At 37.9% G+C, this 129,308-nt stretch overlaps 1 protein-coding gene and 1 pseudogene across 13 annotated transcripts; one reads left to right on the forward strand and one right to left on the reverse strand.

The window, feature by feature from the left end:
* Positions 1 to 30,226: 30,226 nt before the first annotated feature.
* Positions 30,227 to 107,029, reverse strand: Emsy (EMSY transcriptional repressor, BRCA2 interacting). 13 transcript variants are annotated; one of them, XM_070034967.1, is made up of 22 exons: positions 106,934 to 107,023; positions 105,153 to 105,258; positions 98,756 to 98,855; positions 97,060 to 97,134; positions 95,738 to 95,779; positions 92,337 to 92,512; positions 90,620 to 90,769; positions 88,554 to 88,813; positions 80,745 to 81,021; positions 73,646 to 73,900; positions 70,399 to 70,548; positions 68,168 to 68,338; positions 61,133 to 61,269; positions 57,897 to 58,070; positions 54,502 to 54,700; positions 47,246 to 47,410; positions 45,449 to 45,604; positions 44,134 to 44,175; positions 41,138 to 41,289; positions 38,631 to 39,194; positions 37,155 to 37,652; positions 30,227 to 33,210 (listed from the first exon to the last, which is right to left on the reverse strand). In XM_070034967.1, the coding sequence occupies exons 2-22, from the start codon at positions 105,220 to 105,222 to the stop codon at positions 33,016 to 33,018; spliced, it is 4,008 nt and encodes a 1,335-aa protein (XP_069891068.1). In that variant the 5' UTR covers positions 105,223 to 105,258; positions 106,934 to 107,023; the 3' UTR covers positions 30,227 to 33,015. The 13 variants fall into 13 exon arrangements, with proteins under 13 accessions (XP_069891068.1, XP_069891067.1, XP_069891071.1 ...); XM_070034966.1 differs by having other exon boundaries at positions 90,620 to 90,772; XM_070034970.1 differs by lacking the exon at positions 95,738 to 95,779.
* Positions 72,884 to 73,016, forward strand: LOC138836646 (U4 spliceosomal RNA; annotated as a pseudogene).
* Positions 107,030 to 129,308: the final 22,279 nt, after the last annotated feature.

The raw sequence follows: 129,308 nt of genomic DNA on the forward strand, positions 1-129,308 counted from the left end.
CTGGAAAATGAGAATTACGAATCTAACACAATGGTGATATGTGAACGTGTGTGTGCACATGTGTGCGTGCATGTGGGTACATGTGTGTGTGTGTATCTGTGTTGAGAAGAGACAACAAAGCAAGACAACATGGCCATAGTCCTTTACTTCATTTTTTCACCCTGCCTTCCACAAGATGAACTTGATCCTTCTGCCTAACACTTCCCACAGCCCCATGGCCATAAGTGGCCGCTGCCCAGGCAGGCTGCTTTCAGCTTCTCTCTGTCTCCTGCTCTTAGGCACAGGCTCTGGAGGGAGGGGCTCAGGCCTGAGCTCTGTGCCAGGACCTACATTCATGCTCAGCCAGCAGGCAGTGCTTTCTGAGAAGCACACCTGGGTGGAGATAAGCATCTCCAAAGGTTTTCAAGAAGTCCTGCACCAAGCTGAGCTGAGCTGAGCTGTCCAGAACATGCTTTGTTCAACAGATGCTAGGAAATGTGTGGCTGAGGGAGGGATGGACACACAGATGCATTTCTCAGTGGGCTCCACATATACCAGCCCCGTGGACTGTTCACAATCAGCATGAGCTTGCCCTGAGCAACAGAACTCAGGTAATGCCTGCCAGCCTCATTTGCTTCTTGGAAGAACCTTGGGGGAAGGAGCTGTTGCTTATCAGGCCTGTGAGGAGGAGAGGCTGGCTCAGCACATCTACACCCCACCCCACCCCTTCCACAGAGTGGAGGGCACCGGGGTTCCATCTCATCCCTGTAGGCCTCAGGCTGGACATCATATCTGTGCCTGGCTTTGACCTCTTAGCAGAGGCCTAGAGACAGGCATTGAGTGCCATGATCTATGTGGTTCCTACACTGGGCACAGCTGAATACCTGGCAGAGGCAGTGGTTCATTAAGTGTGTGAATGGGTGAATGAATGAAGAGTGAATGAATGAGTGTATGCAGGAGAGCAAGCCAGGACCCCTGCCCTCAAGACCTTAGACTTAGTAGATAAAAGTATGATTATATTCACTGAGCAGAGGGCCTTAGAAGTATCCAGCATCCACCTGCATACTCATAGGAACTGAGCATCACCCAGGCTCTGCACACAGGTGAAATGGTTGATGATGGAGGAGAAGTGGTTGGGACACTGTGAGAGTGAATTCCCCACTGGACAACTCCTCTATGTACCAGGAAGAAGCAGAGGTCCTGGAGGAGGTGAAAAGGGATTGGCCAAGACTCCATAAGCTACTGAGTGGCAGAGTGGGATCTGGGCCTGGGTTTCCTGGTTCTCTGGCCTCATCATTATGATCATGTCAGAGTTATACTCATCATCTTCCCCAGGCTTGTCTGTTGAACATGTCCTTGACAGACTGACCTATACCAACTTGGGAACCACAGAGCCACTCCAGCCTACACCTCCTCCCTCTAGCCCACAACTGGCCCATGGCCACTCTTCAGTCTCAGAGCACCTGGGGAAAAAGCATGCTCCCTAGAGTGGAAAGAAGATGCTGAGGCTCAGAGCAAGGGTGTTCCCTCACTTGAGGGCACTTGGCCTGAGAATATGAGCTGAGATGAGTATATAAGGTTATAGTAGCAAATGGTATGTTATGTATAGAACACACACATACACACACACATGCACACTGTTGGACATTCTTGTCACTCTGTCATACTGTGCCCTTTCTTTGCTCAGCAAGCTTTTCCCTGGCTGCTGCCCCTGCTGGGCCCTGGCTGGGTGCTGGGGCATGGGAGGAGGTAGCTAGCCTATCCTGCTACTCAGCACATAGCCATGGCAGCCCATTTGAACTGCTACTACAAGAAGAGCAGGAGCAGCAGGTTCTGGAAACCACAGGCAGGGAGGATGGGGGGGGGGGGGTGGAGGGGTTATGTTGGATGCTGGGTATTTTCCTGGAGAAAACTCCAGAGAGCCAAGGATTTATTCATTCACTGCAAATTGATTTGTTTGTTCAACAACTCTCCTGAGCAGTCCTTCCAGACCACATGCAGAGCTGGGTATAATGGCAGGAGCATGGTAATGAATCTGAGCAACACTTGTCCTGGAGAAGGTTCCAGAATGGGAAGCAGAGCTGTGGCGAGCCAAGAGAGCTCTCCTTAACTGCTGTGCTGGAGCCAGAGGCCTGGAACATGGAGTCTGAGCATGATGGCGGGGACCAGGTAGGGAGCACGGTGACATGGGGACTCTAAGAACACAAGGAGGAGCGTGAGGCAAGCATAGATGATCGTTTGGGGACTTGGGGGATTTCAAGTACCAATCAGACATCCAGGAGACTTGTCGGCCAGACACAGGGCCCTGGCAAGGGTCAGAGTGGAGATGGTGCCTATAGGGAGAACCACTGTCAAGGTGTCCTGGGGTGCAGGACTGTCAGTCCTGACAGGAAGCTCTGCTCCAGAGGAGCCTAGGCCACTTCCGTCCTCCATTTGGAGCTGGGTGACGGTTAACAGCTGGCCTCAGGCCTTCAGGCAACGGGGCCTTCCTGCTGAGCCCCACAGCACACGAAGGAAGTAACTTTATTAGTTAGTAGAGGAAAAACAGGAAATGTATTCTGTGACCCCGGCACCGGCCGAGTTTCACTCCTATCTAGTTTCTAGGAAACAGATATGTGGCCTCAGACTAAGTTGGGGTTTTCTCAACTAAGTGTTCATGGAAATGCCATGCTTTTCTCAGGAACCATGTCCTGTAGGGTAGAAGAGTCTCAGAGCCACACATCTCCACTCTGAGAAAAAGCCTCACTTTCTGTTCAACATCCCTCCAATCCTTTCCTAGCAGACCTCCATGAAACTTCAGGGCTGACGATGGCTCACTTCCTGAGCCTTACTATGTGCTTTATGGTAGAAAAATTGGATAATTTGTTCATCACAGTAAAAAGATGACAGTTGTCAAAACAAGAAAAGAATTCAACTTAAGAATGTAGAAATACTCAAAATCAAAAGATAAAATACACTGGGTAAATATTAACTAAACGAAATCTGACATCGTTAACACCAGACAAAGCAGACTTGAAAATGGAAACGTTAAAAGGGTTTTGTAAAGTGGGTCACAAAAAAATCTAATTAAACTGGACACAGAGGCTCATATCTGTAATCCTAGCTATTCTAGAGTCAGATGTCCAAGGATTATGGTTTAAGGTCAGCCCTGGCAAAAAGTTCATGTGGCCCATCTCAACTAATTTTTTTTCAGTCATGGGGCTTGAACTCTGGGCCTGGGTGCTGTCCTTGAGCTCTTCAGTTCAAGGCAAGTGCTCTACCACTTGAGCCACAGCACCACTTCTGGTTTTCTGGTGGTTTATTAGAGATAAGAGTCTCATGGACTTTCTTGCCCAGGCTGGCTTTGAACCATAATTCTCAGATCTCAGCCTCCTGAGTAGATACGATTACAGGCAAGAGCCACCAGTGCCTGGCCTCAACGAATTTTTTAAAAAGTTGGGCATAGTGATTTATACCTGTCATCCCAGTTATATAGGAAGCATAAATAGGAGGTTCATGATCCAGCCCAGCCCAGGCATAAATGTAAAACCCTATTCAAATAATAACAAAAGCAATAAGAGTGGGAGAATGGATCATGTAGGAGAGCACGTGTCTGACTAGTACAAAGCCCTGAGCTAAACCACAGTACTACCTTAAAAAATTCAGTTAACCAGGAAGAAATAAAACTGTTTAATTGGTATCAGACAAATAATGAACACATAGTATTTGATAAATCAAGTAAACAAAAAAAGCATCCCTAAGACTTTAGTAACCCCAATAAGGAGTGACTTAGTGAATAGGTACATCTTGGAGAGCATAGCCAATGTTAAAACACATATAAACCTCCTTTGCACACTGACAATGAACTAAGCTATAGAACAAATCTTAAAACTCTAAAGACTCAGTTTCATATACAGTTTGGTTCTCTAACAAAAGATCTGTAAATAAATTGTTTTTTATTATCACAGTAAGAGGAGAGACCCATGGACTTATTTCAAAACGTATTCTAAAAATTGATAAATTTTGGTACTTATCTATGATTAAAAGTAAAATTCTTAGCAAGTAATATAAAGTAACCATCTAAATTTAATACTTAATTCCTTTCTATCCCCCTCCAAAAAGCCTGTAGCAAGCATCTGATTAAAATCTGAAATTTGAAAATATTCTTTCTCCCTCCCTCTTGAGACAAAGTTTTGTTATATAAATCAGGCTGGTCTTGAATTTGTGATCCTCCTGCCTTAGTTTCCCTGTAATTCTGGAATTACAGAAATACCATATCAGGTTGAAAACAATCTATTCAAAACTAAGATTAAGGCAAGTATGACTGCTACTGCCATTTCTGCCCAACATCATATTAAAAGCTCCAGGAAAAAAATAAGAAGAGAAGTAGCACTTTGTGAATTGGGAAAAAATCAGTTTTTAACAGTTGATTTTTTACATAGAAAAGCAAAATATTCTGTAGTCAAATTATTAGAACTAATAAAAGAATTTAAGATTTTTCCTAGTATGAAATCAATATATGAAAATAATTATAGGGGACTAGAGGAATTGATCAATGGCAGAGCACCTGTCTAGTCAGTACAAGGTTCTGAGTTCAATCTCCAGTACTGGCAAAAACCACAACCACCACCATCGCCAACCAAAAAAAAACAAAAAACAACAACAAAAAAAAACGCACTGAAAAGTGGTAACATTATCACCTTTTCAGTTAAAAAATAATGCTCTATCAATAAAAATACCTTGGAATAAATGTAACTAAAGATATATAAGATCATAAGCAAAACTTCACTGAAAGATACTAAAGAAAACCCAGATAAACAGGAATATATACCATGTTCATGAATAGGAAGGCTCTTGAACTCAAAGATGTTTTTTCTCCCCAAATTGACATATAGAATGAATGCAATCCCAAGTGAAATTCCCAACAACCTTATCATTGGTGGAAAAACTAAGTGTGGCTTTGTTCTTTCAGGAAGAGTAAATGTTCAAAACCAAATTTCCATTGGCCAAAGATGGGACAATTTGGACATCAATAGGAATAATGGCAAATACACTGGCATACCTAAAAATTAGTAAGGTCATAATAATACTTAACAAAAAAACTTACTAGTAACCTCTGGAGAAGGCTAGAAAAGGAATTCATTGTTATGAAATTGATGAGTCACAGGAGAGACATTCATCCTGATATGTAATTTAAATAAATCTCAAGGAAATAAGTCAGTATAGTAGGTGGAAGGAAGTTGTTGTTTTCTTTAATAAAGGAACTCTAGCTAATAGAACTAGAACATCACCATTTTAGCATTTCCTTAGAGAATCTCGGATCTTAAGATAGGGGCAGGAAAAATACAAAACCAGCCTGTAACATCTTTTATGGCAAAAAGTAAAGACATACTCAAGGATGATGGAGATTTCTTAAAAGGATCCAGAATCCAACGTGAAGGGACTACCACTGGTTGGGCTGGGGATGTTTCCAGAATCAAAATGAATAAGGTAAGGGTGTTTCCAGAATCAAAATGAATAAGGTAAGGATGTTTCCAGAATCAAAATGAATAAGGTCAGGATCCATTGGCTCAACATAGCTATTCAGGAGGCTGAGCTCTAAGGATCAGGGTTTGAAACTAGCCTAGGCACAAAAGTCTGTGAGACTCATATCTCCAATTAACTACCAAAAAGCCAGAAGTAGAGCAGTGGCTCAAGTGGTATAGTGCTAGCCTTGAATAAAAAACCCAGGGACAGCACCCAAACCCTTAGTTCAAGCCCTAGAACTGGAAAAATAAAAGATAAGAATAAAAAACATGGCAATCCAGTGGATAAAATAAGAAACTATATAAACAAATTAATATATTGAAATTAATATTCTAAAGATGAATGAGGTTGTCACATCATTTCAAAGCATCTGTCCATAAAATCACCAAGGAGGAGACTGGTCAATTTCACCTTAATCATCATTAGTAACAACCAAAAAGTCACACACTGCAAGAAAAGATTAATGAAAACAGCCAGGTGCTGGTGGCTCAGGCCTATAATCCTATGTGCTCAGGAGGCAGAGATGAGAAAGTTTGTGGTTTGAAGCTAATGTGGCAAAATTTTTAATACTGTATCTCTACTAATAAAAAGCTGGGTATGATGACTTATGCCTGTCATCTGGGAAATGTAAATAGGAGGACTGTGATTCAGGAATGAAAACAAAATTCTACCCTCCCCCACAGTATAACTCCTGCTTTCACTGTATTTGATGTCGGTATAATTTGTGGAGGGGAATGGGAAAAACAAATCGTTTAAATAGGGATACAGGTGGACCCATTGCAACAATGAAATGTACAAGTCGTTATGTTGAGAACTTTACAACTTTGGTGGGGGGGGGTGGGAGGGAGCAGGGAGGATTGGGTGGAAGGGTGGGGGAGGATGGGAAGGGATGGGAAGGGAAAACAAAGGAGGAGGCTACAATGCTTGATAAGAAATGTACTCATTATCTTGCCCATGTAATTGTAACTCCTCTGTACAGTATTTTCACAATAAAAAAAAAACAAAAAAACAAAATTCTACCCCCAAAATAAATAAAGCAAAAAAGGCTAAGGGCATGCTTCAAGTGGTAGAGTACCAGCCTAGTAAACAAATGGTTCTGAGTTCAAATCCCATACAACACACAAAAAAAGTTTATGGTACATGTCATGTTTTGACTTATGTAGGCAATGCGGAATAGTTAAATCAATCTAGCATATGCATTATATTATATATTTATTTTTTGGTGGTAAGAATGCTTAAAGTCTAGTCTCACTGTTTTCAAACATATAATGTATACTGTTATTAAAAATTCACCACAATCATGTGACATGGATTCCTCTTATCTAAAGTTGTGACCTTTGATCTCCATCTCCCTAATTCCATAAACCATTAAAAAAATAAAAAGATACAACCAAGGATATTTAGTATATTGGCTGTTTGGCTACATCAGAAAACCGTTCATGGGGGCTGGGAAGGTGGCTCAGTAGTAGAGCACTTGCCTTGCATGCCTGAGGCCCTGGGTTTGATTCCTCAGCACCATATAAGCAAAAAGAAAAAAGCCGGAAGTGGCGCTGTGGCTCAAGTGGTAGAGCACTAGCCTTGAGCTGAAGAGCTGAGGGACAGGGCCCAGGCCCAGAGTTCAGGCCCCACGACCGGAAACAAAAAAAAAAAGAAAAAAAAGAAAAAAGAAAAACGTTCATGGGGTGGGGGTGGGGGGGAAACAGGTGAAAATGAGGGAGGAGATAACACTGTTCAAAAAGAAATGTACTCATGATCTTACCTATGTAACTGTAACCCCTCTGTTTGTCACCTTTACAATAAAAGAAAAACTAAAAAAATTAAAAAAAATTAAAAAAATTAAGTAATAGAAAAAAGCTAGTAAAAACATAGCATTTCACAAGAATAAAAACAGAAAAACAAAAAGAAAACCAATCATGTTTAGGATGTATAAAGGTTTAGTGTTTTAAAGATAAGACAGTTCTGTTTTTCCAATGTGAAAATATTTTTAAGACCTATTCATAAGTGAGAAAGTTAACATTAGGACAGCATATGAAGAATGATCCCATCATGACATATATATATAAATGCATTGTGTATATGTTGGTAGATGCTCTGGAATTTTTTTCACAAGAATATATACCAATGAAACTCTCACATTCTCTAATACAAATTTTCAGGGGAATTATCCAGATTGGTAATTAACTTATTGGTACAGTGCTTGACTAGTTTGTAAGGATCATGAGTTCAATCGACCAGCTACCAACACTTACAAAACTAAGTTTCGTAAAATAACTAAAACTCTAACAATTAAGATTGTTAGAAAACCAGGCCTGGTGGCACATGGCTATAATCAGGAGGCCGTCCTTAAGAGGCTGAAACAGGAGGACTGCAGGTTAAAGACCATCAAGGGCTTTCTAGTAAAAACTGTCTAAAAAACAAACAAAAAGCTCCACCTCACACCTTACAAAAAAAATCAACTCTAGATGAATTAAAGACGCTCATGAAAGGTAATACTTAACGTTGTTTGAAACAAGGTATGGTTATTCAGCCCAGACTGGCCCCAAACTCTTGACTCTTCTGCTTCCCTCTCCTGAGTGCTGATATTACAGGTGTGCAAACCATGCCCAGCTAGCAAACTTACATTAAAAAAAGAAAAAGAAAACATAGGAGCTTCTCTTATGAGCTTGAAGTGGGAAATGATTTTTGGAGTTCATTTTGATCAGTATTATTTTATATGATCAGAGGCACAGAATTATTTGGGGGGGTTATTGTGAAAATACTGTACAGAGGGGTTACAATTACATGGGCAAGATAATGAGTACGTTTCTTATGAAGCATTGTTGCCTCCTCCTTTGTTTCCCCTTCCCATCCCTTCCCATCTCCCTTCCTCCCCCCCCCAACCTCCCCCCACTTCCCCTCCCCTACCCACCCACCAAAGTTGTAAAGTTCATTTTTCGACATAACGACTTGTACATCTCATTGTTGTAATGGGTCCATCTGTATCCCTATTTAAACTATTTGTTTTTTCCCTTCCCCTCCACAAATTATACCAACATCAAATACAGTGAAAGCAGGGGTTATACTGTGGGGGAGGGACATACAAAGCAACAAAGAAATCATCTTATAAATATGTTAGAAACAATTGCATGAAAGCAAAAACATTTGAATACTTATCTTGGGGTTCATTTCACCTAACATCAACTTATCTGACCTTTTCTGCTTGTCTCAGACATATACTAGTTATTGCAAATAAGGGAAACCATGGGACCTATGTTTCTTTGGGCCTGGCTTACTTCACTTAATATAATTTTTCCAAGTCTTGGAAAGAATTATTTTTAAGGCAAAAAAAATTCCAGAGAAGAAGAAATGATGGATAAATTTATTAAAAGGAAAAACTTAATCAGGCACTAGTGGCTCATACCTGACAGGGGATTGAGATCTGAGAATTATGGTTTAAAGCCAGCCTGGGAAGGAATGTCTGTGAAACTCTTATTTCCAATTAATCACCAAAAAGCGGAAAGTGGAGCTGTAACTTAAGTGGTAGAGTGATATATCTTTGAGCAAAACCCTGCCAAATAAATCAGGAACAGTGCCCAGGCCCTGAGTTCAAGCTGAAAGAGGAGGAGGAGAAGGCAGAGGAGGAAGAAGCGGAGGAGGAGGAGGAGAAGGAGGAGGAGAAATGAACTGTTGTTCATCAAATGACACTGTAATTAGATAAGCTCCAAACTAGGAAATATATTTGCAATACATGGGTCAAATTCACTATTCAGTATGCCATTCTATCCATCTATATCTATCTATCTATCTATCCATCGATCTATTGATCTATCTATCTTAATACCTATATAGAAATAATATATGTGTTAAATTGCTATACTTTCTTTTATTTATCTTCTCTCCCTCCCACCCTCAATCCCTCCCTCCCTCCCTTCCTCTCTTTCTTCTTCCTTTTCTTTCTTTCTTTCTTTCTTTCTTTCTTTCTTTCTTTCTTTCTTTCTTTCTTTCTCTTTCTTTCTTTCTTTCTTTCTTTCTTTCTTTCTTTCTTTCTTTCTTTCTTTCTTTTTTTCTTTCTTTCTTTGTCAGTACTAGGGCTTAAACTCAGGATCTAGGTGCTGCTTCTTAGATTTTTTTGCTCAAGGCTAGTACTCTACCACTTGAGCCACAGCTTTTTGGAGCTTAATTCAGTTTCGTGGACTTTCCTGCTCAGGCTGGCTTCAAATCATGATCTTCACATCTCAGCCTCCTGAGTAGCTAGGATTACAAGTGAGAGCCACCAGTGTCTAGCTTCCATTCTTCCACTTGATAAAAAAAAGTGTCTTCTCCCCTCCTGCTCCAAGAGCTCCTCAAGGAGACAGGAAGCCCAGCTCGTGCCTCCCAGTGGCTAGGACAGATCTGTGTCATACGTTTCTTAATTCTTGCATGCATGGTCCCTACAGCTGTTCCACAGCGTCATGATGTCTGAGGCATGTGACCCTAGGGAAAGGGCAGCTTGACACGAAAAGCTAGCCAGTGGCCAATAGTAAGGCAGTGAGAATCGCTACACTCATATCAGGAAGCAAAGCTTTGACCCCAAGAAAGGAACTACAAGGATAAAAATGGGACTTCTCAGTGGGTGGCCAGCCATGTTCTCATTCCTCAATCCTTTCCCCCTGAAGTCCCCCACTGAGATTAGGTGTGTGTGTGTGTGTGTGTGTGTGTGTGTGTGTGTGTGTGTGTGTGTGTGTGTGTATGTGTGTGTGTGTGTTGAAGGTGGTAACAGAATGGGATAAAATATTTCCTTGCATCTGGAAAAGCTATTTTGAGCACATTGATGCGCCTGGTGGATGGACACTAGGTGACCCAGGCTTGGCCTTAGCCTTCTGGTCTTTCTCCCTTCCAGGACCCAGACTTCTGAAAACAGAGTTTACGGGAGTCTGGATTTCAATCCCAATCCAGTGACTTATTCAACCTGTGGTCATGAGCAAACTTTTCATAACCCCTGAACCTTAACTCCCAAAGTGAGACATAAAATGACCCAACTCACCCCAAGGATACTTCACAAGGATAAAGCACTGTTGAATACTGTTAGGGCTGGGCCTTTGTTATAAGCACTACTTTTTATGTTTGTTTTTTCCTTTACATAAACTAAGATGTTGGGGGTGGACTGCTTGACTTCCTATTTTGACAGTAATTAAACCTTTCCCTGGTGCCTGGCTGCCTCCAGTGGAGGATTGTTAACTAAGCACTCTCTCTTTGGCAGTCAAGTGGACTTCCCTCATGGCAGATAGAGCTGTTTTAACCCTTGACAGATGTTTTAAGGAAGCTATATTGCAACCACAACTACTTGCTGCTGAAGTCCAACAACAGCTCCAGAAACCATGATTTTAGCCATGGTCTGTTTACCAACACAATCCTCAGGAAACTCTAAGTGATCCTGCAGTCATTTCACCTGTGAAGTGTGCTTGGTGGAGAAAGACAGGATGACTTGTGATTGGAGCTGAGCACAATCCTTCATTTCTATGAAGGGTCATGTTCTGTTGGTACAGATCACAATCCTTCATTTGCACGAAGGCTCACGATTGGTACTAAACTCCATTGCCATTTCCCCTCTGGCTATGTAAGCAGGCTGTTCTGCTCATGTCTTGAATAAGTCCAGAAATACCCTTCTCTGCTGCTGGGCTGGTGTTGCAAATCTAGGTCCTGTGAAAGATTTCTCCTAAATGGTTTTTCTTTGCCTTCTTTTGATTGTTTCCATAAGTAGAGTGGGCTGAGGCAATAATGTGAGGAGGAAACAAGGAAGCAGTAGCAGTTGCCACTTCATCAGCAACAACAGTAGCAGTGGTAGCATTACAGGGAGGGTAGTGATGGCAAGAGCGGGGCTGAAATGTTTCAGAACATGGTCAAGGGCGGAGATTGCAGGGAGCAGAGTCAGCAGAGAGGACAAAGGACGGTAGAAGCACAGAGAAGGCTGCGACTATCTGTTAGTGCCAGTCTCTAGAAGAGCTCTAAGGAACTGCCAACCACTGAGGACCATTGGACCCAACACTGAAACTCAAGAGCTGGAACTTTAGCAGCAGATAGGAGCCATGGTTCTAAGCCCAGAGTGACAATCCTGCAACCTGAGAACCGAGGCTGTAGGTCTCAGAGCCTCTAGAGCCTAAAATGTCAGACCAGTCCATCAGCCTTTGGCCCTCAAAGACCCAGTCTGCCAACACGAGAAGAGCTACTTACTCCTCGCCTACTTGTAATTTCTGAGTAGAAAAATAGCAAAACCCAGCCAGATAGTTGGAATAAAAGGGTGCCTGGAACTTGTGCTGCCCCCTCCTGGAGATTTTGACAGAAGTCAGTGTGTCTGTGAATATTTAGGATCTGGACAGACAACAAAAACCCCACACGATCTACTCACCCCCAAGATCTCAGAGATGGAAAGGATCTCACTGGGGATCCCTGTGATCTCTCAGCCCTTCTCATTCATCTTCCCGTCTCTACTAAATGCCCACATAATAATTCTGGAGAAACAAGCTAATTCAAAGCAACCAAACTTATCCTACTCCTTACCAGCCTCCCCCTGCTCCCAGAAAGAAGACAAGTGCTTCTTGTGGTCAAGAGGCCCTGTCTGGTTCAACCTTGGGGCTCTGTGGTGAAGCCAGACCAACCTCTCTCCATTACTCAAAACTTCAGACAAAGTCACCCAGAAGTGTCACATACTTCATTTTATCTCATCCTCACAATAATGCTTCAAGGCAAGTGTTCCTCACAGGGCCAAAGGTCGGCCGGAAGTGTTTTCGAATGTGCCTGCTGCACAATAGGGCCTTAATAAATGTTGGTTGCTTCCTTCCTTGTGAACACACACCCGCTTTTCTTTACAAAACCCCAACGGCACACACATAAATCTCACTCCAGCAGCTGCTGGCATTGGGCCCTGCGGAGGGAGGAGCAGGAAGCACAGTGAGCCAGGCCTCTGGATGGGAGACCCCATAGCAGTCCCCTTCTCACCTCCTGCACCAGAGTAGCAGTACCAGGCCCACACCCTCCATGGATATGGGGATGTGTGAGGATGTTCACCTCTATGGGACAGAGGAGGTCCTCCTGATGGCAGGTGCCAGGGATGGAAAGAGCAGCAATAGACTCCCTGTTTTTAAGGTGAGGCAAGAGAGAGAAATTGTAGTGAAGGAAAGCTGTGTTGCTGATAAGTTTAAGGGACAACCCGGTGGGGGCTTCAATAGAAAAGAAGGGCTTCTCAGAGCCCAGGCCAACATCCCAAATGCTTGCCCTGGAGGTTATCAGGGTGTCTCAAGACCCTAGTCCTTTAAAGCACCAGTAGGGAGCTGGGAACGTGGCTTAGTGGTAGAGTGCTTGTCTAGCATGCATGAAGTCTTGGGTTCATTTCCTCAGTACCACATAAACAGAAAAGGCCATGGTGCTATGTCTCAAGTGGTAGAATGCTAGCCTTGAACAAAAGAAGCTCAGGGACAGTACCGAGGCCCTGAGTTCAAGCCCCAGGACTGACAAAAAAAAACATAAAAAAAGCACCAGTAGGTCCTGAAGCTTAGAATTGTAGAATCTCAGGCCCAGCCCCAGACTGCTTAAACAGTCTGCAGATTGACAAAGCCCTAGGCATTTGCAGTTTGAGAAACACTAACTCCAAAATTTCCTCCATTTTACAACAAGGATTCAACGTCCTGGGGGAAATTCTTTGCTTAATTTCCCAGTAAGTTAGAGATGGTACAAAGCCTGGAGGCCAGGCCTCCAGCCCCGTTCCGGGGTCCTTGAGCAACTTCAGGCTCATCCTGGACCTTCCATGCAGGAAGCTATCCTCATGTATAGGAAGCTATACACATGTATTTAGCACAGAAAGGGGCTGAGGCTGGGGTAGAAGGATCCTAGTCAAGGTTGCCTAAAGTCTGGTAGATTGTACCAAGTAAGAGATACAATCTCTACTCTGGTTGCTCCATTCATTTTCTTTATGGTTCCACGTAGTTGGCCAAAGTAGTGCAATCAATTGTACTGATTTTCTCATAGCTGACTGGGGGAGGCAGGCCACCAAGAAATATCCCTATTCTGCAGATGGGGAAACTGAGGTCTTCCAGGCAGTGACTTGGCTGGAGGTTGGCCAACCCAGCTGCCTTATACTTCTCTGAAATACCTCCCCTCAAACCAGCCTCGCTTTCTAATGGTCTGTCACCTCCTGTCAGTTACCAGGGGCCCAGGCTCGGCTGACAGCCAGCAGTGTGTCTGCTGCTAGTGCTTGGATGTCCACATTCCTGGGCTGTGACGAGGTGTACACTGGGGGCCCAGGCTGGGAGCACCCAGAGAGGATCCGCTTGGCTGCAAGCCCTGGGGCCTGGCTGTCTGGGGAGTGTCAGGAAGCCAAGAACTCTCTCTTTCTTCATCGACCGATGGGGTTAGAGAGGTATCTCTAGAGGTTGGAGTGGCTGGGCCAGATGGGGTCAAGATCCCTGGTACTAGGACAGGGAGTAATAGAGGGGTGGTGATGAGTTTGAGGTAGATGACTGTAGAGGAGAAATGTTGAATAGCAATGCTGAAAGATTTCAGGCTAGAAAAGTCAGTCCTGACTAGGTTTTTTTGTTTGTTTACCCACTCCCTCCCTTGCCCAGCTCTGTCTCTTACTGTCCATGTGGTTAGTCACCTGTCACCTCTGATCTAGGAACTCCACAGGCTTCTTCAGTGTCCTCTCCAGAGACCTAGGCTGTGATTCTCATGATCTGGTCTCAGAGTGACATTGTTTCCAAAAACACACACAAACAGATAATGTCATTCAAATAATTCATTCTCTACTTAACTCCCTTAAAGAGAAAAGTGAGTCTAAATACACAGCCCATGAAATACAGAATCCATTCTCCTCTCCTCTCTTCCTCTGGTGTTGCCTCAGCTCCTGAAAAAATTCAGCCCTGCTCTGTTCAGCCCATACTCATCTTCTTTCCAGATCTCCTCACCTCTAATCATTTGTGCTGTGGCCAAGCTTGACCTCTTATCCAGGGAGCACTAAAGGGTCTCTGGTAGAGTTAGTTGGGGAGCCCATGGCTGCTCATGTCTCAATGTCACTACTTATTTAAAGGAGTGATAGGAGAAAAATGATCAGCACATGGGGACTCAAGAGCTTTCTCTAACCCTGGCCCACTAGTGAGATTCTGCCTTTCCCTTTGAATTCTTCCTTTCCCTTTGGATTCTTCCCCATCTTTGCCACGTATGGGGAATCTTGTGATACCAGATCCCATCTTCATTTTGGGGATGGAGAATTGAATTGAATGGTGGGCAGGAAGGAGCCAGATCAGAGGGAAGTAGGAAAGGAGAAGGACCTAGAAAAAAGTGTAAAGCTTATTTAGTAAGAATACGGGAGGCCCGGCAATGACAGCTCACGCCTGTAGACTTAGCCACTTAAGAGACTGTTATCTGAAGATTGTAGTTCAAAGCCATCCAAGGAGGGAAAGTCCATGAGACTCTTATCTTTAATTAGATTGCTAGCCTTGGGCAAAATAGGTCAGGGACAGTGACTAGACCCTGAGTTCAAGTCCCAGGACTAGAACACAGGCAGGCAGTTGCGGGCGCACACTCATACACACAACATTTAAAAGAAGTGAAAGCAAGCTATAAAGAAAATTATTTGCAGCACAGAACCTCAGGAAAGAACATATGTTCAGAGTGAAAAAAGGGAGGTCTAAGAAACAATAACAAAAAGATAAAAATCAAATAGAAAAATAGGGGAAAAAATCTGAATAGGCTACCTTATTTTAAAAAATCTAATGGCCAATAAATACATAAAAATAAACTCAACTTTAATAATTTGACATTTTCATCACAAAATCAAAGGAAATGCAAATTAAACTATTGAGATTCCACTACATGGTTTTTATATTTTTAGTCAAAAATCCGAAAACATGACAATGACAAATGCCAATGAGGGTGTGGAGGAAAAGGAACTTCCAATTCACTGCTGGTAGAATGCTGCTATGGAAGGCTGTCGCAAATAGTTATAAATGTCCTTACCATACTATCCAACACAATCTAAATGCTTATTCTAATGAACTGAGAACTTGAGAAAATGTAAAGCCTTGTATACAAATGTGTATAACTTCTATGTGATTGGCTAAGACCCCCCTCCCACATTGCACAGTGATTAAAGTCAATTTATTATTGATGATAGCCACATCTACAAAACACACAGGAATATCTATATTAGTGTTTAATGAACTAATTGAGCCTATAGAATAGCAAGTTGATGCATGGAATTAACCATCACTAAGGTCTAATGGAATACTATATAGTGATAAATAGGAGCAAGCTATTAACTCATTGAACAATTATGAATGAATCTAAAATTAAGTCCATAAATAAGGAAGAACATTTGTTAAGTGAAATAAACCAGAACAAAGAGGATAGATATTATGTGATTTTATATATATAATTAAGTATAGCACACAATAATCACACATATACATAGACACATTACATATCATATATAATTGTACATTATATATTTTATATATTACATATATCATATATACTGTGTATATTTAATATATAATATACTATGTATATATTATATATAATGTACATGTTTATACACATTTATAAAATATATGTATAATCACATAATAAAATATAAGCACACATTTATGACATTCCAGATATAGAAAAATTACAGGGATAGAAAAAAGATCAGTAGTTGACAAATTTGGGGGGAGGGGAGTTGACCACAAAGAGGAGCCACAGGGGAATTTTTAGTGAGTGAACTATCCTGTACAGTTCTGACAATTGTCAAAATCTATCAACATTTACAACACACTATGTAAACTTTCATGCATGTAAAATTGGAAAGTCAACCAATTGGAAAGCGGCCCAACCAAAACACCAAGGGCTCCCAGGATGCTGAGTGTGACAAAAGAAGCTAACTATATTCCAAATGTTAGAGGCGGGGTTGGGGGAGTACATTTGAAAAGGACAGAGAAAAAAAGCATCTGATCTAATTTAACTTCAAAAACACAATGTTTTGACTGCAGCTGTAAGGATAAAAACCAAAAGCTAAAGACAAATTTTGTAGTTGGCAAAGCTACTGTACTGAGGTTGAACAAAAGAGTATGGTGGATGATGGGAGCTAGATTTCCCACTGTTAGGAAGAGAATTTACATATAAATAAAGGGGAAGGCCAGAATTATCAGTATAATCTGGATTACAGTCAAAGACATCAGCTGCATGAATTTATATATATAATTTTGTTGTTATTATTAAGGTGTTGTACAGAGGGGTTATCATTCCATAAGTCAGTAATGAATCAACTCTTTGTGGACAATGTCACCCCTTCCTTCGCTTTCCTCAGTTTCCCCTTCCAATCCCTGTCTACAAGTTGCATAGTTCACTTTTTACATGGTGTATATTGACTACCATGACTGCATTTGTTCACCTTTCCTCCCTCCATTTCTGTGCTTTCTCCCTGTTGCCCCCCCACCCCACCCAAAGGACAAAAAACCCAAACCCAAATCGAACACCATTACCAACAATAGCAACAAAACAACGACAACAAAAACAAACAAACCAATGTTTCCATTTTCTGGAATTCTTTTTTGTTGTTTGTTTGTTTGTTTGGTGGTGGTGGGGCTTGAACTCAGAGCATGGGTGCTGTCCCTGAGCTCTTACACTCAAGGCTAGCGCTCGACCACTTTGAGCCACAGTGCCACTTCCTGGAATTCATTTTGATAAACAGCATTTTAGATGTCCAGAGGAGTTACAGCTTTGGGTTCTTCCCCAGGAGTATCCTCCTTCAGTCTGATTGTTCAGCTATATGAACGTAAGATAGATTTCAATAGACATATGTAGAAATAACTGTAGACCTATGTGTACCCATGGATAAGCATATGCCATATATTTCTAACACTTTCCTAGAAGCAATGATACACCAGCAGCAGTGATCACACCCAGCACTTAGATCTTGGTTTCTAATATTCTTTTCCAATAAAAAGTACCTGGGTTACCTGAAGACATGGCTTGTTTTACAGCAGAGGCAGAAACACAAATGCACTCGTGAATATGTGTGTGTGTGCGCGCGCGTGCACACACACACACACACACACACACACACACACACACACAATGAACCCATAAATGAAGAAGAGTTTTACCAATAAAGAAATGGGGGCAGTACAAAAGACAAAGGGAAGGAGCCAATCTGAACACTGCTAATGTTCAAGGCTGAACATTCCAGCAACAAAATGATAATATAACATTATAACTCAATATATAAAATAAATAGTAAAGGGCTACAAATGTAGCTCAGTGTAGAGCACTTGTCTAGCATCTGCAAAGCCCTAGATTCAATCTCTAGTATTGTACAAAATATATCTCTCTATATATAGATGTAGACACAGAAATACATATAAGAATGATGGAATATAGCGAACAAAATGAGACAAATTTCTCATACAAAATAATTCTAAATTCACATGTAGGTATTCTCCCCACTCCAGAAGAGTCTAATCTCCTGTGTTGTGTGGGGTGTGCTTAGAAATTTGTGTGACAAGAACTCCTTTTCTGTACTAGTCTTCCCTAAAATCCGTAACTCAAGTGTAACCACAAGGAAAACACAAGACATCCAAAATGGAGAGAAATTTCAGAGTATCTGAGCAATATTCTCTCAACTTGTTCAAGCTGTGAAAAACAGGAAGAAACTGCCACAGACAAGAGAAAACGAAGGTGATGAAGGATTAAGTGGAATGTGGGAGCCTGGATGAGATTTAGGAAGGGAAGAAAACATCAGTGGAAAAACTGGTACCAAACCCAAAGAAAGTATGCAGTTTAATTGCTAGTAATACACAATTACTTGGTAATGGCAGATGTTAGCAAAAGAGAAAATCGGGTGAGCATATACAGGAATTGTCTACCATCTTGGCAACTTTTCTCTAATTGTAAAACTACACTAAAATTTTTTTGAAAATATGATTTGCTATTATCTTTTCAAAAGAATTAAGTAATATAAAGTGATCAACTATTGGCCAAAATGAGAAGCACACATTGTTAGTAATTGTACAGTAGCTAGTAATGTCCTATTTCTTCACTTGGGTGTTGGTAACAGGTAGTTATTTGTAATTATTCTTCAAAATGTACATGTACTCTTCTCTCTATATAATACATTTACAAATTTAAGAAATTACAAGAGTGAAGTGTCCATTCCTGCTGTATAAACTTTTTTCTAGGCACTTTAGCTGCTGGTCTGCAGAAGCAGCCAGATCCTCTCTCCTCTCGCTTAGCTAACTGCTGATGGCTGCAGTGCTGCTGTCACTTGATCATGCCCAAACACTCCTAGCCTTTCTCTCCAGTTTCCTAGTGATGCTCCATATTTCTACTGCCATTGCATACTCCTGGCAATTCCCTCAATCAACAACCACGTGCCAGGCAGTGTTCTAGGAGCAGTGGATATAGTAGGGAAGAAAACAGTCTTTTCTAAACAAGTTTATATTGTGATCACTTTTATATGCTTATTGGCCAACTGTATATCAAGCTTTGAAGTCATCTTTTCATTTCTTCATTATATCCTTCCCCATCCCCTTTTTTGGTGCCAGCCCTGTGGCTTGAACTCAAGGCCTAAGCATTGTCTTGAGTTGTTGGGTTTTTTGTTTTTGTTTTTGTTTTTTTTGCTTGAGGTTGGCACTCTACCACTTGAGCCACAGATCTACTTCTGGCTTTTTGGGTGGTTAATTGGAGATGAGAGTCTCACAGACTTTATTCACCAGGCTGACTTTGAACCATGCTGCTCACACCTCAGCCTCCTGAGTAGCTAGAATGACAGAAGTCCTACACTGGTGCCCAGCCACAGTGTCCTTTGATGTACAAAAGTTTCTAAGCTTTGAAGTCCAATTTATTAAATATTTTCTTTTGAGTTATGGTTTTGATTTTTGTGTAATTCAATGTCACAAAAGACAAACCTATGGTTTAAGTGTTTCCTAGTTTTAATAATTATAAATAGGCTGTTGATCCACTCTCTTTTTTTTGTAAGTAGTATAATAGTCCAAATTCATTCTTTTGCATATGCATATACACTTAACATCATTGGTTGGGAACAATTAATTTTATATACCTGATCTTGTATCCTACAAACTTGATAAACTTGTGTATTAGTTCTTATAATTTTTTGTAGTTTCCACTGGAATTGTAGAAAAAAGACAGTCATTTTTGAAAAAAATCGAAATGAGATTTTTTTCTTACCTGACTGAATCAGAGTCCCAATAGAGTTTTCCACCCAAGATCACAAGAAAATCTCTAGCAATGGAAGACTTGGTGCCAAAAATGTGCTCTGTCTTCCAGCAGCCGCAGCAGCAGCATCCAAGAGCTTGTTAAAAATGCAGAATTTCAGAGCGGGGTCCTGTAGGCTCACACCTGTAATTCTAGTTACTCAGGAGGCTGAGATCTGAGGATCACGGTTCAAAGCCAGCCTGGCTGGAAAGTCTGTGAGACTTTTATCTCCAATAACCACCAGAAAGTGGTGCTGTGGCTCAAAAGGTAGAGTGTTCAACTTGAGCTGAACAGCTCAGGATCAGTGCCCAGGTCCAGAGTTCAAGCTCCATGACCGACAAAAATAAATAAATAAATAAAATGCAGAACTTCAGCCGGAGCACAGGTAGTTCACACATATAATCTTACTCAGGAGACTGAGATGGAAGATCTTGATTCAAAGCCAGTCTGGGCCGAAAATTCTGTGAGACTTCCCCTTCAATTAACCAGCAAAATACCACCAGACTAGAGCATCATCAGCTGTGAGCAAAAAAGCAGAATGAAAGTACAAGACCCTGAGATCAAGCCCTGGTTCTGGTATAAAAAGAAAATGTAAAAATTGGTCCTCACATAGAACTGAACATAAAGCTACTGGATCAGAATCTGTATTTTTAACAGGATGCCCAGGTATCTTGAGGGCACACGCAGCCAGGGAATCACGGGCCCTGTGCTTGGAGTCAGAGCCAGCCTCTTTGCCTTGCTCACTCCTCTGATTTCTGCAGCAGCTCAGCTGTCTCTACCTTAGGTTTGGGGCTCTAGTCCATATGTGCTCCAGGGATAGGTTGAACCTTCCTCCAGGGGGACAACCCTGAATCACCCTTCTCCCATTTCTGGGAGGGCTGTGTTCTCATTGCTGAGCTGAAAAATGATGCGAATTATATTCTCTATAATGATTATTAAGAAATGAGATGAAGGAATCATGGTTGGGAAAGTATGGAAAGACATTTCTTAACTTTACCATCCAAAATGGTTAAAATTAACAACAACAATGTCCTGTTGCTTCATTTATTTGAACTGTAGTAATCCGGAAAAGTCGTCAATTGAAAATGACTCATTCACTGAAGCTTCTGAATAAGTTTGAAAATCACCACCCATGGTTTTCCTGTACTTTGAAGTGACAGAACAAATGACAGCCAGAGATGGGCACTGTCCCCTGTGGCCAGAATGGATGGTACACAAACAACTCAACAATAACATCCTTCTCTAAAAACAACTTGAAATAAGGATGTTATTTCTGCAATTTGCTGGTGCATTTCAGTTAGTAAGAGGGTTTTTTTTTTGCACCTGTGTACAGAGATCTAAAACCAGGATGGCTTGTGAATTTTTGTACAGTCCACCAATAAATCTGTGATGCTGCTGTAATCCTAGCTACTCAGGCAGCTGTGATCTGTGGATCACAGTTCAAAGCCAGTCTGGGCAGGAAAGTCAATGAGACTCTTATCTCCAATTAACCATCAAAAAAGGTGAAATGAAGTTGTAGTTCAAATGGCAGAGCACTAATCTTGAGCAAAGAGTTCAACCCCAGGGACAGTACCAATAAACAAACAAACAAACCTATGAAGCTTCCTACATGCAACTCCTGTTCTAAGGAAGAGGATAAATTCACCCCTCAAAGCCAAACCTTCATGCAATAAAGATCAGAAGAGCTAATAGGGAGGCACAGATGAGAAGGAATAACAGGGAGAGACTCTCAAGAAGTGACTTTGGAGATGAAGGTTGAAAAGAACTGTTAACAATTAGAGGTAAAGGAAGTGGATGAGGCTGAGCTAGTCAGGGTCCTCCTGCCCCCAGCAAGATGGCAATACATTGCTTCGGAAGAAAATTCAAGACAAATCATCCTTTGGATGTTAGAAGCTATGTGTAACTCCACACAGATTCTGACAGCATTTTGTTGGCAGACTAGGAGTAACTGCTCTGAGTCCACTGCTCACCAATCACCTCACACCCTACCTTTGAGTGCTCTGCCATGCCTTTTTTCTCTCTCTTCATTAAGAAAACTTGTATTTCCTAGTTTTCTTGAAAACATGTGACTCTAGAGACAGGGCTGGCCCCATGGCCCACCCCATAGAACTCTATCATATCTTTACTGGTATAGTAAGTATCTACTCATCTTCCAGTCTTGAAAAGTTAAACTTTTCTTTAAACACGACGCTTCTCAGTATGGATGGAATGCCATGGACTGATGGTAGCAAGCAGAGGAAGCCAGCAGGAAAGGAGTTTCTGGGTGCCAGTGGCTCATGCCTACAATCTTAGCTACTTAGGAGGATGAGATCTGATGATTGTGGTTCAAAGCCAGCCCAGGCAAGAAAATCCATGAGACTCTTATCCCCAATTAACTACCAAAAAGCAGGAAATGGAGCTGTGATTCAAGTGATAGAGTGTTAGCCTTGAGTAAAAATGCTTCAGGGACAGCACCAAGGCCCTGAGTTCAAGCCCCAGGACTGAAACAAAAAGAGTAAGAGAGGGCAGGGGTGGGGGTGAGAAACAAGAAGGAAAGGAGTTGATCTTGACTGGGACAATTTAAAGATGAGGCACTTTCAGGAAATCCAGTTATGGATTTCTCTAAGGGAGTGGGCTTAACTCAGGGAAGCAATATTATAGATAAGAATATGAGTCACCAGAAATCTGAAACAAATGTATCTGCCTGCTGCTGACCCTGAACATCTTCATCAACTGTCAGATGAACCCAGCATCTCTGCTAGATCTTACCCCTCTCATTATTCAACGCAACGCCTCACATTAAAGCAAGAGTCAGGTGCAGTGGCATACACTTGTAATCCTAGTTGCTTCAGAGGCTGAGGCAAATGATTACTCCAGCCCCAGAGTGGGACAACAGTCTGGACAACATAGTGAGACCCCAAATAAAGGAAGGAAGGAAGGAAAGAAGGAAGGAAGGAAGGAAGGAAGGAAGGAAGGAAGGAAGGAAGGAAGGAAGGAAGGAAGGAGGGAAGGGAGGGAGGGAGGGAGGGAGGGAGGGAGGGAGGGAGGGAGAGAGGGAGGGAGGGAGGGAAGAAGGAAGGGAGGGAGGGAAGAGAAAGAACAATAGAGAAAGGTATGAAGGTAGGAAGAAGGAGAGAAAGTAAGGAGACAAAGAGATAAGGAAGGAAGGGAGAGAAGAAAGAGAAAGGAAGGAAAGAAAAATCTTAACCTCTTGACCCCTTGGCCATACTTGCTTTCCCAGCCTCATTACAGTGAGTCATATATACTCTTGGATGCCAATTCTCTCTTCTCAATTCTCCTATAGATTCCCCCACCCCATTCTATCCATTGTTGCAGAAACTCTTTATCTCTGTCCAAGACATTACTATTTCCAGCTTCCCCTCCCACCCTTCTGGGTCATGCCTGTTTTATTTCTGGTCCTGTCTCATTTTATTGATCCACCTATTAGATTTTCCATGTCTAGTAGACACCAGGAATTCAATATGCACCAAATGGAATCCTTGATATTCCTCCCCCAAATGAAATCATCCCACAGTCATTACCATTTCAATTAATGGCTTTTCTACCTTTCCTAAGTGCTCAGGACAAAATCCATGGTGTTGAGTGTGATGTCAGCAAGATATTCCATTCTCCCCCCCCCCCCAACCACACACAAAAAACAAGCAGAAACTGTCACAACTGACTTCATCAGAATTGTGAAAAAAAGTCAAAGGTTTACAGCAACAAGCAAATACTGAATCAAGCTAAGAAAAAAAAAGAGAGAGAAAGAAAGGTAACTTGAAAATCATACGGTGGTTACCAAGAACTGGGGCAACAGGGACTCAGAGTTACTGTTTAAAGGGTACAGGGTTTCAGTTTGGCTTGATGTGACATTTCTAGAGATATATAGTGGTAATGGTTATCAACCAATGACACCCTTATGTAAAGTAGTTAAAATGGCAACTTTATGTTATGTATATTCTACAATGAAAAAGGATTCTTTATGATGTTTTTATTAGCCCTTGCTCTACTCCCTGACTCAGTAGCAGTCTTGAAGAGGTTGGCTATATTCCCACTATGGGACCCTAGACCTAGTTATGAAAGGAGCAGAGTGGACTTTATTCATAAATTATTGTGCACATTGGCTCTAACCTGTCTCAGGGCTCTCTGGAAGACCTATGCAAGATATTCTTCTGTTTTGCCTTAACATCTACTCATCTAGGCCAGAAAAACAGCAGTCAGTATTCTGAAACATTGTAGAACAATCTGTAGGTGACTGAGACAAAATATTTTGGTTAATACACAAAACACACCTTTTTTTCCTTAAGGCCAAGGAACAACAGCTGGGGAGAGAATTTTCTTAGAAATTTAAGGCACTGAAAAACACTCTACCACTTGAGCCACAGCGCCACTTCCTGTTTTCTGGTGGTATATTGGAGATAAGGGTTTCATGGACTTTCCTGCCCGGGCTGGCTTTGAACCGCAATCCTCAGATCTCAGCCTCCTGAGTAGCTAGGATTACAGGCATGAGCCACCAGCGCTTGGCTACCTCAAACTTTTATTTGAAATTTGTCTCTAAGCTCAGGGGAAGTCTAAACCTGAAGGAAGCCAATTATAGGTAATGTGCAGAGTGGGAGAGGAATTTTGGCTTGTTATTTCTTTGTTTAGTTTCTTTTTTTTTCTTGTCAGTTGTGGGACCTGAACTCTAGGCTTGGACACTGTTCCTCAGCTCTTTAGCTCAAGGCTAGTGCTCTGCCACTTGAGCCACAGTGCCATTTTTGGCTTTTTCTGCTGATATGATGATGAGGAATTGAACCCAGGGTCTCATGCATGAAAAGCAAGCACTTTACCACTGAGCCACCTTCCCAGCCCAGTACTTTTTTTTTTGGTCCATGTGGGGCTTGAACTCTGGGCTTGGGAGCTGTCCCTGCGCTCTTCAGCTCAAGGCGAGTGCTCAACCACTTGAGCCACAGCACCACTTTGTTTAGTTTCTTGAATTCAGGAAAATTTATCAAACACTAATTGAATAAAGCTAAGATACAGAGACTTCTGTAACTACACATGTAAAACAATACAGTCTGAAAAATAGAAAAATTCAGTAGACAAATGGATTACTATGATTTTTCAACAACTGATCAACCAACCAACCAAATGAAAACTCAAATACCTGAAGAAAGGTTTAGAAGACAATGATTCACATGATTTAAAGATAGCTGCATAAAAATTATTATGAATCTATGTTATTGGACACATTAAACTATAGCTTGTGACAACATAAAGTGTGGTGGTGGGAAATAAGGCTATATAAGAGCAGAGTTTTTGTATGCCATTTACAACAATTCAATATAAATTTATAGATGGCTATAAATTTAGGATGTCCAATTAGGATGCCCAAATCCTCATGGTAATCACACAAAGGAAATCAGAAGCAAATCAAAACAATTCACAAGAAAACAAAATACAAATGAATATAGTAATAAGGAAATGAGGGATTAAAAAAGGTGTAAGGTATGGAAACAAATATCAAATTGCAGAAATCTTTTCTTACTATTAATTCATTATATGTAAATGATTAAATCTCTAGTTTAAGCTGGGCCTGGATAGCTCTGGTAATCCTAACTATTCAGGAGGCTGAGATATAAGGATCATAGTTTGAAGCCAGTGTCAGGAGGAAAGACTGTAAGACTCCTTATCGCCTATCAACTACCAAAAGGCTGGAAGTAGAGCTGTGGCTGAAGTGGTAGGTCTTGAACAAAAAAGGTCAGGAACAGTACCCAGGCCCAGAGTTCAAGCCCCAGGATCAACACCACCCTGACCCCCCCACCCCCAAAAAAGATCCAAATCTCCAATCCCAAAGTACATATAGTAGAGTGGACATGCTGTATACAAAAGGCTTACTTTTGATCCAAAGATATAACAGACTATAAGTGAACAGATGGAAAACATACCATACAAATTTTAACCAAAAGAAAGGTGGGATGGCTAATAAATAAAATGACTTTAATAAGTCAGAAAATGTTTCAAGAGACAAACAAGAACACTATATTCTGCTAAATGGACTAATTCCTTAAGAAGACACAATTCTAAATGTATATGTAGCAAATGACTATATGGTGTATGTACACCAAAATATCAGAGTCAAATGTTACCAGAATCAAAAGGTGAAAATGTTCCATAATACTGGACATGTGGGGATTTCAATAGCTACTTTTAGTAAGGAATAGAATGCCTAGATATAAACTAGGAAATAAAGGACTTGAACAGCATTATAAACCAATTAGATCTGACAAACATATAGAATATTCCACACTACAACAGAATACAAACTCTCCTCAAGTGCATGTAGAACAGTCTCCAGGTACATCATACAGTAAGGCCACAAAGTAAGTATTGAAAAAAAAATTAAAATAAGTTTGAAAGACTGAAATCAAGGTAGCTTCTCTGGTCACATGGGATGAAGATAGAAATCACTAACAGGAAAACTGGAAAAATCACAAATGTGGAATTTAAACACCCTTAAAGAAGAAATTAAAAAGAAACAGAAAAATACTCTGTGATAATATCTATCTATCTATCTATCTATCTATCTATCTATCTATCTATCTATCTATCTATCTATCTATCTATCTATCTATCTATCTATCTATCTATCCTGTGTGTATGTGTGCACACGTGTTTGTGATGGAGCTTGAACTCAGATCCTGGGAACTGTACTTTAGCTTTTTTTGCTCAAGGCTGGCATTCTAGCACCAGAGACACAGCTCTGCTTCTGGCTTTTTAGTAGTTATTTGGTGATAAGAGTCTCACAGACTTTCCTGCCCAGGATGGCTTTGAACTGGGATCCTCAAATCTTTATGAGTTGCTAAGATTACAGGCATGAGCCACTGGTACCAAGCTATATTGACTTAATTAAACCACATGTAGTTGGGAGTTTGAAGTTATAGCATAAATGAAAGTCATAGAAAAGCTGCACAGTAAGACGGGATGTGGGTTAAGTAGAAATTCTGAACAATACCATTCAAATAAGTCCATGATGCTGGACACCCATGGCTCATGCCTGTAATCCTAGCTACTCAGAAGGAGGCTGAGATCTGAGGATCACAGTTTGAAGCCAGCACATGTGGGATTCCATGATAGGCATTTCTAATTACCACCACACCCACTCACACCTAAACATAAACACACACAGCTGGAAGGAGAGCTGTGGCTTAACTGGTATAGTACTAGCCTGAGCTACAAAAGCTCAGGACCAGTACCCAGACCCAGAGTTCAAGCCCTAGGACCAGCAGAATCAAAAACAAAGATGTCAGTGACCTTGCAGTGAAATTAGTATACTACTGAGTTAGTGAATCTTGGCAAGATTACTGATCTTATTAACAGCAATAAGTGACACAGACGTAAGATCAAAAACCCAAGAAATTTTTGGGCCTTCTACTTAAGGCAAATTTTGTGTGGGCATGCATTGGTACTGTGGTTTGAACTTAGGGCCTGGGCACTGTCCTTGAGCTATTTTTACTGTAGGCTATTGCTCTACCACATGAACCACAACTCTATTTCCGGCTTTTCTGGGGGTTAATTGGAAGTAAGTCTCATGGACTTTCCTGCCTAGACTGTTTTTGAACCACAATCCTTACATCTCAGCTTACTGAGCAGCTAGGATTATAGGCATTAGTCACCAGCACTGCCTAATTTTTTTTTTTTTTAATTAGAACTCCCTGAACTATTGCAATGTATTCTGAGAGGCACATTATAAGGATTACAAAGGAGCCCTCATGTTGTGTGATGAGGCACACCTAGAATTCCTATTAGATATTTGATGAGAAATGTAAAAAGTGAATCCATCCCCATGCATAAGATCTTTATGCACCACAAACCATTCACAAAAGTAACCTGTAGTTACTTGCTACATAACCCATCCACAACTGAGAAGGGATAGGTTCTCATTGAAGAGATTTGGTCAGTCTTGGAGGAGGAGGGGGAATTTAGCTGGGCTCTGAGGAATCATGAACAGAGCATAAAGCCTATGTGGTAAGGAGGTAGGTGATAGGTAGAGGTAGTGAAATGGGATATTAATCTAGAACGTGGGTTGAGACATCAGCTATGAGCCTTGGATGTCAGATTCATACTACTACTGCTTTAGGGAATCATTGAAAGGTATTTGAAAATGATAGAAGGAAATGAGACTAGCATCATAAAGAAATGCCAATTCTTTCTGATGAATCTATACAACTCTAAATTATTTTGCCAACTCTAGTGGCTTAAAATTAAGTTTTTCTCCTTCCTTCAGACCATTCCTTCCTTAGGGATACTCTCCCTAATCTTCCCATACACTAATTGTATCACTTTTTCTCCATTACAGCTCTCACCATTTAATATATAAACATGCAATTCTGATTCACATGTGCTTTACTAGGCTTGGAACTCTATTTACCTACAACTACACCTTCAGCCTCTGATACAGTGACTGGCCAATAACTACATAAGAAAAGTGAGACTGGAAAGAACTGTTTGGTAGGAAACAGCTTAGCTTTTTTAGGGAATCAGATAATGTAGTGCTAGAACTAAAACCCTGCTGTCTGAGCTTTTTAGACATTCTCCAAGTTCACACAGCATGCCAAGATTCAAACCTAGGCTTGTCTAGTTACAAAAAACAAAAAAACAACAACAAAAAAACCCCAGAAAGCATGTCAAGTGTTCAGTTAGCATTCTCTTAAGCATGAAAGAAGGCAGAGTGAGCCGTACATATCTGATTCTATTACTTCTTTTTCAATATATAGGTCAACAAGTCTCACTCAATAGCTTATGAACCCGCAGGCAGAGGCCAAAGGTTGTACAATCTTTTCTGAGAAAAGTCTCACTTATAATGATGCTGTCTCAGTCCACTTCCTCTTGTATGGGATTTGTGACACATGATTGAACTGAAACAAACAAAACCCTAAAACCCAGAATCAAGCACCTCTGCATGAAGGCATCTATGGCTGATGAACAGACATGCTAAATATTCCCATGCCAAAATTTTCTGTTTTCAACAGACAGACATATGGGTCAGCATGCCCTTTTCATTTTATCTATAGGCCTGTACATCCTTTTTTTTTTGGTCTGGTCGTGGGGCCTGAACTCTGGGCCTGGGCTCTGTCCCTCAGCTCTTCAGCTCAAGGCTAGTGCTCTACCACTTGAGCCACAGCACCACTTCTGGCTTTTTTCTTTCTGCTTATGTGGTGCTGAGGAATCGAACCCAGGGCCTCGAGCATGCAAGGCAAGCGCTCTACCACTGAGCCACCTTCCCAGCCCGGCCTGTACATCCTTTAACTCCTCTGAGCCTTAGTTTTCTATTTAAAAAGGAGAATTATAACTATTAGGAAAAAAAAAAAACACACTACCACCAAAGCTGAGCACTTGTGTCTGTTATTTTTACATGTTCATCACAACAATCCTGTAGGGTTAGAGATGCTTTGTGTTATGAGAAAACTAACTTGTGAAAGAAACATGACTTGTTTAAGTTCACATGAGTGATCAACAGGACCCCAGGGTTCAAATCTAGACTCCCTGACCACTGCTTCCATAGTACTCTTATCCCTAGATGGTTACTGTGAGAACTTTATTTTCTTTTTAAATATGAAGAGCAAGTTTTTAACTATAAAATTATAGTTTAAGAATGCTGAATTGAAGCTGTGGCTCAAATTGAGTGCCTGACTAGCACACACAAGGCCTTGCATTCAAACCTCAGTACTGAAAAAAGTCAAGCAATATTCTTACAGAGGAAGAATTAGAAACTAATGAAAGATTTTAAGGGTGAAGAATTAACTAGCAGAAACTAGATTACTTTTCTAAGTCTTCATATTTCTTATATTTCAAGAATTCTCAGGGCTGGGAAGGTAGCTCAGTGGTAGAGTGCTTGCCTTGCATGCATGAGGCCCTGGGTTCCATTCCTTAGTACCACATAAACAGAAAAGGCCAGAAGTGGTGCTGTGGTTCAAGTGGTAGAGCGCTAGCCTTGAGCTGAAGAGCTCAAGGACAGCTCCCAGGCCTAGAGTTCAAGCCCATGACCAACAACAACAACTACTACTACTCAGTTTAAATAAGAAAAAAAGAAAAGAAAATGTGGGCAAAGAGCCTGAGTAAGCATTCTCCAAAGATATACATTCTCCAAAGATATACAAAGATGCTCATCATCAGAAACACATTATAGTAACCACTCTACAAAGTGGGATGATTAAAACTAAATAAATAATAGCAAATGTTAGTAAAGCTGTTGAGAAATTAGACGTCCCCCCCCCCCCCATATATACTGTTGGTAGGAATGTAAAACATGCTGTGAGTGGAAGTCTTGGCAGTTCCTCAAAAGGTTGAACAGTACCTGTACTACTCAGCAATTCTACTACTACATGTACATTCATGAGAATTGAAAACATAAGTAAAATCTTTACTCAGCAACATGATTCAGAATAGCCAAAAAGTGAAACAATGCCACTGACTATCAACTGATGGAATAACAAATGTGATTCCTTTGTGATGGAATGATCATAAAAAGAAACACTGATGCATGCTACAACATAGATGTCTGGAAAACAAAATGCTACATGATGAAAGGTAGAGACCATGACCATTTATTGTATGCTTCTATTTATAGGAAATGTCCAAAACAGGCAAATGAGAAAGTACACTAGTAGCCACCTGGGGCTAGAGTGGTGCTGGTTGTGGTGATTCAGTGGTAGTTCCTTTGAGGGCTGATAAAAAAGTTCTAAAATTGCTTATGGTAATGGGTTGTCCAATCTGTGAAAATACTAAAAAACCACTAACCTCTTTTAAATGAGTATGTACATGGAATAGGAGTACCTCAAAACAACTTGTTTAAGAAAATAAAAATAAAACACAACATGAACAATATTTGCAATACTAGGTACTTACTAAAGTTTACTTTAAGCCAAATGGCTTTTTCTTATTACTAGCAGTTGTTAGAATTCAACAATTTTGTAGAATTACAACACAATCTCTGAATATCAATCACAGAGATAAATTTAAATTACTTTTAATTTGTGGTCCTAAATGTTAAATATTAATAGACACAATACTGTTTCAGAAAGAAAATGTTTGGAAATTGATCCACACATGTTAATCACAATTAATCCACTAACTAAAGAAGACTATTCTTATTTTCTTCTTCATTCATCACTCACATCAAGTTCATTAGCAGCAGGAAGCCCTATTTATAAGCTCCAGAAGGGTAGGTGCTTAGACAGTACCTGGCACATAGTAAAGGCCTAATTAATATTTGTCTATAAGTAAGTTCCCGCTCTACTAGGAATAAGAACCTTTAAAAAAAACAAAACTTAAATCTTACTTGGTAATCTGTGTGTAGAAATCCATACTTAAGATACAGATAATAGATCTGATCTATCTATCTATCTATCTATCTATCTATCTATCTATCTATCTATCTATCTATCTATCTATCTATCTATCTATCTATCTATATCTTAAATATAGATTATAGCAGCTTCACTTGCCATTCCAGTTGTTAAAACATAGGCTAAATTCTCAAAGGGACACAATTATATGCTATGCTGTTAGAATATGTGGAACATAACTTTATTCAAGTTTGCTCTTTACCTGATCCATGAATATCTAAAAGATACTTTATTGTATAAAAACTTACATCTGTAAATAATGGATCAACTGTAACAGAGGGCTTAACCTGGAATACATGTATAGGCTTAGGGGCCCACAAACTCCTAAAATTGTATGCAAAATCTAACATGTATATTGGCATTTGTATATTTTTGGTGTGAGAGTTCATACTCAAATCAGATTTTCAAAGTCTATGACCCGAGAGAAGTTAAAAAATTACTTAACTAGAAACAGAGTCACAAAGCTTTTTTAAAACATAAGTTTGTATAATAAATGATATCCAACAGCTCCATCTATGGGTAAGTCATTATCACTAAGTAGAAATACTGACAACAACCAGAGACCAGAATATTTTATGAATGCCTGTGTTGAGATCATCAGTATCACTCTAGTGTGAATTTATTAACTACAGTATCACAGCTTCTTTCCCCAGATGTAGATGCAAAAACCAGGAGTCTGTTGATGAATTCTACTTACAGTACTTCAGCACCAAAAAATTGGGCAGTTATGCTGATATATGTATATACAATTCAATATTTGTCAGTCTTAAAATGCTTATTTATAGTGAAATCTATATAAAACCGTTAAAAAACTTTCTATTTACATTTTTTAAAAATGGAAAGTATCATTTCCTTTGCCACAACTTGTCAAAACTGACTCTGACTCTCCCACCCCTTATTCCTCACTGTGTCAGACAGCAACCACGAGACCAAAACATATTGCTTAAACAGCATCCTAAAAAAGTAAAATGCTTAAAAGCATTTAGAATTGCTAGTAAACTTTTTATACATTTCAAAGGGCTCAAACAAAAATGTATGTTATTTTCAAAGTCTCAGCCCAACATGAATGTGCAATTTCAACATTAACAAAATGAATGAGTAATTCATTTTCCCTATATAACTGAGTATTTCCTTTGGGCCAGAAAATGTTTCTTTTCCTCTGGTTCTCAATGAAACATTTTCTAGTAAGTTTTCTCAAAGTGTGAATGGGGAAAGTGGAAAGAGTAGGCAATCCTGGTTGGCAAGAAATGTATCAAAAGGAATACAGCCTGCTTTGAAATGTTTACATTAAATAAATACAAAGCAAATGTGCTGCCTAGCACACAAAGGAACAGCACAATAAATTAGCATACAATCCAGAATGTACAAGCCACCCAAAATGCACTTTTCACTGGTTAAGGATCTGATTTCTACCATCCAGCAAGGATTCTTTAATGCTAATATCTTCCTAGATATTTATAAACTATGAACTGAGCAAATGTAAAATGTTAAATTCAACATTCCAAGGATTTCCAAAAAACATACAAGATTTTCAAAAAATTGTTCCTTGATACATCATTTCAAAATACAAACTATTCACATTTTCCTTCTTCTTACATAGGATTTTGATGGCATTTTGCTCAGTGGAAATCAGTGGACATTCACAGGAAAAGTCTTTCCACAGCAAAACCAAACATTTCTATTGGCCACGGTCCAACAGAGAAAGACTATCAGGTCTTAAGTCTCTGTAGATGTGCATCTTTTTTCTTTACTTTTTTCTAATTTTTTTTTTAAAGGTACATTCCTCAGTGAATTTTAGCTTGCTAAAATGTTGCTCCCACAACAAAATCTTGTTGAAACACTGCAGTTTCAAGGTCCACAGCCTAAGTGTGGGCAAAGTGCTTTTTTATAGACATAAAATACAAGAGTTTCCCTGGACACTTGTAACTCAGCAGGTTTTAAAGTGCATTCCTGTGTCCAAATGCTAGGGCCGTTCCACAGAGCTCTGAGAGGGGCTGGGCTCGGTTCCATCCTCTGTGCCACTGTCTACGTCTTGCTCCATTGCTGTCTCATCCTCATCCAGCTGCTGACTGGTGAAGTTGTTTAGCTCAAGAAGCCCACTGGGCTCCACAACCACGTTGGAGCTGGAGTGACAAGGAATAGCATACTGGGGAATGGCCTGGAAGAGAAGATATGGGAGAGAATCTTTATGGTAAGAAAAGGTAACATACGGATTTACCCAGCCAGGGCAGAAAAAAGAAAACTAACATCTATTGGTCATACACTATACGCCAGGCACTTGGCTACAGGCTTTCACATATGATATTCTACTAAGACTTTGTGACAGCCCTATAGGAAATTATTATGATTTTTCAAATGAGGGAACTGAAATGGTGATGTTTACTCAGTGTCATACAACCAACAGGGTTAATGCTAGGATTCAATGTCTTTTACACCTCAAAGTGACCTTTGCACTGCTTTACGGCACTTTTTTTTTCCGAGTAAAGAAGCCTAAAGTCTATTGCCAAACTCAGGATACAGACTTTAAAAAATACTTCCATTATTCACAATGTAAAGTATATCAGATTTTGCTCTTTATTAGATACAAGATGATTAATTTTTTAATACTACAATATATTTTAAGTTGTTTATCTCCCCCCCCCCCCCGCCCCCGGTCCTGGGACATGAATTCTAGTCCTGGGCTTTGTCCCTTCTTTTTGCTCAAGACTAGCACTCTACCACTTGATCCACAGTGCCACTTCTGGGTTTTTCTGTGATTAATTGGAGATAAAGAGTCTAATGGACTTTCCTGTTCAGGCTTCCTTCAAACCATGATCCTTAGATCTCAGCCTCCTGAGTAGCTAGGACTACAGGTGTGAGCCACTGGTGCCTGGCTTAAGCTTCTTTAGTAGTACAAAGAGGAGGTAATTTGGGTCACAGGATAATCATCTTTATTGAAAATGAGAGTAATTAAAGTATTCAAGTATAAGAGATACTAAAGTTTACCTTTTAAAGTCAGTAAATGAACACTTTTAAAAAGAGTTATCAGTTCACATCACACTGTTTAAAATTCTACAGTTGTGTTCTTCTACACTTACTGTATAATCAAATTCTTTTCCATGGCTCCAGCTCCATGACACACTTTACCTTAGGGCTTCTGCACTAGTTGTCCTTTCTTTCTGTAATCCTTTTCCTCTAAAACCTTCCAAGGTCAGCCTGATCTGTCATTGGCATCTTTGCTCAAATACTTAAGAATCACAGGCTTAGAAAAGCCTTCCCTGGAACTCCAAACCCAAAATGGATTGGCCACCTATACTCCTATTATATTCTGTTATATTTGCATTTGTCATCTGTTTGTTAAAATGCTCCTTATCCTTGGAATATGAGCTCCTCTGTGAGACCATAGACAAGGCACAGATCTTGATTATCTTATTCACCAATGCCCAGAATTTTGAATGTAGACTGGCACATATAAAATGTTCAATAAATGTGACAAAGGAATAATTGCTAACTTTTTTAATTTTAAATTTTTTGCCAGTACTGGAGTTGAACTCAAGGCCCTTTAACAGCTGAGCCACATCCCTGCCCTGTTGGCAGGGATGTTACCTTTCAGATAGGGTCTCACATTCTCCTACTCACCTATGCCACCTGTATAGCTGGAATTACAGGAAGGAGCTACCATGCCCAGACTAATTTTAAACATTAAAAATCCTAGGCAAAATTGAATATTAGCACTTTGCAAATAAAACTGACCAAAATAACCTTTTACTGGGGAGAGGAAAACCTAAATTTCATTTTAACATAATAGAGAAAATTATGCAAGATGCCTAGTATTAGTTCTAGGGTGATGGAGTTTTTATTTCTTCCCTTCCATATAGCTGATCATTGTGAAAATAGTATTAAATGTGGCACGAAGACATAGATTTTAGTTCAGTTGTGGCTCTGATGTGCTGTGTGATTCTAAGTACATTTCTAGTTCTATAAATCTTAACCTTGCATAGAATATAACACTTGAAAAACTCTATGCACTAAAGATCCCTGCAGTTAAAAAGATCTACCTCTCTCTTTCTCTCTGTCTCTGTCTGTCTTTCTTTCTGTCTGTCTGTCTGTCTGTCTCTCTCTCTCTCTCTCACACACACACACACACACATATTCTCCTATCCTCAGTACTTAGCCCAGGGCTTGGAGCATAGTTACTAAATAATACATGTGGAATTAAGGTAGGAAAGAATAAACTGAGGAATGATTGTCAATAAAGAACAATGCTTTGCATTTGAAGTATTATCAGGGAAGCCAAATTTTATATTTTTCAAGGAATCAAATCACAGACTTTCTTCACTCATTTCCATTGGTATTACTGAATCAATCAAATCAATACTTGAGGTCAAAGCTAAGCATAACTAATAAAATAGCAGTATGTTCATGATGAAGATAACATGAGGTATCTTTATGAAGTATTGACATGTATCAATTACATAGTCAAGTGCCATATATTTTTCCCAGTTAATTCTCTTAGAGATAGGTTTTATTGTCTCCAGTTCACAAGTAAAGAAACTGAGATACAGAAGTTAACTCAGTGTGACTGGGCTTTGACATAATGAGTACAGGTAAGAATCAAATGTAGGAGCTTTGTTCAAGTGCTGCCCGTCCCTCTAACAGCACACCTGCCAGAGACATGCTAAATGTCAGGTAAGAATTCTGTAAAGAAGCCACTTAGCACATTAGCTGATACCCTTGATAAGATACAAATTACATTTTTACTCCTGTTAATAAAGTACAAAAAAATCCAAATAAGTTACCCCAAATGACTGTCAATTTAATGAGTAGGGGCCAGTCTAAACTCCTTAGAGTGAGAGTAAATTTTCATAAAATAACAGTTACCATCTGTTGAACAAAATCACTAGGAGCTAGGTTCTGTGCTGGATGCTCAATACTATATGAACTAGGCACTATTTATTTGATAAAGAAACTAAGGAAGAGTAAGGTTAAGTATTCTTACTCAAAGTAGTAAATGGTAAAGCCAGGAAATAATTTCTTTCCCCCTCTACTTCTTCAAGCAAAATTTACCTATCACAACAAAAACTTTTGTTGAGAATTTTATAATCCACTAAAATCACTTTTGTAGAGGAAAACATTTGAATAATTCAATGGCTACTATTTCTTGCCTTATTTTTACTAAGCCTCCATACTTAGTTAAATATTTAAGTGTGCCTCAATTGGCTTAACATAGCTTGGCACCATGGCAAGGAAAAGTTTATTACAAGAATTTGCAAATTACTAACAATGAATCTATAGTAAATCCTTAAATCTTATATAAATCCTTAAATTCTTGATTAACTGAAAAGTGTTGCCTTGGATTCTCCCAACTATGTAAAACCAATATCTTGGAAGGAGAGATGAAAATAAAACACAATTCCTAAGAGGTAGTCTAGACTTCATAAATTTCCAATCTTAATCTTAATGCAAGATAACAAATGGCTTTTTATAGAAGGAAGAGACATTGTAAAGGACAGTTCCATTGAGTTAAATGACCTGTACTTACCAACACATGACAGTAACCATAACAAGATTATTACAATACCCAAATAAAAAACAAACTTTATGGTTAATCCCTAGTCATAGAGTATTTAAGAAAATTCCCGCACAACATATTTCTCCAGACATCTTAGTTAACTTAAGTTTGTCATAGAACCACACATTTAGACCAAGCACCAGAACTTTTTCAAGGATACAGTACCTGAAATTAACTTAAAGAGAAGTATAATCCAGTTAGATTTCAGGATTTTGGGAGCAGATTTAGAATCCCAAAATGTAACTTGCTAAGTCAATACAGTGGCAAAGCTGGCTTGTAACTTACAAAGTGAAACTTATACAAGTACTTGGGACCCTCATTGCCTCTACAGTATGTTGGATGGTAATATCCACAAATTTTCTAATTCTCACCCAGAAAATAAATAAATCAGTATATTTGTAATAGGTATTAAACCATCCCAAAGATAATCTCTGGTTTTGTTTTGGATTTTTTTGCTACCTTGGTTTGACTATTCCTGTGCCAATCCCAAATGCACAAAACCCATAAATGCCCATCTGCCCAACATTTCTAATTTTTCTTCCAATTCTTACCTGGATGATAATTTCTGCTGGGCTCTCTTCAGCTTTCTTTTGGCCTACATTCTGAATACGCATGAATTGGCCTGTCGTAGGCACTCCCGGTGCATCGATTTTCCTGGTCGTTAGGGGAGGGCCAACAGCAGATGGACTTGAACAGGACTCTCTACATTTCTGTTGCTGGGGAGTGGAATTCGCCATCCCTGCCACCATGTGGGTGGAGGGTAATGATCCTGCTTCACCAGTGAGCATGCTAGTGGCAAGAGCCTTCTTTGGGGGATCCACTATCATATGCTCTACATTTGTATCAATCTGAGCTTCCATCAAAGACATTTTCAAAATGTCTGACACTGCTGTCTTCTCAGAGGGCTGAATGGGAGATATGCTTGTAACTGGTGATGTCAGCTTAGGCACAGAACTGCCACCAGTTATCTTTGTAACTGTGGGAGGCTGGCGCCCCTCAAAAGTTATCTTTGTAACAGAGGATCCTTGAGTTATAATTGGTTGCTCCACCTGAAAATAAATTGGGGTTGGGTGTGTTACAGCTACATCTCTTGAGAAAAACTAATCAAACACCCCAGACAATATGGCAAAAGAAACATTTGTGCAGAACACTAGGAAGACATTGTGAAGCTTGTGTTTTAATAAGAGGGCTGGATGGGAAGGATCTCGTTACTTTTAAGGAACCTAGGAAAAGAGGAGGGGTTGAAAGAACCTTTGTTCAGCCAGCCAAGGTTTATCACAGGAAAAGGGGGAAAAAAAAACAACAGCAGCCTAGTTTTTCTTTTGGATTGATATCCCTAAAGAGCATGCCTTCTATCTGGCTCAAATAATTTCATATAATCAGCTTTTAAAAATAAAAACAAGTAGAATATTTTCCCTAATATTTTGCTTCAAAAACATTGTATTTATACAAACAAATTCTCTCTATATATGTACTTATAATATACAATAAAGATATATTTATATATATATATATATATAATTCCAGAGCCAGTAATTTTTGCTAATAAAATTTTTGACTATCCAGATATTCTCCCGGACAACCTAGATGATAAACTTATAAACTAGACGGCGATGATGTAAACTTTTACAAAGAAGATCCTTAAAAGACAATTTACTTATTAGCACTATTCCCTCAGAAATAAAACAGTTTGCAGGTATGGAGATAAATAATACCTAAAGTGAAAAATAATTTGGGGATATCGCTTCTATGCACTGTTGATCAATGCTGAAGTGATTTCATTAAAAACCTGCTTGGCAAATCAAGTTCTGAGTGCTAGCTTTTATTTTTCTTTTCCTATATTAGTGTGTGCATTTCCTCCCTAACATCAACCTTGTGATGGGATAAAGTAACACGAGCGAAATGAGGCTTTGGGATTTCCTCTTGCCAGGAGGAAGCACTGCTGGCATGATAGGGTTGTGATGTTCTCCCTTTTGTTTTCCGTGAACAGAGAAGTTTAATTTTGCATGCTATCAATATTCTGTTACCTGGCTTGCCGGCTGTTTCTCTGACGAGGCAGGGAGCGACATTTGGCTCTGGGGAGTTTGGGGCTGCACGTAGATTTTTGGTTGGTTCGGAGCCTGCTGAAGTTTAGGGAGCTGTTGTGTGGTTTTCACTGCAAGCACCTGTACTACAGTTTGCGGGGGCTGTGCCATTAAGGTAGGAAGCTGCCTGTCTTTGGCCACCATAGGATGCTGTGTGTGCTGTACATCTGGCTTGGGCTGTGCTTGTTCTTGCTGGAGAGGGGTGAGTTTCTGATGCCTGATGGAAAGTTGGGGCATTTGTGGGAGTTTGTGCTGGAGCTGGTCTGCCTGCAGGTGGATGGTCTGCTTCTGTTTAGTCTGGAAGCACTGTAGAGTTTTCACTTGCAGCTGAGTCTGTTCCAGCTGAGGCTGGCTAAGTTTCTGCTGTTTAGGTGACTGTGACTGAGTCAGGGCAGATCGGTAAAACAGACCTGTCTGAGGGTCTAAAGTGTCCATCTCTTCAACCTCACCCTCCTCAGTTGCAAGTTCTTCACTGTGTTTGGTAAAAGCAGTATGACTGCTTAATGCCTAAGTAAAAAAACAAAACAAAACAAGAAAAGAAAACAGGCAGAAAGTAAGAATAAAATAAGAAAAATAGCTCCATTGTTACATTTGCCTTAAACGGGAAAACTTAAAGAGATTTATACAGAAATTTTCAGAAAAGTCTAAATAGACCAAGAAGGCTCAAGATGTTTTGATATCACAGGCTTGTAATTTGAACTTGTTAGACATAAGAACTTCAAAATCTGGCCTACTCACTACCACAGGAAAAGTCCTAGAAGGCCTACAACATACATATTAGAGGAATAATAAGGTAATCTTACAAGCACAGCCTCAAAGAGGAGATATATTTCCCAGCTCAGCAAACAGCTCTGCAGCCCATCCACAAGGGATGCTGGCCTGTCTAAAGACAGGGTACAGCAGCCAAGGAGTGAGGTGCCCAGTGCAAAGCCAAGGTTCTTAAGAAGCCCCATCTGGACATGTCCAGTGTTATTGAGGTCAGTGATATTGTCTATGTGACACCCATCCAGTCACCACAGCAAGCCTCCCTGAGGAGGGTGTGGTTGACTGGCCAGAGTTCATCAGGCTCTGCCTGTGTGCACATTCCAGTCTCACCAGGCCACAGCTTCCTAGACACCTGGCTTCTAAGAGGAAGGTAGACTGGGAAAGGGACAGCTAGTGTCAGTTAGAACAGCACTGGAAGGAAGCGTCATCTTGAAATGGCTAGGGTCAGCCTGATGACTTCTAGCTGCTCTGAGAAGGCTCAATGTTGGAACCTACCTGCCTGGTTAGAGTCAAATGCAAAAAACCTGCAAAGCTAGTAAGACACCTGCCAGCAAACTTCCCTTGGAGCTACAAGGTCTATCATATACCCATCCTTCCCACTGCCTTGTCATATACTAACTACACTACCACTTTAACTCTAAAACTGTGACATTTAATTGACACTTTCCCCTGTACTATATGACATTACAAGTTTTCAATTCAGCATCTCTACACTGCCTTTTAGGTAGTTTGCTTATAATTAAGTTCAACTGTTACCAGTTCAGTGATAGTGAATCTATGAATACTAAAGAAAGTTCATCCTTAAATCTGATACTCATAATATATCAATGTAATACAGCTTACACTTTGGGTGTTAAGTTCTACCTCTGCTACCTGGGGCAGATAGTTTCCAGGCCTGAGTTCCCAGATAGTTCCCTGAGTTCAAACCTGGGGCGGGGGAGGGTGGGAAGGGGGAAGAAGGGGAAAGGAGAGACAGAGGGGGGAGGTGGTGAGGGGGGGAGAGGGGAGGGGGGGAGAGGAAGGAGGGGGAGAGAGAAAGAGAGAGAAAATAGGCCAACCTTTCAGGATCATATTGAGGCTTACATTAAAATAAAAGTGAAAACTCAATGCACAATGCTTGATAGTAAATGAGCCTACCTATATATTTTCCCTTTTCTCTATTTCTCTTAATTCCAGATGTTTCTGTTTTTTATTAGCTCATTACCTTCCCCACTGAGTCTCTCTTTTTAGCTAACTAAATAGTTAAAAGAAGCCAAATATTTTTTCTTACTTGTTCGTAATGTTCCCAGAATTTATCAAAGTATAAAACAGGGAAAAAAAACCCCAATAATATAACAGCAAGCAGCTAAACCAGCCAAATGCTATTTCATTTAAAATCTTAATTTATCTCAGCAATAAATTCTTCCATAGCAAGATACACAGAAAGTGACAAAATCTTGTATTATTAGATTCATTCAGTCAGCCCTCCACCTTTTAAAAATGTTAAGCATTCACAGAAGGTTCAAAAGTATTGTTTCATTATTTTCTGGTACTAAGCTGATTCATTTCCTCCTCTACTCCTTGCAGATGAAAGAATTACACAAACTTTCTACAATTCAGTTATTATTCCTTTTAAAATAGAAGATGAAACTTATTTCAAAAATGAGGTAGTTACAGAGATAGAGAGGGGAAAAAAGAGCTACAACCTGCTGCATAATATGGGTGATGGCTCCAGGGGAAGATGCGGGGATGGACTTGACTACCACCGAAGTCTGTGTTGCAGTCTGTGACTGAGCCACATGCTGAAGCAGAGTCCGCTGGGGCTGAGAGGGCTGTTGGGGCTGGGAGCGATGACTGACTGAAAATAGAGGAGGTGATGATATTTCTCCAGAAATCACCACAGGATCTGTAACCAGTGGTCATTTTAAACAAATGTCTTTGAGTTTCTATCATATATAGAGAGAGTAGTATTGTGAACTAAGAGGCAGAAGACCAGAATCTGCCCATCTATAAGCTGTGTGACTCTAAGAAAGTCTCTTATCTTCTCCAAGACTCTGTTTCCTCATCTGTAAAATGGGAATAACAGAGCTATTATAAGGATGAGAGGAGAAACATATACAGAAGCACTGTGAAAACTCTTATTATCAAGAAGGAACAAACTACTTAGTCATATTCTCTTGTGAATTTCCCACTGTCTCTAGTAACTTTTATCCCCAAAAGATAACAAAGCAATAATAAATTTTCTGTGGTCCCAGGAATATCCTAAAGGAAAGTTAAGGCAATGTAAGTTTTAAAATTTCTTGGTTCCAGTTCCAAATGCAGTCCAAACGTTAGAAGCAGTCAATCCTCTATATCAAAGTGACACTCTTATAGTCCTAAAAGTTTCTAAAAATCGAAGAAGTCAATGTAGTAATGCAGAAAAATAGAACAAAGGTCAACTTGGATTCTATCACACTCTGCCACCAAACAGACATGGTGAATTTACTGCTCTCTAAAACTTAGTAAGTTTTTTTTTTCTGACTTTTTAAGTGGGATAATAAAACTTGGTATTTTTACCTAGAAGAAGACTAAATGAATAGGTTGAAGAATAGTTCTTAAATTATAAAACATTAAGCAAATACAAGCATAACAAAAGAATAAAAAAAATCTGTTCTATCATTTCAGATTTAGGTCATTTAGGTATGGTTGTAGGAGACAACTTCACTTTTTTTTTTCTTTTGGCCAGTCCTGGGGCTTGAACTAAGGGCCTGGGTGCTATCCCTGTACACCTGAACCACAACTCCACTTCTGGCTTTTTTGGTAGTTTATTGGAGATAAGAATCTCACAAACTTTCCTGCCTGGGCTGGCTTCAAACCACTATCCTCAGATTTTATCCTCCTGAGTAGCTAGTATTACAGGTGTGAGCCATTAGTACCTGACCAACTTTACTTCTTATCTCTTGGAGTAACAACTATATTTTCACATATGTCCTATTTATCATCATTACCAATAGCAACTTTCCTTTTTAAGCAGTATAAACATTTGCTACTTTCAAATCTACAAAGTCTTAAAAATGCTTAGTAACTGCCAAAACAATCCTTTGAATCAGAAATAGATAAACTAAAAGAGATCTGTCAATTAGCTAAGGATTTTGAGATTATTGTTGCTTGTGCTAGCTTTAAACTTATGATCCTCCTGAGCCTCTTCCTCTGAGTAGCTGAGATTACTGTTACATACCACCACACATGGCTTGTCAAGTACTTTAAATACAATTTCAAATGGCACCGATTCCACACTTAGAAAATAGTGGAGTGTCCATGAGTAGATTGGTCACTACAGAAATAATGTAAAAATGTCATTTATGTACTATATATAATAACTAAACTTTAAAACTATTGGTGAAATATAAACTTTATTAAATTAAGATATTTCCTTTCATCTAAATTTGTAATGTTCCTCATATATGCCTATATGTGATATGAGATTATAAACAACCTAACCAGGATTCTTTCATAAATGTGCTACAGTATTTTTCTGTATTTTGTTGCATACTTTATAGAAGTTAATTAAAATTTCCACCTGTGATCAACTAAACTGAAGATTAGGATTTACATTAAAACAACTACTGAAATAATTTACAGTATGTTTGAATAGATGAAAAACAAATTATGATAATATTAAACTTAAGCAAGACAACTAATGAAGTCACTTCAATAGAAACACCATTTGTAGTGAGATATAAAAGTAATAAATTTTTGATGCAATTATTGGATTAAATGGAACATTTAGCCTGCCCACACTAATCTTTATTATTATTACATTGTTTTTTAATAAAAAATTTAATAAAAGATCAATGAACATTATCTAAAAATAACTCTAAGATACTATAAATTTTCTTTAGCGCAAATCCCCAGTTTAGAAAACACAATTCAAAAAGATTAGAGAAAACTAATATCCACTACAAAATGATCCAAAGGGCTAGAGCAGCTGACATTGAAGTCGAAATAAATGATCACTATGTCTGCATTTGTAATGGGCAGAGATTATAGAAGCTGGCACAGAGTAAACATTCAGAAAAACAAATGAAATGACCTTAACTGGGCCATATAAGCATCATAAAGCAGTCATTCACTGCTGTAAGAAACATTTATTGGGCTGGGGCCTGGGATGTAGCAAAGTGCTTGCCTAGCAAGTGCAACGTCCTGGGTTCGATCCCCAGTACCAAAAAAGACAAAAATAAATTCAGTTAGAAACATTTATTGGGCTGGGAAGGTGGCTCAGTGGTAGAGTGCTTGCCTTGCATGCATGAGGCCCTGGGTTCGATTCCTCAGCGCCACATAAGCAGAAAAAGCTGGAAGTGGCACTATGGCTCATGTGGTAGAGTGCTAGTCTTGAGCTGAAGAGCTGAGGGACAGAGCCCAGGCCCCATGACCAGCAAAAAAAAAAAAAAAAAAAAAGAAAGAAAGAAAGAAAGAAATATTGATTGATTGAGTGAGAAGAGCATCAAAGGGCTCATTTCTAAAATGGGCTTCATTTATTTACTGATTGATAAAAGCATCAAAGGGCTCATTTCTACAATAGAAAAATTATCTTCCTTTCACTGAGTGGAGCTTACCTTTCCTCTACCAGATCAGAGTAGAGCGCATCCATTTAAGTGGTTCCCCCTACCAAACAATCATCTTTTATCTTCAATTATACTACAAATGGATGCACACCACTTACCTAGAAGGGGAAAAGCAACCTCTGTTCCCTCATCAGTGCGTTCTGAAAGGATAAGTAAGGGAAGAGATCATAGGTCTTCTCATCTATTTACCATGTAAAAATATAGGTTACCCCAAAGTTAAAACTCAGTTTCCCAACATGCTGGCCTCTGCTTTAGTTAGCTTTCTGCTAAATCTAAAGAAAGATTCTAGATGGCTTTCCACAAACCTTAACTGATTTACCTTTGGGGAAATTTTAACCTATTAGTCCTGATAGCATATACTAAAAGAATGTCAAAGAATTCATTTTCCTCTATAGTATTTATATACTTTAAATGTTAGAAACTTTATGTTCTCCTTTAATCACTGCTTAAGAGAAAGGCTTTCTCTACATACTGCCTCATAAGTCATCTCTTCTAACCTTTTAATTGTTCATATCATTACTATTTCAAATCTCAAGGTAAGGAAGGATCCAATATAGAAAGCAGTATTCCAGGTGTGCTCTTAACAGAATATGAAAAAAAGAAACTATTTGCCTTCCTATTTAACTTCTCCATGTGTTTTTCTGTGAGACCACATTTTAAACCAATGCCTAATCTGCTTCCCACTAGAATGTCTAAGTTTTCCCAGAGATTAAAGGTTTTCTAAAGTGTTTCTTTACTTTAAAAATCAAGACTGGTCCAGGAGCCAGTGTTAGTAGCCTAGCTACTAAGGAAGCTGAAATCTTTGGATCCTGGTTTGAAGCCAGCCTAGGCAGGAAAGTTCATAAGACTCTTATCTCCAATTAACTACTCTAAAAGCCAGAAGTGGAGCTGTGGCTCAAGTTGGTAGAGAGCTAGCCTTGAGTAAAAAAGCTCAGGGATAGCACTAAGCTCTGAGTTCAAGCCCAGGACACTGGGCTCTCTCTCTCCTCTCTCTCTCTCTCTCTCTCTCTCACACACACACATACACACAAAAATACCGAAAAAGCAACAACAAAAATGAGGCTGGACTCTTTCTTGATTCATCTCTCCATGAAGTAAAAAAATCCAGATGCATAAAATATTTATTCTAAGATAAAAGATACTTTATTTTCTATCACTATTGCTTTATTTTCAGATAATACATATGGCTAACTTGCAGTTTTATATTACATGAACTCTTTGTAACATCCTATTGATTTTTTTCCTAGTCTTTAAAAACAGGGCAAATCCCAAGAGTAGAATGAATTTGCCCCGAAATAAACAGGAAAAGAACTTAGAAACATAAATAATGTATTTTCTCCCAAAACAACTATCCTATAAAATACAGAAAGGTAGGCTTCCTACCTTAATACTGGGTTTTAAGAGGACACCTACCAGTAGTGATGTATTCAGCAACTAGTTCTGACTCTACCACAGCAATTGATGGGCTCTCAGGAGAGTGTCTCTTTTCCTGGGTCATCTGAATAGGCACTGCCATTTGACTCAAGTCAATAGTGGGTTGTCTTGGTTTAGATTCCAATTTTTCCTTTACTGCATTAAAAAAAAACCAGGGAAAAGTTAACTTATTATAAATAAGTACTAAAATGAGAGTTGTCCATAAGAACAACGAATCTCTAGGGAGCTACACTGGCAGTAACTAAGACAACAACGAAATGAAAACATGGCTATACAAGTGCACAATCTGAGTAACAGAACCCAGCAACCAAGCAAGAACTCATTTGCAATCACACTAAAATCCTCCTGTTAAAACCTTCTGATCAAACAGTTGGTTGTTTTCCTATGTGTACTTTTCTTAAGATACTATTTCCTTTTCCCAGCAACATAGTCCCTTGATATCTCTAGTTCACTAAAAACAGTGAATAATTATATACATCATGATTTATTCTAGGACACTTCTATCTAGAACAGTATGTCTTAGTGACCAGTTTAATTTAATTTTAATTTCTTGATATTTAAAATTCAAGAAATCTTCAGAGAATGTTATAAAGTCTTCAATGATTGTTAAAGAATGAAAGTTGTTGTTATTAGGAAAAAGTGGACTCTACAAAATGTCTGATAGAACAGTCTAGAATCAAGAATAAGTTCTGTGTATTGACTCACTTTCTATCTTATCTTTTTTTCCTATAATATCTACTAATTCAAAGTTTCTATCTCTGGTAACAAAGACAGAAACATTGATGGAAATGGCTGGATTTGTCAAACAAAGACAAGCAGTTGAGAAAATGCCTAAGGCCAAAAATAACATCAATAGAAGGATTAACCTAACACATTAAATGCTAGTATTTTTTTGGATAGCATAAAGTATAAGTTATAATAAATGGTAATCAGTAACTAAGTCCATCATTCCCACCACAGGCAAAATGCGACTAAATCAAAACAATTATTTTAAACAAAGAAACTGAACCAAACAAGTACAAATATCACTGCACAAGTAGAGAGAATACCAAACTAGTAATAAAAAGATATGAAACCTCATTCTGTACTAGCCAGTTGGGTAATCTCTCTAGAGCTCAGCTTACTTATCCATAAAATGGAAAGGTTAGATGAGATCATCAATATATTCCCTTCAATATTCTGGATAATCTCTGACCTATCATAAAAGACAATTCATGACTATGCAATACAAATATGTCCTAAATACTTTTATCAAAGGTATTTAGTAACTAGAAATACTGAGAGGATCTTATTACATGAGTATACCTTTGCATTGAAGCTTAAGTAGATGACCTATAGAAGGAAATAAATCTGAAAATAAAATAAAACATTAGAATGTTTGCAAGAGCCACTAATGGTGTTATATGAGGGCAAAATTACTCTAATTTCAAAGAGGATGACAGGGGCCTTTTGATCTGCCTCCTGCTAACTATCTTTGTGTTTAGAAGTGACAGATCTATTATCCTCCAATACAAAAAGATTGTCCATTTTAAGGAGCAGGGGGAAAAAAAGACAGCTCTGCATTTTCCCCTTACTATTTACTATGGTCCATTTATTCTTCATACTCCTATGCACATCTTAAAGAACCAGTAAACAGACTGCAGCAATGATTGAAGACAAGTCCAGAGGGAGGGAAGTGTGCTCAAATAGCAAAAATTATATAACAGTGGTAGTATTTTAGCACAACCCATCTCTAGAGAAAACATGCTTCATTCAATTGAGCATGTGAATTCATACCTGTTGTCTGTTGGAGTTCTAACAGAGCTTTGATTGTTGAAGTAGCTGATTGTGATTCACTGGATACATCCTGATATATTATGGTGGGGCTAGTCTCCATTGCAATCTCATGTTCTGACCAATCCTGACGCCGGGAAGCAATTACATGAACTACAGGCTGGGAATCTGTTTTATATCAGTTAAAAAAAACAAAAACCCTATAAACAAAATGTCTCTTTAAAACATTTTTTGTTTTATCTTTGTAATATTGTAAACTTCATGCTTTATCTTCCCAATAGGACTGTAAACTTCTAGAAAGCATATTGTCTTTTAGTCTGAATTCATTTGCTTTATTCATCTATTTCACACTGTAAACCTATGTGTTAGAATCTTTATTTGACACTGAGGAGATAAAGAAGTTCACAGAACAATCAAATGCTCAAGAAGCACAGTCTGATTGGGGAGATGAGTGTAAAAAGTCAAAGTACAATTCAATGTGATAGCTGCTATGTAAATAAGTGTGTATGCATATAGGTGAGTGCCTGCTTGTAGTTAGTAAAAAACAGTGTTATAGGAGTCTTTATTTTTCCCAATGCACCTGAAAATGTTTCTGTGTTACAGCCTAAGCATTACATCAATACTTATTATTGGATGAATGAATTACTGAAAAAAAAAAATCCTGTCTACTGACAGCAAAACAGGATAGATGGTCTACAAGCATCAAGACATCAAGACAAATGTAACATTCAGACGTTACAGTCTTAAGTTCAAGCCAACTGATAAGTCTCTACTACTTATTAGCAAGTTCAGTCTTTGGGTCTTAGCTTTACTATCTCTAAAACGGAAACAACAGAATTATCTCTACCTCAGCATTTCTTAGTAAAATAAAATGATATGCAGGTATGTAAATAAACATGTATAACAATAGGAATATGTTCTGAGAAATGAATGCCTTATTAGGCATCTGTCTTTATAAGAGTTATCACTTAGAATACGTCTACAACTTTGGATGGTATAGTCTATTGCACCACTATCCTATTCAGCCCTTCTCTCCTCAACCAATATTCAGACATATTCCAGTCCGTATGTGCAATATGACATCCTATATAAGCTGTATAGATTGTGTAGGGCAATATGATGGTTATTGGAGCCTGAAAGTACTCAGTTCTAAGATTCTTTGTTAGTTTCTAAATCAATCACATCCCTAATTCATAGGTTTATATACTTACACTATATACAGATACATATGTAAAGGCTAAATGTGCATCAAACTGAGTAACAAATTATTAATTGAGTTTCCTATCTATAAAACAAACATGTTGAACTAGATGGTTACTTATTTCCTAAACCCTTTTATCTAAGAAAACACACAGGAAACTATAGAAGATACAAAGATATATATGGCTTTATATCCTGGGGTAAATATCAAATAATTAGAGCACATGAGACAAATATATAAGAAAGTAAGAGATGCCTTTAAATTGGGATAGTCAAAGCATCATGGACATGAAAAGAGTTCAACCCAAATTAAAAATAAACATAATTAAAGTTCAGCCCTCTATGAGCCTTTTATTTTTAAAAGCTACAAAACTGTCCAAAAAATACTGGAGCAAAGGGAGTAACTTTTAATAAAACAGCATTTTCAAATAAAATCAATAGAATTTTTTATTACAATTAACAAATAGTATTTTCCTCTAAAATATTGGGTAGAATATTTTTACATATTGATCTGTACACAGCAGAACATGATCCCATCACACCAAATATATGATTCATTCATCAGTTTTTTTTTCACTTACTCTAAAGAGTCATGTAGGATTTCAGTTTAAGAGAACTAATGTTGGTTTTTAACCTTAATCCTCCAAGTCTTAGCTAGGATTACAGGTATGAACTACCACAGTGCTGGGCTACATTCTTTCATTTTTCATAATACAAATTAGCACATAACAACTCAGAAAAGTTATACAATTGTATGCTTTGATTAACTTGGATTTATTTTTCCTCTTCATTTTGACCATCCAAGATCATGAGTCTTCAGGAAAAATAATCCTAGAAACTAAGCTGTGACTTAAGGTAATGTCATTGTGACGTATAATGTCATTGTGATTGTATATTCCTCATGTTCCCTACTTGAGTTTGTCTTCATATTCTGTTCCATTTTACCCATAAAATCTTGAATTTGATTCAGCTTTACAAGCACTTTTGGAAGGTTGAATTTTAAGTGAAGAAATTTTTTCTTGACCATCCTGGGCCTTGAACTTCCAGCCTGGGTACTATCCCTAAGCTCCTTTTGTTCAAGGCTAGCATTCTACCTCTTGAGTTACAGCACCACTTCTGGTTTTTCTTTTTCTTTTTTGTTTTTTTTGGGTCCGGTCGCGGGCCTGAACTCTGGGCCTGGGCGCTATCCCTCAGCTCTTCAGCTCAAGGCTAGCACTCTACCACTTGAGCCACAGCGCCACTTCCGGCTTTTTTTTCTGCTTATGTGGTGCTGAGGACTCGAACCCAGGGCCTCATGCATGCAAGGCAAGCGCTCTACCACTAAGCCACTTTCCTAGCCCCACTTCTGGTTTTTCTGTGATTAGAGATAAGAGTCTTATAGACTTTCTTGCCTGGGCTGGCTTTGAACTGCAATACTCAGATCTCAGCCTCCTGAATAGCTAGGATTATAGGTGTGAACCACCAGTACCCATCTATAAAGAAATCTTTAATATTTAAAAAATATCTTCAACTCAATAAGGCTAACCCATTCCCAAGTAAGAAAGGAAAAAAGAGAAGAAAGCTATTTAGGGAAGAAAGAAAGCATAGAGGAGTTATAGAAAACATATGACCTGAGCATCAGTAGATGACATAGGCAATATGGCCTTGAGTCAATAGGCTTGGTCAACTAGCTATTTATTAGTATCTAGGCAATTACCCATATGTATATCACTTAAAGGTACACTTATGAGGCTAGGGGAAACTGTAGAAAGAAGTACTTTAGACTCAGGCAACAAAAAAGTACAAAAAAATGGTCAACATTAAAACAGCTGGTAGTAAAAAGTAACATTGGAAGCATATTAGAAAGAACGATAAAGCCGGGTGCTGGTGACTCATGCCTATAATCCTAGCTGCTCAGGAGGCTGAGATCTGAGGATCACAGTTCAAAGCCATCCTGGACTGCAAAGTTCATGAGACTCTTAAATTCCAATTAATCACAAAAAAGCTGGAAGTAGTGCTGTGGATCAAGTGATAGAGTGCTCACCATGAGCAAAAAGGAGCTCAAGAACAGTGCCCAGGTCCAGAGTTCAAGCCCTATGATCAGCATTAAAAATAATAACAGTAAATGAAAAAGAAAAAGAAAGAATAGCGACCTCTTCCAGGGTGATCTAACAAAATCTCACATCAGGATGATGATGAAGGCCTCTAATTCTAGCCTGCAAAGACAGTTCAGGATTTAAACATGGGACTTAAACTTCTGCTTTGAGATGGGGACACTTAGAAGAAGTCTAGAAACCACAAGTAGAATCAATTTATTCCTTGGCAGAAGATATCCTTACTCTACAACTTAGGTAAAAAGAAAGAATCTGAAGAAAAAGCTGATTCTTTTTTAGAATCCAATGGTAATTATTAAATGTACAAAGAATAATAGATTTTAGACTAAATTGTGGATAAGTGTTTGATAAAGAACATACTTACACATCACAGAGTAACTGTCTAACTTTGAACTTCTCAAAGGAAAATTTGTTAATTTCATAATTAACAATAACCAAGAGAATAATTATAAATATCATCAGTGTTATGACAGACTGGCACCATGTGACTCCTGCTAGAATAAAATTGAAAATACAACATTCATCTGTGGAATTTCTGCTGAATCTAACCATGAGGAAACATATAACAAAATCTAAGTGTATTCCACAAGTAACTGACCTATGAATTTTTCAAAAATGTAAAGTCAAGAAATTCTTTAATGGTAGATAATTTTAGTCTGCAACAGAAAAAGAATGATGGCAGTTACATGTAGCTAAATACAATGTAAGATCCTGAGTTAGAATGAGGATGGAGGGAACGGTATAAAGACTATTGTGTATTAGTTGTGGTATGTGAATATGGATTGGATTATAACTAGATAACAATCTTGATTTTGATAATTTTCTCTTAGCTATTAAGAGAATAACACTTAAGAAATATAGGTCTTGGGCTGGGAAGGTGGCTCAGTGGTAGAGCGCTTGCCTTGCATGCATGAGGACCTGGGTTAGATTCCTCAGCACCACATAAGCAAAAAGAAAAAAGCGTGAAGTAGCTGTGGCTCAAGTGGTAGAGTGCTAGCCTTGAGCTGAAGAGCTGAGGGACAGCACCCAGGCCCAGAGTTTAGGCCCCACGACTGGACCCCCCCCCCCAAAAGAAAGAAATATAGGTCTTAAAATGTAAGTAGTTAGGGGGAAAAAAATCAGATGATATCGACAAATGGTTAACAAGTATACATATATATGATGGAAAAGGAGAGCAGAGAGAAAATCAACACAATAAAGATGATTCAGAGTATATATAGTTCAGTGGTGAGTTTAGCATGCGCAAGGCCTTGTAGCTTAAAAAAAAACACTGAAGACATCTAGAAGATACAAAGGAGTGAATTTTACTTTTCTTGCAACTTTTCTGTAAATTTAAAATTACCTCAAAAGGAAAAGTTACTTTTAGAAAGAAAGCAGCAATGTAATAACAAAATAATGTTCACATTGTGTGAAGTTATATCCTTCTTATGATTTTAAAAAGTCAGAATTATCTTTGATGAACCAAAACCTTAATTTCTTTCTCTTTAAATCACAACATATACATTCTTAGCCTTTGCCTTTGTGAAAATTTCTAAAGGGCTATACAAGAAGATTACACAGTAGATATACAAAGTAGATATGCCTACTTTAATTTATAAAAAATTTGAGTTACAGAATTTTTTATAGGAACAATTTTTAAAACAGAAGAGATAAAGTCAACTTTTTTTCCTATCTTTAGCATGAAAACTGAAGATTCAAAGAAATAGTATGTTTGGAAAGTAATTAATTAGTTTATAACTTCCTTAGGAAAAGACTAATAATTTAAAAGGATAACCTAAGAGTATATGTATATAGATATCAACTGGTCATTTGCCTTTTCAGCATCACCTCAAAAGTTAAATATTTTATCTGCCCTCTACAAAAACACTTGTGGGAGAGAGGAAAAAAGAGAAAGAGGGAGGAAGAGAAAAAAAGAGGGAGAGAAGGAACATAAGAGTCAGTATTATTCAAGGAACTGAAAATTTAAAGGAAAAAGCAGCCACCTAAGTAGAACTAAGAATGGAATTTATAAAAACCAAATCCATTAAGTCCAAAAGTAATAACTGAAAAATGAACATCACTCCACTGTAACTAGCATATATACCAATATAAATCAATACAGAAAAATAAATCGTAGAAACTGAAAAATATTATTAGTCTGGTAATATCCTGGAAAAACTATCCACTTTCTAAATGTTGTATAGTTTATTGAAACAAAATCTGAGCTGCCATTTTACTTGAGGAGTCTTCAAATACCATTCATTTCAAATTCTACCTCTCTTGTAAGGTTCTCTCATTGTCTACTCACCAGAGTGTGAACTTTGGTATTTTGTTGGTTACTAATAAAATTCTTACACTGAAGTTTTAGATTTTTTTTCTTTCTCTTATTCTAGATTTTAAGCTCCTAATGGACAGAAACTATATTTTACTCAATCTCTATAGGGTTTAGCACAATGCATGAACTAATAAATATCAAACTGAATTAATATTCAGCAATTTGAACCAATAAAATTGATCTGAAGATGCCATTAAGGAGTTAAAATAATGAAGAGTTTACACAATAAGAATATATACGATAGAAAAGTAGCAGGTCTCCAGCAAGATTAACAGGAAGGCAGGAAGAAGGAATGGATGAATGAGGAAGAAACAAGAGAGAAGATTAAAAGCTTTGCTTAGATGCACAGTGTATAAGCATGGTCATAAATAAGCAATCTTAGGCTAAAAATCTCAAAACAGACTGGGTGCTGGTGGCTTATACCTATAATTCTACCTATTCAGATGGCTGAGATCTGAGGATCATGGTTCTGAGCAGCAAAGTCCGTAAGACTCTTATCTCCAATTAACCACCAAACTACCAGAAGTGAAGCTATGTCTCAAGTGGTAAAGTGCTAGCCTTGAGCTTAAAAAAGCTTAGGGATGATGCCCACTCCCCAAGTTAAGCCCCAAGACCAGCACCAGAAATCCAAAACAAATAAAAACCAATCCCAAATCAAAATGCTCCAAAATCTGAAACTTTTAAAGCATCATCATGATAGAATAAGTGGAAAATCCCATGCCTGACCTCATGTGATGGGTCATAGTTAAAACACAGGCAGACTAAAAATATTGAACATAATTACTCTCAAACTAAGTGCAAAAGGTATATATGAAACATAAGTGAATTCCATGTTTAGACTTGGATCCCATCTCCAACATACCACATTATATATATGCAAATATTACCAAATTCAAAACATGTCTAATCTTGAGCATTTAAGAAAAGGGATACTCAACCTGTATGACCTGTCAATAAGGTCCATTAGGTAACTGAACAACACAGTACTGAATTGGTGGAAAGTCTCAAAGCTTATAACCATGAGTTTATTTCAAGAGATTTTCTTTTTGTCTAAAACAGTACTAAGGACAAACAGCTACTTGCTGTTTCATAGATCTTCATAGTTCCTTCCTTATAATTGGAACAACCAGAAATCTACCATCTGGGATACTTTTGAGACTGAAAGGAAATGTTATTAATCACTATGATAGTACAATAAACACAAACTAGGATTTGTCCCATGCAAACTGGAATGTCTAAAATACCTTTGACTACCTTGATTCTTTCTCAAGGTTTGGCAACAACCTTTTCAAAGGGTGCATTCACTTTCTTGCATACTTTTCTCACTACTTACCCAAACCAAACAGGAAAATATAAAAATTAGCACCTGGAAATCACAGCCATACTCAGTTTAACACTTACCCACCTAATAAAAATCATCCTCTAAAGTACCAATTATTTGATAAATATATGCCATGCAAGAAAGAATGGTAAGCATTATCAAAAATAAAATTTCAACTTATTGATTACAGTACTAAACAAAAGAAAATAAAATCAAAAGACATGACAAAACATACAAATTTGGTTTGATATACCTAAAAGAAACTTCTACTTTGGAATTAGGACACTATACCAGCAAAACTCACATAAATCAGAAATAAAATGGATCTTACCTTGGGAACTTTGGGAAGACTCTGTAGAAGAGGAACTACTATCTGTGTAGCTTGGTGGTTCTTCTTTTCCTTCCTGAATAGAAGAATTACCAGCCTCAGCTACTCTGGATGCTTGCTGCAGTGTTTCTGTTACCAGCTGTCTTGTTTGTTCACTAACAACTGTGGCTTGAAAGGTCACTGGTTTAGGTTTAATAAGAACCTAGAAGGAAAGCAGAAACATAATCCAGATGAAATTAAGAGCACTATTTAAAATGTTAAACTTCTAGGTCATGAACTAGTATTTTCCTGATATGGAAAAGAATATTCTTGTATATTTATATGCTTTAGGCACAGTACTGCTCATTGATAATTAATGCAATCTACAAATTATAGTTAGGCCATGTATAAAATCTGAGGTGGTATGTGCCAGATTCAACAGCTATGATTCTGACAAGAGTCTTGGTGTTTATTTTTTCTAACCTATACAATGGCAAGTTTACAGTAGAATAACAGTCACAAACTTAAGGTCATAGAACAAAAAGACACAAGGAGCCTAGATTTGCAATTTTTGAACATCAATGCATGACCTCCTGTCTCTCTCTCAATATTTACTAATGTAATAAAAATAAGCCCTAATTTTTAGGTTTGATTAAGCCACTCTTCTTCAAATTTCTTCTACTAGGAACCAAATAAGATTCCTAGCTGAAACAGTAGCATAAAATAAACTTATTAAGAGCTAAATAAACTTTGAAGAACCCCCAAAGGGACACTGACTTTAAATTACAATAAAAAACAACATGGAATACATCAACTCCTGGCAAAAGTAAAAAACACAGATAATGAAACAAGTTAAAAACAAAAAAACCCAAAAAACACTACCTTACCATAGTCGTTTTATTTTTACCATATGTATGATTCCAAACCTTTTCAGACTCTATTAAGTCACACATTTCCAAAATTTTAAGATTGAAAACACAGTTCATAATTATGCATTAGATGATGGAACAAAATTGTTACTGTTGAATTTGATAAACAATATAGACTTCTCAAAAAACTAATTTTTAGATATAAAAAAGATGTGGCTGTCTCAGAGAATTTATTTGTTTCAAAGACAAATTATTATTTTGTAGATAAATTAACACCTTTTACAAAAATTATACAATAAAATTTCTCAATCAAAGCTGATACTGCTTCCTTGGATAGGCTCAGAAAAGCAGTTTGATTTCAGTACCCTTTATATTGTATATAAGTTTATCTGATTTGAAGATAGAAAGGGGAATCACAGAAGTAATGAGACAAAGAACAAAGAATGAACCAATGCAACAGTGATATAAGAGACTATGTTGGAAATGTACTTTAAACTTGGGTAGAAGGGAGTGGGTAGGGGGAGGATAGCAGAAAATGGGGGCAAGGGTAACAATATTCGACAAGAATTGTACTCATTTCCTTACTTATGTAACTATAACCCCTCTATGTATCACTTTTGCAATAAAAAAAATAAAGTACTTATAAAATAAATAGTACCCAAGCCAAAGGAGCTTAAGAGAGACTTCTCAAAAGAATAGCAAACAGGGCTAGGAAGGTGGCTCAGAGGTAGAGCGCTTGCCTTGCAGGCCTGAGGCCCTGGGTTCGATTCCTCAGCACCACATAAGCAAAAAGAAAAAAGCTGGAAGTGGCGCTGTGGCTCAAGTGGTAGAGTGCTAGCCTTGAGCTGAAGAGCTGAGGGACAGTGCCCAGGCCCAGAGTTCAGGCCCCACGACCGGACCAAAAAAAAAAAAAAAAAAAAAAAAAGAATAGCAAACAGGCACATGAGGAAATGGCTCAACATCCTTGGCCATAAAGGAAATACAAAACTTTGAGATCCCATCTTATCCCAGGTAGATTGGCCAACATCAAAAATTTGAACACTAAATGCTGGTGGGAATATGGGGAAAAAGGAACTCTCTTGTACTGTTGGTGTGAATGTAAACTAGTACAACCATTCTGGAATACAGTTTGGAGGTTTCTCAAAAAACGAGAACTTCCCTATGACCCAGATCATTACTAAGTCAGAATATAGTAAACATGTCTGCATTCACATTCATTACTGCACAATTTACAATAGTCAAGTTATGAAAACAGCTCAGATGCCTTTACAACAAATGAGTGGATCAATAAATGTGGTACACACACACATTTTACTCATCTATTAGAAAGAGTAAGATTATGTCATTTGCAGGGAAATGGATAGACCTAGAACAAATCATGCTGAGTGAGGTAAGCCAAGCAGAAAGACAAATGGCATGTATTTTCTCTCATATGTGGAAGCTAGATCTAAAATATAACTGGACTTGATCATGATAACATATACAGGATGCTATGCATTCACACACAGACTAAAGGATCAGGATATCCCTAGGGGAAGAATCCAAAGGTATAAATTCACTGAACATTTAAAATACTATTTACCAAAATGAGCTTCAGGAAATGGGAAAAAAGAAATAGGACCCAAGCAACATAATATCCTGAGCCTCAAATTCCTAGGCAAACTGTCAAAAAAGTTTCTTTACCTTCTATTGGTTGAAAAATAAACCGATCACTAACAGCTGTTATGCAGGATTCAAGAAAAACAAATTTCATAAGTACTTCTGAAGTCATGTTGGCTTATAAAAAGCAAATTCTTTGAGATTCTGCAGTTGCCATCTTCCATCAACTAGTTACCATTCAAAGTTCAATATACATAGTAAATTTTATCCTAAGGGTATACTTTTCCCCAATTTGGCATATAATATTATAGAAATACATTGATATCTTTAAATGTACTGAAGCATAACTACAATAAAAAACTCTACAGATTTTGAAGACACATTAATAATTACATAGTCTTATCTTTTTTTGTTGTTGTGGGGCTTGAACTCTGGGCCTGGGCGCTGTCCCTCAGCTCTTCAGCTCAAGGCGAGCGCTCTACCACTTGAGCTACAGTGCCACTTCTGGTTTTCTGGTGGTTTATTGGAGATAGGAGTCTCACAGTCTCTCCTGCCCGGGCTGGCTTTGAACCGTGATCCTCAGATCGCAGCCTCCTGAGTAGCTAGGATTACAGGCGGGGGCCACCAGCGCCCGGCCATAGTCTTGTCTTTTAAGACTACTGACTTTTTATTTAAGAATTTAAAATATGGGGCTGGGAAGGTGGCTCAGTAGTAGAGCGCTTGCCTTGCATGCATGAGCCCCTGGGTTCGATTCCTCAGCACCACATAAGCAGGAAAAAAAAAAGCCAGAAGTGGTGCTATGGCTCAAGTGGTAGTGCACTAGCCTTGAGCTGAAGAGCTGAGGGACATTGCCCAGGCCCAGAGTTCAAGCCCCACGACTGGCCCCCCCCCCCAAAAAAAAAGAATTTAAAATATAAAAATCAAGAAAATCCACCATAAATTATAGCATACCTGTGTTTTCCCTTGCTGCCCATAAACAATTTTTGTTGGAATGATTTTGGCTGCTGGTTGAACTGTGGAACCTATTCCTTTTGGCTGAGTTACAATCATTTTGGTGATAGGTCTTGTAGCAGTGATGATAGCAGGCTTTGCTCCTGTTGGCACTGTCTGAATAGTCTTTTCTCCCTAAATTAAAGACAATGAGTATTAAAGAAATTCATATGCACTTAACTGTTTGGCTGGTTTTTCAGAGAATGCTGCTAAGAGTGCTTATGCTGGCCTCAAACTGATATCCTCCCACCTCAGCCCCCACCAGTGCTGAGATTATGGGCTGTACATCACATAATATGGCTAGATTTATATACATTTAAATGATTAAAAATGTCCTTTTAGTAAAAAAGCATAGAAAAACATTAACAAGTTAATGAAAAAAGGATTGTAGCTTATGGAACAAAGTACAATATATCTAAGTTATCAAAAATCCTAGACTTTCACTGAAATATTAGAAGCCAGGAGGTGTAGATGTGGCTCAAGTGGTAGAGCAAAAGCATCAGATACTGAATTTGAGTCTTGGTCTTAGACAAAAAAAAAAAACGGGCTATTAGAAACCACCCAACCAACTTCCTAACCAAAGAAATTATTTTGCAATGAGTACAATTTTTTAAATTAGGGGCTGGGAAGGTGGCTCAGTGGTAGAGTGCTTGCCCTGCATGCATGAGGCCCTAGGTTTGATTCCTCAAAACCACATAAGCAGAAAAAGCCGGAAGTGGTATTATGGCTCAAGTGGTACAGCACTATCCTTGAGCTGAAGAGCTTAGGGACAGCACAGGCCCAGAGTTCAAGCCCCACGACCGACAAAAAAAAAAAAAAAAATTAATTACTACATTTAAGAATATTTGTTATATTACCAATTAATAAAATGAATCTATTAAAACAGCCTGGGGGAATATATACTAAAATCTTAACTATAGTTATATCTAAAACTGTAGATGGTAGATCCCACTTTACTTTTCAATATCTCTAAAGTGGATATTTGCATAATAAAGCAATTATGCAACATACATTAGCTAAATGTACACATACAAAACAAACTGCCTAAATTCTATATTTGTAAAATGTTAAAAAGTGCATAGCAGGATGTCTATGTGGAAAAAGTATGGGCAAGAGATGAAAACAACAAAGATGTTAACACTCTAAGATTACCTTAAGGCATTTCCTATGTCTTTTTATTATTATGTTACTAATATCACTTTAATCTATTAACTGGATAGCTTAAGCCCATTGACCTTTCACCACTTTTGCATTTCATTTGCTATATTCTTGGTGTGTGTGTGTATACTCTGCCACTGAAGCTACAACCTCAGCCTGTTTTAACCTTAAGTACTATTCATGATCATTTATGGTAATTCATGATCTCAACATTCTTTTACTTTCAAGTAACTAAATGCAAATATAATGATTTTACTATTATTTAAAATTTTATAGTTAAAATTCACAAAATTAAAAAATAAAGGATCTGACAATTCCTATCTTTTTTTCCTTTGTAATTCTTAGGCATATTAAATGTATGGTTTTCTAAACTTAGCAGTCAGTAAAATGAAAGGACCCACATTAACTGTCTAAAATGCAATTCTATGAATTTAGAGCTAAATATGATTACAAAAATCATTTTACTACCTGCTGCATTTATCTAAGGGAAAAGTAGTATCTTCCAAACATGGAAAAATGTATTCAACTCAGTAGCATCTCTGGAAAGAGCTTTGATTCATTTGCCAAGAGCTACTACTTTACAAGTGGGCATGTCTAGCTAATTAAACAGAATGATGGGTCCTGCTCCCAAGTATGATGACCCAAACAAAGCTAACTAGCAAGTATTTATGAAAAATCTCTTCTTAAATATTGTGGGATTATACAGGTGTGCAAGTAGTGAAGTAGTAGAGCATACTCCTATATACTGAAGATTGTTTTGTATATTGGTCTGCTTGTTTCACTAGCATTGCCCATGTAAAAATGTTGACAAATGTAGAATCTTGGATCTCTCTGATCACATAAAAGCTATAATGCATGCTGGGTGCCGGTGGCTCACTCCTGTAATTCTAGCTGCTCAGGAGGCTGAGATCTGAGGATCACGGTTCAAAGCCAGACCGGGCAAGAAAGTCTGTGAGACTCTTATCTCCAATAAACCACCAGAAAACCGGAAGTGGTGCTGTGGCTCAAGTGGTAAAGTGCTAGCCTTTAGCTGAAGAGCTGAGGGACAGTGCCCAGGCCCAGAGTTCAAGCCCCATGGCTGACAAAAAAAAAAAAAAAGCTATAATGCATGGCCTACACTTAAAAAGGATTCTGAAAATCTGAATTCTGAATTTTAATCCTGACTTTACTTCTGGCCTACTGTCAACCTAGAAAAAAACATATTTTTGTACATACTGAAAAAGCCTAATTAATACTGGATACCTTCCAACACTACGAAAGATTATAATGCCTACAGAACTTCAATGAAATGGAACATTTCATTTTCTAGTGAAGATCTCTTGCTGAAAGTTAACTTCATTAACAAGCCTAGGCACATAAGTCCCAAGAATAGTAACAAAAAGAAGAAAACCAATGACTAAGGACTCCATATGCCAGACATTGTTTTAAGCACTTTTAAAACAGCTATCATCATCCCCAATGCATATGAGGAATTAAGGATTAGAAACGTTGAATAAACTACCATAGGTTAAAAAAATACAATATGAATATTAAGACACAAAGCTGAGGTCAAAGTCCAAACTTTTTAACAACTGCCTTCAGCACTCTAAATCAATTAGCTTTTTTAAAAATTGATTTAAAGAGATAAAAGCAGCAAGTAAATTCTCATCAATTGATTCTGTCTTAAACTCAAATTTCTCTTTGCCCATCCTAAGCCAAATACTAAGCAATATCTACTGATTATAAACAAGAATAAAACTGTGTTCCAATAGAAGTCCTCTTGCAGTTAAGGAGTGAAATTCTTAACCTGGACTAAGCTAAGCATCTAAATCACAATCACAAGCAATCTAGCTACAAACAACTCTGAGCAAAATGATTTAGAAATTCTTGTGAAAATGACATTCATTGGTGGTGTTTTAACAGTTACTACATCATAGCAGTGAAAATCAAGCTATGCTGCCATTTTTAGGTTCTCAGATCCTTGGGCAAATATTTGTATTGCTGGTCTTTAAAATCTACAGAGACTGCTTGCTGAATGTGCAGTTCAAGCTTTTACTTACTCCAGCATTTAGCAATGTTGTGACAACATTTTTGCCAGGGAGGCCTTGAATGGTTGTTCCTTTTCCTGTAGTCTTTTGCACAACAATTACATTGGGCTTGGAAGTCATTGGGATTGTAGTGATTTTGGTAGTCGTTCCTTAGAGAAGGGGAAAGAAAAGGAGGCCTGAGTTAAGGACTAGTGATACTTGGATATTTCTGTTTATGTTTACACAATTAACACATGTAGTCAATGTCATCTACAGGTAACATGAATGCTGTCATAATGAAAATGAAGGCATAAAATAGTAAGCTAGTCAACCATAATAGTCAGAAGTGATTCTACAGCAGTTATCTTAGAAATTGAGAACCTACTAGACACCAAATTCAGAATCTAAAACATCTTTCCTACTTAATAAATAGTTCTTTGACTAATTAAATGAAAGAAATAAAAATCTCTATCCCATGGCATGCATGTCCTTCAAGCCCAGTATTAAATCTATGTGATACCAAGAGGGGAAAACTCATCAAAAAAGAACCTAGGAGGAGCTTAAGTAGTAGAACATCTGCCTAGCAATCATAAGAATTGAGAGTTCAAATCCTAGTACTGCCAGAAGAAAACGAACATAGGAAGAAAATGTCATAATTCACACACTTATTTCCAGAGAAAATTATGAAAATAAGTTACATGTTTTTGTATGTCTAAGAAAGACAAAGTGAATTTTGGTAGTCTGCAGAAACATATTATATTGCCCTCTCCTAAATATTTCCATAATCTGCTTCAAGTCTATTGTATCTTTCAAATCTATCTGCTTATCAAATTCATGCTCTACACTAATTATCAAATTGGAAATCTTGGTATAAATCTGATTCATACCATGGCTTGACTCGGTACTAGCCAATCAAATGTATCTTTTCATGTTATTGACTCTTCAGTGCTTAGCAGAGTAGGTACCAATTACTTTGTGATAGTTGTTCATTTTATGTATAAACTCTTCCTGTGTAGGCCACAAGTCTATAATCCCAAATTCTTGGAAAGCAGAGACAGGAGGATTTTGAGTTTAATCAAGGCAAAGTTGGAGAGACCCTATCTCAAAGTAAAACCCAAGCCAAGGGGCTGAGGGCATGGCTCAAGAGATATAGAATTTGCCTAGCATGCATAAAGCCCTGGGATCAATATGCCATTCACTTAAATTTATCAGCAATGTCTATTTTCAAAGTATTTTAGTGTCAGCTCAAAAAGCAGGCCCTTATCTCATCATATTGTTTTTTTTCTGCTTATTTTTCTCTTTAAAAAAAAACTGTCACCCTACTCAAATTTTCTATTATATAAACAGCACAGGTAAGTCAAGGTACTCCTTGACTTTTAAAGCAAGGTTTTGTAAGAATGTGGCCTTTGACTTTTTAATTCTAAAAAAAAAAACCACTAATTTTATCATGTAAGAACCCAGAATATGTTTATATGATTTAAAGCCTCCCTAATCACTATATCTCATTCCAATTTCCCCTCAAGTGTCAAAGTCCTGCATGACGTGGCCCTCAATCTGGGAGCTTATGATTCCTCCTCCTCCATAGTAAACATCATATACTCTAGGCTAACAAGTTATTTCTTCATTATGCTTTCCTATTACTCACCATCCAAAGCCCAATTACATAGTAGCTGTGTCAGAATTTAATCTTCAGGATTATCTAATACACAACACTCTTTAAGTGGAGACAGTCCTCCAGCACTTTTAACTTTTAGTTATTTTTGGCTTGGGTTTTGAATTTTTGTGCAGGGTGGGCTGGATTATCGTCCTATTTATATTTCCCACAGAGCTGGGATGACAGCTATTATAACACTGAGCTATTGGTGAGATGAGGTCTTCATAACTTTTTGTTCTGGTCCCAATTAAGATCCACCTGATCCCTACCTTCTGAGTAGCTGGAATTACACAGTAGCTAAGATTATGCATGGCCTGTTTAGCATTCTTTAGGATACAGAATGAAACTCAGGTACATGTCTGTGTTATCACAGCATTTCACAGAATATCTGGCTTGTAACATATCAGAGAACCCACCTACACAGTATAGTTAAGACACAATGCGTACAACTAACTGTGAGTAACATCTGAATCATGATACAGACTTTGGTTCTGATTCATTCCAGGAAAACATACTTTTTAAAGAGAAGCTTATAAAAGTTTGAACATTATGGTAGATTGGCTTAAAGAAGAACATAGTATTTAACACTTCATATTTTACTATTGATATATTCTTAAATCATCCTGCTAATCTTGGACTCTGAGTTTTATGTTGGTTTGCTCAAAAGAAGGGGCACTCAATGAATGAAAAAGTGTATAAACAATAGCTCTTTGCTTGGATATTGTACTAAAGATTAAGAGAATCAAAACTATGTCTTGAGCTGGGTGCCAGTGGCTCACACCTGTAATTCTAGCTACTCAGGAGGCCGAGATCTGAGGATCATGGTTCAATGCCAGCCTGGGCAGGAAAGTCCATCAGACTCTTATCTCCAATAAACCACCAGAAAATTGGAAGTGGAACTGTGGCTCAAGTGGTAGAGCACTAGCCTTGAGTTGAAGAGCTAAGGACAGCACCCACACCCAGAGTTCAAGCTCCATGACCGACAAAAAACAAACAAAAACAAAAAACTATGTCTTGCTAGAATCAAGACAATGAGATAATCTCTGAAGAATCTAAACCTCTGCATAAATTGGGTCTGCTTCTTCAACCAACTCTTGAAAGGTCACAGAAAAACCCACCCCAAACCTATAAAATCTAACAATTTTTTCACACATTTACATATAAGTAGTTATATAAATTAAAAATTAAATTAAAAATAGATATATTTTATTATACATTATACAATATGTAAATATATTTATATAATATAAATATATATATATAAATTATAAGGAGAGCTATGACTTTGTTCATTGCAATAAAAAGAAAGATGACTTTCCTAGCAAGTACTGGGGAAATATTAACTTGCCTTATATAGTGAAGTTCTTGAAAAGAAAGTAAGAACCACACAAGTAATTCATGTTCATTGAAGAACTGTTCACAATTATACAAATAAGTAAATAAAACTGATACTTATAAACAACCTCAATAAGAAAATGGCTAAACAATGGTAGATTATTTGAGAAAATATTACATCACCATTAGGAGACATGAAAATACGTTTACTAGCATGGAAAAATAATCAATATTACTATATAAAACAAGGATAAATGGGCTGGGAAGGTGGCTCAGTGGTAGAGCGCTTGCCTTGCATGCATGAGGCCCTGGGTTCGATTCCTCAGCACCACATAAGCAAAAAGAAAAAAAGCCGGAAGTGGTGCTGTGGCTCAATTGGTAGAGCATTAGCCTTGAGCTGAAGAGCTGAGGGACAGTGCCCAGGCCCAGAGTTCAGGCCCCACGACTGGACTCCCTCCCCCCTCCAAAAAAATAAATAAAACAAGGATAAGGATGGCTAACCTAATTATGTTTATAATTATATGAAAATAATTATATTTATATTAACCATAATTAAATATTAAATTATGTATAATACATTACATAAAGGAATAAAATATATTTAAATTTTAACACATTTCTATGGATATTAAAACCTATAGGTTTGTAAACAATGTTTTCTTTGTACCTTTCTAAAATTCCTACACAATAACAGAAAATTTTTCTTTTTGTTTGTTTTTAAACTTTTCTATTCTTACAGTTTGATGTATGCATATTTTAGGGAAAACACTTTTTTGTATGGATGAGAAGTAACTCTCTTGTTACTTCATTACCATCTGATAATGGACAAACGCAAGCTTCTAGTTTACTATAAATACACAATAGGAATCAGAGGTTTTCTTGATTAACTAACCTATAATTCATCCCACACAGTACCATGGACTAAAAAGAGTATCAATTATAAAATAAGAAAATCTTCTTATAGAGGATAATAATATGTAACTTAAGCATCAGTATAGAGCAACCTAGAATGAGTGTTCTTTGGAATACAAGAGACAAACAGTTCAGAAGAGGTAGAAATGAATGCAACAAAGATGATTTAATTATATGCCAAGTATATCTGATAGTGCTGGAAAAGTTTATGAACTTTTCCCATGTATACTCATACATGACATAGCAACTATGAGTTGTTTCATCTTTAATAGAAAGGTAGCTAATATATAAGTATATATAAGATATATCTCAGATCAGGGCTGGGAAGGTGGCTTGGTGGTAGAATGCTTGCCTTGCATTCATGAGGCCCTGGGTTCAATTCCTCAATACCACATAAGCAGAAAAAGCTGGAAGTGGCACTGTGGCTCCAGTGGAAGAACGCTAGCCTTGAGCTGAAGAGCTGAGGGACAGCACTCAGGCCCAGAGTTTGGGCCCCACTAACAACAACAATAACAAAACAAAACAAAAAAGATATATTTCAGATCAAATCTCTGCTTCTAGAAAAATGTTCTTGGCTCACCCTACAATAGCTACATCATAAATAAGGTCCAAAATAAATGCCTCATAACATACAGACATTCTTTCAAGGTCTATTACTAATAAATTTGTATGTAACAAAACAGTTTTAGTTAAGTCAAGAAAATATACTTTTCAATGATTAAAACCAAGATTAGCATTTTGAAAAATGTTTTCTTTTGAGGAACCTTCATACTACTTTCCAAAGTGGTTGAACAAGTTTACACTCCCACCAACAATGCAGTAAGAAAATGTGGTATATGTACACAATGGAATTCTATGCCTCCATCAGAAAGAATGACATTGCCCCATTTGTTAGGAAATGGAAAGACTTGGAAAAAATTATATTAAGTGAAGTAAGCCAGGCCCAAAGAAACATAGGTCCCATGGTTTCCCTTATTTGCAATAACTAGTATATGTCTGAGACAAGCAGAAAAGGTCAGATAAGCTGATGTTAGGTGAAATGAACCCCAAGATAAGTATTCAAGTGTTTTTTCTTTCATGCGATTGTTTCTAACATATTTATAGAATGATTTCTTTGTTGCTTTGTATGTCCCCCCTCCCCCCCGCCACGGTATAACCCCTGCTCTCACTGAATTTGATGTTGGTATAATTTGTGGAGGAGAAGGGAAAAAACAAATCGTTTAAAGAGGGATACAGGTGGACCCATTGCAACAATGAGATGTACAAGTTGTTATGTGGAAAAATGAACTTTACGACTTTGGCAGGGCGGGTGGTAGGGAAGGGAAGGGAAGGGGAAACAAAGGAGGAGGCAACAATGCTTGATAAAAAATGTACTCATTATCTTGCCCATGTAATTGTAACCCCTCTGTACGGTATTTTCACAATAAAAAATGTTTTCTTAAGTGTTCTATATTATTTGAAGATATTGTCAAGTAACAAATTATAATTTAAGTATGTCATTTAAAATACCCTCATTGAAGCTCAAGTACAATGATTCTTTCCCTACTGGTTTCACTCTTCAGTTTGGCAATCACTAGATTTTCTCACTTATAAGTATAGCCAGTATTCACAGCTTTAATGATAGTGCTTTTTGCAAATACCATGCCATGTTTTGCTTTTTTTCATTTCTTGAATTATAGGCAACATCAAATTACTGCTAGTAACCTTAGTCCCTTGACTTTCAAATGTTAGAACTCATCTGGGGCATACAAAATATGACTAAGTCTACAAAAATGGTAGACAATTAAAATCTATAAGGCTTGCTTCATCAGAGATTATTTATATAATTTTAATTAAGAAGTAATAACCAATCATAATGTTAACAGATGTCATGTTAACATACCACTTCAGGATCCACAAACCAAATACTGTACGGTCATGAGCCAATAATAACCAGATTCCAATATGCCAATAAATAAGCAGAGGATTAACTTCTCTAAAATAATTTTAAAAAGCAAAAGGGTAGAATGATGAAAGGGGATGACACTGACCAAGATTTATTTTACTCACAATGACTTTCTGACTTTTGAAATTGAAATCCCTTTGTGCAACTAAATAAAAAAAAATTTTTAACTTGAAAGGAATAGTGGAAAGCAAACAAAGATATTCAAGTATCTTTATTTTTAATAAGCTAAAGTTACACTAGTAATTGAAATAATGAAGTATAATACCTCACCTCTGTACTAGGTTAAATAAATATTTAGGTATTATATTTGTATATCTAAAGACTAGCTACATAGCTTTGGATAAGCCATTTCATTTCTCTAAACCCAAATCTGTCCTCATTTGTAAAATGGGCCACAATCCTTTCTACCTTGAATTATTATGGGGTCTGACTGGTTTTACAAATGAGAAATTCGTTTTTATAAATGAAAACTCTCTAAATGAATATTAACCAGTATCTTTACTCTATAATTTAAAGCAACTAAATGTTTTTTTAAAAGATCAAAATTGGGCTGGGAAGGTGGCTCAGTGGTAGAGTGCTTGCCTTGCATGCTTAAGGCCCTGGGTTTGCTTCCTCAGCACCACATAAGCAGAAAAAAAAAGCCGGAAGTGGCGCTGTGGCTCAAGTGGTAGAGCACTATCCTTGAGCTGAAGAGCTGAGAGACAACGCCCAGGCCCAGAGTTCAGGCCCCACGACCGGACCCCTCCCGCCCCCCCCAAAAAAATAAAATAAAAGATCAAAATTATCAAAAGAACTATCAAAAGCTTTGTATGTTAACGTTTAATAAACTAAAACCTAACTTAATCACTACATTTAAGGACTGAAAAAAATACTTTAGATTTCTTTTCTTTCTTTTTCTTGTGCCAGTAACTGGGGTTTGACCTCAGGTGCTCTTTCTTGACTTTTGCTCAAGGATGATATTCTACCACTTGTCACACTTCTACTTCTAGCTTTCTGTTAGTTAACTGGAGATAAGATAGATTTTTCTTCCTGGACTGGCTTAAAACTATGATCATCAGATCTGTGTAGTTAGGATTGCCAGCTTGAACCATAAATTTTAGCCCAAGTTTTAGATTTCAAAACAGGATAACTGGGATCAAACAGAATCCTTCAGTAGTGAAATTAAGTTTTTTCCTCTCATTGAATGTCTCCTATACTTCTAACATAATTCAGATATACCTACCAGAAACAATATTACTGCTAATTATCTTGCCTCCCAAAGTGGCTAATGATTTGGGTACTACTGTAATGATGCTACCACTGGTAGTTTTTACATAGGTTGCAGCTCCAGGGGTTGCAGCCATCCGACCTATGGAAGGGCTCACTGTTGGTCGAGTGTAGGTTGCCTGTGTGCCTACAGGAAGAAGAAAGCCAAAAGAAAAACTGATCATTACTTGTAAAAGAATGATAATTTATACAATTTAACTATACTTCCATGTACTCTGTATCTTTTTAACACAAAAAAATGGAATTTCAACGTGTCAAGACATTTACAATTTTACAGCTAGTTTTGCACACAGCAAGTACTGAGGCCAAATAAATTTGAATTAATTTTATACATAAAATTTTGTGGTGTTGTATCAAACTATTAAGCTCAAGAAATGATAGAGCTAACCCCGTTCTCTTCTTCCATTACCCTAGTTTTATGCCAAAAGAAACTTAAATTTAATCTTTCCTGCCAGAATATTTCAAATATGTCTGTATATATTTCAACATCTCTGTATCTGAGTTTTACATTGTCTTGGTGCCAAACCTAATGTCAGCAGTCAGCAAATAAGGCAGTATTATTTGCCTAAAGTCCTGTAACTTTTACTGTTTTATACCCTGTGACTTTCTAAATACATTTCCATCTTTTACCAGCTTATTCAATCATTCTACTAGAGGTTAAAGTTGAAACTGCTAAGAGTTGCCAGGAATATTTTTTGTAGCCTAAAATATCTCCTATTTACGTAACTTCTCAACTTACCTGTTAAAGATTAATGTCTCTCAAAAGACTTTACACTCTTTCCCACCAAAATTAAGACTTTCTCTTTCCCAAACAAGAACTAACAAATAAGTCAGAATATTGTAATTTCTCTCAAATCATGCAACTTAGAAAGACTATGCCTAAATTTAAGAATTATTCCTTGGTGAAAATGAAAAAAAAAAAGAGGAAGAACAGGATAACATGTTATTTTTCTTCAACTAATTTTTTTTCCATGCTTACTTGATTCACTATAATAGCCATTTTCAACATCCCTCCACCGAGAAAACAAAACGCTTTTAGCAAGCTATTCACCTTTTACTAATATAACCACTACTCAAAAATGAGAGAAGGGACATTAAGTAGAAATGGTTTAAATTGATTATAAAAAATATATCTGAATGAGAAAAAAACCTATGTGACCTTAGGCAAACTAAAGGAAATGAAATGCAATGTTTGTACAAACCTTTACACTAGTCAATAAACGAGAACTCAGGAACTTAAGGTAGGTATCATTTTATACTGTTCACATTCTCTCATGTAAATACTGACACTTCACACACACACACAAAAGCTGGCTAAAAGTTCCAGACATTTAGAATAACAATAAGTTGGACACTAGTGGCTCACACCTATAATCCTAGCTACTCAGGAGGCTGAGATATGATGATCACATTTTGAAACCAATCCAAGCAGGAAAGTCACACTGTGTGATCTATAATTAACAGCCAAAGAAAAGCTGGAAGTGGAGCTGTGGCTCCAGTGGTAGAGTGCTAGCTTTGAGCACAAAAGCTTAGGGATAGCACCCAGGCTCTCTGTTCAAACTTTAGGACACGGATGGACATGCACAGACACACACAGACAGAGACACAGAGACACAGACACACACACACATGGAAAAATAACAATGGCTAATTTTAACAGTAACAGTTATGGCTACTGAGCACTGAGCACTATATAGGAGACTCTTTACATACCTGATTTTATTTGATACTTAGAATAACTGACCTTAGATGCCATCTCATTTAAACAGACAGATGGAAAGATTTAACAAGAGTAAGTAGCCTGCTCTAAATCAGGCCAAAGTGTTACTATTTAAAATGTTCTACACTGTCATTTCCTCAAGCACTGCTCTCCCATCTGGGTACAATAGCATCCTATGTATGCCTCAGTCTAGGTAATACTTACTACACTTTATGGTCTAATAAGACAAATACATAACCACTAAAGTAACTAGAAGTTGTGGTACATTCTACCAAGGAAAAGAACAAAAGACTTAGAGAAAGAATAACCAGAGAGCTATTTTCAGGGGAGAGTCAAGAGTTGTCTCTTTGAAGGGCTGTCTGATTAATCTCTATATTCCCAATGTCAAGCATATTGCTACTATAGGAAAGCTGCTTAATGAACATTACTAAGACATTACTAAATAGATTGATGTTTTGAGAACTTACCAGTAGGAGTGGTTACTAGTTTAGTTGTCATAATTGCACCATTACTGCTAACCACCATAATAGGTGAATTGCTACTGGTGGGTAAAGTTGCAGTCACTGGTTTAGGTAAAATTTTACTTGGTTGAACCTGCTGTGTGATGATTTTAACACCTTTGAAATAAGAAAAAGAAATCTCAGTATCAATTATTTTTTTAAAAGGTACCCAAGAAGGCAGTTATCATACACATTATTCAATCCTACCTAGAGAAGTTTTTTCATATCAATGAAACCCTAATTTTTCCCTCAAATTTCAATTTTGCCTAATTTCTCTCATTTCAATAATTTAACTAAAACATTACAGTAAAAAAGTTCTTCAAGAAAAATAAATCTTGATCTACAGGGGTATCATATGTGAAGTTTCAAAACAAAGTTAGCAAGCAACTGGACCGTAACTTTTACAAACAAATAAGAAATAAGATCTACATAAATACTTTGGGTGTTCTAACATAGGAAGACAAAAGCAAAAGCTAATGTAGCTTTTATATATTTCTCAGTATTATCAAAGACTTTTTTATAAAAAGATTATATTAAAAAGCCACTAAAGCCGGCGCTGGTGGCTCACGCCTGTAATCCTAGCTACTCAGGAGGCTGAGATCTGAGGATCGCGGTTCAAAGCCAGCCCGAGCAGGAGAGACCGTGAGACTCCTATCTCCAATAAACCACCAGAAAACCGGAAGTGGCGCTGTAGCTCAAGTGGTAGAGCGCTCGCCTTGAGCTGAAGAGCTGAGGGACAGCGCCCAGGCCCAGAGTTCAAGCCCCACAACCGAAAAAATAAAATAAATAAATAAATAAAAAGCCACTAAAAAATATACAGACTAAGGACAATTTTTTGGATTCTTCTTTTCTTTTTTCTTTGCTTATGTGGTACTGAGGAATCGAACCCAGGGCCTCAGGCATGCAAGGCAAGCGCTCTACCACTGAGCCACCTTCTCAGCCCAATTCTTTGGATTTTTTTTTTTTTTTTTTTTTGGTTCCAGTTGTGGGGCCTGAACTCTGGGCCTGGGCGCTGTCCCTCAGCTCTTCAGCTCAAGGGTAGCACTCTACCACTTGAGCCACAGCGCCACTTCCGCCTTTTTCTTTTTGCTTATGTGGTGCTGGGAATTGAACCCAGGGCCTCAGGCATGCAAGGCAAGCGCTCTTACCACTGAGCCACCTTCCCAGCCCCAATTTTTTTGATTCTTAAGTTGCTTTTTTTCCAAAAGTATATAGCCTACTTTGTTGAATACAGAATTCGAAAGGGCAGATTATTATATCACTTAGATGAAATAGAGATGTAGAAAAGAACTTGAAGGCAATATGAAAAAATTAAAATGTTAGGGGAGTAATGTAATGCCTTTTATATTTTCAAAAATATGATTTACAATGCTATAATTTTTACACTGACTTTCCATTTAGAATATTTCTAATGCTAACTACACATTTAAATACTGGCAACCAAGGAATAAAAAAAGTATAACACTTTTTCCTCACTACTATCTTAACTAAAATAATTAATGAGGTAAAATATTCTGTTATAAGCTGGCATCAGTAGCTCATACCTAAAAAACCTAGCTACTCAAGAAGCTGAGATCTAAGGATCAAGGTTTGATGCCAGCACAGGCAGAAAACTCAAAGAAATTCTTTTTCCAATTAGCCAGAAAAAATACTGGAGATAAAGGTGTGGCTCAAGTGGTAGAGAACTAGCTGTAAGTGAAAAAGCCAAGAAAGAGTCAAGGCCCTGAGTTCTTGCCATAGTAATGAAACATTTAAAAAAAAAAAAAAAAGGGAAAAAGAGGGGCTGGGAAGGTGGCTCAGTGGTAGAGCTCTTGCCTTGCATGTATGAGGCCCTGGGTTCGATTCCTCAGCACCACATAAGCAAAAAGAAAAAAAAGCCATAAGCGGTGCTGTGGCTTAAGTGGTAGGTTGCTAGTCTCGAGCTGAAGAGCTGAGGGACAGCGCCCAGGCCTAGAGTTCAGGCCCCACGACTGGAACCCCCCCCCAAAAAAAAGGGGGAAAAGAAAAAGAAACTGAGTTCACTATGTGGAAGATGTATAATGGAAATCACTGGTACAATCTCTTCCAGAAAATAAAGCTTATTTTACGAATCTATTATGATCATGATTCCAAAACCGAAGACAGTACAAACAAAAACTATAGATCAGTATTTCTTATGAATACAACTAAACCCAGCAATGTATAAAAAAGAATTATACACCATCATCAAAATGGATTCACTTCAGATATGCAAGGCTGGCTTAACAAAATAATAATAATAGTGTAATTCAGTATATCAGTAATATGATCCAGTACATCAGTAGTCTAAGCAAGAAAAACTGTATGACCACACTGAACAAAGAAAAAAGCACCTGACAAAATCCAATACCCTTTCCTTCACAATAAGTCTGAGGAGAATAAGAATGGAACTTTCTCAACTTGATCAAAAGTGCTTATTTAAAAACAACAACTAAGCTTTGCGCAGTGGCAGTATCGTAGCCAATGAGGTTTATCCGAGGCGCGTTTATTGCTAATTGAAAACTTAAAAACAACAACTACAATTGGCACCATATTTAATAGTAAAAGATTGAATGTTTTCTCAATATTTGGAACAAGGCAAGGATAGCTGTTCTATTCTGTTCTAACATAGCATTGGATATGGTCTAGCTAGTGGAATAAGACTTTTTTAAAAAGAGGTTAAAAAAAACAGAAAAAGAAAAAGAAAGGGAGGGAAGGAGAGACTGCAAAAGAAGAAAAATGTCTCTATTTACCAATGACATAGTCAAAAAGTTATCCTATGTACATAGAAAACTTCAAGGAATCTGTGAAAATTACTCTTAGAAATAGTAAGTGAGGGCTAGGAATGTGGCTCAGTGGTAGAGTGCTTGTCTAGAATACTGGAAGTGGCACTGTGGCTCAAGTAGAGTGCTAGCCTTGAGCAAAAAAAGCTCAGAGACAATGCCCAGGCCCTGAGTTCAAGCCCTAGTACTAGCAAAAACAAAAAAACAAATAGTAAGTGAATTCACCAAAATTGAAGTATACAAGCTCACGATAGTTTTTATATGTCAGTAACAAACTGAGGAAAGCTGAAATGAAAATCACAGTATCATCTGTAGTCGCTGAGAAAATGAAATACTTAAGTGAAAATGAAATACTTAAAACATATATATCATGAAACCTCAGAGACCTGGTGATTAAGAAGAATGAGCAAATCTTACAAACATTTTCCAGTTACCTGACTCTTGTTTGATTTGGATGGTAGGCTTGATACCAGGGGGCAAAGATGACTGCTGAGGCTGCTGCTGCTGAGACACTGGGGGAGGTGGGGTCACTTGCTGCTGTGCTTGTTGCTGCACTTGATGTACCTGCTGCTTAGGAGATGGCTGATGTTGTTTAGGAAACTGTGCAAGAATCTGGGTTGGGGCACTAACGAGGCTTTTCGGGGAAGGAAGTCTTGTTGATGCCATTTTGATTGCGGATGTAGATACACCTGTAGAAAAGACATATGATAGGAAAGAATAGTTAAAACTGATTATTTTAGTTAGTCTAAAATAAGCTATTCTTATTTCATTATTCTAGTAGATAATAAAGACTGGGTAAATAAATAAAACTATGAACTATAAATTATTGAGCACCTAGCAAATACCTAATGTAAGGTGTGGTGTTTTACATATTTCATATATAGTCCTCAAATTACAAAGGAGGAATTACTGTTCTCTGACTCAATAAAACAAACTGATTTTTCTTTAAAGAGAATGAAAGCAGTATCAGATAGGACAGGTACAAGAAAGGTCTCTATAGAAAGTAAACAAATTTTTAAAAATCTTTTAAATAATAAAGTTTTAAAGTATTACTTTTTAGATTATAGCCTGTAGATTTAAATGTGGTACCATGTAAAAATTCATACATACATCTTTTGAACTATTCATCATGGCAAAGGAGCTTTTATATATCTCATTTCCAATAATCTATAAATTAAAATCATTTCTTGAGATTTCTTAACTAGGTTATTATATAATCAGGTAAAAAGTTTTAAGTGCAATATGTAATATATGCATAGCTAAAAATTCTGATGATTTTTTATTATCAATATTAACAAGCACACATAGGTAAGGATTTCAATAACTTTTACTAAAGATGTATAAGTTTTGTTTTTGTTACAGTACTGGGAAGATGTGTATGTTTGAGAAAATGTTCCCTCTCTTAGATTTTTAATCTACAATTTTCTTTTAATTATTCACTTTTCTTTTTTTAAATTGTTATTATAAAGGTGGTATAGAAAGGGATTACCATTTCATAAGTCAGGTAATGAGTAACTTTCTTTTTGGACAGTGTCACCCCTTCCTTCATTGTCTCCCAGTTTTTCGCTACCTTCTCTACCCAGAAGTTGTACAGTTCATTTCAACATAGTGTCTAGAGAATACCACTGATGCATTTGTTCACCCTTTGTTTCTCCATTTCTGTGCCCCCTCCTTACTCCTCCAAAGACGGATAAACAAACAAGACAAAAATTTTAAAAACAAAACAAAACCCTCTTGTCTCCAATTCCTGGAATTCATTTCACTTTTATTTTAATTAATCAATCACTGAACAGGGCACCTGTCCACAAGTTAATATTCCTAACACAAATAACTAGACCTAGAATATAACTGCCATATTAATTTTTAAGCATTCCTGAGTGAAAAGAAATTAAAAGCCTAACTAAATCTGAAGTACTGAGAATGCAATTTCCTATCTTCCCCTACATCCTCACCATGACTAATACAATGCATTACACATACACAAAAATAATAGCCGGTTTCAATACAAATGCCTCTAGAGAATGATAAAAATCAAAGATAAATTATCTGACTGCTTAGGCTTGGGCTTGTAGAATTTTCCCTTGTCCTACATGTTTCTAACAATTGCTACATGCATCAATACCATTTGGAGAATACTTCAAGAGGAAACCAAAGATGTAGTCAAAATCAAATACATTTCTACAGTCTTTACTTCACCCCTCCCTAAACACAATATACATGTGTTCTACATTGCTTAGGCTTGTTGAACTAGTTGGTCCAACTCTGGACAACATCATCTCTACCCTGAAAAGGACTGTTTTTGCCTTATAGAAGGAGTTTCAATGCATGTGGCCATAAAGTTACAGATGATGCTACATGACTTTCATCCCTAATGACTCTCCAGTACCTCTTATTCTCCTGGACTAGGATTCCTGACCATCTTATTCTGGTATTCAATTAGACTCCACTGTGACTCCATGTACTACTCCATAATCTTCTGCCAAAACACAAAGTAAATAGGCAGGGACTCTAAAACCCTGTTCAACTCAAAGTACTTGCAAGAAGATGAGACATTTGCCCCACTAAAACCAACATTGTTTGTTGTTCTATCAGAGATGTGGGGGACTCTTTCCCCCAACTTAGCTCCACCAAGATACAGTGCACAGGAAAATACCTAGGGCTGGGTGGAATATGGAAGCAAGCCATGACACAAAATGGGCCAGATGGAAGGCAATAGTCAAGCCAAGTTGGTGAGATGTTCCCACATGGACCTACTTCAAATCATTCTCTGAGAAAAGGAATAGTTAATCACAAAGAACAACAAAAATAAAACAATTAGCAAAACCTCTAGTAATTCAATAAAAGTCTATCCTCAATCCAATATTAGCACAGCAGCAACAATAACACTATATTTCTGCTTAGCTGCCTGCTATTTTTGTTTACTGGCATTCTAATAAACCTTTGTCTTTCTTCAAATTAAAAAAAGCAAAACTCAACTATACAATAATTAAGAGATGCATTTAAAACAGACACAGATGTATTAAATGTAAAATTATGAGAAAATGATTTATCAAGTAAACATCGACCATATAAAAGTTGAGAAGCTACACTTAATATCTGAAAAGGTAGATACTGAAATACTGATGTTAAAGATTACCAGAAATAAAATGTAAAGTTCATAATAGAGAGGGCATCAATTCATTAACGTGTGTGTGTGTGTGTGTGTGTGTGTGTGTGTGTGTGTGTGTGTGTGTGTGTGTGTGTGTGTGTGTGTGTGTGTGTGTGTGTGTTTATAGTAACAATGTTCAAAATACACAAAACAAACGCAGGCAGAATTTAAGGAAGAAATGTACAAAGTCACAATAATCGCCAGAGATTTTAATACTCCTCTCTCAGTAATTGAGACAGTAGTTAACAAACAAAAAGGGAAGGAGAAATGGAAGGAAGGAAAAAGAAAAAGAGGGAGGGAAAGAGTGAAAAAAGGAGGGAGATTTAAACAAGTCTATCAACCAATTTAATCTCTTGAACATTTCTAAGACCAAATGAAGTCAACTGTTCTATAGCAATTTAATAAATAGTCTAATGCAACACATACTCTTCGTTGCCAGTTTAATTTCCTTTCTCCTCTGCCCTTCCTCCTTCCTAATAAACCCTATTGCCCAAGGAGTCACCTTCCTAGGCTCTACCTTCCTAGACTTAACGGTTTTCAAAACGCTGGCTTAAGCTAGCCCTAGAGGGCAATTCCTAACTGATCTAAGTCAGTCATAGTGGCCTCATTACTTTTGCCAAGAACCAGATTAAGCTAGCTGCAGCCAACAGAAATGAAGTGAATCTTCTGGGGGGAATTTTGGAAAAGGTTTCCGATAAAAGAGCTACAGAAGATCCTTTGGATGTTCGAATAGCTGAATGTGCTGCCTGGAGTGTCTTCATCTAATCTACGATGGGAGTTTTCTAAGAAAAAAAGCCAATATGCCAAGGAAATGAAAAATGAAAAGAAACTCTTTGATGGCTCCATGTGTTATTTACTACATGACTTAAAGGATGTCTAGTCTTATGGAGTAACATATTTTCTTATTGTTAAGAACTAGATATTCAATTTATGTTGTACTTCAACCATTTATTGATTTTGCAAGTAAATTCAGATATTAACAATCTGGAGACTCTCTAACAATTAATTTTCTGAACATTAGGATGCCTTAAGATACAATAAATATCATTAAAGTGTGTATAGTTCATGTTTGGAGGAATTAATTTATTAATTTTAAGTAAATATGTGCTGTGATTTAAACTTGGTTTGAGTCTGTCTAAATCTTCCTCGTTTGAAATTTAATCACCCATGTGAGATATTAAGCTTAATCCAATCTGATTTAACAACTATGGTTTAGAGATGGAATCTTTAAGAGGTAATTAGAATAAAACATGCTCATCAATGTGAATCCTCCATGACTGGAAAAGATATAGTTAGAAGAGACACAAATGCATTACTGTCTCTTGCCATGTGATTCCCTACATTACCCTTAGACTCTGTCAACAAGATGGCCTTCACCAGATGCAGGCCCTCAGAACCATAAACCAAGATAAACTTTTTTCTCTCTTTTCTTTTTTTTGGGGGGGGGTCCAGTCGTGGGGCCTGAATTCTGCTCTTCAGCTCAAGGCTAGCGCTCTACCACTTGAGCCACAGAGCCACTTCCGGCTTTTTTCTTTTTGCTTATGTGGTGCTGAGGAATCGAACCCAGGGCCTCAGGCATGCAAGGCAAGTGCTCTACCACTGAGCCACCTTCCCAGCCCTCTCTTTTCTTTTTAGTAAAGTCATCCAACCTCAGGTATTTCATTATAACATGTAAAAAATTGACTAATTGAAATATGAAATACTTAAAAGATGTAACATGAGCCCTACAGAAAGAATGAAATAAAAAAGCCTCCCAAATCTAAAAAAAGCATAAGACATAAATGTAAGAGTATTACCCATGTTTTGTCTTTTGGATACTAAAGAAAAAAAATTATACATAAAACAATATATAGGTTAAATATGAGTATATTTTAATCCTTCCCCACCACATTAGTTTTATTTTATGTTGCTTTGTTTTGTGAACAAGGTAAAAAAAGGCTTAATATTGGTCAAATACTAGAGAAATATTTCAAGATGTAATGGTCTAGGGTGATAAAGTATGGCATGTACCAAACTTACCAAAAAATTCCATCCTCCTTTGGTAATTATGTTCATGAGTGCTGATTTTAATAGAATAAAGGGCCCTATTAAATCCACAAAATGTTTACTGAGGATTAATCCGGAATATTAAAGCCTATCAATAATCTAATTAGCCAATATAAGAGAGTAATTTTAATTGCCCAATAAGATAATTAAGGAAAAAATAGAAGCATGTTAATGAAGTCATGTAATAAGATGTATGCGACCAATTAGAATATTCTAATAAATAGAGAAATATTACTGATATTGGGTAAAGATTAAATTATATGAAATGAAAGTGCATCTGCAACTGTTTAAGTCACTGATATTTCAAGGTTTTAAAAAACTTCAAAATCGGGCTGGGAAAGTGGCTCAGTGGTAGAGTGCTTGCCTTGCATGCCTGAGGCCTTGGGTTCAATTCCTCAGCACCATATAAGCAAAAAGAAAAAAAGCCGGAAGTGGCGCTGTGGCTCAAGTGGTAGAGCACTAGCCTTGAGCTGAAGAGCTGAGGGACAGTGCCCAGGCCCAGAGTTCAGCCCCACGACCGGACCCAAAAAAAAAAAACCGCAAAACTTCAAAATAGCTGGGCACTGGGTGTTTATACCTATAATCCTAGCTACTCAGTAGGCTGAGATCTGAGGATTTCGGTTCAAGGCCAGAAAAATCTCGGTGAAATTCTTATCTCCAATTAACCATTCAAAAGCCGGAAGTGGAGCTCTGGCTCAAGTAGTAAAGAGCTGCTAGCCTTGAGCACAAAGATGCTCAGGAACGGCACCCAGGTGCTGAGTTCAAGCCCCACAACCAAAAACAACAAAATAAAAACACAAACCTTCAAAATACTTTTGGATGTTAAATGAAGACGGTATTAAAAATAGAACTGGGAAATTTTTAAGACAGGATTTCACAAATCAGGAGAGGAAAACAGAAACTCCTTAGGAGCCATTCTGAATGAAATGAGGCAAACAGTGTTAGAGGATACAATCTAACTGGAAACATTTTTCTTAAGCTGAAGTGTGCTCAAGAAGGGAAAATGAAAGGTCAACAAAAGATTGTCACACTTCCAGGTACCTCATGAAGCACACAAAGGAAAATGCAGAAAAGAATAAGATTAAAAAAAAATTATACCAAGTAAGAGAACAGAGAGGGGCTACAGAAGTAATCTAATACATAAAGTGAAATTGAAATCAACCTAATAGTGGAAAACAAGAGAATACTTGAGAGATAAGCAAAAAAAAAAAAAAAAATCACATTACAGATATGATAAAGATGCAATCTGAAGAGAAAAACAATCAAATAAGAAGTCATCTAAATATAAACTTTCCATATATACACAAAGGGCATTTCAATGATCACTTTTATTTGTACTACCAGCACCAGATTTATAACCACATTAAAAATTATACATGGTGCTGGGTTCACACCTGTAATCCTAGTTACTCAGGAGGCTGAGATCTGAGGATCCTACTTCAAAGCCAGCCCAGGCAAGAAAGTCCATGAGACTCTTATCTCCAATTAACCACCAGAAAACTGGAAGTGGCGCTGTGGCTCAAGTGGTAGATCGCTAGCCTTGAGAAGTTCAAGCCCTATGACCAACAAAAAATAAATAAAAATAAATAAATAATAAAAATTTTATATGGATGGTGGTGGTAGTATGTGTGTGCACATGCTTTTATTTTTTTTCTTTTTCTGTTTTTAAGGGGCAGGAGAAGGAAGGGTACAGAAGGGAGAAAAATGCAATCATGATATTCAGTGGACAATAAACTGTGTAATTTGTGGGCAGGGATGGCAGGAGAAAAGAGAAGGGAGGGGTGACATTGTCCAAAAGAGAAATGTATGCATTTCCTGAATCATGAACTGGTAATCCTCTGCACAATACCTTAATAATAACAATAAAATTATATATTAAAAAAAAACTAATTGAAGGAAAGAAAATGATCAGGGAAGGACAGACCAGGGTACAAAGAGTAACAGATACAAGAAAATTGAGTAACATACTAGTTTGACATCCTCAAACTGAAAGACGAGTAGTAATCACTGATTTAAGAGCCTATTAAATTGTCTCTATAGTAGAAAAACGCATGCACAGAGGCACTGGTGGCTCATGCCTGAAATCCTGACTACTTAGGAAGCTGAGATCTGGAGGATCATGGTTTGAAGCCAGCAAGGACAAAAAAAATCTATGAGACTCCATCTCCAAATAAGCAGCAAAAAGCCAGGCTGGAGGCATGGCTCAAGTGGTAAAGCACCAGCAATAATAGATGAAGCAAGAACACAAGGTTCTGAGTTCAAACATAGTACCAGCACAAATTTTTTTTAAAAATTCATAGATCAATAGAGACAGAATTAAATGGTAACTCACCACTCACCTTGTGCTACTGTTGACATGACTACAGATGGTGTGGAGGATACCACAGCTGTTACTGCAACTGTACTAGGAATAGGTGAAGGAGTAGAACTGCTGCTGCCACTGCTGCTACTACTGACCAGGGAGGACTGTGAAGCAGTTATAACAACAGGTGGCTTCTGAGTTGTGGATGCAATTACTGATGTTGGTACAAGCTTGGTGACAGCTGCATAGTTATGGGATTTGGAGAGAATGTTGGGCACAAAGGTTGAACTTGGTGATGTGGTCACTATAATAACCTAAGGAAGGAAAAGTAAGTTATTTTCATGTACTTACTATATCACTAATGTATGTACTCATCTACATTAAGAAATAGTTGCTGAAACATGAAGAAAAAGCAGAAATATACAACTAAAACCATACTAAAATTATCTTTTACTAGTAATCGTCAAAATTACTAAAACCTATCATTTTTACCAAATATTTTAAAAGACAATATTCAGCACTGTACAACATGGAGCATTACAAACATTCCAATATAATGTTTAAGGAACATAAATTGGCATAATTTTTCTGTAAAACAATTTGTATATTCATTTACAAATATTTACTGAATATCTACTATATGCTAAACATGGTTCTACTTGATGGGAACAGAATAATAAACAAACGAAGTTCATACTTTAGTGGAGCTTATATTCTAGTAGAAGGAGAGAAACAATAAACAAATAAAGCAAATATATATCATGTAGAAATAAACAGAAGTGACAATAAGCAGGGTAAGATAATAAAGGCCAATGAAGATTCTGCACTTTTTTAAATTTTATTTTATTTGTGTCTGCATTTTTTATATAAAATGTTCAGTGACTATCTCTCTGCAAGGTGACATTTGAGTACAACTCAGAAGAAGGTAGGGTAAGAACCATGTTGTTAGATAGAAGAGCACTCAATGGCATAAAAAATACAAAGGATTAAGGCAGAAAAGTGAGGGAACAGAACACACTGTACGAAAGGAAATGTACTCATTACAAGACTCATGTATTTGTGATTCCTCTGTACATCATTTTTATAACAACAATGAAGTAAATTAATTTTTTAAATGGCAGAAGCAAACGGTACATTCAGGTATTAAGGATCTAATGAATAAAACTAGAATTTATGATAGAAAGTAGAAGACAACTGCAGAGAAATAATGGAGAATTAGATAGTGTAAGATCATGTAGCTAATACCTCTAATATAATAAAAATAGCACTTTCTCTCTGGGATCTTCCTCTCAAAAACCTGTAACACTAATCTAATCATGAAACAAACTCTAGACTAATATTAATAATGAGATTTCTTACAAAATACTTCTCAAACTGTTGAAGTCATCAAAAACCTGGAAGGTTTGGGAAACTTTCACAAGAGAACTTTAAGGAAATGTAACAAATAAGTATAACGTGGTATACTGGATAGAATCGTAAAATTAAAAAATACTGTACAGAAAAACCAAGGAAATCTAAATAAACCGTGGCCCTTAGCTACTACTGATGCATAATTATTAAGGAGCTGTCCAGTATTCTGAAAAAGTAAAAAAAAAAGATAATTAAACAGCCATGTTTCATACCCCCAAAAAAAATTAATGGAGGGAATTTAGTATAAATTACATAAGCATTCTCTGTAGTATTCTGTCAATTTTTTTATAAACCTAAAAATCTAAAAAAGACTAATTTTTTTTAAGTATTAATCTATCTGCTTGGTGGAAGGTACAATGGGGCAGTAAAGGTAGTTAACAGACAAATTAAGAACCTCTTCAAATAAACCCAGCAGAGTTGATGGTGCACAAAGTGTTTGTGTTAGAAGTGGCTTAAAGTGGACATATTTGGATTATACCTTAAAAATAAAATCAATAGGATTTACTCCTAGGTTAATATAGAGAAAGTAAGAGGGAGGAATGAGATACAGAAGTTTAGCCAGTTGACACTGTGGCTCAAGTGGTAGAGTGCTAGCCTTGAGCTGAAGAGCTGAGGGACAGCACCCAGGCCCAGAGTTCAGGGCCCATGACCGACAAAAAAAAAATTTAGCCAGTTGATTAGATTCTTTTTTAATACAGGAAGGTAACTGTAAGGATCTGAGTCTACAAATTCATGGTACAGATTATAAATAATTTTGTAAATGAATGTGCCCTTAAAAATACCTCAATTCTGGGCTGGGAAGGTGGCTCAGTGGTAGAGTGCTTGTCTCACATGCATGAGGCCCTGGGTTCGATTCCTCAGCACCACATAAGCAGAAAAAGCCGGAAGTGGTGCTGTGGCTCAAGTGGTAGGGCGCTAACCTTGAGCTGAAGAGCTGAGGGACAGTGCCCAGGCCCAGAGTTCAGGCCCCACGACCAGCAAAAAAAAAAAAACAAACCTCAATTCTAACAACCTTAACTATCTATTTCTCACCAGAAATTTCAGAATAGAAGGAAAAAATACACAGCAAAATCTCTGAATTTTTTTAAAAACCATAATTTATAGGGGAACACCCATCTGTTACAAGTATTTTTATATGTCTACCAAAGAAGATTAAAAATATATAATATTAGATAACATTTACTGAGCATTTATTATTCATTATATGTAGCACGTTAAGTATTTTTTAGGATTTAATTCTTCCAGACTAAAAGTATTATTATTACCTTTGTTCAATGAGGAAACTGAAGTACAAGAGAGGTATAGCGAAAGGCTGAAGATATAGCTCAGTGATAAGAATACTAGCCTAGCTGTGTCACAGCCTCTGCAGTCAAACTGTACCACTTTGACAAACCAAAACAAAACAAACCAATAGCAGAGCTACTACTGCAAAACCTATCTATCCATAATTTCATTCATTTATTAATTCATTCAAACATTATTAACTAGCATGTAACACATACCAAGCACTATTCTAAATACTCAAAACAACAAAGATGAATAATACCAAGTTCAAAGGTACCTTCAGCAGTTTATACTATATAGGAGAAATAGAAAAATAAATTTGTAATATAATGCAACCTACTGAGAAGTATGGTGAATAAAAATAAAACCTAAGCTAGGTGCCAGTTTTCCTAGCTACTCAGGAGGATGAGATCTGAGGATAGTAGTTCAAAGTTAGCCTAAGCAGGAAAGTCTGGAAACTCTTTTATTTCCACTAAACTACCAAAAAAAAAAAATCTAGAAGTGAAGCTGTACCTCAAGTTAGCTCAAGAGTGCTGGCCTTGAGCAAAAGAAATTCAGGGACAGTGCCCAGGCCCTGAGTTCAAGCCCCAGAACTAGCAACAAAAAATAGATAGATAGATAGATAGATAGATAGATAGATAGATAGATAGATAGATAGATAGATAGCTCGCTCATAGTAAAGAAATAGAAGAATATAGATGGAACATAGTTGTTCTTTTAGCTATAACTTTATTAATTTCTCAGATGCCAAATTTTAAAAAGCAGAGGAGAAGGAAAAAAAATAAAGCATTTAAGGCAATAAAAACATTATAGTGGACTTCGAAATCTGAGGTTTATCAGGCTAATATCACCTAATCGGCCAGCTCAGAAAGCAACTATTAGATTACATGAAGGGATATTCATGTGTGATAGTGCACACATATAATCCCATGGGAGTTTGACCCTAGCCAAGGCAAAAAGTCTGCAAAACCTTCTTACAAATAAGCTGAGCATGGTGATATGTGACTGTTACCTCACCGATTTAGGAGACATGAATATGAGGATCATGATCCAGTCCAGGAATAAACATGAGATTCTGTCTAAAAAAATATAGCAACAAGCAGGGCTAGAAATGTGATTCAAGTGGTTGAGCATCTGCCTATCAAGCATGAAGTACTGATTTCAAACCTGCGCACCACTGTAAAAAATAGAAAAGAAAAAAAATCCAATATAAAATTCAAGAGCTTATCAAAAATAGCTAATTTCAACATAATTTAATTCACTTATTTGACATAGCTCATTATGAACTTTAAATATTGATTTTCATAAAATTCTTACAAATGAAGATAATTTTTTTCTGTATATACCTAATGTTATACTTTAAATATGCAATCTCATTTAACTCTCACAATAACTTCCTAAGATTGACATTACCATCATCTCACAGATGAGGAAAAATATTTAGAAAAGGCTAATGGATCTCAGGTAATATTAGATAAGCTTATTTCCAACCCAGAACTTTTGAATTGTAAAAATATTTGCTTGGATGTAGATCTAAATATATATGCACTGGTGGCTGATGCCTATAATACTAACTACTCAGAAAGACTAAGATCTGAGCAAATTCCATGAAACTCTTATTTCCGATTAACTAGCACTTAGTATGAAGAAGAGATGTGGTTCAGTGGTAGAGTACCAGCCCTGAGTGAAAAATCCAGAGAGTGCCTGGCCCTGACACACACATACACACACACAGCAAAAAGAGGGATAAGAAAGTTATAGGGGTAGAAATGTGATCAAACTAAATCATATGCATGTTCAGAATTATTAAAATGAAACTTTCTTATACAGGTAATATATGATAGTTAAAAAAAAACAGCAATCTTCCTTGAAGGGCTAGCTTACACACACACACACACACACACACACACACACACACACACACACACACACACACACACACACACACACACACACACACACACACACACACACACACACACACACACACACACACACACACACACACACACACACACACACACACACACACACACACACACACACACACACACTCTTCCTTGATTTTAATATACCATAATCCTTTATCCTCAAATGAAAAATAGAATCTGCTCTTTATCACTTCTAGTGATTAGGGAAATAAGACTGGAAAACAGACAAGTGAAAATGGCTAGAGCATAAAGAAGAACTCAGAAATATAATACAGCAAATAGAAGAGGAAACGCAAAATAACTTATCCCAGAAAGACTCAAGAATAGAGGTAAATATTTAGTATCGTGTTAACTTTCTTTTAAAGAATCTCCTTGAGTTTCTTCCCCTAAATCTTTTTAAGACTATGAATAGATCTTTTTTTTCCTTAAGGAAGATACCTAAACTTGTAAAGTCAAAAAAAAAAAAAAAAAGGAAAATAGCCAAGTGTAGAGGTACATTGTCTATAATCCTAATTAAGCAGGACAGGATAATCACCTGAACCCAAGAATCAGAGAAAAGCCTGAGAAACATTGCAGGGAGGGGAGGGGAGAGCTGTGGGGAAGGTTGGTAGGGAGAAAACAGCTATAAACTTTGGAAACTGGAAAACAGACAAGTAGAAATGGTTAAAGCAGGAACCTAACACAGCAAATAGAAGAGGAAAAACAAAACAATTTGTATTATCCTAGAAAGACTCAGGAATAAAGAGTACCAGATACTTCTGACATATCTTGTGCGAAAGTTGGATAAACCTAGGACTAAAGTGAAGAAAATCATTTCAAAATCTGTTTAAGTAGCATTTAAAGCCAACTGTCTGAGCCAGGCACAGGTGACTCATGCCTGTAATCCTAGCTACTCAGGAGACTGAGATCTCAAGATTGTGGTTTAAAGTCAGCCTGGGCAGAAAAGTCCATAAGGCTCTTATCTCTAATCACCAGAAAACTGGAAGTGGAGCTATGGCTCAAGTGGTAGAGTGCTAGCTTGCTAGCCTTTAGCTGAAGAGCTCAGGGACATTGCCCAGGCCAAGAGTTCAAGCCCCACAACTGAAGAAAAAAAAAAAAAGCCTACTGACTGTGACTTTAACCTATAATCTCAGCTACTCAGGAGGCTGAGATGTAGAAGATGGCAGTCTTCTGGCAGTCCTTTGAACTGGCAGTTCAAGGCTAGTCTGGACAGACAAATCCACTAGGCTCCAGCTTCAAAATTACCAGTAAAACCCAGGTTAGAGGCATAGCTTAAGTAGTGGAGTACTAGTTAAGCAAGGAAGCAAATGCACTACCCTGAATTCCTAGTACTACAAAAAGAAAGAAAGAAAGAAAGAAAGATCAAACCCTAGTACTACAAAAAGAGAGAGAGAGAGAAAAGGAAGGAAGGAAGAAAGGAAGAAAGAAAAGAAAGAAGGAAGAAAGGAAGGAAAGAAAGAAAGAGAAGGAAGGAAAGAAGGAAGGATGGAGGGAGGGAGGGAGGGAAGGGAAGGAGAAAAGTGAGGAAGATTGGTTTAGATCTCTAGCTGTCTTCCTAGGAATTTACTGTCTTACAGCATCTAAGATATCTGATGATACCTAGCACAGCTGACATAGGCAAGTGCTATACTAAAAACAGCTTGATGGTGAGGCCACACAGACTTGTTTTTCTATTTACTTCCAAATAGTGGCAGCCAGACTTATACTACTGAAAGCAGAGGACTGGATAGAAAATTCTCTGAGAAATCTGATCAGTCCAAGAAAAAGACTTAAGGATACTGTCAGATGGTAAAGATAGTGGGTATAGCTAGAAAATCCCTAAGGAAGTTACCATTTCTCATGGTAACTCCCACTTATACACACAGAGCTTTAAGTCATCAATTGTGCCCATGTGATATATAAGTAGACAGCCAGACCCTTAAGGAAATTCTGAAATGAAAGAGGACAAATAGATAAAATGGACTTACACGTGAGATAGAGAACATGAATATTATCAGATAAATAAATGTGATGATTCTATGAAAGTATTATTTCTAAGAAAGGAAAAGCGAGAGAAAGACAGAGAGTAGGGAAGGGGAGGGAGATAGGAATGAAAGAGAGAGATGTTGTTAGAGAACAAAGAAGAATTACTAGAAATTTAAAATATGATAGTTGCCCAGCATATTAGTACTTGGGAGGCTGACACCAGAGAATTATGAGTCTAAGGTCAGCTGGATTCTGGAAGCCAGCATCCAATGGAACAATTACCTTCAAAGTTCACAAGAAAAAAATGACTTCCTACCTAGAATACTTAACCTAGCTAACCATTAGGAAAGTCTGAAGGTATAACATATTTGCAATCTATCACATAAGGTCTTAAAATTTTTTCTTTCCATCCCATACAACACCAGGAAGCTACCAGAGAACATGCTCTAGTAAAATGACTAAATAAACAAACACAAAGGAAGAATGGGTTGATGATAAAGGGAGATTAGAGATATTTAGATGTATAATAAACCTAGAGATTGATCATAGTCCAAACTCATGTGGATAATATGAAAGTCACAAAAATAATGATGAATATACTCAGGGAAGAGTTTAGGAATAAATTCATGACAGCAAAGAATTAAAAATAAATAAAAATTATTCTTAATTATACTTAATTATATCCTTTCTACTTAAAAAAACACTAAAGACTATTACTTTAATGAAGTATAAACTGAGTACCTAAAGATTTAAATTTTTTTTCTAATTTTAGTTTTTCCAAATAGCATTACATTTACCAAAAACAGCACAAGCCTTAGAACTAGATCTGCTAGCTGTGTCACTTGGTGAGTCATTTAGCATCACCAAGTCTCATCTATGAGTGTAACAAAGTTTTCAAGTTTTATGTGCAGAATTAAACAAGAGGGCTGGGAAGGTGGGTCAGTGGTAGAGTGCTTGCCTTGCATGCATGAGGCCATGTGTTCAATTCCTCAGCACCACATAAGCAGAAAAAGCCAGAAGTGGCGCTGTGGCTCAAGTGGTAGAGCGCTAGCCTTGAGCTGAAGAGCTGAGGGACAGCGCCCAGGCTGAGTTCAGGCCCCACAACCGGCAAAAAAAACAAAAAAAATTAAACAAGAGATGGGAACATTCCAAAATAATGCCAAGTGTGCAGTAAGCATTCAGTGCATGTTTCTGAAATCTGAATTATCCCGTCTGATAGGAACAAGTGGCAGGCAGAGACTCCCTCTACCACCTACCTTCTGGGTTGTCGTGTTTGTAGTCTGGGTTGATGGTTTGGTGAAGGTTATTTTCACAGGAGACATGTGAGGTGGTAAGGAATTGGCAATGCTTTGCATAATGTTGCTCATCTTAGGACTGCCACTCACAGGCACGGTGATGGTCTTTGAAACTGGGACAACAGCCTTTGGAACTTCCTTTAGGACAACAGGAGAGGAGCTGGAAGAGTTTGTTCGCCTTCGTTTTCTGGGTTTTTCATCTTCATCTGAACAGCTAACACCTGAAGACAATGACAATATTGCTTTATGAATTACAAACTAACAACATATTTTATATATTTAAAAACTTTGTGTGATCAAATCATCTTTGACCTCTCTAATTGCCTTATGCTCAGTCAGCCAATAAATTCTATTAACCCCCCTTCAGAAAAGTTGTCTGAATGTGTTCTTTTCTTTAAACCTATAATCATTACTACTCCATTTCAGTTCTTATACTTCATTTGTATTTTAGCAACACCCTCTAAAAGACATCCAGTCTTTCTACTTCTATCATACTTTCCTCTATCCTACTATTAATTACAAAATTTCACATTCACTCATGCCAACACACTGTCTAAAAACCCTCTATTTATCACCCCCCACAAGATAAGTCAGGATATTACTACTCTAACATTCAAGGGCCCCAAGCTTTTCAAGCACACAACATCTTGTTGCATCTAATGTTGGCTATCCTTATCATGTTAGCATGCTGAGCTGATTACCCATTCCCCAAATCCACCTTACCACATTCTATCTACCTTTGGGTCTCTATATAATAATGTTCTTTAGGAAATATCACCTACCATCACAGATGTCTTCGTCATCCTGCAAGCCACCACCTTACTGGAACTTTATCACTTCTCTAAGCAAAACTAATCAACATCTCCTAAAGTAATCAACATCTCATAAAGTATTTTGTATATCTTCTATACAACTTGCACATGAAACATGAATATTTGTTGATACATCTTCCACTATCAAGGAGCTCGCAAAGAGAATACATCATTGTTTCCCTAGCATAGTGCCTTGAACATACAAAGGTAAGTCATTTGACTAACATTATCTGTGATTCTAAGTATAAAACAATATATTTCCTGCTAGATAAAACTATGTATTTTATAAAAAAAAAGTTTCATATTTGAAGTTTAAGTGTTAAAATCTGGCCAAAAGAAAGGTCTCTAGAGTTATTTTAAAAGATTAACTCAGTTAAATCCACAGGAATCAAATATGAACTTAAGAGTTCCAGATTCCTAGCTTTTTTTAGGCACTAAAACTTCAGCTACTTCTGTAGACTTTGTAAAAATCAAATGAGAAACCTATGTAGAAACCTACACAGGAAATCACTACAGAGTAGACAAAATTATACAGTATGACTTGAATTAGTAAGAAAATATAACTTTCTATGCCTTCAATTAGTGAACTCCAAGCAGAGCTGACAAAGACCTCAAACTGTTCCTATCTAAACAGCCTGTAAAAGTTATAAAGCAATCAAGCTTATAACTATATTGAAAGAATTAAAAACCAAAATCTAATCAACAACAAAAAAGAACTAGACATCAAATTATTTCACAGGGTAAAATCAAGAAGTTTAAAACTGCAAATAAAAACTTAAAAATTATAGTCAATCACTACAGAATAGAACAGAATGTTTTATCTAATCTAATAGTTGGATGACATTTGAAATAATTTAAGAAAATACTACAAAATTATAAGAGTAAAAAAATCTCATAAGCATAGTCCTTCAGTTTCTATTCACATTTCTATTCCATGAAAATTGTAACAAGTGATTAATTGATGGGTATCATTGTTCATAGATAGATTCCCCACACAAGATAAAAAAAATTATTTATCCAACCCCAGAATTGATTAAAATGCAAGATCTATCTAGTCACGTGTGCAGAAAGGAATTTTTTTAGAACCTTCATAAACTAATCACTGCTGGTAGGTAGTGGCCTGATGGTTTCTTCTAGGAAAACAGATCTAGTCAGAGCCAATTTACTGCAGAATTTAGCCAAGATGGCCCTGATAACACTGAGAGCATCACTTACTTTTGACATAAACAGTACTTCCACTTGGCAAGACAACTACATTGGAGGCAGGACTGGCAGGTCTTGGAGACTTAACCGTTGCTATGCTGCCACTTGGAACAGGGGTAGAGGTTGGGGTTGACGTGGTACTTGTGTAGGAATAGCAAACCACTACTGAAGGAACGATAAAAAAGTTTGCTGTTAACTTTTACCAAAACTGTCCAGGCATACAGAAAAATTATTTTTATTGCAGGCCATTTTTAATACTTTCATAAGCTCAGAAGTTAGAGGCCAGTATAAGCTACCAGGTCCATGGATTAAAAGGCATTAATAACCTTTCCTGAAAAAATCATTACTTAAATCAGTTTTCCCTAAGTTTTAACAACTTGTCCAGAGGTGACTTTGCCAAAGAAATCAAGTCTAAACTAATACTGAGAAAAATTAAAATCACTTTTCATCCATGACAGTAGTTAGACAATAACACATATTTACTTCCTTTTTAATACCATTAGCAGCACCAAGGATAGAATGGTACATAAATCTTACCTAATCCTGGCATTGTCTAATTTAGCTACTATGGGAGAACAAAATTAAGATTCATACAAACCAACTCACTAGTCATTTGCTATCCAAGTGCTGAAATAAAAACTCAACAAAATGGCATCACCAGATTTCAACTTCTTTGTCATTCAATGAAGACACAGCTAAACAACAGCCAAAAATAATTCGTAGTTACCACATACTAGGTACATGCTATGCTAAATTCTTTCCATACATTATCACTAATTTTTACAACTATATCCTCATCTTAACTCCATCTGTAAACCCAAGAAGACACAAATGCTAAGACTTGCTGAAAGTCACAAAGCTCAGAAATGGCAAACATAAGATTCAAACACCAACTTGCTTGACTTGGAAGCCAAACATTTTTTCATTATACCAAAGTTGCTAGGTGGAAAAGACAACTGTGGAAAGAGGAAAAAGGCCTAACAACAAAAAAAATAGAAACTTAATGGAGACGACGTTTGCACACTAATAACTGCACACTAATAGCTTCCTTTGGCATAAATCAGAGCCTGCCATGAGCCAAATGAATGCCTCACTCTTTTCACTGTCAATTGTTAGGCAAGAAAACTTAATTCCACAGAATAATCTGACAATGCTTTGTTTTCATGCAAAACCAACCTTAACTACTAGAGTTGAAATATGCTTTGAAATTTAAAATCACTCTTGGCCTCAGAAGAATTCAAGGGTTTTTAAAACATGTTATTAAACAATGATAAAAGCAACTCTTTCTATCTACTCCAACACACTGACCAAAACAGAGGGATAGCATATACCATCAATTCCAGAAGACAAAAACAGAGGTTTATTTTCTAAAAGGTAGCAGTTCGCATCTTTTTTTTTCCAGCAGCTAAATGACTTCTGCTATATAATCTCTAAAGTCATCCAATAAGGTTTATTCACTTCTACTCACTTGTAACAAGATAAACTGATCTCAAAAATTCATTCCAAGAAAGATTTTTTTTGCAAATTTTTGATTAACATAATTGACACTTGAAACAAAAGAAAGATTTAATTTTGACTGAGATTAAAAACCTAGTAGTTTCTAATTGCACAATCAGTTGCTCACCATGTTTTATTACCTTTAAAAACTGGGATAAAAACAGATGAAAAATTACTTTTTTCAAAAATTATCAGAAAAGTAATCTACAACACAGAAAAATGTTCTACTCACCTTCTTTGCTTCCTGTTTCTGCAGGCACTGGAAGGGATGCATTGTGCTGGATAGCTGCATTGGCCACAGCATTAGCTGTTACGGTGAAGGCAGTTTGGGGAACTAGCCGGGGCATCAGTGGTACCAAGCGACGACCCTCAATGGACCATTCTGAAGAGCTATTAGGTCCAGACATACTAAATGAAAGAGAAAACACTGCTACAAGGGTTCTTAATAGCTAAAAAATGAGTAAACAGTATGACTTTTTAAGTTACAAAAAGTACCCTGAATAAATAGTAGAGACTTTATTTTTTAAGCAAGCAAGATTAAAATTATGAATAATTAAAATTTAAGGAATGGCACATACTTAGGTTCTTATACATTTTATTCTATAATCTGAATCGTATAGTGATTATAATTAAAACAACAAAAATTTCCATATTGGCTTTTGTTTCATTAGTTTAAACCAAGTTTCACTAATGAAAGCAATATTTCTACTAACTTTCAGGATATAATTTTGTAATTTAAGAAAATAAAAAGCACTCATTATAGTGACAATCATATTTCCTTAATAATAAGGATCAAATTCACTGAACCTTTGCAAGACTATCTGACTACCTGCATGGCCAGAGGTTCTTAAGGCTTTTAAACAAGGGAAACTGAGGCAGTAAACGAGGGGGACTAAATACCAAATGAAAATAAAATGGGATACATTACAGCATGTGTTACTGACAATGTCTTGTTATCTTTTTATATTAGCCTTTATCTGAGGATACTAAAAGAAATCTGCCAGTACCTGATTTTATTTATTTGTCCCATCCTTCATTCTAAGAGGGTTTGAAGCAATTAGGCTATTTTTAAGCAGACACCACTTAATTTCTTTACTCTAAATTTCTTGAGCAAGTTCTGCTAAGGAATCAAGTAGAGGCTGAAATATCAAATGGTATATTGGTCACTTCTCTTGCCTTGTTTTATGAAAGACCCTAAGAATTTTTAGTGTAGAAGATTAAAATTTATCCAGACATTAATCTCTTCATTAACTCAGAAAAATTTCTGCACTATTTGTTACATCATAAATTCTACAACCCAAGCTAGAGTTTAAGACTCTATATGTACTTATTTTTCAGATTTAGGTAGACTACAGAAAAGATATTGTTAGTGGGCAGTGGAACAATGACAATGTTGATGGTAGTGGTAACCATGATAAATTAAGGACATACTAACTATATGTCAGCCATTGTTCTAAACATTTTATGTGTACTAATTTAGTTGTCTCAACAATCCTATAAGTTATTATTAATTTCCATTTTGTAGATGTGGGAACTGAGTCAAAGAGAAGTTAAATAATGTACCTAAGGTTACACAATTATTAAATGCCTCCAAGTACACATCAAACTACAAAAAAAAAATTTGTCAGATCACAAGTACAAAGTGAAAAAATTTTCAAATGGGTATTATGTCTAACTTTTGCCTTTATACCAACTGGGTACTGTTCTTTAACACAAACTTTCAGTGAATAAAATAAATTACCACTTAGGAAGAATTTAAATTCAACTCAAAGAAATGTCTACAAATCCAACAGGGTAACTGTGGAAAACTTTTGCACAGTTTAACACAGTCCTATCTAAGAGAAGAACAGGAGTTTCTGAGACCCAATAACCCTCACTAACTTATTACATTAAGCTCCATGTTGAAACTAGTTCAGTAACAAAGAATAGTATAAATGAGAAAAACAGAAGATTATTATAGTTAATTGTTACAGGAAAAAAAAATCTAGAAGCTTGCTTCTATTTTGCTATCATCTTACTAGAACATCACTATTTATTAGAATAAACTTGCGTGGTGTGAGTTTATCACACAATATCTACACTTACCTGGTATATTTGTTTAAATAATGGCAGAAATATGGAAGACTAATAATATGGAACAAATAAATATATGCTATTGAAAAGACAAAACTTGCAGTGCAAAAGACAGAACTGCAACTTCTACAAAGATCCTGTAAATCTTCCAAATTTCCACTCATGCAAACATGCCCAAACTTTTTGTGAGTGAAAATTAAATGTTAGAATTAGATCAAAAGTTCTTATTTGTTTAGCAATGAGTATAAATATGCATTAGTTACATAAGTCATCTAAACTTAATTTATAAACTTCAAATGTCTTCCTGCAGGCTTTCATTAGATCATCTTAGTCCAGATATAAGCATGCCTCTCTAGTTACAAAGGAGAGTGAAAACATTTCCCTATTCTGAGAAATCTAAGATTAAACTAATGAAATTATCATGGCCATCGCATTCTTCCATGTGGAAGGCATATTAGCAAAAAAATCTTTATCCTCATATAGAAAGTGTCCTGAGAGTGTTTGACTGACAGTGAGGATTAATAAAGCAGAAATTCCAGTTACTTTATTTAACTCTATAGATAATGTTGTGCAAGAGTGGCCTAATTAAAAATATAAAGCTCTAATATGTTCATAGGATTCAAAATTGAGTTACCATATAAAACTTAGTAAGTGGCCTAATGCCAAACAAACACGTGCTAGGCTTCAAGCCATAAGCAAGGCTTTCTCTTTGATCCTAGATACCCTACTCCTTTTGTTCCGCTTCCTTTGTGCTCAGTCTTCTCAGATTTCCCATCACCTTTCAACTACACTCCTCTAGGCTAAAGTGCTATTTTGAGTGGAGAAGGAAAGGGAGAGAAGAAAGGGAATGCAGTTGGTTCAGGTGCATTCCTCTAGCTGTTTTTTAGGCTCAAAGTATGAAGCCTTTCTAAAGGCAACCTTTGGTACTCGGTTCTTTTACTACTTCTGAGGGGAAGAAGGCAGTCACCAACTCCCATTCCCTGACCCTTGGACTCAACAAATAATACAACATCTAATCAAACTAAAAACCACAATATAAAATATCAAAACGAGTATAGAAAGACCTGAAAATCTTAAAATTATATACTGAAGTAAACTCTTTTAAAAATGAAATTCATATATTAAAGAAATCAGAAAAGAGAGTAAAAAAAAAGAGAGAGAAAACACAGGCAGATAAGCCAACTCTCAATTATCCATGCTAATGGAGAGAGGAAGGAAAGGGAGAGGTCAACAGATTAAGGAAACCCATATATGATGCAAAAATATTTTGGCAAATGCTAGTAAATTCTTCCACCAAATCTTTTCCAAGACAACTAACACAGTAAAGTGACTGAAAATTTTCACCTCCTCTCCCTTCCCACCCTCTGACTAGAGGTACTCCCAAGCAGCAAAATGGCTAAAGGGTGGGTAGTATTAGGAAGGGGAGGAGGGGAAGAAGAGGAAAAAGCAAGGGGCATGGTTAATTCATATATAGAATAATGTGCCCCTGAATAATTGAGAGCTTCAATTTGGAAATAAATACAAGAAAAAGCCTGAAATAATAATAACCTATTTGCATACCTGTAACTTGGTCTTTCACCCAAATATAAGGATAAATTCATTCTTTAAAGGGGAAAAAAGGAAAAGGAGACTAAATAAATGTTATCCTTTAAGTATGACACTGATGCATCAACTTACAACTACTTGCCCCACAATACTGTTCCAATGCTTCTAAGGTATTAATTTTGTCTCTAAGTGCCTCACAATGGTAAACTACTAATTACGTTATTACACAGCACATAAATTTCCTATTACCAGTTCTCAAAACAGAACTTAGACTCAGTTATCATCATTTTTAGATGACTGCAGCAAATTAAACATTAAAATTTGAATGTTTCAAATGATAAACACTAATGTCTCTAATGGAAAATTTCCAAATTTCTACAGTATATATCTCCCACTGAAGAATTTCAAAATTCTAGGACAACCAGCTGAACTTTCAAATATACTGTTACAAGGCAGCACCCCATTTTATATGTTAAGCAAAATGAGGGACAGTGAAACACAAAATCAAGCTAATGGATCTTTGGGGAGGCAATTAAAATTCTTCCAATTGGTTTAAATACACAGTTTAAGCTATCACTTTAAGAAATTCATTGCATTTTTTGCTTTACTTTTATTTCATAATAAAACACAAAAATAAAAACAAATTATGCTATACTATATTTTATGAAATATTTCTACCATCTTGTATTACCACTGAAAGAATAATATCGGTGTTCCTTTCTATATTTAGGAGATATTAGCTCCACAAACACTCAATTAATGCTTGGTCTCTACTCTCAGTCCTCCACCACCCTCCACCTATCTGTTAAACAGTTATGATGATCTGAAAACCATTTTTTAAGATTCTTTATCATTTTATTTTATTAGCATTTTAAAGTAACTTAAGAAATTTTTTTTATTTCTTCAAAGTAGATCATATATTTTATGGTCTTTAAAAAAATCTTAATACATGAAAAAATTAAGAGCCAAATAGAAAGTTGTCATGCCTACTTATTTATAAGTCAATACACATATCAAATACTGTTACAAAGAATCTCTAAAGAGCTCTCAACTTTATTAATGAATTTTGCTTCAAGAAAATGAACCATCTGTTAAAACTAACCTGGTCTTTAATTATGCTGAAATTACCTTGTAACAGTATTTGACCTAAGTTATTTAAGCTGACAAAATGGAAAATTCATAATCAATTGAATAAACAGTTACCACTATAGTCAAGATTCCTGATTATGGAGATATGGTTATTAAAAGACTCAGGAATCTGCTATACAATAGGAGACTATTTAAAAACTACATTATACTATGTCATAAAAATCAGGGTGGTATGACTAATGGCTTACTTATGTGCAATTGTTGTTAATCGTTCATCGTTTACTGCTCTCCGAACTTCAGCACGGTGGCGTTCTGTTGAGATGCTATGAAAAAAAATAGCCATTATAGAACTCTGCCAAGCAGGCAGCTCTTTCTATAATTTTATTAATGCTTAAGTCAACATTTTGTTGGAGACAGGGGGATAAAAGCTTACTATACATCATCAAATGTTCCAAAGTCTTAGAAAAGGATTCATACTCATTTTGTGTAACTACAGGAAGAATTACTTGTAAATTAGAAATCATAGGAAGATAAATTCAATCTGATATCAAGACATTGCTTCCAAATCTTGTAAATGTTAAACAAGCCAATATTAGCAGAGCTTCCTGCTACCTAAATATATGAAAACAGATGCTCAGTGACCTTCTAAAATCATGATTGCTGAGAAGAGAACTTGTCACTTAAGATTTTCCTGTAAGTGACCAAGTTTAAGAGTCTATTAACTTTTTGTTCTGTGAACACAATAAAGCAAATGAGACAAAATATTTTGTTTCCTGTTGTTATATACAATAAAACTTGACACCAGGGTAACAATTTTTGTTACTCAATACTTTAGCTAGGCATCTTCTACATATTATGTCACCAATCATAAAAATGAGCTTATGCTGATCCTGTGTCTATATTAAGCACACATTTAAAGTTAATACTGGGGCTGGGAATGTGGCTTAGTGGTAGAGTGCTTGCCTAGCATGCATGAAGTCCTAGGTTCGATTCCTCAGTAACACATAAACAGAAAAAGCCAAAAGTAGCGCTGTGGCTCAAGCGGCAGAGTGTTAACCTTGACAAAAGAAGCCAAGGACAGTGCCCATACCCTGAGTTCAAGCCCCAGGACTCGCAAAAATATTAAAATAAAATAAAGTAAATAAAGTTAATACTAACAATATTTCAGTACTGCAGTTTGAACTCTGGGTCTTGCACTTACTAAAAAATGTACTCTGTCACTTGAGCCATGCCTCCAGAAGCCAAAAATTTAAGCTACATTCACTCTATTCATAAACACTCTTGTGAAATGAGTATCTCTCTTCCTACTGTATTCTTTATTATACATGCTAACAGACTAAACATTTAAGAAGCTAAAGAGCAAAAATTACAAAGAAACAATAATAAAACAATAAGACTGAGATTTGGCTTAATAAATCTCTATATTAAATAGGAAGAGCCTCATATATTTTCAATTTAAAAAGAACAGAAAAATGGCTTTATTTGTAGGAAATGAACTTCAGTTATAAGGTCAACATGTTAGAATGGATCAAAACAAATTACCATGAAATTTCTTTAAAAACTTTTATTGCAAACTATGCTTAAAACTACAAATATACAATTATCACCCACTTTATATGTTGAGGCATCTTCCTTGTATCCCTTTCTTGCCTCCAACAAATGCCACTCTAGATCTTCATCTCCAGTGACTGCCAACTCTTCTCTCCTTCACCTATGACAAAAGTACCTTCCTTTCCCAAGTGGCCCAAAAATACCAGCCTTAAATCTTTTCTGATTGGATTACAGGAAAAAAAAAGGGTAAGGTTGCATAATTTTCTGTAACAGAGCACTTAATCAGGATAGCATATCTAAACATCTCTGATCTTTAACAATTTGAGAGTGTAATGAACCCCATCAAAATGGACTTTCTAGAGTCACATCTCCCATACTTTTATGATAATTTACCTAAGAACTTTTGAGAGTTCTCCAAGAAGATCTTTCTTTTCCTTGGTGAGATCCCCCTGTGCCCGAAGTGCACTGATAACTCCAGCATATGCCTCCAATTCTAGAAGAAGAAAATTATTTTGTCAAGATAGGCCTTTAATATTTTAATATTATTGATATATGTAAATTTCAGAGCAAGAAGTCTAAAATTGAGCAAATGAAAATATCTTACAGTTCCTTTCAAAAATTTTATCTAACAAGAGATTAAAATGTGGCTTTTATATCATTTTTCTTTCTGGTGCCTCACAAAAGTCATGTATATAATATATTGAAGTAAAAAAAAAACTAACAGTAAGCATTTAATTCACACATTACTACTGAAGAACATTAGTTCAGATGCTACCAGTAATTTAGAACAACTTCCTAATGCCTCCCCCAAAAAGAAGTTTTTAGTAGGGTACCTTCTCTGATTAACCTTAAAATAATTTCTTAGACTTGCCTAAGAATTCAAACTCTATTCCATCTCTCTCCTGGGTACTTGAAAGTACTGTGAGTATTAAAAAATCAGCACTGCTACTTCCTAGCTATGTGACCTTGGGTAAGCCCTTTCTCACTTCAGAACCGGTTAATCTAAAATGAACTTTGAAGGTTAGGAGTATGGCTCAAGTACAGAGGTATAAGGCCTGGTTCAAACCTCAGAACCACTACCACCAAACTAAAATAAAATAAAAGGAACAGTACCTTCAAGATCTAAGATCCTCACATTCACGAAGTCAATTATCACAGTGACTAATTAAGTCAGGCATGGTTGTACATGTCTCTAATACCACTACTCAGGAGGCTAGAGCAGGAGGATGGAGAATTGGAGGTCAGCCTATGCTGGCAAGATCCTATAAAAACTGTGTGTTGGTGTGTTTGTATAAGGCTGTAAATGAAACATACATGCCTCTCAGTAAAGCCTTGATGTAGTCCCCTCCCACTATGATTCTAAACTTAGCGTGTGACTTACTTTTAGGCAATGGAATATCATCAAATAGAATGCACCCAGACACTTGCTAAACACATGTACTTGAGGCGTTACTCTCTTAAAACCTTAAAATCACAAAGCAGTGAAAAAGTCCCAAAAGAAAGGACACAAAAAGGAGGAGAGGTCCAGCCAACTCAACTGTATCTACTCTTCAGCTAGCTTCAAGTTGTATGGAACCACTAGAGAACTCAGACAATACCAACAACACATAGAATGGAGAAAAATAATAAAATAGCTGTTGTTTTAATTTATTTATACTATGAAACAGATATATCTGATCAAAATAGAATGACAGGAAACAAATGTCCCAACTAAAGTTATCTTCATACACAAGGTGCTATATATAATTGTGATATGCTCAGGGACATAACACTCAATAAATGTGAACCAGATAATGAATAGATGCATGCGTGTAAACCAGTAATAAAACAGTAATCTCACTCCGTTCATAGTATTCACAAGTCTGACTGTAAAAGGGAGGTTTCATGCAATAGAGTAGTAGGACTACATTAAATAAAAATGTCTGGTCTAACTAAATTATCCTGTGTGAACAACTTGCATATCCAATCTATACTGAATATAATATGAACATTTAATGAAGTTTCTGCTCTAAAGTAGTGAAGAAAATACTTAATTCCAGGAAACGTATGTTAACTTTCATCAGACCTAGAACAAACACTACAGAATGGTAGGGAGGACAGCCAACTAAGTTTGTACTTATTCTCAATGTTTATGCTTCCATTTATGGAATATTTTATTTAGTAAGTTAATATTGAGTCCAATTACACACACTCCTGATAGCATTAGGAGTTAACTCTCAAGTACAACTACAGTGAAACAAGTCATCAGACAATTATGATACAGTTTACATATAGTGATATTAAGAGAAATACATCATCTAGACTAGAAACATAAACTTTAATCAGAAAAGGAACTGTGTTCCAGGCAGGCAGGGAGAATAAAATTATGTAAAAGGAATAGAGAATAAAAGAGCAAGTAATGTTTCATATTATTCCAGTAACTTCCCGTAAGTCGGTGACTATATTTAAGTTTATACTAGCGAAAATAAGAATGTCTAGCTGCTCTGAGTAGACACTACTTCAAAACAAACTAATTGCTAAAGGTAGCACTAAAAATACTGTAGGTACCAAACAAAGTTTCTACTCTGAAGATGATTAAAATCCTATAAGAGACACAATACATATACAAGTATTATGAAGGGATAAAAATAAAAATGGAAAAGTAGTTTGTGGCAACATTGAGAAATACTGATTCCAATCTAAAATGATTTTTTTGACAGGACTAATAATTGTAAAAGTAATGACAGAAGAAAAGGAGTAAAGTATTACACTTTGCAAAATGTTTTGAAGAATAGTGATACCATCAAAAGAAACGGAGGGGCTGGGAAGGTGCTTCAGTGGTAGAGTGATTGCCTTGCATGCATGAGGCCCTGGGTTCGATTCCTCAGCACCACATAACCAGAAAAAGGCGGAAGTGGCACTGTCGCTCAAGCTGGTAGAGCACTAGCCTTGAGTTGAAGATCTGAGGGACAGTGCCCAGGCCCAGAGTTCAAGCCCCATGACCAAAAAAGAAATGGAGAAATCAGGGGAGGTAGTCTGAGGAGAATCCTATAGGATTTAAGGATTTATAGTGATCAAGACACTCTTTCAAATAAAATCAAATAGAGAAATATGAAAAACATTTCTGTCATTTCAACTCTAACTAAATAGTCACGGATAAAATTAGAAAATGGTAAATTTATGTATACAAATCTGGGACTCTCAACATAATCATCATGGCTATTCAATCGATAATACTTCCTCCAAAAATTTATTCTCTAAATAATCATTACTGTTTCCCAGCTCCCTTTATATTTATTGACAACTACTTTTGTAGTAGCTTGGTATCCTGCTGCACACATCTTAAACTTTGTTTAATTTCTGTTATTTTTTGTACTATTCTATTGTAGTATTGACTCCAATAACACATAAGTATAATGAAATAACAAATGAATATGAACAATGTAGCTCAGAAATCATATAAATAGGACAAGGGAAAGGTAGAAAGAAGCATTCACCTGGTACAGTCAATATATTATAAATTCTCTATTCCAACTTACTGATAATTAACCTTATTGATAATTAAGCTTAGAACCTAACAAAATAATTGATAACTATTTCTAAAAGAACAAAGTTAAATCTTAAACTATTTTAAGCAGATTCTTTTTTTTTTTTTTTTCCAGGTAAGGGGTAGGTTTATTCAGTAGACCTGCTGGGACCAGGCAAGGTTGGCACTCCACGTGGCTGGGAAAGGCCTGGGAATGAGAGAGAGCTGGGAAGAGAGGAAAGAGAAAGAAAAGAGCAGAGAGAGGGGTAAGAACAGTAGCACTCACGTGGTATTCAGGTAAGGGGTAGACCTGCTGGGACCAGGCAAGGTTGGCACTCCACGTGGCTGGGAAAGAGAGAGAGCAAGAAAAGAACAGAGCACTCACGTGGTATTCAGGTAAGGGGTAGACCTGCTGGGACCAGGCAAGGTTGGCACTCCACGTGGCTGGGAAAGAGAGAGAGAGCAAGAAAAGAACAGAGAGAGAGCTAGAATAGAACAGAGAGAGCAAGAAAAGAACAGCAAGAGCAAGAGAAGAGCAAGAGCAAGAGCAAGAGCAAGAGCAAGAGCAAGCTTTAAGCAGATTCTTAAATCTAGTGTCTGCTCTAAGTTTTGGACTAGAGGCCAAAGCTAGAAAACAATTCAGTGATTGATTGTTATGATAATAAGCCATTAGGATGGGAGAAAGTGATTTAAGAAGTCACCATCAAAAGCCAAAAACAAATTTAAGACTTAAAAGCTACCACTTGTAGCCAAGTGCCTGTGGCTCACACTTCTAATTCCTACTACTTAGGAGGCTGAAATCTGAGGGTCAGAGTACAAAGCCAGCAGGGGCAGTCCATGAGATTCTCCAATTAACAACCAAAAAGTGGTAGAGCATTAGCTGAGTTCAACCCCCAGGACTGTCAAAAACAAAAAAACCCACAAAAACAAAAAAACGTTATCACTGTGTATTTAAATGTACTCTGATTCAAGTCCTCAGAAATCCAGAAACCCCAACCTAATCAAATGTGTTTGTGATCAGTTCCTCTCCAATTATTTCAGCTATAAAATGAGGCAAGCTTAATAACCAATAACTTAATTAATATATTATATTAATTGCATGTATGTTTAGTATGATATTAAAAGTTTTGATATAAGATAAAAAGATGAACTGAAACCATTCAAAACACACATACATACTATGTGCATACTATTGTACACATATATACAATGCTAAAAAGTCCGAAATGCTCATAGTTACTAAGGAGAAACAAAAGGGGCAAAATTATTAGCCAGAAGATCCAGAGTAGCTGTGATTCCATCTAAACCACATTATAAGAATTCTCAACCAAAATTTCCTTTCAATTAAAGGGCCACAAATAAATACCTGTCTACAGATCTGAAAGCCTCTGTTTTAAATGTTATAATTTCAGATGTCAAGCATCATGATAGGCTCTGTATCTAAATAATTCATACCCACTACTGAGACATTTATCATTCTTTTTCAAATTATTTTGTCACTTTTTTCATTTATTGTTTTAGCCTCAGTCTTCAATCATAAATAAGACAAGGTCCTATAGTTTAAGACAGCATTTCTCATTCATAGCTCTTCATTTGAACCAGAGAATACAGAAAATTATTCAAATAACTCTTTTGCTCAGTTTTCCCAGGGATAGCACACAATTAATATCATTCTAGATGCATAAAAAGTTGATTCATTATATATTATAGATGCCTTAGCATCAGGCTATTTCTCTCCCTAAATGTTGGTTGTAAGGGAAGACTGCTATAAGGGAAAAGAAATACTAAACAGTCAATGATAGGTGTAAAATATGTTTGATACTGATGTAAAATGTAATTTTAGCTGGGTACCAATGATTCATACCATAATCCTTGTTACTCAGGAGGCTAAGACTAAGAGGATCTAGCCTTGGCAGAAAAGTCCAAAAGACGTCTCCAATTAACCAAGAAAATGCCAGACCAGACTCATGTTTCAAGTGGGAGAGTACCAGCTATGAGTGGAAAAAGCCAAGCAAGAGCTTGAGACACTGAATGCAAGCCCTCAAACTGGCACAAAAATGAACAAAACAAAAATAAAATAAACAACAACAACTAAAAAGCAGAATTTAGTCAGGTACGGTGGGAAGGAAGCCTTAGCTGCTTAGGAGGTAGAGATCAGGAGACTGTGGTTCAAGACCACCCTGGCAAATAATAGTTCATGAGACTCCATCTCAACCTATGTTTGCCTATGTCTGTCATTCTAAGCTAGGCACAGTGGTGCACACCTGTTATCCCACAGACATGGAGAAGTAAAAAATAGGAGGATCATGGGGCTGGGAAGGTGGCTCAGTGGTAGAGTGCTTGCATTGCATGCCTGAGGCCCTGAGTTCAATTCCTCAGCACCACATAAGCAAAAAGAAAAAAAAAAGCCAGAAGTGGCACTGTGGCTCAAGTGGTAGAGCGCTAGCCTTGAGCTGAAGAGCTGAGGGACAGCACCCAGGCCCAGAGTTCAGGCCCCACGACCGGACCCAAAAAAAAAAAAAGTAGGAGGATCATAGTCAAGGTCAGTCCAGGCATAAAGCAAGATTGTATCTCAAAACGTAAACAACACAAATAGTAGAGTGGCTCAAGTAGTAGAGCATCTGCCTAGCAAGAGGGAGGTCCTGAATTCAAACCCTAGTACCATTAAAAAAAAGAGGGCACCCATGGCTCCCCGTACAATCCTAGCTAATGTGAAGGCTGGAGCTTTTAGAATCAAGGTCCGAAGCCAATATCAGAAGTAAAAAATATCTCAGAGGCCCTACCTCAAGTTAACCAGTATTAAAAAAAATAGTAATTTAGGAAAATAGTTATCACTTGCATTACTTAGAACTTACAAACGAATGCACACACATACATCCATGAAAGTATGGTAAAATGAAACCACAAAATTATATGCATGGGGTCAAATACTTATGGCCTTACCTTGATTCTAAACTTTGTATGTAAAATGGAGACCCTTGTCCCTCTCTCCCGAAAGAAGAAAAGCCCTACCTTTCAGGCTTCAGTGAAGATTGAGATGTTAAATGTAAAGGACTCCGAATAGACAAGGTCTCAGTAAGTGTTAGATACTTGTATAATGATGACTCATGTATCACCTATGTACAAATCATGCTAGCTACTGGAGGAAAAACAATGAATAAAATATAAACTAAAACTCCAAAGAATTTCTAATGGAGCATGAAATGACATACACATATCTATGACCCAAACAGAAAGGGAAAAGAATTATACAGGAGAGTCAAGTATCAACAATGAAAATCATACCCAGTTTTCGAAGAATCCGTTTGCATTCATCCCTGCTGAGATCCAAAAGGGTTGGCCACACAACAGGCATTGCTTCTGTTTGGTAGCCCCAAAGAGCTTGTCCTCTCTACCAGAAGAAAAATTAAAACATCAAAACAAAATTAGCAAAGAACATTCAAAAGTACATTCACCTGGAGATCTAGCCACCAACTAAGAAGTAAAACCTGCAAGATAGCTCACAATTCTTTTTAACCACTACAGGTTTCAACTTCAGACAAATGAAAATTTAAAACACTATTCGAAAACAAACCAAAAAAAAAAAAAACCCACCATTTGAAAACTTACTCTTTCAACCTGTGACTCTGGAAAAAAACACAGGTTTTAGAGTCAGACACCTCTGATTCTACTCCCAGCTTTTCAACTTACTGGTTGTATAATTCTGGGTAAACTGACCCCTCTGAACCCAAGTTTCACACATCATTAAAAGACATTGTAATGGGCACTAAAGAACAGTGTATGCCAAGTTCTTTCACTGTGGCTCACAGGTAATTTTAATAAATAGATGCCAGCAACTGTGCAACCTCAGGTAAGTTACCTGACTTCTGTCCACGTCACTCATAAGTCTTGTAAGATAAAGTAAGGTTCGTAGCAACAAAGGACTCTCTCCTCAAGTTTTGGCAATGAAATATGAATTTAGACCCTGCAGTCACGAACTCATCATTTATCAAAAGTTTAAGTGCTAGGAACTTCGTGCTGGGAATTCCCTAGACAAAAAGATACAGCATTTTGGGGCTTATACAACAGCTACTGAGCACACATCCGTAAACGTCTGTTCCATCAGTGGTTGGCAGGAGAGGGCAAAATGAATGAATGGGCTTAAAGTGTAGCCTAGGAGTCAAACACGGAACCCAAAGTGGGGGAGGGGGAACCCCCCGCTAGATCGCGTTCCAGGCGCAGGGGCTGCTAACTCCAACTTCGCCACAAGTTGACACTCCCCTCCCCCAGTCCCCTCAGCTCAGAACCAACCCCGAGCAAGCCGAACTGGACTGCGCGCCCCCGCGGCCGGGATGACATAAAGAAAAGGGGGTGGAGAGAAGGAAGAAGGGGCAGAGCCAAAGGAATCCGCTCGCACCAGCAGCCCGTCCCCGCCTCCGGAGAGGAACTCGAAGGCGGCTGGGCGACCGCCCGAATCCGGCACCACGTCACGGCATCCCGGCGCATCCCGCCCGCGGAGCCGCCCGCGGAGCCCACCGCGGCGCCGCAGCGTCCAGGGGGACTTGGGCGGCGGTGACCGGAGCCGTCCGGGGGAACCGGGATCTCTCGGAATCCTATCCCCCCGTCAAGTGTCAGGACGCCAGCCCGCCCCGCCCCCTCTCCAAACACGCACTCCCTCGCTGCACCTCCACCGGAGCCGCCCGCCCGGGCTCCTCACAGCGCTCACCCCAATGTCAAGCCCGCGACCCGAGCCTCTCCCGCGAGCAGCCGGCGGCGGGGACCCCGGTTGGCACCCGCGCTCGCTCCCTCCTCTGAGCAGAGGACAGCTGAGACGGAACAGGCGCGCGGTCAGTCCGCTGGACGCCGGGGACTCATTCAGAGGCTCCCCATAGCTGGACCCCCGGCACCCCGGCACCGGCCCTGCCACAGTCCCCAGAGTCCGCCTCAGGGAGCCCTACGATCCCGTTAGGAAACAACGGAGGATGGGGCTGGGCGTCCCAAGCCGGGCTCCGAACGCCCGTCCCCGAGCTCCCCGGCATAGGCTGGCCTGCCAGCTCTTCCCAGCACTCTGCCTGAGAGTCACCCACCTGCCTGGCCTTTCGGCGCTCATCTAAAAGCCTCCTCCGCCAAGACTAGGGGACACCAGGAATTGGGTTTGTTTGCGGTGCCTCAGAAGGGGCAAGATGGCGACAAGTATCAGAGCGCAGGCGCAGCCGCGCGCTGCCAGTCGGGAGGTGTAGTTTGCCTTTCCCGCCTTTCAAAAACCGGCCACCAAAAGGCCTCCATTCATTCTGTCTCTCTTTTCCTCCAGCTTTTTGAAAGGAAAAGGCAGGTGCCGCGTGGGCGGCTGGGAGTTGTGGTCCGAACTCAAACTCGGTCCTCCTTCGCTCCTGATTGGTTGCCGCGCGAGCAAGGACCGCTGGGAGTGTAGTTCCCTTGGCTTTTACATACTCCACACTAAAGTCTCTAGCTTCGCGCCGCCGTCTCCCAGCCAATCGGTTGCGCTCCCTGCCACACGTGGCGTCACACGTAGAGGTCAAGATGGCGTCGGCGGCTGGTGTTAAGGCTCTCCTACAACCTTCACTCCACAAGGTTAGGGATGGTAGGATCGTAGGTCGGTCACTGTTGCGCGCTTGAGGATTAAAACACGGTTCCTCAGAGTCGTGGGGGGAGTTACTAGCGGTCTTCAGCCACCCAGAAGACAACTCGAGAAGAGGCAGTCCACGCTACGAGACCTGACGGTGGACATCACAGTTTGCCGGTACCCGCGATCTAGGGGTTACTGAGTTGCAAGCAGAAAGAGGGGACCGGAGCGTTCTCCACTTCGGGTTCCTCCACAGGTGAAGTGGGAACGGTAGTGATGTCTCGTGCCTATGTCTGTCAGAGGCAAGAAGGAGAAGGAAATTATTTGAGGCACTTCAATATGGTAGGTTAAGCCTTTGTTCTTATTTAATCCCACAGTAATTTTTCAGAGGTGGCTGAAGCCGGTGCTTAAGTATTGTTGAAAATTCCATCAAATTTTGTTGTTGTCCCGCCTCTACATTTTACGCTTCGGTTAATATCCAGTGCGTTAGAAATGCTCAAATCAAAAGGAAATTCTATTATGCATTCTATTGTCTCCAAGTTAACTACTTGAGAAGTAGTTGGAGGAAAGTGGGGGACGGGGGAGGATGTAGCTCAGCGTGAGGTGTACCAGGCTCTATGTCGGTCCCCAGCACTGCAATAAATAAGTAAAAGTTGGAGGGTAGGTGTGTGTGTGTTAATACTACCGAATAGGCATTACACCACGTAAGTAAAAAGGTCTGTATAAATTGTGAACCACTATGCAAACACGTGAGACTGTGCTCTTGAATGAACTGTAGATCAAAGCGAAATAAGTAATATTTAAGTTTCCTATCCTTCACACACTATCTGTTCTTCCAGTGCATCCTGTTTTGAGGACAGTTTCTTAATACTTTGAATTAAACATTTTTTGAATTGATCCTTGCAGCCTTTCCCTGAAACAGGTGTAATTAAAATTTCCCCATCACATGAATGAGAAAAACACAAATGTTCACAGAATCTCAGTTCACTCAGCTGTTTAACCGTGGGTCTTCTGGCCTCCAAAGACCTTTCCTGTACAAGGAGAGTGGAAATGAGAGTTATGGAATAGAAATGGAAAAAACAAAGGCTCATTAAAAACCCAACCTTAAAATAAGAAGTAGCATATGTGTGATAAATAATTACTGTAAATCCCCTGTTTACTATATACCAAGTACTGTATAAACATTTTTGTTCATACTAACAATCCTTACAACACTTTTATGAAGTAGAAGCTATTTACCTAATTGCAGATGAGACACTAGGGACATAGGTAGGAAATTAAATAGCTTGCCTAAGACCATATGTAAGTAAAAGGCAGAAACAGGGTTGAAATTTAACCAGTTTTTACTCCAGTCTATTCTCTACACCAGTGGTTCTCAAACCCAAGAAGAGACATGGTCCTGTTAAAATTCATTTTGATTAAGTATGTTTGAGATAGGACCTATATCCTGTATTCCTAGCAATAGTGCTACTGGCTACCTTCCATCTTTCTTTCCTCCTATCCATGTCTCTGTCTTCTTTTCTTTTTTCTTCTTCTTTTTTGCTTTTCTTTTTCTTTTTGGAGACAGGGTCTCACTATAGAGCCAGGCTGGCTGGCCTCAGATTCATAATCCTCCAGCCTCAGTCCCCCAATTTCTGGGATCACAGATGTGTCAGTATACCCAACTTCTAACTTTTTCTTGCATCCAGAAACTACCTTACCATGCTCTCTCATACTCCCAAGTTCCTGCCATTCCTTTAAGGATAAGACTCAAAACTACCCTCAGGGAGATTATACTACCCCTACTATTTCCTTTAGGATGAAACCAGCATTCCCATCTCTTCTCCCATGTCATTTATTACACACCTTCCTACAGAGATCAGAACATTGAATTATGTACATTTGTTTGAAAATTTCTGACTACAAAACAAGCTCTTGAAGGAGATATATTAATTAGGTTTGTTCTCTGTTCTTAACAATAATAGCGAAAACATCCATCACTCTGTTCCAAATGTTGTAATATGTATTAGTTTGCTTACTATGTGCAGAGATCTTATATCCACCCCATTTTGTGTATGGTAAAACAAAAGCACAGAGAGGTTAAATAGCTTGTCCATAGTAATAGGCTAGTAAAGTAGCAGAGGAATAATTTTAAATTGAGGCACTTTGACTCCAGGAAACATATGGTAATATACTTCTAAAAAAGAAAAACTAAGTTTACCCAGCTACACATAAATGGTTATAACTGCCCCTATCTGGGAAAATGTATGAGTGTACCATCTATGTCTAAATTTTATTCCCCTATAAACTAAGTAGCTCAGTCATAAAACAGATTTCTTCAAGATGACTACCATCTACCATTCTTATATTGTAGTTCTATAGTAGATAAGCTAAATCTCCTGAAGGTGTTTGTTAAGATACTATGGTATTACACAGATAGACAAATTAAAATAAATAAGACATAGGAATTCATTTCGCCATTCAAAAAAAAAGCCAGGTGTGGTGATTCACAGCTATAATCCCAGCACTCAGGAGGTTGAGGCATAAGGTCATTAATTTAAAGCCAGCTGAGATTATATAGTGAGCTCCAGACTAGCCTCAGCTACAGAGTAAGATCTTGTCTAAAATACAGATAAGTAAATAAATACGAGGCTGGGAAGGTGGCTCAGTGGTAGAGCACTTGCCTTGCATGCTCGAGGCCCTGGGTTTGATCCCTCAGCACCACATAAGAAAAAAGCCGGAAGTGGCGCTGTGGCTCAAGTGGTAGAGTGCTAGCCTTGAGCTGAAGAGCTGAGGGACAGCGCCCAGGCCCAGAGTTCAGGCCCGAAGACCGGACCCCAAAAAATAAATAAATAAATACGAAGAAAAATAACCAAAAAACCCTTTGAGGCCAAGGAAATCAAGTGAATTAACCAGCTCCATGAGAATTTCCTGGCAGGACTGGGGCTGGGCTTTTAATAGCTATTCTTTCCCCTGTATTACACTGCCTTTCACACAAATTAATCAATGTGTACTAAAAATGGTAATAGCAAGACCAAAAAAAAAGTAAAATATGTAATTCTAAGGTAAGTGGATTTGGAAGGACAATAAAAAATTAAGAAACTCAACTGGAGATAGTGACAATTACATGTCCAACATTAGAAACACTGGAATAGTCTAGAATTGCTTTAGAAAAGATGTTAAAGTCTTTGCTACTGCCTCTAGAACTTCCAATAAATTCTGTAGGGTTTTTTTTGTTGTTGCTTTTTGTTTTTTGTTTTGGTCGGTCGTAGGGCTTGAACTCTGGGCTTGGGCGCTGTCCCTGCGCTCTTTAGCTTAAGGCGAGTACTCTTACCACTTGAGCCACAGTGCCACTTCCGGTTTTCTAGTGGTTTATTGGAGATAAGAGTCTCACCGACTTTCCTGCCCGGGCTGGCTTTGAACCATGATCCTCAGATCTCAGCCTCCTGAGTAGCTAGGATTGATTACAGGTGTGAGCCACCGGCGCCTGGCTTCTATAATTTTTTTATTTCCTAACTAGCTGGCTTCATTGTTTTAGTAGAATGATCCATTGCCCAGTACAGTCACTATCTTGCCCTTGCTGTCAAAGGAAGCTGTCAAAGCAAATCTCCTTAAACTTTCCAGTGGCTCCCTTTTTCCAACAGCATAAAGTTCCATCTCCTCTGGAAACCTATGCTAATTATTTATGAAACCTTTTTCTAGAGCTTGGATGCTACCTCATTATCTTGACTAAAACCTGGCATTTCCTTAAATTCACTGTTTCCCTTGAAATCTATCCTAGAGTTCTTCCTTCTGTACCTCTAGCCACTGGAGTAAAAGTTAGTATTCTCTTAACTTGTCACTACACTTCCAGACCAACTCCCTTTGCATTGAGGCTTTCACCATTGAGCATTCCATGTAGTTTCCATTCTATTACTCAGGGAGAACATTTTCAACAGCTTGCTGTCATTGGCTTTGGATGCCACATTGTCCTTCTGCTTTGTGCTTCCTCTCACTAGTATACAAACCTTTAGTAACTGCTGCTCTTCTGTGTTTGTTTTTCTGAACTATTCTTCTACTTAAGTCAATAACCTCTTCAATTTCAGTGAAATCTGCAGACTTCACAGGTTCCTAATTCTCTAAGCCTATTTTACTCTGAGCCCTTATTTTACTCTAAAAATCCCAGTCATTTATTTCAAACTCATCTTAACGTTTGCATATCCATGCAACCCCCTCTCCTATACCACTCTAAAACAGTCTTCAACTTTGAATCCATTCCTCTTATACCTGTCTCTGTCTCTGTCTCTGTCTCTGTCTCTGTCTCTGTCTCTCTATCTTTCTCTCTCTCTCTCTCTCTCTCTCTCTCTCTCTCTCTCTCTCTATATATATATATATATATATATATATCTTTCTCTCTCTCTCTCAATTAGACATAAAGCCTTGGGGACTTTTCTGCTTACCCTGGCTTCAAACAGATCCTCAGATCTCAGCCTCCTGAGTAGCTAGGATTACATGAGCCATCATTAGCATGAGCCACCAGTGCCCAGGTTATATTTCTTTTTATGTTGTTACAGATATTAATTACCCAGATATTAATTGGTACATAATAAACTGTCCTAAACTGTAATGGCTCAAAACAAAATTTATTTATTTATGTCTGTTGGGGGGCTTGAACACTGGGCCTGGCCACTGTCCCTGAGTTCTTAGGCTCAAGGCTAGTGCTCTACCACTTAAGCCACAGCGCCACTTCTGGTTTTCTGATGGTTAATTGGAGATGAGTCTCACAGATGTTCCTACTCGGGCTAGCTTTGAACCAAGATCCTCAGATCTCAGCCTCCTGAGTAGCTATGATTACAAGTGTGAGCCACTAGCACCTGGCAAAACAGAATTTTATAGTTTTGAAGTTTCTGGTTGAATCTTGCTTAATATCACAAGACTTTCAGTTACCCAAAAGTTGACTGGGCTAGAAGGTCAGCCTCCAAGATGGCTAGCTGCTCACATACTTGGCAAGTAAGCAAAGCAGAAGGTCTTAGACTCCAAGTAGACCTTCCTGCATGGCTGAGCATCTGTGGAATGTGGGTACCTGGTTTACCCCAGAGCATGTGATCCAAAATGACACTATAATAGCTACAATCTCATAAAATGTACAGATAGATGGATAGATATAAAGTTACACATATGTGGTTATAAATGAATATAACATGTCCTATGAAGGAGAGTTTACAAAACACTAGAATGTGATGAGTTGAAATATTAGTTATTGAAGACTCTTTTAAAAAAAATCTCATTCTCATGATATACGAATTTATTGCTCCATTTTATATTAATTATTATTGTCTAATAACTAAGAGAAAGATCTCTAGAGAGAAAAATAATTTACTCAAGGTCAAGTATTTCTAAAAGTCTTCCAGGAACACACAGGAATTGTAAGGAATACTGATTATGCATGGCTGCATAACAAAATATTGCTGTGGTTTAATTATTTTGCTTACAGATCTTTAGTTCGGGTAGGGCTTACAAAAGACAATTCATTTCTACTCTTCTTGGTAGTAGCCATGGTAGTCCAAAGGCTGAGTGAGATATGGAATCATTTGTGGGCCTATTTATTCATTTGGCTAGCAGTAATTTGGGCTGTTGCCTAAAATCTGGTGATGCTATCAGCTAGAACATTTGTATGTGGCATGTGCATGTGACCTAGGCTTCCTTACAACACATGACCAAATTCCATGGCAAATAACCAAAGACAGGAAGGAGGAAGCTACTTTTTTTTTTTTTTTTTGCCAGTCCTGGGGCTTGAACTCAGGGCCTGGGCACTGTCCCTGAGCTTCTTTAGCTCAAGGTTAGTACTCCTCCACTTAAAGCCACAAGGCCACTTCTGGCTTTTTCTGTTTATGGGGTACTGAGGAATTGAATCCAGGGCTTCATGCATGCTAACCAAGCACTGTGTACCGCTAAGCCATATTCCCAGCCCAGAAGCTACATTTTTATAATGAAGTTTTAGAAGTAGAATAGCCTTATTTCTCTCCTACTTTTGTTTGTTTTTATGGTTGTTGTTTTGGGGGAGGGGGATTGTGCTGGTACTGGGACTTGAACACAGGGCCTAGTGCTCTCACTTCTCTTTTTCACTTAAGGCTGGGGCTCTGTTATGTGAGCCACACCTTCACTTCCTCTCTCCTACTTTTGAACACTCACAAGACTATCCACATTCCAGGAAAAGGATAATAGATTCCATCTCTTCATAGAAGCATGGTAGGATTCTAGAAGGTCATATTGCGTGAAGAATATTAATGTGACCATTTTTAGAAAACATGATCTGCCACAGATCACAATTCAAGTTCCTCCCACATACTTCATATTCCTTTACCCAAGATTCCCCAGAATCTCCTGCCATTATGACAAGACTTTTAATCTAAATCAGGTCCAATTTTGAGTGAGGTTCCTCAGATTTAGTTTCTCTCAATATGAGGACTTAAATAAGAGACAAATTATCTTTTCTCCATACCTCCAGCATACAGTTGTGGGATAGGCATAGAATAACCACTATTGACCTTTCTGTTCAAAAGGAAAATCATAAAGCACAGACAGCAGAGTCTGTAACAAAAAACAGAGATATAACAATTATGAAGCTATTTCTCTAAGTAGGTCTTAGTCTTATGGCATAGGCATAAGATTGACCCTAACCCCACCTCTAGGGCTTCCTGAGTTCTGCTTTTTAAGTCATTCTTCCTTTTCCATTTTTTTTTTAAGGTTGATATTTGAGGCTGAGTAATTTCTCAGTATGCTTCCTGATCAAAAAAATTCATGAGCTGGGAACTGGTGTCTCATACTAGTAATCCTAGCTACTTAGACTGACGTCTTAGGATTATGGTTTGAAGCCAGCTAGCCAGTAAAGAATGTGACTTTTGTTTCCTATTAACCTCCAAAATGTCGGAAGTAGAACTGGGGCTCAAATAATAGAGTGACACACACACACACACACACACACACACACACACACACACACACACACACACACACACACAGAGTTTAGGCTCTGAATTCAAGCCCCAATAGACACACACACACACACACACACACACACACAGAGTTCGGGCTCTGAATCCAAGCCCAAGTACACACACACACACAGTTCGGGCTCTGAATTCAAGCCCCACGGGCTCTGAATTCAAGCCCCAGTACACACACACACACACACACACACACACACAGAGTTCGGGCTCTGAATCCAAGCCCCAGTACACACACACACACAGTTCGGGCTCTGAATTCAAGCCCCACGGGCTCTGAATTCAAGCCCCAGTACACACACACACACACACACACACACACACACACACACACACACACACACACACACACACACACACACACACACACACACACACACACACACACACACACACACACACACACACACACACACACACACACGGGTATTTTTTTTTCTTCCCAGAGCTGAGGACCGAACTCAGGGCCTTGTGCTCACCAGGCAGGCGCGAATTCAAGCCCCAGTACACACACACACACACACACACACACACACACACACACACACACACACACACACACACACACACACACACACACACACACACACACACACACACACACACACACACACACACACACACACACACACACACACACACACACACACACGGGTATTTTTTTTAGCTTTTTTTTTTTCTTCCCAGAGCTGAGGACCGAACTCAGGGCCTTGTGCTCACCAGGCAGGCGCTCTTCTGCTGAGCCAAATCCCCAACAGGGTTTTTTAACGTATTGTTTGGAGTTTATGCTGTCCTTTAGTCAAAAGCCATACCAACAAAACCAAATAAACTCTTCTCTATCATAGATTCTTATATAACTTTTGTTGGACAATAAGTTTATTACAGCATTTCTATTAGATCTTGAAAGCACACTATTAAGACCTTTAAAGGACTTTTAGCCGGGTGCCATTGGCTCACACCTGTAATCCTAGCTAATCAGGAGGCTGAGATCTAAGGATTGTGGTTGGAGGCCATCTTGAGCAGGAAAAGTCCTTGAGACTCTTCATTTCAACTACTCAGAAAAAGCCAGAAGTGGCACTGTGGCTGAAGTGGTAGAGTGCTAGCCTTGAGCATAAAGAGGCTCAGGAACAGCACCCAGGTCCTGGGTTCAAACCCCAGGACCAGCAAAAAGACAAAGAAGGACTTTTGCCTTCTCGAATGCCTATCATAAATCTGAAGTCTTTAGAGAAGATTTTACAATCATGACTTTAACTTCATCTTTAGACCCTATCATCCTGATACCACCATAGGTCAAATCTTTGTTCAGAAGCCATAATCAGTTAGAAAGAGAAATTTTTATTTCAAAAATTAGCAAGGTCTAGTGCTTTTTCCCCCCCTGGTTCTAGGGCTTAGCTTCTGGGTCTGAGCACTGTCCCTGAGCTTCTATACACAAGGCTAGTGCTTTTTTGTGGTTAACTGGAGGTAAGAGTCTTAAAAACTTTTTCCTGCCCCAGATGGCTTTGAACTGTGATCCTTAGATCTCCGCCTTCTTAGTAGCAAGTATTACAAGCATGAACCACCAGCACCTGGCTGGTGCCTTATTCTTTATAATCTATTACTTTCTTTCATTTCTGTTATAGCTAGAAGACAAGTAGTACTTTGTAACTCATCAACATCAGTTGGTTCATTAGGTACATTTCCAATTTTCATGTTACCACAGGTGACAGTGTTGCTAAATTTCCTCAGTTTCTTTAAACTATCACAGACAGCTTTCTCTAGATAAATCAGCTTCTGTTGAAACCATTTAAGTTTTCATTAACACTAGTCCCAGACCTCATCTTAGGTTTTGTTTATTACAGCATCCCACTTCTGATACAAAAATCTGGTCTAGGAACAATTCCTACATAACAAATCACTAGAAAACTTTTCTAAAAGCAAGATTTGTCTTCACTCAGACATATTTTTTTTTTTTTTTTTTTTTGTCGGCCGTGGGGCTTGAACTCTGGGCCTGGGCGATGTCCCTCAGCTCTTCAGCTCAAGGCGAGCGCTCTACCACTTGAGCTACAGCGCCACTTCCGGTTTTCTGGTGGTTTATTGGAGATAGGAGTCTCACGGTCTCTCCTGCCCGGGCTGGCTTTGAACCGCGATCCTCAGATCTCAGCCTCCTGAGTAGCTAGGATTACAGGCGTGAGCCACCAGCGCCCGGCTAGACATATTTTTTAATAAGTTTTTTCTTTTTTTTTTGTTGGGGGGGGGGGGGTCCGGTCATGGGCCTGAACTCTGGGCCTGGGCGCTGTCCCTCAGCTCTTCAGCTCAAGGCTAGTGCTCTACCACTTGAGCCACAACGCCACTTCTGGCTTTTTTTTTCTTTTTGCTTATGTGGTGCTGAGGAATCGAACCCAGGGCCTCATGCATACAAGGAAGTGCTCTACCACTGAACCACCTTCCCAGCCCTTAATAAGTTTTTTATTGTGAAAACACTGTACAGAGGGGTTATAATCACATGAGCAAGGTAATGAGTACATTTCTTATCAAGCATTGTTGCCTTCTACTTTGTTTTTCCCCCTACCATCCCTTCCCTCCCATCTCTACATCTACATCCCCCTCCCCACCCCCACCCCTGCCTATCTCATTTTTCCAATGGGTCAACCTGTATCCCTATTTAAACAATTTGTTTTTTCCCTTCCACTCCCCAAATTATACCAACATCAAATACGGTGAAAACATGGGTTACTCATACATCTTAAATATGATCAAGGACCCTCGAATTTTCTATTACAGAAAAATACCAATTTTAACAGTTACACCAGAATTTAAAATTAATTCTGACTCTAAAACACATGCATTTTCCTTTGTATCAGCATGGTACAGTTGGCTTTCTTAGAGGGCTAAATATAAAATTTAAATGTCGAATGAGGGCTGGGAAAGTGGCTCAGTGGTAGAGCGTTTGCCTTGCATGCATGAGGCCCTGGGATCAATTCCTCTGCACCACATAAGCAGAAAAAAATAAAAGCCGGAAATGGTGCTATGGCTCATGTGTTAGAGCGCTAACCTTGAGCTGAAAAGCTGAGGGACAGCGCCCAGGCCCAGAGTTCAGGCCCCACAACCGGACCGGACACCCCCCCCCCAAAAAAAAAAATGTCGAATGATCTTTGTGCAAAAGAAAGACTAAAAGAGGAAAAACGTAATTGAAAACATACTACTTAGGGGCTGGGAAAGTGGCTCATTCAGTGGTAGAATGCTGGCCTTGCATGCATGAGGCCCTGGGTTTGATTCCTCAGCACCACATAAACAGAAAAGTCTGGAAGTGGTGCTGTGGCTTAAGTGGTAGAGTGCTAGCCTTGAGCTGAACAGCTGAGGGACAGCGTCCAGGCCCAGAGTTCAAGTCCCATGACCACAAAAAAAGAAAGGAAGGAAGGAAGAAAGAAATAAGGAAAGAAAGAAAGAAAGAAAGAAAGAAAGGAAAGAAAGAAGACAACGTACTTCTTAGAACAGCCATAATAACATTATAGCAAAGGCAGGGACTTTGTTGACCACTATTTAAAAAATTATGTTGTATAGGCATGAAAACAATTCTGAATGGTTAGATTTCACAGTAAAGAATTTACATAGAATGGAGTTCATTTGGAGTACACAGTGTTGTTAAGTTGTATGAGGTTACATAAATAAGTTGCCTTTCAGTTTATAACCTAGCACTGGTGGCTCATCCCTATAATCCTAGCTACTAGGGAGACTGAGATCTCAGGATTAAAGTTCAAAGCCAGCCTGGGCAGACAAATTCTGAAGCCTCTTATCTCTAACTGGCCAAGAAAACCAGAAGTGGAGGTGCGGCTCAAGTGGTAAAAGAGCCAAGCAAGTGCACAAGGCCCTGAGTTCAAGGTCTAGTACCAGCATACAAAACCAAAGACAAAAAGGCCCATTCTTGATATATGAGGGAGACAGACACATAAACAAATAATTGGCTTACACTGTGGTATCAGTAGTATTAATGAAGTTTTGAAAAAATGGTTAAGGAGCCATTCACATTAAAAAAAAATATTTTATTGTTGTTTTAAAGGAAATATACAGCAGGGTTACCTTTACATATGTCAGGTAATAAGTACATTTCCTTCTTTTTGCTTAGTATCATCTGTTCCCTCATTCTCTCCCATTCTCGCCCTCCCATTTCTGCCCACAGTTTGCTTGATTCACTTTCATCAATGTCCAGTGCAGCCCATGGGCTCTGCTGCTACACATTTTCACCTGTTTTCCACTGATTCTTGCCCTCCCCCATCTTCCCTCAACTGCATTCACAATTTTTTAATTAGTTCAGTTAATTAAGAGCTAGTGAGAAAAGGTCTCCAAAAAGACATATGTAAGCAGGTTCTTACAAAGTAGGAGGTCTAGACTAGATAGATGTGTAGCTCAAATAGTAGAGTGCTTGTCTAGCAAGCATGAGAAGTTCAATAGATAGGAGAAAAGGGTATTCAAAGCAGAGAAAGAAATGCAATGGCAAACTCATGAGTATAATGGTTGGAATTTGGAGAACTGTGTATTTCAGTGTATAAAGAAATGAGAGGTTAGCCAAGCACCAGTGGCTTGCACCTGTAATCCTAGCTACTCAGGAGGCTGAGATCTGAGGATCATGGTTCAAAGCCAGCCCGGGCAAGAAAATACACAAGATTTATCTCCAGTTAACCACCAGAAAACCAGAAATGGCACTGTGGCTCAAGTGGTATAGAGTGCTCACCTTGAGCTGAAGAGCTCAGGGACAGGGCCCAGGCCCAGAGTTCAAGCCCCATGACCAAAAAAGAAAAGAAAAAGAAATGAGAGGTTTAGGGTGGACTCATTACTACAAATTGGCAGTACCTCTAGTCTTGGACCTCTTGTCTGATATCATCTTACCAGAAAAGGAGCACCTCATTATCACCAAGTACAAGTTGAATTTTTTTTATTATTATTATTTTTTTTTGCTGGTTATAGGGTTTGAACTGTGGGCCTGGGTGCTGTCCTTAAGCGCTTCAGTTCAAGGCTAGCCACAGCTCCACTTCTGGCTTTTTCTGCTTACGTGGTGCTGAGGAATCGAACCTAGGGCCTCATGCATGTGAGGTAAGCTACTCTACCACTGAGCCACCTTCCCAGCCCTACAAATTGATTTTTCTTTTCCATATGTGACATCTGCAGACAGGCAAGAGGAATATTAGGAATATTAGGAATATTTGAGAATGAAAGTCCAAAGTTTACTATCTTCCTGACATAAACCCAGTAGCTGAGAGATGTTGGTAGGCCTCATTTTGTCCTGACTAGGGTGGAAGCCTTTCTGATGGTGATGGCAGGGAGGCTATAGTTTTGTTTTCTGTGGTAGTCAGCTATAGTAAAGTGCTTATTGTCTAATTGTTTTGTTTAACGAGGCTACTCCCTTCCCAGTTTAGTGACTAGAGAAAGCTGGCTTTTTTTTTAACAAGTTTGAAATTTATTCTTTATTTTCACAGTCCTTTTCCCTTTAGAATAGCTGTATCTGAGATGTTTAACAATAATGTGACAATAAAAGATATTTTAAAAGTGTTTTTCTTAAAACAAGAAAACTTTTCTGAGATGTCTAGGTTTACAGAAAAGTTGACAGAAGCTTTTTAAAGTTACTGGGAATCCCACACCCACACACATTGACATTTACTCTGTCATTTATATGTTGCTTCATTATGGTATGTGGTAAAACATAAGACCTGACATCAACATTGCATGATTAGGAAAAGTACATAATTTACATTAATTTTTTATTGGCAGTGCTGGAATTCGATCTCAAGCCTTCAACTTGTGAGGCTAATATTTTACCACTCGATCCATAGTCCCTGGCAAGAGCTGGTTCTTTGTAAGGCTTAAAAATAAAAATAAAAATCTGTGCCAATCTGCATTTCTATTGGCTGACTTCATTTTCTGAGACAAAAAGAAAATCCCAAAGAACCTATCACAATGTGTTCCTTAGGTTCTAGGTCTTAGCTGGTCTGTCTGCCTTTCACCACCTTTCAAAGTCTTCTTATGCTTGTTTTATGTGTGTGTTGCATATATTTGTAAGCATTATGCCCACCTTAGGTCCTCATAGCCACCTAGACCTGAGTCCTCCCAGCCCTAGAGTTGCTGCCATACAGCTGGCCCCTCCCTCTCTCTGTCCTGACCCATCAGAGCTCCAATCTAACTCACTTACTACCCCTCAGATCCTGCTGCTATCTAGATAATGGAGGCTGCCATGTGCTCCCTCTCTGGGGTAAATATGGCTCCTCTAATAAACCTTGTAATCATCTTTCTCCTGTGCCTGCCTGCCTGCCTCTGCATGGTCCCCTGGGATGGATGTGATGGATCCTTTCAATACTATTTTACATGCAATAGGATTTTTAGCAGTACCAAGCAGGAAGAATAGAAAAAAATAAATTCACATATTTTTGTAAGTGGCAGACTCAGACTAATTGAGTTTCTACAAAGATATAATAACAATACTCTGAGAAAGGCAATGATAAGAGAATGAGAAGGAAAACTGTAGATTGAGAGAAAAATACTTGTAAACACCTGCCAAAGAACTTCTATTCATGTAAGAAAATAATTTAATTTTAAAAACAGGCAAAAGACATGAAAAGACACTACACAAAAAAGATATAAAGAGGGGCTGGGAAGGTGGCTCAGTGGTAGAGCGCTTGCCTTGCATGCTTGAGGCCCTGGGTTTGGTTCCTCAGCACCACATAAGAAAAAAGCCGGAAGTGGTGCTGTGGCTCAAGTGGTAGAGCCCTAGGCTTGAGCTGAAGGAAGAGCTGAGGGACAGCGCCCAGACCCAGAGTTCAGGCCCCACGACCGAACCCCCCCCCAAAAAAAAGATATAAAGATGGCAATTAAGCACATGAAGATGAACTGAATATGATTAGCTGTTAGAGAAAGAAAAATTAAATTCATGATATAATAACTATAAATATAATAAAATGACTGAACTAAAATATATTGAAAATATTATGTTCTAGTAGGAATGTAGAGCCACTGGAACTCTCATACATTGAGAATAGACATGCAAAGTGGAACAGAACATTCGTAGAGGTGCTTAAGAAAATGCTATGGAAGGAGATGGATTCTTTCCATCACAGAAGGCTTAGCACAAATAGCAATTAGGTTGATCCTTATTAGATTAGTAGTTTCTTACCAGATAGAAGAGTATGGAAAAAAATTTCAAGGATCTCAATGCAAAATAATAGGAGAAGCAAAGGCATGGAACTATAAAAGTATGTAAAGAATGCGACCTCCAGTGACAACCTCAAAAAGTAATGTGTATAAATGTGTGCACATGCGCACATGCATGCCAGTACTGGGGCTTGAACTCAGGACCTCACATTCTCACTAGGCTTTATACTTCCAGTTAGTGTGTTCTACCACTTGAACCATACCTCTGGGATGTAATCCTCAGCCGGGGGTGCTCATCAGAATAGCTGTTCAATGTCAAAAGACTAATATACATTGTTGAATGATAACCTTATATAGCTGCTGAGATGTTATCTCTGCCCTAACAGTTTCTGGGTTTGTGATTTTTACTATATCTCATGGGAGAGCCCCAGACTTAATAACACAAGTTATTGCCATTTGTTCAGTCCATGTTAGAACCCAAGTGGCAGAAACATTGTGCTCTAGACCGTGACTTGACACTGATTAATGACTTGATTATTAAAAAAAATTTTTTTTCAATTGAAAATAGAAATAGACATGGTATCACACATTGAATTTTTCCCCTAGTTCATTTTGGGGAAAATAGCATTTTTTAAGGTTTACCCAAGTTCTAAGATGCCTCAGGTGAAGAGCTGATGATTATTAGTAATTATCCAAGGTGAGATCCTAGATATTTCACAAATATGGAAATAATAATCCTGTCAGAAATGGAAATCAGCTATCATGAAGGAAGGGACTATAAATCCAAACATAATATCCAACTTGTCTTCACCTCAGAGAGTTTCCAGCTGTTTATGACGTTCTGCTGTGATTTGCCAGAGATGAAATGCATTTTTAAAACTCTGTTCCAGCCAGCTGAATGGAAAGCTTGGAGCCATATTCTCTCTCAAGAAGTGTTGAGCACTTGTGAAGTCTGCAGAAATAGTAGAAGGTGTCCACTTTCTTGTCAGTTCCAATTAAGATCTTTTTCTGGCAATACCAGAATTGATCATTAATTTCTAAGTGAGCTAGTGGAAGAGTAGGTCAGGTTCCATCTCTCTTGAGTTGAAAAGGCCTTGTTGAGATGCTGTGGGCTTTAAAGTTATCACTTCAAGGCTAGAAGTTCGAATCCAAGAGTTCCTAAAGACAGAGGACATTTAAATAAAAAAACACACTTATGGCAATCCCAGTGTGTATATCCGTTGAGAAATGATTGTGGGAAGGAAATCAACCAAAAATGCCCGTGTGAGTATGTTCACATGCACACACATTCGTACACATGGCCTGCAATGAAGCATACAAGTCAATCAGCAGTAATAGCAGTTATTATGCCAGATTAAAATTATATTGAAATCTTGAGAGTAAAGATGAGGCTTTTTTGTGGCAATTTCACACCTATAATCACACTACCCTCCTTTAAGTTTCCCCAATTAGGCTTTGCATCTTAATGCTCTACCCTTTGACTGTATCCCTTCCCATTCTTCCTTTACCAAGAATACCTTGACCCCCTTATCTTTTTCCATGTCTGTCTTTTGAAATGTGTCAGAAATCCTCATTTTGTATAGTCATCTCACTGTCTTTTGACACTTCTGTAAACGCAGATGGGAGTGCAGAATGTTCTGAGAGTCTAAAAATTCTGGATTTGAAATCCAGTTCTACTTTCAAACTCTTTAACAAGTTATATCACCTCTTTGTGCTTCAATTTTCTCTAGATGTTTCTTTGGGAAAGATTTAATGTGATAAAGTATGAGAAGCATCTAGCTCTGAGACTGGTAAAAGATAAATTGTCAGTGAGTGAATATTAGTTTATTGTTAGTTAATGTTAGTTTATTGTTCAATGGAACTAGCTCAGTTCCTCCAAAGTGTTATCTCCCTCTGTCTATAGATTCTTTAACACCTCTATTAGATTTCTTTGCCCCATTCCACCAGTCATTTATCAGATAGTTTCCCTCCTCCATTCCACAGTGCCTTACTTATACCTTTTTTTAACCCACTTCTTGTTCTATAAAATTCATTTTATTTCCCTTTTCCGTAGGCTGAAAAATGTCTCAAGGGCACTATCTTTAACAACTCCCATAGGGACTAGTTTAGGAAAGACATTCTATAAATGGTTGTCTAATTGAAATAACATTTAATCCTGCTTTCTGGGTAACATGCCTTCTCTCAAACAAGTGTCTAAGTAGCAAGAAGGAAATTCCCCTGCAATTAAGTGGTTCAGAGTTGATTGCTGTCCATTCAACCCAAATAAGCAGATCTTCATTTTCCAGATGTCTTTGTTTTCCCCACATCCAGCCTAGCCAGCCCAGAGGAACAGTCTCATAAGGATAACCCACATATTTTTTTCCTGCTGATCTGATTAGAGACTGAAATACTTTCCTTGAAGAAAGTATACAAGAATAAATTTTTCCTCTCTTTTTTCCAAAGGATAGAAAGTGAGAGGAAAAAAGAAAAGTTGAAACCAGGAAAATCTCTACCTCAAAATATGAAGCATTTATGGTATACAGAACAGATATTCTGGGTGAAAACTTCAGAGCTCAAGCCATAAAGGACTCTATAACTGTGCATTGATCTTAGCAAAATAAACAACAAAAAAAATCCTTCCTGGAAATTATTTTTGCAGTGATATCTGTACCAATGAAGAAATAGTCTTCAATCCAATTCAATAAATACTTTTTTCTTGAAATTCTAAGTGCAGGGCACTGGAATTGTGGAGATACTGGTAAAACCTTTACTTATGAATAGACTTCTCATCTTAATCTATTGTTTTGTGCACTCATTTATTTTCTTCATAAGGAAGAGCACAGTGTTTCAGTCAGCATTCAATTAAGGAAGCCGAACTACTATGAGTTAATGGATGAGAAATTTATTGTAGTAATTCCAACTTTCACAATTATAATAGTTAGAAATGTCCTAGCTACAAGGTAAAAGGTGGCAGGGAATAAATGGAGTCATCAGCTTCTAGAAGATGCCAAGCATAACTATCTACCACAAAAGAACTATATAGGAAGAGCTGCTGGAGAGGTCTACAGAATCTGTGAAAAATACCCAAATGTCTGATGGTAGGCTAGAAGCTACTGTTGGTCAGCAGAGTCCATAGTCAGCAAGAGCTGGGTGAATGCAGGACATGAGAACAAGCTATAACCTGCTAGCACCTCCACATCAGCTGGTGTTATGAATTCCCATGACTGCCAGAGAGCAGTGACTGCAGATTCCCTTCTTCCCAAATCTTGAGCATCTATTGTTTTAACCAACTTTAAACAACAGCCATACAGCTGAAGTTTAACTGAGCTGACCACACATATATTTCCTCCATAGCCATAAATTCATTTCTGCCATCTCTCAATTTTCTACACTGGAAAAAGACTGGACTTTTAAGCCCCTAATCCTGATTCTGATCCTCTCTAATTGTATGACTAAAAGTGAATTCCCATTTTTGGACCTTAATGCATCTGAAGGAGATCTTTTCTTGATAGGCCCTGTGCTTATATTTCCCACGCTGTGCTGGAACTTCCCAGTTTCCTTGTCTGTTTTTCACCAATCTGAGAACTCCCCAAGAACAGAGACTTTCATAGTCTTTAACCTGAGAACTTAGGGCTAGGGAACACAAAATATGCCAACGAAGTAAAGATTTGTCAAAGAGGAAAATGAAAACTCAAAGGAAAGTCAGAGGCCTGAATATTTCAAGTAGTAGGTCTAAGAGGTGATACCAAGTAATAAAAAGAAGCCAAGTCCATGAGCCAGGAATCACAATGATTAAAATGTGTAGGCAAGTAGGAGTCCATGAATAGTTTAAAACATAAACTATGGATGAAGTGAGAGTCTGAAGTACATCCAGGGTATATGGGAGCGTGGAAAGCATGAACAGTCCATAACCCTGCAGAGAGTGAGGTACCATTAGAAGAAAGTACAGTTTGATTTTGGTGGTTTGTTTTAGCAGGTTGTGAGGCTTGAACTCAGGGCCTGGGCACTGTCCCTAAGCTTTTTCACTCAAGCATAGCACTCTACCACTTGAGCCAAAACACCACTTCCAGTTTTCTGGTGGTTAATTGGAGTCTCATAGACTTTACTGCATGGGCTGGCTTCAAATCATGCCTGAGTAGCTAGGATTACAGGTGTGAGCACTGGTACCCAGCTGATCTTAGTTTTGAGAAACTGTATAAGAGATTCCTAGACAGAGGCCAACAATACAATGGAACACAGGAAAGATCCAAGTTCAGGGGAATGCATGTGTGTTTGGTGTGGTGGAAAGACAATTGACCCAGACCCAGTAGGACAATGTTTATAAATTATCAGGTTGATTTGTCCAGAGATATATGCCTTGTTTCCCCCAAATAGTTTTTTTTTGTTTTGCTAACACTTTTTTAAATTGAGAGATTTCACATATATTCAGGTTCTCCATCTTGTGTAGGAAAAAAAAAATCAGTTCAAGCCACACTAAGCTCTCATTCATTCCCACATGGATGCTGTGTGTGTTTTGTAATCTCTAGCTTCACCACACCCTCTTGTCATCACACTTGCACTTTTCTTTCTTTTTAAGAGGAGAAATGTTTCTTCAGTACCAGTGTCTCTGTGAAAAGTAAAAAATGGAGGTTAGATGGTAAGCATAGCATTTAAGAAAATGGGGAACAGCATGTTTTTATGTCAGAAAAAACAGCCCATTCCTTGGAAAACTGCACCTTTCTCTTAAGCCAGTTCCCTTTACTTTTGTTTATGTTATCTGCAGGGTTAGCTTTGTTAAGAGTGATGACTTCACAGGGCCACCTCACTTTCATAAAATCTTGCAGTACTCACAGACCATCAAGAAGGAATGTGCTGGGTGTGCTAGTCTTAAAGAAGGTGTGGGAGACACGTCTGGCCTGATCCTGTCGAAGAGAGTCCAACATTGACTCTCAGAGCCTCAAATAGGTGATGAATCAAGTAAAAAGAAATTGAGAGGATTCAGTAAAAGGTTTGTCCTGTTCCCAAAGGCAGTTATTGGCCAGGGTTTCTTTTCAGCCAGTAACACTAGAGGAGATAAGCTCTCCCCCATACCCTAACTCCTATCTAGGGCCAGAAGACTGAGGTGATCCCTGTAATCAGGGTTCCCAGAATTAGCTCCCTATCTCAATAAGGGATACTGGATCCTTTAGAACACCACGCCCTCCCCCATCTCTACCACCACATCCTCACATCCTAGGACTGCATTTTACTTATAAGTATCTAAACCCTCCAACCCTTTTAGAACCTTGAATTCCTGCTCCTAAGCTCCCAACAGCTGGTGAGAGAGACTGCCGTGGGCTCTTTGGGGACCTCCTGTCTTTAGTGATGATTCTGTGCAGCTCAGCTCTGGCAGACTTACCTCCGCTCCCTGTGTAACTGATCCCAGTCGGCTGGTTCTGTCAGCACTTCTGTGTACACTAGGACATGTGTGAGCCCCCAGCTGGGCGGAACCCTCAGTGAAGTGTGAGTTTCCTCCCAGGCCAGTGAAACTGCTTTTCTGCAGAAAGTTAAATGCTTGGGATTCACTTGTCTTAGAAATAGTGCTTTCACTGGGGGATCAGGAAAAAGAGATTTCCCTAAGCCTTCAGATTGATCTCTGTGCTCCCTTTCTTCTCCCACATCAACTCTGCTTATTTCTGCAGAATTAACATAGAGCATACAACACATGTCATGTTTCAGATCAGAATCCTTCAGCAGCTTCCTATTTTCTATCAAATTAAAAAATGAAGTTCTCTTCCCAGGCATGTTGTACTTTTTGCAATATCACCCCAAATGCTTTATCTGGACTTATCTTCCTATCACTATCAATAACAAATGCTCCTTGTTCACAAATAAAATTAAATTAAATTTAAAAAAAAACAAATGCTCCAGGCAGAATAACATGAGGCATTGTCTGCAAGCATGGAATTTACTTTCCTTCATTTTTCTCTAATATAACCTCTTCTACCTTGAGGTACTTGCCACAAAGCATATTTCTTCTCGAATTCTGACTAAATTCAACTTGTTTTAATTATAGCTATGTGAATTTTGCTAGACTGGGCTCAGAAAACAGTAGCCAGATGTTATTATTCTGTATTACCATCACCTGGCCAGGACCTGACAAATTCAAAATGCTCAGATATATTTATTTGAATTGATTAAGTTCCTCCCTGCCATATTTTTGGATAGATTTGGAAAATGTAATACTAGACTCTTCAACAAAGGAATAACTATTAAATGTCATTTTGTCCAAATACTATATTTGATGATAGGAATCCTGACATTTCTGCCAGGAGGTGGTTCCAAATCACTTCTCACTAAGACAGTTAAAAAATAATTGAGCCCATCCAGGTAGAATTAAACACATGGGGCAAGAGAGGAATTTCATGCAGAATGGTAAGTTTCACTGTGCCTAGTTTGTCCTTCCCACTAGATGTTCTCAAGCTTCTGTAGCAAGCCCAGTCTGCTATTAATAGAGTACCATGACCAACCCAGCTTGTGTGTGCCACTCACAATGTTTCTGCCTCACATCCTGAGGCCTCCCCTCCTCATTCTCAGAGCAGAGGAACTTCATATTTTAGGTACTATACATTATAGATTTAAGATTCTGAGAAGTTCACTCCCAGAAATTCATAGGCAATGAAATACGGAAGGAAGAGTGTGGTCTTTTAAGCCAGCTAGATGAGGTTCAATTTTCATTGTTTTGCTAATTTGATGTGAATAAGAACTCTAGAATTAAGCAGAATTAGATTCAAATGATATTTTGCCATTTCTTTTCTTTGTGACCTTCTCTGAGCCTTAATTTTCTCGTAAAAATTTGAGCCAATAACACTATCTCATTGGTTTTGATGACAAATTAAATATATGTGTGTCGGATAGGATGTCTTTGGCTCCAAGTAACAAAGCCTCAAAATGGCTAAAACAATAAAGAAAAGTTATTTTCTTATATCACAAGAAGTATAGACATAGAGAAGCTTCAGGATTAGTTAATTCATAAAGAACCAGGTTCTTTTTATCTTTTTGCTCTACCAACTTCCCTCTGTAGGCTTTCTTAGGCTAGATTCCTTTGACTTTAAGATGGCTGCCACATTCCCAATCATCACATACAGACCCTACAAAATGCATTAGTAGAAAAAGATCATCTCTTCCATGTCTTTGTTTTTTTATTTTATTGTAAAGATGCTGTACAGAGGGATTACAGTTACATGAGTAAGGTAATAAGTACATTTCTTGTTGAGCATTGTTACCCCTCTCCTTTGTTTTTCTCCTACTATCCCTTCCCTCCCCCACTTCTCCCCACTCCTCTTTCCCCACTTCCATGTCTTTCTAAGTATGAGAAAACCTTTCTCTTTCCCAGAAATTCCTCACTTAATGTTATCTCTCATATCTTTGACCAGATCTGAATAACAAGCTTTCCTTTAATCCAATGACTGACAAAAGGGAGTAGGGTCACCATGACTAGCTTGGCCAGTCATACTGGAGGTAGAATCCTTTTTCTTTACAGATGGATATTTGAACAAAATTGGGATTCTGTAGCAGAGAAGGGGAAGCACGGTTGTTAAGAATGTTTAACATGGAGTCTAGCACATAATTAACATATATTAGCTATTGTTATTAACTCTTACTATAAGTTGTATGAACTTGTTCATGTAACAGATCTCCAGAGGCCCCCATTTCCTCAACTGTAAAATAGTGATAAGATCTGGTTTATTATAAAATTAAAGGAGATGATGCATTTAAAGTTTTTGGTGTTTAATAAACAATGGAGACTTATAGTTGTATAAACTAGCAATAAACAATGGCAACTTATACTTGCTAGAT

Source organism: Dipodomys merriami, unplaced genomic scaffold, assembly GCF_024711535.1.
Source record: "Dipodomys merriami isolate MVZ:Mamm:240054 unplaced genomic scaffold, mDipMer1.0.p SCAF_25, whole genome shotgun sequence".
Taxonomy (NCBI): domain Eukaryota; kingdom Metazoa; phylum Chordata; class Mammalia; order Rodentia; family Heteromyidae; genus Dipodomys; species Dipodomys merriami.

Bases quoted from the DNA above. Each gene is read 5' to 3' on its own strand.
- Emsy (XM_070034966.1), bottom strand. From the start codon at position 105,222: ATGCCTGTTGTGTGGCCAACCCTTTTGGATCTCAGCAGGGATGAATGC. The intron at 47,411-54,501 runs GTAAGATCCATT...GATATAAAACAG, and splicing joins GTCTTCCCAAAGTTCCCAAG to ATTCCCAGCCTGTAGTTCAT. The intron at 41,290-44,133 runs GTAAGTGGTGTG...CTCTATTTTCAG, and splicing joins GGTTGCTTTTCCCCTTCTAG to TCAGTCATCGCTCCCAGCCC.